Source organism: Salvelinus alpinus, chromosome 8 (genome assembly GCF_045679555.1).
Source record: "Salvelinus alpinus chromosome 8, SLU_Salpinus.1, whole genome shotgun sequence".
Taxonomy (NCBI): Eukaryota; Metazoa; Chordata; class Actinopteri; order Salmoniformes; family Salmonidae; genus Salvelinus; species Salvelinus alpinus.
The window spans coordinates 46,430,815-46,555,144 of NC_092093.1; the positions used below are offsets into that span (position 1 = coordinate 46,430,815).

Genomic DNA, 124,330 nt, shown 5'->3' on the forward strand with positions numbered 1-124,330 from the left:
GCTTGGCAGACGGGCAGTTCAGGCGCCGCTTGGCAGACGGGCAGTTCAGGCGCCGCTTGGCAGACGGGCAGTTCAGGCGCCGTTGGGCAGACGGCAGACTCTGGCCGGCTGAGACGCACTGTAGGCCTGGTGCGTGGTGCCGGAACTGGAGGTACCGGGCTAAGGACACGCACCTTCAGGCTAGTGCGGGGAACAACAACAGGGCACACTGGACTCTCAAGGCGTACTATAGGCCTGATGTGTGGTACCGGCACTGGTGGTACCGGGCTGAGGGCACGCACAACAGGGCGAGTACGGGGAGAAGGAACAGTGCGTACAGGGCTCTGGAGACGCACATGAGGCTTGGTGCGTGGTACCGGAACTGGTGGTACCGGACTGGAGACACGCACCTCAAGGCTAGTGCGGGGAGCAGGGACAGGGCACACTGAGTTCTCAAGGCGCACTATAGGACTGGTGCGTGGTACCGGAACTGGTGGTACCGGGCTGAGGGCACGCACCTCAGGACGAGTGCGGGGAGAAGGATCAGTGCGTACAGGGCTCTGGAGACGCACAGGAGGCTTGGTGCGTGGTGCCGGGACTGGAGGCACTGGGCTGGAGACACGCACCACAGGGAGAGTGCGTGGAGGAGGAACAGGGCTCTGGAGACGCACTGGAAGCCTGGTGCGTGGTGTCAGCACTGGTGGTACTGGGCTGGGAATACACACCACAGGGCTAGTGCGAGGAGCAGTAACAGGACGCACAGGACTCTGGAGACGCACAGGAGGCTTTGTGCGTGCTGTAGGCACTGTCTTAACCAGACGGCTAGCACTCTCCTCAGGACGAGTATGGAGAGCTGTTCCCGGTGACATTAACTCACCAACACGTTCATTCGGACGAATGCCGTGCCTCATGCACCAAACCAGTACATCCCTCATAACTCTCTCCTCCAATTTCTCCATTAACTCCTTTACTGTCTCTGAGTCACTCACCTCCAAATCCGCCCTCACCGGCTCCTTACGGTAAGCAGGAGGAGTTGGCTCACGTCTCCCGACTGACCCAACTAAACTACCCGAGAGCCCCCCCCCCAATAAATGTTTGGGTTTGACTTACGGGCTTCCAGCCTTGTTTCCTTGCTGCCTCCTCATATCTCCGCCTCTCTGCTTTCGCTGCCTCCAGCTCAGCTTTGGGGCGGTTATATTCTCCTGGTACTTCGCGGTCCAGAATTTCCTCCATATTCCCATAGTCCTGTGTAGGTGGGTCCTGTTGTTGTTGCACACGCTGCTTGATCCGATGTTGGTGGGGAATTCTGTCACGATCGTGTGGAGGAGAGACGGACCAAAACGCAGCATGTGGAAAATAAGCCATCTTCTTTTATTTTTACTACGAAGATGAACATGAAACGAAACACTATTACAAACTATACAAAAACAACAAACGACCGTGAAGCTATAAACGTAGTGCGCACACACACACACACACACACACACACACACACACACACACACACACACACACACACACACACACACACACACACACACACACACACACACACACACACACACACACACACACACACACACACACACACGCTACAAACGTTCACCATAGACAATTCCCCACAACCAGCTAAAGCCTATGGTTGCCTTAAATATGGCTCCCAATCAGAGACAACAATAACCAGCTGTCTCTAATTGAGACCCAATTCAGGCAACCATAGACTTTCCTAGATACCTACACTCAACCATAGACACAGCTAGACTACTATACTAAACATAAACCCAACTACTCTAATAAACCCCCTAAACCTTACAACCACCCTAGACACTACAAAAACCACATACATTCCCCATGTCACACCCTGACCTAACCAAAATAATTAAGAAAACAAAGAATACTAAGGCCAGGGCGTGACAGCTACTGCTGAACCAATAATAACACAAAGCCATTAGCTACTGCTGAACCAATAATAACACAAAGCCATTAGCTACTGCTGAACCAATAATAACACAAAGCCCTAAACTACTGCTGAACCAATAATAACACAAAGCCATTAGCTACTGCTGAACCAGTAATAACACAAAGCCATTAGCTACTGCTGAACCAGTAATAACACAAAGCCATTAGCTACTGCTGAACCAATAATAACACAAAGCCATTAGCTACTGCTGAACCAGTAATAACACAAAGCCATTAGCTACTGCTGAAACAATAATAACACAAAGCCATTAGCTACTGCTGAACCAATAATAACACAGAGCCATTAGCTACTGCCTAACCAATAATAACACAAAGCCCTAAGCTACTACTGAACCAATAATAACACAAAGCCCTAAACTACTGCTGAACAAATAATAACACAAAGCCATTAGCTACTGCTGAACCAGTAATAACACAAAGCCATTAGCTACTGCTGAACCAATAATAACACAAAGCCATTAGCTACTGCTGAACCAATAATAACACAAAGCCATTAGCTACTGCTGAACCAGTAATAACACAAAGCCATTAGCTACTGCTGAACCAATAATAACACAAAGCCCTAAACTACTGCTGAACCAATAATAACACAAAGCCATTAGCTACTGCTGAACCAGTAATAACACAAAGCCATTAGCTACTGCTGAACCCATAATAACACAAAGCCCTAAACTACTGCTGAACCAGTAATAACACAAAGCCATTAGCTACTGCTGAACCAATAATAACACAAAGCCATTAGCTACTGCTGAACCAATAATAACACAAAGCCCTTAGCTACTGCTGAACCAATAATAACACAAAGCCATTAGCTACTGCTGAACCAATAATAACACAAAGCCATTAGCTACTGCTGAACCAATAATAACACAAAGCCCTTAGCTACTGCTGAACCAATAATAACACAAAGCCATTAGCTACTGCTGAACCAGTAATAACACAAAGCCATTAGCTACTGCTGAACCAATAATAACACAAAGCCCTAAACTACTGCTGAACCAATAATAACACAAAGCCATTAGCTACTGCTGAACCAATAATAACACAAAGCCATTAGCTACTGCTGAACCAATAATAACACAAAGCCATTAGCTACTGCTGAACCAGTAATAACAGAAAGCCATTAGCTACTGCTAAACCAATAATAACACAAATCCATTAGCTACTGCTGAACCAAAAATAACACAAAGCCCTAAACTACTGCTGAACCAATAATAACACAAAGCCATTAGCTACTGCTGAACCAATAATAACACAAAGCCCTAAACTACTGCTGAACCAGTAATAACACAAAGCCATTAGCTACTGCTGAACCAATAATAACACAAAGCCATTAGCTACTGCTGAACCAATAATAACACAAAGCCCTTAGCTACTGCTGAACCAATAATAACACAAAGCCCTTAGCTACTGCTGAACCAATAATAACACAAAGCCATTAGCTACTGCTGAACCAATAATAACACAAAGCCATTAGCTACTGCTGAACCAGTAATAACACAAAGCCCTAAGCTACTGCTGAACCAATAATAACACAAAGCCCTAAACTACTGCTGAACCAATAATAACACAAAGCCCTAAACTACTGCTGAACCAATAATAACACAAAGCCATTAGCTACTGCTGAACCAGTAATAACACAAAGCCATTAGCTACTGCTGAACCAATAATAACACAAAGCCATTAGCTACTGCTGAACCAATAATAACACAAAGCCATTAGCTACTGCTGAACCAATAATAACACAAAGCCATTAGCTACTGCTGAACCAATAATAACACAAAGCCATTAGCTACTGCTGAAGCAGTAATAACACAAAGCCCTAAACTACTGCTGAACCAATAATAACACAAAGCCATTAGCTACTGCTGAACCAGTAATAACACAAAGCCATTAGCTACTGCTGAACCAATAATAACACAAAGCCATTAGCTACTGCTGAACCAGTAATAACACAAAGCCCTAAACTACTGCTGAACCAATAATAACACAAAGCCATTAGCTACTGCTGAACCAATAATAACACAAAGCCCTAAACTACTGCTGAACCAGTAATAACACAAAGCCATTAGCTACTGCTGAACCAGTAATAACACAAAGCCCTTAGCTACTGCTGAACCAGTAATAACACAAAGCCATTAGCTACTGCTGAACCAGTAATAACACAAAGCCATTAGCTACTGCTGAACCAATAATAACACAAAGCCATTAACTACTGCTGAACCAATAATAACACAAAGCCCTTAGCTACTGCTGAACCAATAATAACACAAAGCCCTAAACTACTGCTGAACCAATAATAACACAAAGCCCTAAACTACTGCTGAACCAATAATAACACAAAGCCATTAGCTACTGCTGAAGCAGTAATAACACAAAGCCCTAAACTACTGCTGAACCAATAATAACACAAAGCCATTAGCTACTGCTGAACCAATAATAACACAAAGCCATTAGCTACTGCTGAACCAATAATAACACAAAGCCCTTAGCTACTGCTGAACCAATAATAACACAAAGCCCTTAGCTACTGCTGAACCAATAATAACACAAAGCCATTAGCTACTGCTGAACCAATAATAACACAAAGCCATTAGCTACTGCTGAACCAGTAATAACACAAAGCCCTAAGCTACTGCTGAACCAATAATAACACAAAGCCCTAAACTACTGCTGAACCAATAATAACACAAAGCCCTAAACTACTGCTGAACCAATAATAACACAAAGCCATTAGCTACTGCTGAACCAGTAATAACACAAAGCCATTAGCTACTGCTGAACCAATAATAACACAAAGCCATTAGCTACTGCTGAACCAATAATAACACAAAGCCATTAGCTACTGCTGAACCAATAATAACACAAAGCCATTAGCTACTGCTGAACCAATAATAACACAAAGCCATTAGCTACTGCTGAAGCAGTAATAACACAAAGCCCTAAACTACTGCTGAACCAATAATAACACAAAGCCATTAGCTACTGCTGAACCAGTAATAACACAAAGCCATTAGCTACTGCTGAACCAATAATAACACAAAGCCATTAGCTACTGCTGAACCAGTAATAACACAAAGCCCTAAACTACTGCTGAACCAATAATAACACAAAGCCATTAGCTACTGCTGAACCAATAATAACACAAAGCCCTAAACTACTGCTGAACCAGTAATAACACAAAGCCATTAGCTACTGCTGAACCAGTAATAACACAAAGCCCTTAGCTACTGCTGAACCAGTAATAACACAAAGCCATTAGCTACTGCTGAACCAGTAATAACACAAAGCCATTAGCTACTGCTGAACCAATAATAACACAAAGCCATTAACTACTGCTGAACCAATAATAACACAAAGCCCTTAGCTACTGCTGAACCAATAATAACACAAAGCCCTAAACTACTGCTAAACCAATAATAACACAAAGCCCTAAACTACTGCTGAACCAATAATAACACAAAGCCATTAGCTACTGCTGAAGCAGTAATAACACAAAGCCCTTAGCTACTGCTGAACCAGTAATAACACAAAGCCCTAAACTACTGCTGAACCAATAATAACACAAAGCCATTAGCTACTGCTGAACCAATAATAACACAAAGCCATTAGCTACTGCTGAACCAATAATAACACAAAGCCATTAGCTACTGCTGAACCAATAATAACACAAAGCCCTTAGCTACTGCTGAACCAAAAATAACACAAAGCCCTAAACTACTGCTGAACCAATAATAACACAAATCCATTAGCTACTGCTGAACCAAAAATAACACAAAGCCCTAAACTACTGCTGAACCAATAATAACACAAAGCCATTAGCTACTGCTGAACCAATAATAACACAAAGCCATTAGCTACTGCTGAACCAATAATAACACAAAGCCATTAGCTACTGCTGAACCAGTAATAACACAAAGCCATTAGCTACTGCTGAACCAGTAATAACACAAAGCCATTAGCTACTGCTGAACCAATAATAACACAAAGCCATTAGCTACTGCTGAACCAATAATAACACAAAGCCATTAGCTACTGCTGAACCAATAATAACACAAAGCCATTAGCTACTGCTGAAGCAGTAATAACACAAAGCCCTAAACTACTGCTGAACCAATAATAACACAAAGCCATTAGCTACTGCTGAACCAGTAATAACACAAAGCCATTAGCTACTGCTGAACCAATAATAACACAAAGCCATTAGCTACTGCTGAACCAGTAATAACACAAAGCCATTAGCTACTGCTGAACCAATAATAACACAAAGCCATTAGCTACTGCTGAACCAGTAATAACACAAAGCCCTAAACTACTGCTGAACCAATAATAACACAAAGCCATTAGCTACTGCTGAACCAATAATAACACAAAGCCCTAAACTACTGCTGAACCAGTAATAACACAAAGCCATTAGCTACTGCTGAACCAGTAATAACACAAAGCCCTTAGCTACTGCTGAACCAGTAATAACACAAAGCCATTAGCTACTGCTGAACCAGTAATAACACAAAGCCATTAGCTACTGCTGAACCAATAATAACACAAAGCCATTAACTACTGCTGAACCAATAATAACACAAAGCCCTTAGCTACTGCTGAACCAATAATAACACAAAGCCCTAAACTACTGCTGAACCAATAATAACACAAAGCCCTAAACTACTGCTGAACCAATAATAACACAAAGCCATTAGCTACTGCTGAAGCAGTAATAACACAAAGCCCTTAGCTACTGCTGAACCAGTAATAACACAAAGCCCTAAACTACTGCTGAACCAATAATAACACAAAGCCATTAGCTACTGCTGAACCAATAATAACACAAAGCCATTAGCTACTGCTGAACCAATAATAACACAAAGCCATTAGCTACTGCTGAACCAATAATAACACAAAGCCATTAGCTACTGCTGAACCAATAATAACACAAAGCCCTTAGCTACTGCTGAACCAAAAATAACACAAAGCCCTAAACTACTGCTGAACCAATAATAACACAAATCCATTAGCTACTGCTGAACCAAAAATAACACAAAGCCCTAAACTACTGCTGAACCAATAATAACACAAAGCCATTAGCTACTGCTGAACCAATAATAACACAAAGCCATTAGCTACTGCTGAACCAATAATAACACAAAGCCATTAGCTACTGCTGAACCAGTAATAACACAAAGCCATTAGCTACTGCTGAACCAATAATAACACAAAGCCATTAGCTACTGCTGAACCAGTAATAACACAAAGCCCTAAACTACTGCTGAACCAATAATAACACAAAGCCATTAGCTACTGCTGAACCAATAATAACACAAAGCCCTAAACTACTGCTGAACCAGTAATAACACAAAGCCATTAGCTACTGCTGAACCAGTAATAACACAAAGCCCTTAGCTACTGCTGAACCAGTAATAACACAAAGCCATTAGCTACTGCTGAACCAGTAATAACACAAAGCCATTAGCTACTGCTGAACCAATAATAACACAAAGCCATTAACTACTGCTGAACCAATAATAACACAAAGCCCTTAGCTACTGCTGAACCAATAATAACACAAAGCCCTAAACTACTGCTGAACCAATAATAACACAAAGCCCTAAACTACTGCTGAACCAATAATAACACAAAGCCATTAGCTACTGCTGAAGCAGTAATAACACAAAGCCCTAAACTACTGCTGAACCAATAATAACACAAAGCCATTAGCTACTGCTGAACCAATAATAACACAAAGCCATTAGCTACTGCTGAACCAATAATAACACAAAGCCCTTAGCTACTGCTGAACCAATAATAACACAAAGCCCTTAGCTACTGCTGAACCAATAATAACACAAAGCCATTAGCTACTGCTGAACCAATAATAACACAAAGCCATTAGCTACTGCTGAACCAGTAATAACACAAAGCCCTAAGCTACTGCTGAACCAATAATAACACAAAGCCCTAAACTACTGCTGAACCAATAATAACACAAAGCCCTAAACTACTGCTGAACCAATAATAACACAAAGCCATTAGCTACTGCTGAACCAGTAATAACACAAAGCCATTAGCTACTGCTGAACCAATAATAACACAAAGCCATTAGCTACTGCTGAACCAATAATAACACAAAGCCATTAGCTACTGCTGAACCAATAATAACACAAAGCCATTAGCTACTGCTGAACCAATAATAACACAAAGCCATTAGCTACTGCTGAAGCAGTAATAACACAAAGCCCTAAACTACTGCTGAACCAATAATAACACAAAGCCATTAGCTACTGCTGAACCAGTAATAACACAAAGCCATTAGCTACTGCTGAAACAATAATAACACAAAGCCATTAGCTACTGCTGAACCAGTAATAACACAAAGCCCTAAACTACTGCTGAACCAATAATAACACAAAGCCATTAGCTACTGCTGAACCAATAATAACACAAAGCCCTAAACTACTGCTGAACCAGTAATAACACAAAGCCATTAGCTACTGCTGAACCAGTAATAACACAAAGCCCTTAGCTACTGCTGAACCAGTAATAACACAAAGCCATTAGCTACTGCTGAACCAGTAATAACACAAAGCCATTAGCTACTGCTGAACCAATAATAACACAAAGCCATTAACTACTGCTGAACCAATAATAACACAAAGCCCTTAGCTACTGCTGAACCAATAATAACACAAAGCCCTAAACTACTGCTGAACCAATAATAACACAAAGCCCTAAACTACTGCTGAACCAATAATAACACAAAGCCATTAGCTACTGCTGAACCAGTAACAACACAAAGCCCTTAGCTACTGCTGAACCAGTAATAACACAAAGCCCTAAACTACTGCTGAACCAATAATAACACAAAGCCATTAGCTACTGCTGAACCAATAATAACACAAAGCCATTAGCTACTGCTGAACCAATAATAACACAAAGCCATTAGCTACTGCTGAACCAATAATAACACAAAGCCATTAGCTACTGCTGAACCAATAATAACACAAAGCCCTTAGCTACTGCTGAACCAAAAATAACACAAAGCCCTAAACTACTGCTGAACCAATAATAACACAAATCCATTAGCTACTGCTGAACCAAAAACAACACAAAGCCCTAAACTACTGCTGAACCAATAATAACACAAAGCCATTAGCTACTGCTGAACCAATAATAACACAAAGCCATTAGCTACTGCTGAACCAATAATAACACAAAGCCCTTAGCTACTGCTGAACCAAAAATAACACAAAGCCCTAAACTACTGCTGAACCAATAATAACACAAAGCCATTAGCTACTGCTGAACCAATAATAACACAAAGCCCTTAGCTACTGCTGAACCAAAAATAACACAAAGCCCTAAACTACTGCTGAACCAATAATAACAAAAATCCATTAACTACTGCTGAACCAATAATAACACAAATCCATTAGCTACTGCTGAACCAAAAATAACACAAAGCCCTAAACTACTGCTGAACCAATAATAACACAAAGCCATTAGCTACTGCTGAACCAATAATAACACAAAGCCCTAAACTACTGCTGAACCAGTAATAACACAAAGCCATTAGCTACTGCTGAACCAATAATAACACAAAGCCATTAGCTACTGCTGAACCAATAATAACACAAAGCCCTTAGCTACTGCTGAACCAATAATAACACAAAGCCATTAGCTACTGCTGAACCAATAATAACACAAAGCCATTAGCTACTGCTGAACCAATAATAACACAAAGCCATTAGCTACTGCTGAACCAGTAATAACACAAAGCCCTAAGCTACTGCTGAACCAATAATAACACAAATCCCTAAACTACTGCTGAACCAATAATAACACAAAGCCCTAAACTACTGCTGAACCAATAATAACACAAAGCCATTAGCTACTGCTGAACCAGTAATAACACAAAGCCATTAGCTACTGCTGAACCAATAATAACACAAAGCCATTAGCTACTGCTGAACCAATAATAACACAAAGCCATTAGCTACTGCTGAAGCAGTAATAACACAAAGCCCTAAACTACTGCTGAACCAATAATAACACAAAGCCATTAGCTACAGCTGAACCAGTAATAACACAAAGCCATTAGCTACTGCTGAACCAATAATAACACAAAGCCATTAGCTACTGCTGAACCAGTAATAACACAAAGCCCTAAACTACTGCTGAACCAATAATAACACAAAGCCATTAGCTACTGCTGAACCAATAATAACACAAAGCCCTAAACTACTGCTGAACCAATAATAACACAAAGCCATTAGCTACTGCTGAACCAGTAATAACACAAAGCCCTAAACTACTGCTGAACCAATAATAACACAAAGCCATTAGCTACTGCTGAACCAATAATAACACAAAGCCCTAAACTACTGCTGAACCAATAATAACACAAAGCCCTAAACTACTGCTGAACCAATAATAACACAAAGCCATTAGCTACTGCTGAACCAGTAATAACACAAAGCCCTTAGCTACTGCTGAACCAGTAATAACACAAAGCCATTAGCTACTGCTGAACCAGTAATAACACAAAGCCATTAGCTACTGCTGAACCAATAATAACACAAAGCCATTAACTACTGCTGAACCAATAATAACACAAAGCCCTTAGCTACTGCTGAACCAATAATAACACAAAGCCCTAAACTACTGCTGAACCAATAATAACACAAAGCCATTAGCTACTGCTGAACCAATAATAATACAAAGCCCTAAACTACTGCTGAACCAATAATAACACAAAGCCCTAAACTACTGCTGAACCAATAATAACACAAAGCCATTAGCTACTGCTGAAGCAGTAATAACACAAAGCCCTAAACTACTGCTGAACCAATAATAACACAAAGCCATTAGCTACTGCTGAACCAATAATAACACAAAGCCATTAACTACTGCTGAACCAATAATAACACAAAGCCCTTAGCTACTGCTGAACCAATAATAACACAAAGCCCTAAACTACTGCTGAACCAATAATAACACAAAGCCATTAGCTACTGCTGAACCAATAATAATACAAAGCCCTAAACTACTGCTGAACCAATAATAACACAAAGCCCTAAACTACTGCTGAACCAATAATAACACAAAGCCATTAGCTACTGCTGAAGCAGTAATAACACAAAGCCCTAAACTACTGCTGAACCAATAATAACACAAAGCCATTAGCTACTGCTGAACCAATAATAACACAAAGCCATTAGCTACTGCTGAACCAATAATAACACAAAGCCATTAGCTACTGCTGAACCAATAATAACACAAAGCCATTAGCTACTGCTGAACCAGTAATAACACAAAGCCATTAGCTACTGCTGAACCAGTAATAACACAAAGCCCTAAACTACTGCTGAACCAATAATAACACAAAGCCATTAGCTACTGCTGAACCAGTAATAACACAAAGCCATTAGCTACTGCTGAACCAATAATAACACAAAGCCATTAGCTACTGCTGAACCAATAATAACACAAAGCCATTAGCTACTGCTGAACCAATAATAACACAAAGCCATTAGCTACTGCTGAACCAATAATAACACAAAGCCATTAGCTACTGCTGAAGCAGTAATAACACAAAGCCCTAAACTACTGCTGAACCAATAATAACACAAAGCCATTAGCTACTGCTGAACCAGTAATAACACAAAGCCATTAGCTACTGCTGAACCAATAATAACACAAAGCCATTAGCTACTGCTGAACCAGTAATAACACAAAGCCCTAAACTACTGCTGAACCAATAATAACACAAAGCCATTAGCTACTGCTGAACCAATAATAACACAAAGCCCTAAACTACTGCTGAACCAGTAATAACACAAAGCCATTAGCTACTGCTGAACCAGTAATAACACAAAGCCCTTAGCTACTGCTGAACCAGTAATAACACAAAGCCATTAGCTACTGCTGAACCAGTAATAACACAAAGCCATTAGCTACTGCTGAACCAATAATAACACAAAGCCATTAACTACTGCTGAACCAATAATAACACAAAGCCCTTAGCTACTGCTGAACCAATAATAACACAAAGCCCTAAACTACTGCTGAACCAATAATAACACAAAGCCCTAAACTACTGCTGAACCAATAATAACACAAAGCCATTAGCTACTGCTGAACCAGTAACAACACAAAGCCCTTAGCTACTGCTGAACCAGTAATAACACAAAGCCCTAAACTACTGCTGAACCAATAATAACACAAAGCCATTAGCTACTGCTGAACCAATAATAACACAAAGCCATTAGCTACTGCTGAACCAATAATAACACAAAGCCATTAGCTACTGCTGAACCAATAATAACACAAAGCCATTAGCTACTGCTGAACCAATAATAACACAAAGCCCTTAGCTACTGCTGAACCAAAAATAACACAAAGCCCTAAACTACTGCTGAACCAATAATAACACAAATCCATTAGCTACTGCTGAACCAAAAACAACACAAAGCCCTAAACTACTGCTGAACCAATAATAACACAAAGCCATTAGCTACTGCTGAACCAATAATAACACAAAGCCATTAGCTACTGCTGAACCAATAATAACACAAAGCCCTTAGCTACTGCTGAACCAAAAATAACACAAAGCCCTAAACTACTGCTGAACCAATAATAACACAAAGCCATTAGCTACTGCTGAACCAATAATAACACAAAGCCCTTAGCTACTGCTGAACCAAAAATAACACAAAGCCCTAAACTACTGCTGAACCAATAATAACAAAAATCCATTAACTACTGCTGAACCAATAATAACACAAATCCATTAGCTACTGCTGAACCAAAAATAACACAAAGCCCTAAACTACTGCTGAACCAATAATAACACAAAGCCATTAGCTACTGCTGAACCAATAATAACACAAAGCCCTAAACTACTGCTGAACCAGTAATAACACAAAGCCATTAGCTACTGCTGAACCAATAATAACACAAAGCCATTAGCTACTGCTGAACCAATAATAACACAAAGCCCTTAGCTACTGCTGAACCAATAATAACACAAAGCCATTAGCTACTGCTGAACCAATAATAACACAAAGCCATTAGCTACTGCTGAACCAATAATAACACAAAGCCATTAGCTACTGCTGAACCAGTAATAACACAAAGCCCTAAGCTACTGCTGAACCAATAATAACACAAATCCCTAAACTACTGCTGAACCAATAATAACACAAAGCCCTAAACTACTGCTGAACCAATAATAACACAAAGCCATTAGCTACTGCTGAACCAGTAATAACACAAAGCCATTAGCTACTGCTGAACCAATAATAACACAAAGCCATTAGCTACTGCTGAACCAATAATAACACAAAGCCATTAGCTACTGCTGAAGCAGTAATAACACAAAGCCCTAAACTACTGCTGAACCAATAATAACACAAAGCCATTAGCTACAGCTGAACCAGTAATAACACAAAGCCATTAGCTACTGCTGAACCAATAATAACACAAAGCCATTAGCTACTGCTGAACCAGTAATAACACAAAGCCCTAAACTACTGCTGAACCAATAATAACACAAAGCCATTAGCTACTGCTGAACCAATAATAACACAAAGCCCTAAACTACTGCTGAACCAATAATAACACAAAGCCATTAGCTACTGCTGAACCAGTAATAACACAAAGCCCTAAACTACTGCTGAACCAATAATAACACAAAGCCATTAGCTACTGCTGAACCAATAATAACACAAAGCCCTAAACTACTGCTGAACCAATAATAACACAAAGCCCTAAACTACTGCTGAACCAATAATAACACAAAGCCATTAGCTACTGCTGAACCAGTAATAACACAAAGCCCTTAGCTACTGCTGAACCAGTAATAACACAAAGCCATTAGCTACTGCTGAACCAGTAATAACACAAAGCCATTAGCTACTGCTGAACCAATAATAACACAAAGCCATTAACTACTGCTGAACCAATAATAACACAAAGCCCTTAGCTACTGCTGAACCAATAATAACACAAAGCCCTAAACTACTGCTGAACCAATAATAACACAAAGCCATTAGCTACTGCTGAACCAATAATAATACAAAGCCCTAAACTACTGCTGAACCAATAATAACACAAAGCCCTAAACTACTGCTGAACCAATAATAACACAAAGCCATTAGCTACTGCTGAAGCAGTAATAACACAAAGCCCTAAACTACTGCTGAACCAATAATAACACAAAGCCATTAGCTACTGCTGAACCAATAATAACACAAAGCCATTAACTACTGCTGAACCAATAATAACACAAAGCCCTTAGCTACTGCTGAACCAATAATAACACAAAGCCCTAAACTACTGCTGAACCAATAATAACACAAAGCCATTAGCTACTGCTGAACCAATAATAATACAAAGCCCTAAACTACTGCTGAACCAATAATAACACAAAGCCCTAAACTACTGCTGAACCAATAATAACACAAAGCCATTAGCTACTGCTGAAGCAGTAATAACACAAAGCCCTAAACTACTGCTGAACCAATAATAACACAAAGCCATTAGCTACTGCTGAACCAATAATAACACAAAGCCATTAGCTACTGCTGAACCAATAATAACACAAAGCCATTAGCTACTGCTGAACCAATAATAACACAAAGCCATTAGCTACTGCTGAACCAGTAATAACACAAAGCCATTAGCTACTGCTGAACCAGTAATAACACAAAGCCCTAAACTACTGCTGAACCAATAATAACACAAAGCCATTAGCTACTGCTGAACCAATAATAACACAAAGCCCTAAACTACTGCTGAACCAATAATAACACAAAGCCTTAAACTACTGCTGAACCAATAATTGTAGGTTTCCTCCTTAATCCATATAAGGTCCTCCCTCCTTCCGTCACCCTGTCAGCCGACGGGGCTGTAGTTGAGCTGGCCGACGGGGCTATAGTTGAGCTGGTCGACGGGGCTGTAGTTGAGCTGGCCGACGGGGCTGTAGTTGAGCTGGCCGACGGGGCTGTAGTCAAGCTGGCCGACGGGGCTGTAGTTGAGCTGGTCGACGGGGCTGTAGTTGAGCTGGCCGACGGGGCTGTAGTCAAGCTAGCCGACGGGGCTGTAGTTGAGCTGGTCGACGGGGCTGTAGTTGAGCTGGTCGATGGGGCTGTAGTTGAGCTGGCCGACGTGGCTGTAGTTGAGCTGGTTGACGGGGCTGTAGTTGAGCTGGTCGATGGGGCTGTAGTTGAGCTGGTCGACGGGGCTGTAGTTGAGCTGGTCGACGGGGCTGTAGTTGAGCTGGCCGACGGGGCTGTAGTTGAGCTGGTCGACGGGGCTGTAGTTGAGCTGGTCGACGGGGCTGTAGTTGAGCTGGTCGACGGGGCTGTAGTTGAGCTGGTCGACGGGGCTGTAGTTGAGCTGGTCGACGGGGCTGTAGTTGAGCTGGTCGACGGGGCTGTAGTTGAGCTGGTCGACGGGGCTGTAGTTGAGCTGGTCGACGGGGCTGTAGTTGAGCTGGTCGACGGGGCTGTAGTTGAGCTGGCCGACGGGGCTGTAGTTGAGCTGGCCGACGGGGCTGTAGTTGAGCTGGTCGACGGGGCTGTAGTTGAGCTGGTCGACGGGGCTGTAGTTGAGCTGGTCGACGGGGCTGTAGTTGAGCTGGTCGACGGGGCTGTAGTTGAGCTGGTCGACGGGGCTGTAGTTGAGCTGGTCGACGGGGCTGTAGTTGAGCTGGTCGACGGGGCTGTAGTTGAGCTGGTCGACGGGGCTGTAGTTGAGCTGGTCGACGGGGCTGTAGTTGAGCTGGTCGACGGGGCTGTAGTTGAGCTGGTCGACGGGGCTGTAGTTGAGCTGGCCGACGGGGCTGTAGTTGAGCTGGCCGACGGGGCTGTAGTTGAGCTGGTCGACGGGGCTGTAGTTGAGCTGGTCGACGGGGCTGTAGTTGAGCTGGTCGACGGGGCTGTAGTTGAGCTGGTCGACGGGGCTGTAGTTGAGCTGGTCGACGGGGCTGTAGTTGAGCTGGTCTGGAGATAGAGAGAGGGTCTATCATGGTCCACACACCAACACAGTCATGAAGAGGGCACGACAACGCCTCTTCTACCTCAGGAGGATGGAAAGATTCTGCATGGGCCCTCACGTCCTCCATTAGTTCAACAGCACCACAGCACCTCTTGACTGGCTGAATCACCGCTTGGTGTGGCAACTGCTCCGCATCCGAAGGCAAGGCGCTAGAGAGGGTAGTGAGTATGGCCCAGTGCATCACTGATGCCGACCTCCCTGCCATCCAGGATCTTTAAACCAGGCGGTGTCGGTGGAAGCCCATCAAAATTGTCAGACTCCAGCCCCCCAAGTCATAGACTGGCAAGCGGTACCAGAGTCTGGGATCAAAAGGCACCTGAGCAGCGTCTACGCCCTAGCCATAAGACTGGCGAAAGTTCATCAAATGGCTACCAGACTATATACATTGACCTCCTAGCCATTAGACTGCTGAACAGTTCATCACATGACTATCAGACTATTTACATTGACCTCCTAGCCATTAGACCGCTGAACAGTTCATCACATGGCTACCAGACTATTTACATTGACCTCCTAGCCATTAGACCGCTGAACAGTTCATCACATGGCCAACAGACTATTTACATTGACCTCCTAGCCATTAGACTGCTCAACAGTTCATCACATGACTATCAGACTATTTACATTGACCTCCTAGCCATTAGACCGCTGAACAGTTCATTAAATGGCTACCGGACTATTTACCTACTTACCTAAATGTACATATTACTTCAACTACCAACAATGCTGTTACTCTGTTTATTATCTATCCTGATTGTCTAGCTTCTTGTCAATAGGGGGGCGCTGTTTTCACTTTTGGAAAAAATCGTGCCCAAATTAAACTGCCTCATACTCTATTCTAGATCATACAATATGCATATTATTATTACTATTGGATAGAAAACACTCAAGTTTCTAAAACTGTTTGAATTATATCTGTGAGTAAAACAGAACTCATTTTGCAGCAAACTTCCATATAGGAAGTGAAAAATCTGAAAACGATGCTCTGTTCCAAGGCCTGCCTATTCAATTGCCTTATATTTATCGATATGCATGCACTTCATACGCCTTCCACTAGATGTCAACAGGCAGTGGAAGGTGGAATGGGGTGTCTAGCTTGATCTGAGGCCGAACAAGAGCTTTTGGAGTGACAGGTCTGGAAATTTCTTTGTCTTCTCTGGCGCGCGAAGTACGTCGACATTGTCTTCTGATAAGCGTTCGGTATACACGGCGGATATCTCCGGCTCTGATTTTATTTGATACATGTGATAATAACATCATAAAGTAGGTTTTTTCAACCGAGTTTTATCAGTTTATTCAACGTTTATTGGGACTTTTGGAATTTTCCGTGTCAAGAGAAGATGGGCATGTTCGCGCCACATGGCTAGCTAAGGTTGCTAATTCGACAGAAGAAATGGACATTCTAAAACCAAACAACGATTTATTCTGGACCAAGGACTCCTTGTACAAGATTCTGATGGAAGCTTAGCAAAAGTAAGAACAATTTATGATGTTATTTCGTATTTCTGTGGAAAATGTTGATTCCTATTCTCTGCCATTTTGGGAGCGCTGTCTCGCAATAACGCAAGCTGTTTGTTATGGTAAAGTTATTTTTTTAAATCTAACACGGCGGTTACATTAAGAACCAGTGTATCTTTCATTTGCCATACAACAAGTATTTTTATTTTTTATTTTTATGTAAAGAACAAAACATAAGTGTATTGTATAACCTGATGTTATATGACTGTCATCTGATGAAGTTGGTCAAGGTTAGTGATTAATTTTATATCTTTTGCTGGTTTTTGCGATAGCTACCTTTTGCGGTAAATAAATGCATTTGTGTGTTTGGCTATTGTGGTAAGCTAATATAATTGTATATTGTGTTTTCGCTGTAAAACACTTAAAAAATCGGAAATATTGGCTGGATTCACAAGATGTTTATCTTTCATTTGCTGTACACCATGTATTTTTCATAAATGTTTTATGATGAGTATTTAGGTATTTCACGTTGCTCTCTGTAATTATTCTGGCCGCTTCGGTGCTATTTGTGATTGTAGCTGCAATGTAAAACTATGATTTATACCTCAAATATGCACATTTTTCGAACAAAACATGAATGTATTGTATAACATGTTATAAGACTGTCATCTGATGAAGTTGTTTCTTGGTTAGTGACTAATTATATCTCTATTTGGTCGGTTTTGTGATAGCTACCTATGCGATAGAAACATGGTGAAAATATGCGGTTGAGTCTTTGGCTATTGTGGTTAGCTAATAGAAATACATATTCTGTTTTCGCTGTAAAACATTTAAAAAATCGGAAATGATGGCTGGATTCACAAGATGTTTATCTTTCATTTGCTGTATTGGACTTGTGATTTCATGAAAATTATATTATATGATATCCCTGTCCCGTTAGGCTATGCTAGTCAGCTTTTTTGATGAGGATGTTCCCGGATCCGGGATGGGTATCACTGAAAGGCTAGTCACTTTTACACCTACCTACGTACTGAATTACCTCAATTAACTACCTGCTACTCCTTGTATATAGACATGTCATTACCTGGTACTCCTTGTATATAGTCATGTTATTACCTGGTACTCCCTGTATATAGCCATGTTATTACCTGGTACTCCTGCACATTGAGTCTGTACTATTACTTTTAGTACTACTACTATTACTACTACTACTACTACTGCTACTACTACTATTACTACTACTATTACTACTACTACTAGTATTACTACTGCTACTACTACTACTATTATTGCTACTGCTACTACTACTACTACTATTATTACTACTGCTACTACTACTACTACTACTACTATTACTACTGCTACTACTACTACTATTATTACTACTGCTACTACTACTACTACTACTATTATTACTACTGCTACTACTGCTACTACTACTATTATTACTACTGCTACTACTACTACTACTACTATTATTACTACTGCTACTACTACTACTACTACTATTATTACTACTGCTACTACTACTACTACTACTACTATTATTACTGCTACTACTACTACTATTATTACTACTGCTACTACTACTACTACTACTACTATTACTACTGCTACTACTACTACTATTATTACTACTGCTACTACTACTACTATTATTACTACTGCTACTACTACTACTACTACTATTATTGCTACTGCTACTACTACTACTATTATTACTACTGCTACTACTACTACTACTACTATTATCACTATTGCTACTGCTACTACTGCTACTATTATTACTACTGCTACTACTACTACTACTACTATTATTACTACTGCTACTGCTACTACTACTACTACTACTATTATTACTACTGCTACTACTACTAGTATTACTACTGCTACCGCTAATGCTACTACTACTACTACTACTACTACTACTACTACTACTATTATTGCTACTACTACTACTACTACTATTAGTACTACTGCTACTACTACTACTACTACTACTACTATTATTGCTACTACTACTACTACTACTATTAGTACTACTGCTAATACTACTACTACTACTACTCCTACTACTACTACTACTACTAAATCCATTTAAATTGTACATACACAGTTTACAGCAGGTATAAAAGATGCAGTGAAATGCTGTGCTCCCTCAGCAATGCAGTACACTTATCAATATCAATTTTAACAAAATTAAGAGTAAAAATGAATTAAATAGTAATACAAAAGGTATTATTTATAGTAATAATATAGAAATAAAGTGGGTCGTGTCTTGGTCACACAGTAGAATAAATAGTATATAATAGAACAGCGGTATTGACTGTGCGTGTGTAGATGTGGCCTAATTCAGGTAACTAGGCGTATGTCGCGTGTCACTACTTCACAAGAGAACCATTTGAACTTAAACTTACATTTATTATCAAAATGCTTTTTTGGGGCGGAAATGCCTTCTGGAACATGTGAACTTTCATGTGACTTAATAACACACGTGTATGCCATCTGTAAATACAAATACAAGCTTAAATTACGAGCTTAGTTGGTTCAGGCACGGAAAAAGGCAGGAACCTTCCTGCTAGCCATGATTGGCTGAGATAATGAGTGGGCTGGACATGCCAAGAGATAAGTTTAACATGAGCTGCTCAGTACAGTCGTGGCCAAAAGTTTTGAGAATGACACAAATATACATTTTCACAAAGTCTGCTGCCTCAGTTTATATGATGGCAATTTGTATATACTCCAGAATGTTATGAAGAGTGATCAGATGAATTGCAATTATTTTGCAAAGTCCCTCTATTCCATGCAAATGATCTGAATCCCCCCCAAAAACATTTCCACTACATTTCAGCCCTGCCACAAAGGGCCAGCTGACATCATGTAAGTGATTCTCTCGTTAACACAGGTGTGAGTGTTGACGAGGACAAGGCTGGAGAGCACTCTGTCATGCTGATTGAGTTCGAATAACAGACTGGAAGCTTCAAAAGGAGGGTGGTGCTTGGAATCATTGTTCTTCCTCTTTCAACCATGGTTACCTGCAAGGAAACACATGCCGTCATCATTGCTTTTCACAAAAAGGCCTTCACAGGCAAGGATATTGCTGCCAGTAAGATTGCATCAGGGACAGACTGATATTCTGCAAAAGGTACAGGGATTGGACTGCTGAGGACTGGGGTAAAGTCATTTTCTCTGATGAATCCCCTTTCCTTTCCGATTGTTTGGGGCATCCGGAAAAAAGCTTGTCCGGAGAAGACAAGGTGAGCGCTACAATCAGTCCTGTGTCATGCCAACAGTAAAGCATCCTGAGATCATTCATGTGTGGGGTTGCTTCTCAGCCAAGGGAGTGGGCTCACTCACAATTTTGCCTAAGAACACAGCCATGAATAAAGAATGGTACCAACACATCTTCCGAGAGCAACTTCTCCCAACCAACCAGGAACAGTTTGGTGACGAACAATGCCTTTTCCAGCATGATGGAGCACCTTGCCATAAGGCAAAAGTGATAACTAAGTGGCTCGGGGAACAAAACATCGATATTTTGGGTCCATGGCCAGGCAACTCCCCAGACCTTAATCCCATTGAGAACTTGTGGTCAATCCTCAAGAGGCGGGTGGACAAACAAAAACCCACAAATTCTGACAAACTCCAAGCATTGATTATGCAAGAATGGGCTGCCATCAGTCAGGATGTGGCCCAGAAGTTAATTGACAGCATGTCACGTTCCTGACCTGTTTTCCGTTGTTTTTGAACTTTGTTTAGTTGGTCAGGACGTGAGCTGGGTGGGTAGTCTATGTTATGTGTTTCTATGTTGGGTTAAATGTGTTGCCTGATATGGTTCTCAATTAGGGGCAGGTGTTTGACGTTTCCTCTGATTGAGAACCATATTAAGGTAGGCTGTTCTCACTGTTTGTTTGTGGGTGATTGTTCCTGTGTCTGTGTCTGTTCGCACCACACGGGACAGTTTCGTTTGTTCGTTCGTTTGGCTAGTCTTTCCTGTTCGTGCGTTCTTCGTGTCTATGTAAGTTCTCAAGTTCAGGTCTGTCTACGTCGTTTTGTTGTTTTGTTTCTATTCAAGTGTTCTTCGTATGTTCGTCTTTGCTTTAATAAATTTACATTTACATTTACATTTAAGTCATTTAGCAGACGCTCTTATCCAGAGCGACTTACAAATTGGTGCATTCACCTTATGATATCCAGTGGAACAACCACTTTACAATAGTGCATCTAACTCTTTTAAGGGGGGGGGGTTAGAAGGATTACTTTATCCTATCCTAGGTATTCCTTAAAGAGGTGGGGTTTCAGGTGTCTCCGGAAGGTGGTGATTGACTCCGCTGACCTGGCGTCGTGAGGGAGTTTGTTCCACCATTGGGGTGCCAGAGCAGCGAACAGTTTTGACTGGGCTGAGCGGGAACTGTACTTCCTCAGAGGTAGGGAGGCGAGCAGGCCAGAGGTGGATGAACGCAGTGCCCTTGTTTGGGTGTAGGGCCTGATCAGAGCCTGAAGGTACGGAGGTGCCGTTCCCCTCACAGCTCCGTAGGCAAGCACCATGGTCTTGTAGCGGATGCGAGCTTCAACTGGAAGCCAGTGGAGAGAGCGGAGGAGCGGGGTGACGTGAGAGAACTTGGGAAAGTTGAACACCAGACGGGCTGCGGCGTTCTGGATGAGTTGTAGGGGTTTAATGGCACAGGCAGGGAGCCCAGCCAACAGCGAGTTGCAGTAATCCAGACGGGAGATGACAAGTGCCTGGATTAGGACCTGCGCCGCTTCCTGCGTGAGGCAGGGTCGTACTCTGCGAATGTTGTAGAGCATGAACCTACAGGAACGGGTCACCGCCTTGATGTTAGTTGAGAACGACAGGGTGTTGTCCAGGATCACGCCAAGGTTCTTAGCACTCTGGGAGGAGGACACAATAACAATAAATATTCATTATGTGTCAGGTTTTGGCCAGGACTGTTCAGGTTTTGGTCACTAGATGTCCCCATTGCACCTTTTTTGTACCTTTTGTTTTTTCCTTGCTCTATTATTGTTTGCACCTGTGTGTCGTTCCCTTGTTAGTATTTAAACCCTGTGTGTTCCTCAGTTCTTTGCTCAGTGTTTGTAAGTTAGCACCCAGCCCCAGCCATGCTGTTAAACTTTTTCTCTTGTTGGATTTTCCAGAGGTTCGCTGGTTTTGTTCTTGTTTATTTTGGATTAGTCTTTTGAGGTTTGTTTTTTCCCTTGCTGTTCTTACCACTTTGTGGATTTTCTTTGTATTTTGGAAGATATCTATTTTTGTCTCTTGGCTTTTCTTTGGACGTTGTGGATTTATATTTTTGCCGGAAGATCTTTTCTTTGATTAAACCACCGTCTCTTGTACTGCTGTGTCTGCCTCATCTTCTGGGTTCTGCCGATTTATTCAGTGACTGTTTCTCGTCCGAGGAGGAGGAATATGACGAACGTTACACAGCATGCCAGGGCAGATTGCAGAGGTCTTGAAAAAGAAGGGTCAACACTGCAAATATATATATATAATTGTCAATAAAAGCCTTTGACACTTATGAAATGCTTATAATTATACTTCAGTATTCCATATTAACATCTGACAAAAATATCTAAAGACACTGAAGCAGCAAACTTTGTGAAAATTAATATTTATGTCATTCTCAAAACTTTTGTCCACAACTGTATGTCTAGGTGATCCTTTCTAAAGCGTTTTTTTAAAGAACTGCAAGTGTTGCTAATGCCGTCTCGTAAATGTTAGCAACACCTCCGCCTTTGCGGGATGCACGGGGATATGGTCACTAGTGTAACCAGGAGGTGAGGCCTCGTTTAACACAGTAAATTCATCAGGTTTAAGCCATGTTTCAGTCAGGCCAATCACATCAAGATTATGATCAGTGATTAGTTCATTGACTATAACTGCCTTTGAAGTGAGGGATCTAACATTAAGTAGCCCTATTTTGAGATGTGAGGTATCACGATCTCTTTCAATAATGGCAGGAATGGAGGAGGTCTTTATACTAGTGAGATTGCTAAGGCGGACACCGTCATGTTTAGTTTTGCCCAACCTAGGTCGAGGCACAGACACAGTCTCAATGGGGATAGCTGAGCTGACTACACTGACTATGCTAGTGGCAGAGTCCACTAACAGCCTGCTGCCTGGCCTGCACCCTATTTCATTGTGGAGCTAGAGGAGTTAGAACCCTGTCTATGTTGGTAGATAAGATGAGAGCACCCCTCCAGCTAGGATGGAGTCCGTCACTCCTCAGCAGGTCAGGCTTGGTCCTGTTTGTGGGTGAGTCCCAGAAAGAGGGCCAATTATCTACAAATTCTATCTTTTCGGAGGGGCAGAAAACAGTTTTCAACCAGCGATTGAGTTGTGAGACTCTGCTGTAGAGCTCATCACTCCCCCTAACTGGGAGGGGGCCAGAGACAATTACTCGATGCCGACACATCTTTCTAGCTGATTTACACGCTGAAGCTATGTTGCGCTTGGTGACCTCTGACTGTTTCATCCTAACATCGTTGGTGCCGACGTGGATAACAATATCTCTATACTCTCTACACTCGCCAGTTTTAGCTTTAGCCAGCCCCATCTTCAGATTAGCCTTAACGTCGGTAGCCCTGCCCCCTGGTAAACAGTGTATGATCGCTGGGTGATTCGTTTTAAGTCTAATACTGCGGGTAATGGAGTCGGGCCATTGGGCATTGATGACATGTTTCCTCCAGGTCTCTTTTCTGATGTTGGGCCATTGATGACATGTTTCCTCCAGGTCTCTTTTCTGATGTTGGGCCATTGATGACATGTTTCCTCCAGGTCTCTTTTCTGATGTTGGGCCATTGATGACATGTTTCCTCCAGGTCTCTTTACTGATGTTGGGCCATTGATGACATGTTTCCTCCAGGTCTCTTTTCTGATGTTGGGCCATTGATGACATGTTTCCTCCAGGTCTCTTTACTGATGTTGGGCCATTGATGACATGTTTCCTCCAGGTCTCTTTTCTGATGTTGGGCCATTGATGACATGTTTCCTCCAGGTCTCTTTTCTGATGTTGGGACATTGATGACATGTTTCCTCCAGGTCTCTTTTCGGATGTTGGGGCATTGATGACATGTTTCCTCCAGGTCTCTTTTCTGATGTTGGGCCATTGATGACAGGTTTCCTCCAGGTCTCTTTTCGGATGTTGGGACATTGATTCTAGTCAATAGGCCCAGTAATTCTCGGTAGGAGACGTTTTATGATGACCATACATTTATACACTCAGCATGTGCAGCCATGGCCCTTTTTGCTGCGCAGATGGAAAGCATTGAGGGACATTATTGTGCTCTTGGCCAACGGTTTGGCACACTTTTAAAGAGAATGTCTCTAATGAATTCAGGCCTGATTCAGTGGCCGTGGCACCAGGGCTCCCCTCCCCCTGTTCCTCCTCCTCCTCCCACTGTTACTCAACCCTCCTCCCCTCTCCTCCCCCTCCAACACAGCTCCCTTTCTTTGAAGGCGAAGGAAAACATTTGTGTTCACCCCTGTTCCCTGGATCTTTTTCTTGTTTATCTAAGGAGGGATTCTGTGGGACTGGAGACTTCAAGGAAATAGAGTAGAGACCAGTCAGAGCCTCAGCTCTCAGGCCGGCCTGCGTCCTCTTCATTAGAACAACCAGTCAGAGCCTCAGCTCTCTGCCTGACCCGGCTGTATCCTGTTGACCTGAGTCCAGAGCTCCTCATTAGTACAACCAGTCAGAGCCTCAGCTCCCTGCCTGACCCGGCTGTATCCTGTTGACCTGAGTCCAGAGCTCTTCATTAATACAACCAGTCAGAGCCTCAGCTCTCTGCACGGCCTGCATCCTCTTCATTAGAACAACCAGTGATTTAATAAACAATGATCTAACTGCATGTGCAGGGCTGTTGTACAGAGATGTCAGTCAGTGAACTAAAAGTCTCCTAAGGTTTAATTACTCTGTTATATAATGCTGGTTCTGTCTGCAGAGAGAGAGGCTATGTTCTGTTCTGTATATACAAATGTATTTAATGCTGTATATACTGTATATATACAGTATCTAATGCTGTATGTAATACTGTATCTAATGCTGTATATATACAGTATCTAATGCTGTATATATACAGTATCTAATGCTGTATATACTGTATATATACAGTATCTAATGCTGTATATACTGTATATATACAGTATCTAATGCTGTATATAATACGGTATATGATATTGTATATAAATGCTGTATATAATGCTGTATCTAATGCTGTATATATACAGTATCTAATGCTGTATATAATACTGTATATAATACTGTATATGATATTGTATCTAATGCTGTATATATACAGTATCTAATGCTGTATATATACAGTATCTAATGCTGTATATACTGTATATATACAGTATCTAATGCTGTATATACTGTATATATACAGTATCTAATGCTGTATATAATACTGTATATAATACTGTATATGATATTGTATATAAATGCTGTATATAATGCTGTATCTAATGCTGTATATAATACTGTATCTAATGCTGTATATAATACTGTATCTAGTGCTGTATCTAGTGCTGTATCTAATACTGTATATAATGCTGTATATAATACTGTATATGATATTGTATATAAATGCTGTATATAATACTGTATATAATACTGTATATGCTGTATATAATACTGTATATGATATTGTATATAAATGCTGTATATAATTTAACAGAATTATTTTTATTTAACCTTTATTTAACTAGGCAAGTAAGTTAAGAACAAATTCTTATTTACAATGACAGCCTCCACCGGCCAAACCTGAACGACTCTGGGCCAGTTGTGCGTTGCCCTATGGGATTCCCAATTACGGCCGATTGTGATACAGCCTGTATAATACTGTATATAATACTGTATATGCTGTATATAATACTGTATATAATGTTATATTTAATACTGTAACTAATACTGTATATGCTGTATATTATGTTATGTAATGCTGTATGTAATACTGTATATAATGCTACATATAATACTTTATATACTGTATATTAAACTGCATACAGTGCTGCATATAATACTGTATATAACACTGTATATTTTGTATATAATACTGTATATTGTGCTGTATATATATTCATGTTTATAATACTGTGTACGATACTGTATATAATACTGTATATAATGCTGCATATAACACTGTGTATACTACTGTATATACTGTATATAATACTGTGCTGTATATAATGCTGTATACAAAACTATATATAATGTTATATATAATGCTGTATATTATAATGTATATAATACTACATATAATGTTATATATAACGCTGTATATAATACTGTATAGTAACCTATATATAATGTTATATATACTGTTATATATAATTCTGTATATAATGCTGTATATTATAATGTATATAATACTACATATAATGTTATATATAATACTGTATATTAGAATGTATATAATACTATATATAATGTTATATATAATTCTGTATATAATGCTGTATATTATAATGTATATAATACTACATATAATGTTATATATAATGCTGTATATAATACTGTATATTATAATGTATATAATACTATATATAATGTTATATATAATTCTGTATATAATGCTGTATATTATAATGTATATAATATTGTATATACTGTTATATATAATGTATATAATACTATCTATAATGCCGTTTTTAATGCTCAACAGTTTGTGTGTATCAAGAATGGTCCACCACACAAAGGTCATCCAGCCAACTTGACACAATTGTGGGAAGAATTGGAGTCAACATGGGCCAGCAGCCCTGTGGAACGCTTTCGACACCTTTTGAGTCCATGCCCCGATGAATTGAGGCTGTTCTGAGGGCAAAAGGGGGAGGGGGGTCCAACTCAATATTAGGAAGGTGTTCTTAATCTTTTGAACACTCAGTGTATATTTCTGCAAATCAGTAACTAATCAATAGCTGTATTAAATGCTGACGTATAGGTACAGTATAAGTCATCATTAAAGGCCCAGTACAGTCAAAAACGTGATTTGCCTGTATTTTATATTGATTTAACTAGGCAAGTCAGTGAAGAACAAATTATTATTTTCAATGACGGCCTAGGAACAGTGGGTTAACTGCCTTGTTCAGGGGCAGAATGACAGATTTTTATCATGTCAGCTCGGGGATTCGATCTAGCAACGTTTCGGTTACTAGTCCAATGCGCCGAGCACTAGGCTACCTGCCGCCCAGTAGTAGTAGTAGTAGTAGTAGTAGTAGTAGTAATAGCAGCAGTATTAGTTCTAGAAGTAATATTCATATTAGTAGTAGTAGCAGCAGCAGCAGTAGTAGTAGTAGAAGTAGTAGTAGTAGTAGCAGCAGTAGTAGCAGTAGCAGTAGTAGTAGTAGCAGCAGTAGTAGCAGCAGCAGTAGTAGTAGTAGCAGCAGTAGCAGCAGTAGCAGTAGTAGTAGTAGCAGCAGTAGTAGTAGTAGTAGTAGTACCAGTAGTAGTAGTAGTAGTAGTTTATATATATTCCCACACTAGGAGGTTGGAATAATACTGTGGTATTGTGGACAGTATAATTACGCCCCTTTAGGGTGAGAGCTGTTTGAACATTTCAGCCTGTTTTGGTGGGATGGAGTATTTGCCTGCCTGGCTTCTACTAAGCTAACATATGGAATTGTTTTAAGAAGGTCATACCATGTATCATTTAGCTATTTGATTCTGAAGTTTAGGACCCCTTAAGGTATATATAAAAATTATTTGATACAAATATTGAATTTGGCCTTTACTGCTATAGCCCAAGAAACGCATTGAATAACATATTCATAAATGGCAACAAAGACAGTTGAAAAATAAATCATAAGGAATACGTTTTTGAAGTGTCTGTCCTATATCTAGGCGATATAACAAAGATCAGGAAATAATGCATACATCTATTTGTTTACACATATTTAACCCCTTATTTTTGTTGCCACAAAACTATCTCCATGCTCCCATTCATTTGTATGGGTTACCTTCAGACAAACCCAAAACTACCTCCCTACTTCAATTCATTTGTATGGGTTACCTTCAGACAAACCCAAAACGACCTCCCTACTCCCATTCATTTGTATGGGTTACCTTCAGACAAACCCAAAACTACCTCCCTACTTCAATTCATTTGTATGGGTTACCTTCAGACAAACCCAAAACGGAGTCTTTCTACCGTGTGGTCATATTAGTTTGCAGCCGAAACTGTTGGCACATCAAAAGATGGAACATCAGCGTTGCCGACCTCAGACGAGTCCAATGGGCCTTGTGGGGGTCGTAGAGCAAACGGAGAACTCTCCCTCTCTCCTTAATAATACCTGGTCTTCCCACAAACCTCTCTCCACCCCACCAGGCCCCTCTGGACTGGGGAGGGTCACACCTGTGTTGACATTGGCAGGACACTTTGGTTTTCTCTGGTCTACTCTGCTAGTCAGACCAGGCTGAAAATGAAAGCAAAGCATCTCATCAGTATGTTTCTCTTGATCCCCTGTTCCGGAACAACTGGACTGTCCCAAATCACACCCTATTCCCTAACTAGTGGACTACTTTTGACCAGAGCCCTATGGTTAATGGTGCTTAGGATGAAAAACATTTCAGAAGAAAGGACGAGACTTGAATGTAACACTTAACTAGTTGCCTTAAACGCTGCACGCTAGCGACTCAATAAGCACAAGCTGCTAACCATTGCCAATCAGCCTCAACTACTGTTTGAAACACTCAACTAGTTGCCTTGTAACTTCTCAAACTAGCTCTGGCTGCCACTAACTGCTAATCAGCCTCAACACCTCTTCTCATTCTCCTTAAGCACCACTACCGCCTTGCTTAAACCTGACAAAACAGTCATTGATCCTCTCTGTTTAGCCTCGCATGCAAGACACTGAGTCACACGCCTCAATATATCGAAGGGTCTACTCAAAGTTTACCTAGTTACTTAAGTTAGCTTACTTACTTCGTTTACAATGGAGATTGATCTCACTGCCTCGAATTCCAAAATGTTCTCAGAACAAGTTCCAGACTCTCCCTTCTCCATTGTCAGGGACACGCCACCTCTAACCAGATGGCTGTGGTCCGTTGTCTCGGTGCCCTGCCACCGTTCCAGGCCTCACAAAGAACCAGATTGCCGTGGTCGGCCTCCAGGCCGGTTTCTCACCTCCCTGCCCACCCGAGCTCACCAGCCTCCCCTCTCCGCATGCGGGGACGGCTCGTGCTCCCGCCAACCTACAGAACCTTTCCCCTCTGCTCCCGCTTCCATCGTAATAACAAGGCAGAGCTGTTCCACACATGGCTTTTGTCAAGACATAGCCCGTAAACATCCTGGATGCCATGGCTCCAACCGCTGCCAAGGGCCTTCCATCTCTCTGTCCTCACACCCACCTCAACCCCTTACCTGCCTTATCGTCAGCTTTTCCCACTCTTCTTCCCTTCCTCCCTGCCCTTGTCTCCCACCACTTATGTGCTATCCCCACCGTTGTCTACAATGGTGCCCGCTCTGGCGTCCTGCCAACCATGCCTTCACAGCCTCCCCTCCCCCCAGGTCTCGATAGCCCCGTGAACACTTCTCCAGCTTAACCTCTCTGTCTGTCGACCTCTCGCTTTCTCTTAGGTCCCGCTGCCACCACTGCAGCTTCTCATCTTCTCTCTCTGCCAGCAACAACCTCACACATCTCCACCTACTCAGCCAGTTACGAGCCTGCCGCCCTCCAAGCTGCGACCCTGTCCCGACTGCCTCTCTGTTCCAGTCTTCACTGCCGGCCGTAGCCCAGCCCCGCCATCCGGCCCACCACCCCCTCTCTAAGGCCACCCCAGCTCATCCTCCACCCAACGCCCCGATCTTCAATCCGCCTCCAGTCTTCACTGCCGGCCGTAGCCCAGCCCCGCCATCCGGCCCACCACCCCCTCTCTAAGGCCACCCCAGCTCATCCTCCACCCAACGCCCCGATCTTCAATCCGCCTCCAGTCTCTTCCGCTCTCTGCCAGCAGATCCCACAAGGTGCAGATGTTAATCCTACCGCTCTCCTCACTCCTTCTCCCACCCAGGCCTTACCCCTCATCGTGGACTGTGGCCTCAACCAGGTGCACCTGCACTCCACTAACCCTCACCACTCCAGGGTTCTCACTGTACCAGAATTTTGCTTGGCTTTCTCCCACTACAGAGAGGTCATCTGCATCCTTCTCACCGCCAGGAGTTGGACGACTACCGACCAACCATCGTGGATCTGGCTGTCCGTTTTGGTGACGTACCCTTTTACACTCACCGGTTATCGTCAGCCACTGCCTCCAGGCTCCTGCAGGGGGCGCCCTCGACGTGGAGCTCTACTGTTGCATCTTCCCTGGAAAGGTGTCCCTCGCCTGCGTCCTCTGTGGCTGTCCATCCCACCCTGCCACCAGGACTTGGACCTTAACACTGACCACTACTTTGTCCGATATTTGCTTGACTGCCTGAATTTAGTTTTTCTCCAGGCCTCATCTCTACTTTCACATTTATGCACCAACCTCTGTTCTGCACTTGATGAGCCATGTGTTGTCTTCTCCCTCCTGGCCACGGAGATGAAGCAGGGGTTTATGATTGGCCCCCTCCATGCCATTCTCCAACTACTGCATCATGGTGCATTCAAGACAACTGGGATGTTGGAGAAAAAGAAAAAAAAATTCAGACTGGGATTTTTTTTATTTCAACAGTCATCCAACTCAGGAACTCGGGTCTGTTTTTCTAGCGCTCCGACTTCGCCAACCTGAAGATCAGTGACGTCACATCAACAGAAAATATGGCAGACTTTTTTGGTATTATTATAAAAGTTGAAAATAAACTTTAAAACATTATATTGGGTGTTTTTCTTGCGCGACAGGCATTTCTATTGTTTTGGATTGGTTATTGTTAGGGGAAGTTATGAAATATAACAGCTATGACTGAGATCAAAATAGTTTTGCTAGCTACTCTGGCACTAGAGTAGAGAGCACTAGCTAATGCTAGCTAGCAAGAGCAGATGCTGTTGAAGATAGCTAATACCTAACATTGTAAAATCTCATGACCCTGAGCTTGCGGCCTCATGGGTTTCAATGTATGCAGACAAGAACATCAATTTGTTTATTTATCGGGAACAAAACGAACCCCTCAAGACGCCCCTGTACCCACCAGCTACTTCTTTGAAGATTTTACTATAAGAGTTCACATTCTTGGTCAGTTTAACAAATTGCTACATAATCAAGTGATTAGTCTGTTACACAGCTATTATTAATATGTAGCGTCGTACAGTGAACTGATGAGAGGTCGTTATTGATCTATGTCTTGAGGTCAGCTGTGAGGTTAAAGAGACAGATGCAGTATGTCGATGGAGACTGCGCAGCCAAGGGAGACGGTCCAGCCTTCCTGCTAACCAGCTGTGTGTTCAGTAGAGCGCAAATCCTCTTTCTTATTGATTTAATGTGGCAGAATTTGGAAGCAGGTGGCTGAGGTTTGCCAAAAAGCCTTGCAGAACTGAATGCCTTGCAGAACTGAATGCCTTGCAGAACTGAATGCCTTGCAGAACTGAATGCCAGGGTGAAGGCAGTCAAGGGTGAAAATAAATTACTCTGGTTGGACGTGGCTGCCAAGCTAACCCTACTTTGAATAATCTCAAATATAAAATATATTTTGGACACTTTTTTGGTTACAAGTGTTATTTCATAGCTTTGATGTCTTCACTATTATTCTACAATGTAGAAAATAGTAAAAATGACCCTGGAATGAGTAGATGTGTCCACACTTTTGACTGGTACTAATATATATATACTCGGACATTGCTCGTCTTCATTCCATTTTTTTACTTTTAGATGTGTGTATTGTTAGATATTACTGCACTGTTGGAGCTAGAAACACAAGCATTGCGCCTCACCCGCAATAACATCAGCTAAACATTGATATGCATCAATAAAAATGTATTTGATACTATTTCCATTGTACACTGTGGGTAGCCTACTGTCTCCATTGTACCCATAAACATTTTTATCCTCAACACGTTTCCAATATTTATTTTAAATATTGTTCCTCAACTATTTGTTTGCTTTCTACTGGAAGAATAGATAGCGCCTGTAAATAGTCCAGTTGAGCCAGGCAGCTTTCTCTGTCTCTCTCTCAGGCAGGAAGCAGCGTGGGCAGCCAGCCTCCCGGTGGCACCGCCTGCGTCACGGTTTTTCCAGTGACGCGTAGGCTGCGCTGCGGAGCAGTCTGTCTCAGACAAGGGAAAGGCTGCACGGACCGTGTGCTCTGCTACAATCGAGACAAAAGCGAGAGGTCTGTTCGAGGATAAAGTGCGATTGTGTCGCTTGGATTGTGACTATTCTACTATATTTTCACTAATGGCGATCTGATATGTGAAGTATTGGTGAGTAGCGGCGCTGTTGGTCATTTACCACCGTTCTGTGAAATTGATGTGTAAAAGCTTCGGGGGGGGGAGACAAGCCAAACAGTTAGGATGTTCTCTATGCTGTCACCATAGCAGAAACTGGCGCTAATCATTATGTTTATCATGTTCGATTGGTTACAATGTTGCAGAAGAGAAGGTAGACATTATAGACAAAGCTATGGTATTTAAATATGAGGATAATCGGGTCTATAATGAAGTGGTTCATTTAGTTGATGGTCGCATTTTTAGAAATCTGACGTTTTATCGCAGCTGTTGATGAAAACTAATTGACTACTTTAAACAAGTTTGTTGGTGTTTGGCCTTTAATAAACCTTGTGATTGGAGGTTGAGTGCAGGACAGGTGACAGAGCACGCCAGTGTTAATAAACCTTGTGATTGGAGCAGGTTGAGTGCAGGATTGTTGACAGTGAACATGTTAGACTATTATATTTAATAAAAATAAAAACATGTTTTATTTAACTGGGCAAGTCAGTTAAGAACAAATTCTGATTTACAATGACGGCCTACCCCAGCCAGACCTGGACGACGCTGTGCCAATTGTGCGCCGCCCTATGGGACTCTCAATCACAGCCAGATGTGATACAGTCTGGATTATTGTAGCCTAGTTGATTTTGTGGTTGTAATGGGTATTTCTAATATGGTGTGTTGTCTACAGTGTATTCAGTAGGCTAAATTGATTCCCTAGTTCGCCTCCAGTGGGGCTACGGCCACTACAGCTCGAGCTCTCACAGCTGATGTGTTGTCATAGCAATTATCATTAATCAGGAGGATTGATCGGCTCAACATGGGGAGGCTGGCCACAGATAATCAGACGTGATATCATGATTGACAGACATATCAGCAATTAGGCTGCGCTATTCAAATGAAATGGTCCGTGTGTTTATCGCCTTGTTATTGAAATAGGCATTGATTCATCATTGGAATATTCGATCATACGTGAATCGGGGGACATTCAGATGCCACTTGGCGCAAAGGAATCCGTTTTATTGTTCAATATTTGTCTGTCTGATAACCTGAATCAATTACAGCTTGTTAGTTAATAATATCTAAATGATTGGTTATTCTGCATTGGACCACACATGTAATGTTTAGAAGTGAAACAAAATATGCGTTTTCCTGTCTGGAAAACTATTTTCCCTGTTCTCAATGTCTTCTCCACAGAACAAAGTAACAGGATGTAATTTATAACCCAACCCTAGCCTGTGGTTGACCAATTATAATTCCTTGCAATAAAACTGGCACACTGGCCAAATACCAAGTATCCTGTTTCAGGCCCAATGTATAGACAATTTGAACCAATGAGAACTTGCCCCATGTAGCTATGCATCCCGTGTCTCTGACCCATTAATTCCCTATTACAGAAAAACAACCATTTCCATTGATCGTTAATTCCCTCTTGACCTTTAGTCCTCTGCGTTGTGTATTTTGAATATTCTTACACCAGCCAGCTAACGTTAGCTAGCTAACAGTACACTTTAACTTGAAATGAAATCAACTTTCTGACAAAATTAGAAACATGTCATGTCTAAAAATGTTTTCCAGCTAGACACTTCTCCGTCTCTGTCACGGATGCCATGGTTCCCCTTAGTTTGAAGATGTAATCCAGAGACGGGTGTTTTACAACAGCCTTCTGTGTGTTCCCTTTTGGACCCTGTCTGCATATCTGCAATCAAATGCCAGAATTCCTTAACTATCATACTCTAATTCCACTGATTTCAAACTCGGTCCTCCAGAAAGTGAAGAGCAACACCTTATGCAGTTATTTGTGATATCTTTCAGAACAACTGCGTTAGAAAAGATGACCGACACATACTGACCACTTCATGTTATAGACAGAAGCGCTCTACTTTGCAGACCAATCCAAACTCCTCTCTCGGCATGTCCAGCCCACTCATTATCTCAGCCAATTATGGCTAGCGGGAAGGTTACTGACTTGTTCCATGGCTAAACCAACTTGGCTCGTAATTTAGAAATTGTATTTACAGAAGGCAGACAAGTTTGTTATTAAGGCACATGAAAGTTCACATGTTCCAGAAGGCATTTCTGCCCCAAAATACGCATTTTGATTAATAAAAACAAAGTTTACGTTCAAATGTCTCTCCTGTGAAGTAGTAACGCATGACACACACCTTGTTTCCTGAAATTAGTCACATATTTCATATTTTTCACATTAATTGGTCTTTTAAACCAATCACATCAGATCTTTTCACATCAGATCTTTTCACATCAGATCTTTTTCAGAGCTGATCTGATTGTTCAAAATAATATCAGAATTGTTCTGCCTTTGTAAACAAGCCCTCGTGTTTTGAATGTGGCAGCTACAAAGTGAAATGTGTTCAGTATGTTGAAGCAGATGCTCTCATTCTCACGCTGCATTAGATTAGACCGACAGAAACGCTTCCACGGTGTGGGAGTCATCCTTTCTTTACACCTAGGTTGCCTCCCAGATGGAATGCAATGTTCCCTAAATAGTGCACTACTTTATACCAGGGCCCTATGGCACCATGTTCCCTATATAGTGCACTACTTTATACCAGGGCCCTATGGCACCATGTTCCCTATATAGTGCACTACTTTATACCAGGGCCCTATGGCACCATGTTCCCTATATAGTGCACTACTTTATACCAGGGCCCATGGAACTATGTAGGGCATAGGGTGCCATTTGGGACACATTCCTAGTCCACATGTCCATATCCTCTTGACCAACTAGCCTACACGGTGGGTGGTGCGGAAGGAGTCAAAAGATGTGAGACAGGTAGTATACAGATGATTTAGGGAAAGGGGGATAACCTAGTCAGTTGTACAACGGAATGCATTCAACTGAAATGTCTTCTGCATTTAACCCAACCCTTCTGAATCAGAGAGGTGCGGATGCTGCCATAATCGACATCCACATCTTCGGCGCCCGGTGAAGTGGGTTAACAGCCTTGCTCAGGGGCAGAACAACAGATGTTTTACCTTGTCAGCTCGGGGATTCGATCCAGCAACCTTTCGGTTACTGGCCCAACACTCTAACCACTTCATATGCTCTGCCGCGCACGTTTCACAACCACAGGAAAGAACTCGCACGCACACACACACACACACACACACACACACACACACACACACACACACACACACACAGAGGCTTCTGTCTCCAGGGAGTGGGCGTTAATAAGTGTTGATGAACAGAAGCTGTTGTCTGTTTTATCAAACACAGCAGATAGCATAACTAAACTGTGAGAACTAACAGTCTTTCTCTTCTGTTATAGTCTCCCTTAGCCTTCTCATCCCTGGGGTGAGTTTGGCTTCATGCAAATGTTTCAAAGCACAATGAAAATAGCACCTGCAGTTGCTATCTCAATCTATAAATATTATCAGTGACTTTAAATAGACATGTCGTGATGAAGCTTAGAGCAGAGGCTAGTATCGTCTGATTTTAGTAGCCATCATGGACACAGTAACATAAAGGGTTTGACTGGTCACCTCTTGGAAACAACTTTGCTCCATTGTGCTAAACAGATTCCAGGTCTGTCTCATGGATCCAATGTTCCCAAGTGTCCAGTAGGACACTACCTTGTCCACTGCGCTACAATGTCCAGTAGGCTGCACTACAATTTCCAGTAGGCTGCACTATCTTGTCCAGTAGGCTGCACTACGATGTCCAGTAGACTGCACTATCTTGTCCAGTAGGCTGCACTACGATGTCCAGTAGACTGCACTATCTTGTCCAGTAGGACACTACCTTGTCCACTGCACTATCTTGTCCAGTAGGCTGCACTACGATGTCCAGTAGACTGCACTATCTTGTCCAGTAGGCTGCACTACGATGTCCAGTAGACTGCACTATCTTGTCCAGTAGGACACTACCTTGTCCACTGCGCTACCTTGTCCAGTAGGCTGCACTACGATGTCCAGTAGGCTGCACTACCTTGTCCACTGCGCTACCTTGTCCACTACGCTACCTTGTCCAGTAGGCTGCACTACCTTGTCCACTGCACTACCCTGTCCTTGGGTTGTCTTTTAGAGCGGGTTGTGCGTTTATAAATGAACGGTGCAGTGGAGATACCTCCAGTATTTACCTGTCTGTGTTTTATGCCTCTCTTGACTCAGACTACAAAGTTGTGATTGTATAGACCAGGGGGTATTCAACTCTTACCCTTTGAGGTCCAGAGCTTGCTGGTTTTCTGTTCTACCTGATAATTGCACACACCTTGTGTCCCAGGTCTAAATCAGACCCTATTTTGAGGGGAACAATAAAGCTGAACCTATTGAAATGGTTGGCGCCTCCAGCTCCTACAAAAAATTCCAGGTTTCTACTTTTTCTAGTGTTTTTCAAAACATGTCTTACTCACTTTGTTTAGTGCACTACTTCATACACCTTGGTAGAGCTATTGTAATATGAAACGTTGGGTACTCACCGTCCACCCCAATTCCCGGAGACGGCGGAACAATAGTCTGGCTTTTTTGGTGAGGCGCCGGGTTGCCTGGGAGTCCTACCGAAGAGTAGGAAATGAAGACATCGACAGAGGCAGACATGGTGGGGGTCTTAGTGAGATTCAGACACCGGCTGACCCATCCTCCATTACCGAGCATACTACTCACCAATATTCAATAATTACAAAATGAACTTGACAAACTCAGAGCGAGGATCTGATTCTGCATTATAACTTGACAAACTCAGAGCGAGGATCTGATTCTGCATTATACTGTTTTTCTGAGACTTGGCTTTTCTCCGACATCCAAACAACCATCAGGTTTTACAGCTCGAGTGGATAGAAAACAGGTTCTCTCTGGCAAGAGGTCAGAGGGCTCTGCTTTATGACCAATAACAAGTGGTACGTGTCAAGCCCTGACCTTAGAGAGCCTTTTTATTTCTCTATTTGGTTAGGTCAGGGTGTGATTTGGGTGGGCATTCTAGTTTGTCTATTTCTTTGTTGGCCGGGTATGGTTCCCAATCAGAGGCAGCTGTCTATCGTTGTCTCTGATTGGGGGTTGTACTTAGGCAGCCCTTTTTCCCACCTTCAGTTGTGGGATCTTGTTTGTGTGTAGTTGCTTTCTGCACTGCATATAGCTTTACGTTCGTTTTTGTATTTTGTTGTTTTTCGGTGTCATTTTAATAAAAGGAAAAATGTACGCCTACCACTCTCCACCTTGGTCTCATTCTATCAACGAGCGTAACAGTACGACAGGGGAAACGTACATGAACTTGCGAAATTCTGCTCTCCCGACTTGCAATACTTGGTAATCAAATGTTACCCTTTTTACCTCCCGAGAAAGTTCTCAGGTATTGTCGCCATGGCTGTGTACATCCTGCCCCAAGCCGACACCAAAAATGCTCTCAAAGATCTTCATTGGACCCTGAACAAACTGGAGACCGCGTATCCGGAGCAGGCGTTCATTGTCATGGCGGAATTTAACAAAGGTAATTTGATAACCCTGCAAATCTGACCATTTTTCTCCTCCCTGCCTACAGACCAAGACTCGAGGGAGGTTCCGGTGGTCAGGTCTGTGTGTCTGACCAATCTCCAAAACTGTTTTGATCAAGGCCACTGGAATATGTTCCGGGTCTCCTCTAGGGATGACATCAATGAATACGCTGACTCGATTACCGGATTCATAAAAAAATTGTATGTGATACTGATGGTGTCTTTAAAAACCTACCTGAATCAAGAGGGCGTGTGGAAGTCATTCAAACGTGTTGACCCTCGCAAGGCTGGTGGCCCAGACAACATCTTTAGCTGCGCCCTCAGAGCATGTGCAGACCAGCTGGCTGTTGTTTTTTTTCATACATTTTCAATCTCTCTCTAGCTCAGGCCATTATCCCCACCTGCTTCAAGATGACCACTATTATCCCCATGCCCAAGAAAGGGAAATTAACTGAATGACTACTGACCCTTAGCGCTGCCTTCTGTCATCATGAAGTGCCTCGAGAGGCTAGTCAAAGACCACCTCTCCAATGTGTCTACCGTCCGATGAATCCAGCCGCTGCACTGTACACTGCCCTCACCCACCTGGACAAGAGGAATTCATATGTGAGGATGCTGTTCGACTACAGCTCAACCTTCAATACCAAAGTTTCCTCTAAGCTCACCGCAAAGCCCACGGCCCTGGGTCTGAACTCCCTATGCAACTGTGTCCTGGCCTTTCTGCCGGGCTGGCCCCAGGTGGGAAAGGTAGGCAACATGACCTCCTCCACATTGATCCTCAACGCGGGGGCCCCACAAGGGTGCGTCCTCTGTTCCCTCCTGTACTCCCTCTATACCCAGGACTGTGTGGCCTTGCACTGTTCCAATTCCATCATCAAGTTCGCTGATGACACGACAGTAGTAGATTACCAACGATGGTGAGACGCCCTACAGAGAGGATGTAGGCACTCAGACGGTGTGGTGCCAGGTAAACAACCTCGGCCTCAATGTCAGCAAAACAAAGGACTTCAAGAGGAACCAGGCTGGACACGCCGGCATCCTCATCAATGGGGCCACCGTAGAGAGGGTGAAAATACTTAGTTTCTTAGTGTACATGTCTCGGAGGACCTGAAATGGTCATACCACACAGACACCATGGTGAAGAAGGCACAACTGTTCAACTTCAGGAGGCTGAAGAAATTTGGCCTGTCCCAGAGGGCCCTCTGTGTTCTACAGGAGCACCATCTAGAGCATACTGTCGTGCTGCATCACAGCCTCCACCACCGCTGACAGCCTAAAGCCTCCTCAGGTGTGTCATGGCATGCAGGAATCTGAGGTTCCGTCCAGCAGCTCGGCCTCATGGGAGTTGTAGTTGTTAGCTGTGAAAGAGGAGACACAGTACTACAGCACACGTGTGTGTGGTCTTCTGTCAGTGACTCACCCTGCTGCCAGACGGGGTGATCTTCTGTTAGTGACTCACCCTGCTGCCAGACGGGGTGGTCTTCTGTCAGTGACTCACCCTGCTGCCAGACGGGGTGCTCTTCTGTTAGTGACTCACCCTGCTGCCAGGCGGGGTGGTCTTCTGTTAGTGACTCACCCTGCTGCCAGACGGGGTGGTCTTCTGTTAGTGACTCACCCTGCTGCCAGACGGGGTGCTCTTCTGTTAGTGACTCACCCTGCTGCCAGACGGGGTGCTCTTCTGTTAGTGACTCACCCTGCTGCCAGACGGGGTGGTCTTCTGTTAGTGACTCACCCTGCTGCCAGACGGGGTGGTCTTCTGTTAGTGACTCACCCTGCTGCCAGACGGGGTGGTCTTCTGCTAGTGACTCACTCTGCTGCCAGACAGACATTCCTGTGGCTTCTATGACAGCACATTATTTGTTTGTTGAAAAGACTCCTCCTCCCTATTCTCTCTCCTTTTTAGGAGGAATATGTGTGTGTGCAGGACACAGCTCAGGGGTGGAGGTAGGGGAACAGTATGTCTTTCTGGAAGCAGGGTTTGCGTTAGGAGTGAAAAAAACAGCCAGACTCTTGAGAGGACAAGAGTTATCTATACTGCCCCAGCAGGTGGATTTGTTCTCAGTCATCATGGTGAGATCATGTTGTTCCTGCTATGAATTCAACCAAAATAATCCTTAACGGTTGGGACTGTCTAATCCTTAGCGGTTGGGACTGTCTAATCCTTAGCGGCTGGGACGGTCTAATCCTTAGCGGCTGGGACGGTCTAATCCTTAGCGGCTGGGACGGTCTAATCCTTAGCGGCTGGGACTGTCTAATCCTTAGCGGCTGGGACTGTCTAATCCTTAGCGGCTGGGACTGTCTAATCCTTAGCGGCTGGGACTGTCTAATCCTTAGCGGCTGGGACTGTCTAATCCTTAGCGGCTGGGACTGTCTAATCCTTAGCGGCTGGGACTGTCTAATCCTTAGCGGCTGGGACTGTCTAATCCTTAGCGGCTGGGACTGTCTAATCCTTAGCGGCTGGGACTGTCTAATCCTTAGCGGCTGGGACTGTCTAATCCTTAGCGGCTGGGACTGTCTAATCCTTAGCGGCTGGGACGGTCTAATCCTTAGCGGCTGGGACGGTCTAATCCTTAGCGGCTGGGACTGTCATTGGGTTACGCCAGCAGCATATCACCCTGCATCCCACTGCTGGCTTGCCTCTGAAGGTGAGCCGGGTTGGTCCCTGGATGGGAGGCCAGATGCTGCTGGAAGTGGTATTGGAGGCCCTCTGGTCCCCCAAAAATATCCCAATGCCCCAGGGCAGTGACTCGGGATGTTGCCCTGTGTAGGGTGCCGTCTTTCGGATGGAACCTTAAACAGGTGTCTTGACTCTCTGTGGTCTTTAAAAATCCCATGCCACTTATCGTAATAGTAGGGGTGTATAACCCTGGTGTCCTGGCTAAATTCCCAATCTGGCCCTCATACCATCACAGCCACCTAATCATCCCCAGCGTCCAATTGACTCATTCCTTTCCCCTGTAACTATTTCCCGGTTTGTTGCTGTAAATTAAAATGTGTTCTCAGTCAACTGACCTGGTAAAATAAGGGTACATGTTCCCTCTCTCTGCCACTTGATAGAGCCTTGAGCGAGAGGTGTGTGTGTGTGTACCTCGAGTGGGATAACACACACTCTCCATTACTGTGTTTTAGAACCCTTGACTCACTGTGTGTGCCGGCCTGTCAGTTTATGACTCAGCCCTTATCCATTTTAGTGTAGTTGTGACAGACACTGCCAGCAGCGTGGCACAGCTCCAAGATATCAGCTGGATGGAGCATGTTAGTCTGTATAGACACACTCACACACTGCCCTGTGTTATCAGTTGCTGAGGACATGCTGGCCAGACCAGCAGGCAGTAGAGTGGAGGGGCAAAGTGCACTTTGCCTGGACTCGTACTACCGTTCTGTCTATGTGACTGGACTCGTACTACCGTCCTGTTCTGTCTATGTGACTGGACTCGTACTACCGTCCTGTTCTGTCTATGTGACTGGACTCGTACTACCGTCCTGTTCTGTCTATGTGACTGGACTCGTACTACCGTCCCGTTCTGTCTATGTGACTGGACTCGTACTACCGTCCTGTTCTGTCTGTGTGACTGGACTCGTACTACCGTCCTGTTCTGTCTGTGACTGGACTCGTACTACCGTCCTGTTCTGTCTGTGACTGGACTCGTACTACCGTCCTGTTCTGTCTGTGACTGGACTCGTACTACCGTCCTGTTCTGTCTATGTGACTGGACTCGTACTACCGTCCTGTTCTGTCTATGTGACTGGACTCGTACTACCGTACTGTTCTGTCTATGTGACTGGACTCGTACTACCGTCCTGTTCTGTCTATGTGACTGGACTCGTACTACCGTCCTGTTCTGTCTATGTGACTGGACTCGTACTACCGTCCCGTTCTGTCTATGTGACTGGACTCGTACTACCGTCCCGTTCTGTCTATGTGACTGGACTCGTACTACCGTCCCGTTCTGTCTATGTGACTGGACTCGTACTACCGTCCCGTTCTGTCTATGTGACTGGACTCGTACTACCGTCCCGTTCTGTCTATGTGACTGGACTCGTACTACCGTCCTGTTCTGTCTATGTGACTGGACTCGTACTACCGTACCTGTTCTGTCTATGTGACTGGACTCGTACTACCGTCCTGTTCTGTCTATGTGACTGGACTCGTACTACCGTCCTGTTCTGTCTATGTGACTGGACTCGTACTACCGTCCTGTTCTGTCTATGTGACTGGACTCGTACTACCGTCCTGTTCTGTCTATGTGACTGGACTCGTACTACCGTCCTGTTCTGTCTATGTGACTGGACTCGTACTACCGTCCTGTTCTGTCTGTGACTGGACTCGTACTACCGTCCTGTTCTGTCTGTGACTGGACTCGTACTACCGTCCTGTTCTGTCTGTGACTGGACTCGTACTACCGTCCTGTTCTGTCTGTGACTGGACTCGTACTACCGTCCTGTTCTGTCTATGTGACTGGACTCGTACTACCGTCCTGTTCTGTCTATGATTGGACTCGTACTACCGTCCCGTTCTGTCTATGTGACTGGACTCGTACTACCGTCCCGTTCTGTCTGTGTGACTGGACTCGTACTACCGTCCTGTTCTGTCTATGTGACTGGACTCGTACTACCGTCCTGTTCTGTCTATGTGACTGGACTCGTACTACCGTCCCGTTCTGTCTGTGTGAATGGACTCGTACTACCGTCCCGTTCTGTCTGTGTGACTGGACTCGTACTACCGTCCCGTTCTGTCTATGTGACTGGACTCGTACTACCGTCCCGTTCTGTCTGTGTGACTGGACTCGTACTACCGTCCTGTTCTGTCTATGTGACTGGACTCGTACTACCGTCCTGTTCTGTCTATGTGACTGGACTCGTACTACCGTCCTGTCTATGTGACTGGACTCGTACTACCGTTCTGTCTATGTGACTGGACTCGTACTACCGTCCTGTTCTGTCTATGTGACTGGACTCGTACTACCGTCCTGTTCTGTCTATGTGACTGGACTCGTACTACCGTCCCGTTCTGTCTGTGTGACTGGACTCGTACTACCGTCCCGTTCTGTCTGTGTGACTGGACTCGTACTACCGTCCCGTTCTGTCTATGTGACTGGACTCGTACTACCGTCCTGTTCTGTCTGTGACTGGACTCGTACTACCGTCCTGTTCTGTCTGTGACTGGACTCGTACTACCGTCCTGTTCTGTCTGTGACTGGACTCGTACTACCGTCCTGTTCTGTCTATGTGACTGGACTCGTACTACCGTCCTGTTCTGTCTATGTGACTGGACTCGTACTACCGTCCTGTTCTGTCTATGTGACTGGACTCGTACTACCGTCCCGTTCTGTCTATGTGACTGGACTCGTACTACCGTCCCGTTCTGTCTATGTGACTGGACTCGTACTACCGTCCCGTTCTGTCTATGTGACTGGACTCGTACTACCGTCCTGTTCTGTCTGTGACTGGACTCGTACTACCGTCCTGTTCTGTCTGTGACTGGACTCGTACTACCGTCCTGTTCTGTCTATGTGACTGGACTCGTACTACCGTCCTGTTCTGTCTATGTGACTGGACTCGTACTACCGTCCTGTTCTGTCTATGTGACTGGACTCGTACTACCGTCCTGTTCTGTCTATGTGACTGGACTCGTACTACCGTCCTGTTCTGTCTGTGACTGGACTCGTACTACCGTCCTGTTCTGTCTGTGACTGGACTCGTACTACCGTCCTGTTCTGTCTGTGACTGGACTCGTACTACCGTCCTGTTCTGTCTGTGATTGGACTCGTACTACCGTCCTGTTCTGTCTATGTGACTGGACTCGTACTACCGTCCCGTTCTGTCTGTATGACTGGACTCGTACTACCGTCCTGTTCTGTCTATGTGACTGGACTCGTACTACCGTCCTGTTCTGTCTATGTGACTGGACTCGTACTACCGTTCTGTCTATGTGACTGGACTCGTACTACCGTCCCGTTCTGTCTATGTGACTGGACTCGTACTACCGTCCCGTTCTGTCTGTGTGACTGGACTCGTACTACCGTCCCGTTCTGTCTGTGTGACTGGACTCGTACTACCGTCCCGTTCTGTCTATGTGACTGGACTCGTACTACCGTCCTGTTCTGTCTGTGACTGGACTCGTACTACCGTCCTGTTCTGTCTGTGACTGGACTCGTACTACCGTCCTGTTCTGTCTGTGACTGGACTCGTACTACCGTCCTGTTCTGTCTGTGACTGGACTCGTACTACCGTCCTGTTCTGTCTGTGACTGGACTCGTACTACCGTCCTGTTCTGTCTGTGACTGGACTCGTACTACCGTCCTGTTCTGTCTATGTGACTGGACTCGTACTACCGTCCTGTTCTGTCTGTGATTGGACTCGTACTACCGTCCCGTTCTGTCTATGTGACTGGACTCGTACTACCGTCCCGTTCTGTCTGTATGACTGGACTCGTACTACCGTCCTGTTCTGTCTATGTGACTGGACTCGTACTACCGTCCTGTTCTGTCTATGTGACTGGACTCGTACTACCGTCCTTTTCTGTCTATGTGACTGGACTCGTACTACCGTTCTGTCTATGTGACTGGACTCGTACTACCGTCCTGTTCTGTCTATGTGACTGGACTCGTACTACCGTCCCGTTCTGTCTGTGTGACTGGACTCGTACTACCGTCCCGTTCTGTCTGTGTGACTGGACTCGTACTACCGTCCCGTTCTGTCTGTGTGACTGGACTCGTACTACCGTCCTGTTCTGTCTGTGACTGGACTCGTACTACCGTCCTGTTCTGTCTGTGACTGGACTCGTACTACCGTCCTGTTCTGTCTGTGACTGGACTCGTACTACCGTCCCGTTCTGTCTATGTGACTGGACTCGTACTACCGTCCTGTTCTGTCTATGTGACTGGACTCGTACTACCGTCCTGTTCTGTCTATGTGACTGGACTCGTACTACCGTCCTGTTCTGTCTATGTGACTGGACTCGTACTACCGTCCTGTTCTGTCTGTGACTGGACTCGTACTACCGTCCTGTTCTGTCTGTGACTGGACTCGTACTACCGTCCTGTTCTGTCTGTGACTGGACTCGTACTACCGTCCTGTTCTGTCTATGTGACTGGACTCGTACTACCGTCCTGTTCTGTCTGTGATTGGACTCGTACTACCGTCCTGTTCTGTCTATGTGACTGGACTCGTACTACCGTCCTGTTCTGTCTGTGATTGGACTCGTACTACCGTCCTGTTCTGTCTATGTGACTGGACTCGTACTACCGTCCTGTTCTGTCTGTGATTGGACTCGTACTACCGTCCTGTTCTGTCTATGTGACTGGACTCGTACTACCGTCCCGTTCTGTCTGTGTGACTGGACTCGTACTACCGTCCTGTTCTGTCTGTGTGATTGGACTCGTACTACCGTCCTGTTCTGTCTATGTGACTGGACTCGTACTACCGTTCTGTCTATGTGACTGGACTCGTACTACCGTTCTGTCTATGTGACTGGACTCGTACTACCGTTCTGTCTATGTGACTGGACTCGTACTACCGTCCTGTTCTGTCTGTGACTGGACTCGTACTACCGTCCTGTTCTGTCTGTGACTGGACTCGTACTACCGTCCTGTTCTGTCTGTGACTGGACTCGTACTACCGTCCCGTTCTGTCTATGTGACTGGACTCGTACTACCGTCCTGTTCTGTCTATGTGACTGGACTCGTACTACCGTCCTGTTCTGTCTATGTGACTGGACTCGTACTACCGTCCTGTTCTGTCTGTGACTGGACTCGTACTACCGTCCTGTTCTGTCTGTGACTGGACTCGTACTACCGTCCTGTTCTGTCTGTGACTGGACTCGTACTACCGTCCTGTTCTGTCTGTGACTGGACTCGTACTACCGTCCTGTTCTGTCTATGTGACTGGACTCGTACTACCGTCCTGTTCTGTCTGTGATTGGACTCGTACTACCGTCCTGTTCTGTCTATGTGACTGGACTCGTACTACCGTCCTGTTCTGTCTGTGATTGGACTCGTACTACCGTCCTGTTCTGTCTATGTGACTGGACTCGTACTACCGTCCTGTTCTGTCTGTGATTGGACTCGTACTACCGTCCTGTTCTGTCTATGTGACTGGACTCGTACTACCGTCCCGTTCTGTCTGTGTGACTGGACTCGTACTACCGTCCTGTTCTGTCTGTGTGACTGGACTCGTACTACCGTCCTGTTCTGTCTATGTGACTGGACTCGTACTACCGTTCTGTCTATGTGACTGGACTCGTACTACCGTTCTGTCTATGTGACTGGACTCGTACTACCGTCCTGTTCTGTCTATGTGACTGGACTCGTACTACCGTCCCGTTCTGTCTATGTGACTGGACTCGTACTACCGTCCCGTTCTGTCTATGTGACTGGACTCGTACTACCGTCCCGTTCTGTCTATGTGACTGGACTCGTACTACCGTCCTGTTCTGTCTATGTGACTGGACTCGTACTACCGTCCTGTTCTGTCTATGTGACTGGACTCGTACTACCGTCCTGTTCTGTCTATGTGACTGGACTCGTACTACCGTCCTGTTCTGTCTATGTGACTGGACTCGTACTACCGTCCTGTTCTGTCTATGTGACTGGACTCGTACTACCGTCCCGTTCTGTCTATGTGACTGGACTCGTACTACCGTCCCGTTCTGTCTATGTGACTGGACTCGTACTACCGTCCCGTTCTGTCTATGTGACTGGACTCGTACTACCGTCCCGTTCTGTCTATGTGACTGGACTCGTACTACCGTCCCGTTCTGTCTATGTGACTGGACTCGTACTACCGTCCCGTTCTGTCTATGTGACTGGACTCGTACTACCGTCCCGTTCTGTCTATGTGACTGGACTCGTACTACCGTACTGTTCTGTCTATGTGACTGGACTCGTACTACCGTCCCGTTCTGTCTATGTGACTGGACTCGTACTACCGTCCCGTTCTGTCTATGTGACTGGACTCGTACTACCGTCCCGTTCTGTCTATGTGACTGGACTCGTACTACCGTCCTGTTCTGTCTATGTGACTGGACTCGTACTACCGTTCTGGCTATGTGACTGGACTCGTACTACCGTCCCGTTCTATGTGACCAGCCGCTCCGACAGTTTAGCAGACTGATAAACTCCAGATTGACTAGGAAGGAGGGATTAACCTCAGCCATTGTTTCTGCCTATAATCAATTTGTCAGGTAGACTTACTGCAGTCAGTCAGTCTGGAGAATATGACCCACTTCTGACACCATGGTCCTATCTCTCCTCCCTCCCTCCTTCTGTCCCGCACTGCAGCTTTAGTTAAATAGACTTAGCTGGCTCTGTCCCCCCCCTCTCTCCCCAGGGAACGCTCACAGCTTTGTTTACATTTTTAGGAAGGGGGGAGGAAGGGGATGGGAGAATGTAAAGTGAGACCATGTGTCCTGGCTGGCCCTGTCCTCTGCCTCCTAACCCTGTCCCTTGCCTCCTAACCCTGTCCCTTGCCTCCTAACCCTGTCCCTTGCCTCCTAGCCCTGTCCCCTGCCTCCTAGCCCTGTCCCCTGCCTCCTAGCCCTGTCCCCTGCCTCCTAGCCCTGTCCCTTGCCTCCTAGCCCTGTCCCCTGCCTCCTAGCCCTAGGAGAATAAAATAATAATAAAATCTGTCGTTCTGCCCCTGAACAGGCAGGCACTGTTTCTAGGCTGTCATTGAAAATAAGAATTTGTTCTTAACTGACTTGCCTAGTTAAATAAAGGTCAAATAAAACATGTTGGCATAAATCTGTGCGTATACTATGCGTGGGATCATTTCAATGCAGTGTGAGATTTATCATTCTGAATGTTTGCCTGAGAGTGTAGGAAAATGTACACACAGCCATGACCATGCGTACGCATAGTGCCAAGTGCTGGAATAATGGAAATGCTTGTCAAGCGTAGAATAGGGAAAATACACTGAGTGTACAAAACATTAAGAACACCCCCAGGTGTTCCTAAGGAAGGGGGAGAGAGTGTGTTCCCACGGTCAGGAGTCTCAGCATCTCTCTCTCTCTGTGCTGGGTTGGGGCTGACCAGCTGGCCTCTCCCTCCTGGTCTCAGCTAATGGGATGTTAGTGGTGAATCTTGAGCTGTGTACCAATACCCATACTGTATACTACATACTTAATGAGTGTATATACACTATTAGTTCATTTTAGTATACTGTACACGAACAGTTTCCTTTCAGTTGAGCGTACTAGCTCTTTGCCTGTCTACTGGAAGTTGATGCTGTTGCTATGCAACCTCTTGCTAGCGTGTTAGCATAATAAATTGCTAGCTAGACATTTTACAACTTCAGGTGTGTTATTATATTTAGTCTGGGGTGTGTTATTGAATTCATTCTGGAGTGCCAGAGTGCGCCCTGGGCGTTAGTAAATTCAGAGCGTTGTCAGATTGTCCGTTAGTAAATTCAGAGCGTTGTCAGATTGTCCGTTTGTAAATTCAGAGCGTTGTCAGATTGTCCGTTTGTAAGTTCAGAGCGTTGTCAGATTGTCCGTTTGTAAATTCAGAGCCTTGTCAGATTGTCTGTTTATAAATTCAGAGCCTTGTCAGATTGTCTGTTTATAAATTCAGAGCCTTGTCAGATTGTCCGTTTGTAAATTCAGAGCCTTATCAGATTGTCCGTTTGTAAATTCAGAGCCTTGTCAGATTGTCCGTTTGTAAATTCAGAGCCTTGTCAGATTGTCTGTTTGTAAATTCAGAGCCTTGTCAGATTGTCTGTTTATAAATTCAGAGCCTTGTCAGATTGTCTGTTTGTAAATTCAGAGCCTTGTCAGATTGTCCGTTTGTAAATTCAGAGCCTTGTCAGATTGTCTGTTTGTAAATTCAGAGCCTTGTCAGATTGTCTGTTTATAAATTCAGAGCCTTGTCAGATTGTCCGTTTGTAAATTCAGAGCCTTGTCAGATTGTCCGTTTGTAAATTCAGAGCCTTATCAGATTGTCCGTTTGTAAATTCAGAGCCTTGTCAGATTGTCCGTTTGTAAATTCAGAGCCTTGTCAGATTGTCCGTTTGTAAATTCAGAGCCTTGTCAGATTGTCCGTTTGTAAATTCAGAGCCTTGTCAGATTGTCCGTTTGTAAATTCAGAGCCTTGTCAGATTGTCTGTTTGTAAATTCAGAGCCTTGTCAGATTGTCTGTTTGTAAATTCAGAGCCTTGTCAGATTGTCGTTTTGTAAATTCAGAGCGTTGTCAGATTGTCTGTTTGTAAGTTCAGAGCGTTGTCAGATTGTCCGTTTGTAAATTCAGAGCGTTGTCAGATTGTCTGTTTGTAAATTCAGAGCGTTGTCAGATTGTCCGTTTTGTAAATTCAGAGCGTTGTCAGATTGTCCGTTTTGTAAATTCAGAGCGTTGTCAGATTGGCCGTTTTGTAAATTCAGAGCGTTGTCAGATTGGCCGTTTTGTAAATTCAGAGCGTTGTCAGATTGTCCGTTTTGTAAATTCAGAGCGTTGTCAGATTGGCCGTTTTGTAAATTCAGAGCATTGTCAGATTGGCCGTTTTGTAAATTCAGAGCGTTGTCAGATTGGCCGTTTGTAAATTCAGAGCGTTGTCAGATTGGCCGTTTTGTAAATTCAGAGCGTTGTCAGATTGTCTGTTTGTAAGTTCAGAGCGTTTCGCTCTCTGAGTGTTCAGAGCGCACACTGCCAGACGGTGTCTCTGGACGCTCTGGCCGAGGAGTAGTAGGGTAGATCTGGGCGTTCTCTGACCTCACAACAGCAGTCAAGCACCCAAGCTAACTTCCAGACACATGAGAGAGCTGATCATTTTACTCGCCCTAGCAGAGCTGGTTAGGCTATTTTCATGTTATCTAGATCGTTTGTGACTAACTAAAATTAAACTTTATTTGTCACATGCGCCGAATACAACAAGTGTAGACTTTATCGTTTAATGCTTACTTACAAGCCCTGAACTCTTCTTTATCTGCACTGTTGGTTAAGAAAATATTTACCAAGTAATAAAAAGTAACACAATAAGAATAACAATAACGAGGCTATATACAGGGGACACCGGTACCGAGTTAGTGTGCAGGGGTACAGGTTAGTTGAGGTAATCTGTACATGTAGGTACAGGGTGAAGTGACTATGCATAGATAATAAACAGCGAGTAGCAGCAGTGTAAAAACTAATGGAGGGGGGGTCAATGTAAATAGTCTGGTGGCCATTTGATTAATTGTTCAGCAGTGTTATGGCTTGGGGGTAGAAGATGTTGAGGAGCCTTTTGGACCTAGACTTGGCGCTCCGGTACCACTTGCAGTATGGTAGCAGAGAAATCAGTCTAACTTGGGTGACTGGAGTCTCTGACAACTGTGCTGCTGGCAACACTTTAATTACGTTTTTTTTGCCGACGTTTACTGACACCGGCCATATTCAACGGGTGTTGAGTGTTTGTAAATTCATCAGTTATTCTGCGCTCTGGTACTCTGACGAGAGAGTTCTGAAATCGGAGTAGATAGCCAGAGCGAATTTATAAACGCACACGAATGTCGATTGACCGCTAAGCTAACAATGACGGGAATAATCAAGTCAATAAACGTTGGCTAGTTAGCCTATAGTTAATATACTGGCAAATTTGATGTATAACTACTAACTTTAGGTAGCTAGCTAACATACCGGTACATACTGCTGTAATGCTATGTGGTTCGTAAGGACAGTGTAGCTAAGAAATTCTCAGCCAACATAACATGTAAGGTAACTATTTGAAGTCAGTACTTCTATACACCGCTCTGTTCTCAGCTGATGGGGTGTTAGTGGTGGAGACTCCTGGTCTCAGCTGATGGGGTGTTAGTGGTGGAGACTCCTGGTCTCAGCTGATGGGGTGTTAGTGGTGGAGACTCCTGGTCTCAGCTGATGGGGTGTTAGTGGTGGAGACTCCTGGTCTCAGCTGATGGGGTGTTAGTGGTGGAGACTCCTGGTCTCAGCTGATGGGGTGTTAGTGGTGGAGACTCCTGGTCTCAGCTGATGGGGCGTTAGTGGTGGAGACTCCTGGTCTCAGCTGATGGGACGTTAGTGGTGGAGACTCCTGGTCTCAGCTGATGGGACGTTAGTGGTGGAGACTCCTGGTCTCAGCTGATGGGACATTAGTGGTGGAGACTCCTGGTCTCAGCTGATGGAGTGTTAGTGGTGGAGACTCCTGGTCTCAGCTGATGGGGTGTTAGTGGTGGAGACTCCTGGTCTCAGCTGATGGGGTGTTAGTGGTGGAGACTCCTGGTCTCAGCTGATGGAGTCTGATTACTTCCTGACCCTTTTATTCTCTCTCTCTTTCTCTGTCTTTAAAATAATATATATTATTGGCTCTGTACAGGGTTGTAACAATGTGCAAATACAGTATGTGTCTCTAATATGGTCATACATTTGGCAGGAGGTTAGGAAGTATAGCTCGGTTTCCACCTCATTTTGTGGGCAGTGTTGCACATAGCCTGTCTTCTCTTGAGAGCCATGTCTGCCTACGGCGGCCTTTCTCAATAGCAAGGCTATGCTCACTGAGTCTGTACATAGTCAAAGCTTTCCTTCATTTTGGGTCAGTTACAGTGGTCAGGTATTCTGCCACTGTGTGTACTCTGTTTAGGGCCAAATAGCATTCCAGTTTGCTGTTTTTTTGCGTCAAGTTATTATCTTTTTGTTTTCTCATGATTTGGTTGGGTCTAATTGTGTCGCTTTCCTGGGTCTGTTTGCCCCAGGAGCAGCTTGCTTAGGGGATTCTTCTCCAGGTTCATCTGTCTGTAGGTGAAGGCTTTGTTATGGAAGGTTTGAGAAACGCTTATTTTTATGAGGTTGTAGAATTGAATTACTCTTTTCTGGAATCGTCCATATTCTGCTCTGCGTGTATTATTTGGTTTTTTAGCTTGTACACGGTGGATGGTTTTGCATAATTCTGCATGCAGAGTCTCAATTTAATGTTTATCCCATTTTGTGAATTCTTGGTTGGTGAGTGGACCCCAGACCTCACAATGATAAAGGGCGGATGATTTTTCTGAGATTGCTGCTGATGCATATTCCATGGTAATTATTGGGGGGAGGTCCCGCCGTTCTGGGAGAGGGTCTCGCTGGTCTGGGCGGGATGTCCGTTGAGCTGTTGCTCCTGTGTGAGGTGTTGGAGCTGCGGTTGAGAGCGATGTCCTTTAGGGTCCTGGTGAAGGTGTGCACTGCTGTCTTGTATTGGTGGACCTGGTCGGAAAGGCTGTTTAAGTCCAGGGTGGAGTGGTGGGCCAGGAAAACATTTGGTTTTGAGACACAGTCACGGGAAATACTTGCATTTCCCTGCTGTATGGTAGCAGGGTGGAAGTATTTTTTGCTGTGTTCTCAGGTTGTTCTTGCCTGTGTGTATTATTATGTGGCTGGGTGTCCCTAGTTGGTCCTCAGACAAGAGGACACCAGAGTTTAGAGCCTGTGTGTTCAAGAAAAATGTTATTGTATTTATTTCCATAAGAGTCCATAAGGAGTACAATCTGTAGCTTGTGGGTGTGGTGGGGTTGTCAGGAGGGCTATCTGGGGGGGGGGGGGGGGGGTCTGGGGTCCACTGGGCTTGGGGTTCTTCATTTATCTGTTCTGCTGTGGTGTTGAGACTTGGGTCAGGATCTGAGGTGGACTGTTCTGCTGTGGTGAGACTTGGGTCAGGATCTGAGGTGGACTGTTCTGCTGTGGTGTTGAGACTGGTCAGGATCTGAGGTGGACTGTTCTGCTGTGGTGTTGAGACTTGGGTCAGGATCTGAGGTGGACTGTTCTGCTGTGGTGTTGAGACTGGTCAGGATCTGAGGTGGACTGTTCTGCTGTGGTGTTGAGACTTGGGTCAGGATCTGAGGTGGACTGTTCTGCTGTGGTGTTGAGACTTGGATCAGGATCTGAGGTGGACTGTTCTGCTGTGGTGTTGAGACTTGGGTCAGGATCTGAGGTGGACTGTTCTGCTGTGGTGTTGAGACTTGGATCAGGATCTGAGGTGGACTGTTCTGCTGTGGTGTTGAGATTTGGATCAGGATCTGAGGTGGACTGTTCTGCTGGCTTCTCTGTGGGGGTTGCCAGCTCTTTAATGTGTTGTTCTGTCACACATCTTTCTCACCTTCTTCTCCTTTGGTGTTGTCACCTGCTGTTCCACCTCCGCCGTACCCCCAGCTGGGTGACTTTATCCTTCATTTCAGTGAGGGAGTAGAGCTCTGTGCTGGGAGGTTGTCTTTCCGCTTGGGGTTGCTCATCTGTGGGGTTGTTTAAGGAAGAGGTCTGACTTGTTTGGGGTGGGAGAGTCTTTCTCAAGAGAGAGCTTCTCCTGCTGAGCTCCCTCTTTGACTCAGTGGAAGTCCAGCTGACACTGTTTGGGGTGGGAGAGTCTTTCTCAAGAGAGAGCTTCTCCTGCTGAGCTCCCTCTTTGACTCAGTGGAAGTCCAGCTGACACTGTTTGGGGTGGGAGAGTCTTTCTCAAGAGAGAGCTTCTCCTGCTGAGCTCCCTCTTTGACTCAGTGGAAGTCCAGCTGAAACTCTTTGGGGTTGGCCTGTACCAGTACTGTTCCAGACTTGTACAGGTTGACATTGGCTGACTCAGTCCTCATTGGCTAGTATCCTGAGTTTTCTACCCTCTCATCCCCCCCTCTCTCGCTCTCATCCCCCCTCTCTCGCTCTCATCCTCCCCTCTCGCTCTCATCCCCCCCTCTCGCTCTCATCCCCCCCTCTCGCTCTCATTCCCCCCTCTCGCTCTCATTCCCCCCTCTCGCTCTCATTCCCCCCTCTCGCTCTCATTCCCCCCTCTCGCTCTCATTCCCCCCTCTCGCTCTCATTCCCCCCTCTCGCTCTCATTCCCCCCTCTCGCTCTCATTCCCCCCTCTCGCTCTCATTCCCCCCTCTCGCTCTCATTCCCCCCTCTCGCTCTCATTCCCCCCTCTCGCTCTCATTCCCCCCTCTCGCTCTCATTCCCCCCTCTCGCTCTCTCACTGAGGTGTGTTTTGCAGGGCATCACATGGCAGCACAGGGCTAGCTTGTACTCAGCATTGGTGTCAGATCCATTGTACATTTCACTCATCTGTCTGTGGTCGTAGCAAATCCAGCCTATTAGGCCTATGCTCTGATTTTAGAACGTATGGCCATGAGTACCACCAGGGGTTTTCAGGCGTTATTATAGTAGGCTATGGATATTAATCATAGTAAGATAATCAGATGATATGATAATAGTTAGTTTAATGTGAGTTTGAAATATTAACCCCTGAAGCCTTCTTGTGTAGGACGCCTATAATATTACCATAATTGCATCTGCTGAAATCATAACCCACTGCAGTTATGACATGCTGATTGTAAACATGTTAATAACCATCTCCTCTCCCTGTGTTTCTCAGATCAGCTCCATGCTAGCTAGCCCCATGCTAATAATCCTGTCTCCTCTCCCTGTGTTTCTCAGATCAGCTCAATGCTAGCTAGCCCCATGCTAATAATCCTGTCTCCTCTCCCAGTGTTCCTCAGATCAGCTCCATGCTAGCTAGCCCCATGCTAATAACCCTGTCTCCTCTCCCAGTGTTTCTCAGATCAGGTCCATGCTAGCTAGCCCCATGCTAATAACCCTGTCTCCTCTCCCTGTGTTTCTCAGATCAGGTCCATGCTAGCTAGCCCCATGCTAATAACCCTGTCTCCTCTCCCAGTGTTCCTCAGATCAGGTCCATGCTAGCTAGCCCCATGCTAATAACCCTGTCTCCTCTCCCTGTGTTTCTCAGATCAGGTCCATGCTAGCTAGCCCCATGCTAATAACCCTGTCTCCTCTCCCAGTGTTCCTCAGATCAGGTCCATGCTAGCTAGCACCATGCTAATAACCCTGTCTCCTCTCCTTGTGTTTCTCAGATCAGGTCGATGCTAGCTAGAGCCATGAGCGGTCTACTGAAGAGGAAGTATGAGGAGGTCTATGATGAGGACCAGTGCTACTCCTCTTCCTCCTCAGCCTACTCCGGATGGGACTCGGAGGGGGAGAGCTGCTACTCAGACACCCTTGACTCAACACCCAGCAACCCTGGTTCTCCAGACACACATTACAACAGTGAGTATCTAATCTACTTCCTCAGCCTTCACTATGCCTTCACTATGCCTTCACTAATCTCCACTAACCTCAGGAGGCTGAGAGGATTTGGCATGAGCCCTCATATCCACAAAATGTTCTACAGCTGTAACATGGAGAGCGTCTTAACTGGCAGCATCACTGCTTGGTATGCCAAATGCACCACCTTGACCGCAAAGCACTGCAGATGGTGGTGCGGACGGCCCAGTGCATCACTGCTTGGTTTGCCAAATGCACCACCTTGACCGCAAAGCACTGCAGATGGTGGTGCGGACGGCCCAGTGCATCACTGAGGCCGATCTCCCTGCCATCCAGGACCTCTATACCAGGCGGTGTCGGAGGAAAGGCTGAACAATCTCCAGCCACCCAAGCCGTAGACTGTGCTACTGTCCGGCAAATGGTACCGAAGCATCGGCTCTCGGACCAACAGGCTCCTAAACAGCTTCTGACTGCTAAATAGTTCATTAAATGGTTACCCGGGCTATCTGCACTGACACCCCCCCCCCCCCTCCATATCAAAGCAAACTTTATTTGTCACATGTGCCGAATACATGTGTAGACCTTACCGTGAAATGCTTACCTACAAGCCCTTAACCAACAGTGCAGTTCAAGAGTTAAGAAAATATTTACCAAATAAACAAAGGTAAAAGAATAAAATAACAATAACGAGGCTATATACAGGGGGTACCGATACCAAGTCTATGTGCGGGGGTACATGTTACTCAAGGTAATTTGAACATCAAATTTTATTTGTCACGTGCGCTGAATACAACAGGTGTAGAACTTACAGGCTCTAACCAATAGTGCAAAAAAGGTATTAGGTGAACAATAGGTAGGTAAAGAAATAAAACAACAGTAAAAAGACAGACTATATTAAGTAGCCAGGCTACATACAGACACCGGTTAGTCAGGCTGATTGAGGTAGTATGTACATGTAGATATGGTTAAAGTGACTATGCATATATGATGGACAGAGAGTAGCAGTAGTGTAAGAGAGGGGTTGGCGGGTGGTGGATGGGACACAATGCAGATAGCCCGGTTAGCCAATGTGCGGGAGCACCGGCCCAATTGAGGTAGTATGTACTATATCTATGACTGGGGTGGCTGGGGTCTTTGACAATTTTTAGGGCCTTCCTCTGACACCGCCTGCTGTAGAGGTCCTGGATGGCAGGCAGCAGCCATAGTGATGTACTGGGCCGTACGCACTACCCTCTGTAGTGCCTTGCGGTCAGAGGCCGAGCAATTGCCGTACCAGGCAGTGATGCAACCAGTCAGGAAGCTCTCGATGTTGCAGCTGTAGAACCTTTTGAGGATCTCAGGACCCATGCCAAATCTTTTTAAAGGGAAGCACAGCCGCGAGCTGCCCAGTGACACAAGCCTACCAGACGAGCTAAATCACTTCTATGCTTGCTTCGAGGCAAGCAACACTGAGGCATGCATAAGAGCATCAGCTGTTCCGGACGACTGTGTGATCACGCTCTCCGTAGCCGACGTGAGTAAGACCTTTAACCTCTCTGGGATCGCGGGACGCTTGCGTCCCAACAGCCTGTTAAAATGTAGAGCGCCAGATTTTAAAAAAAATCGATAAAATCAAACTTTATTAAATTACACATATAAGATACCAAATTAAAGCTACACTCGTTGTGAATCCAGCCAACATGTCAGATTTCAAAAAGGCTTTTCGGCGAAAGCATAAGATGCTATTATCTGATGATGGTGCAATGGCTACACTCTCTTTGTTGACAATTTCAACCATGCCGGCGCTACTCAAAACGCAGAAATAAAATATAAAACATGCATTACCTTTGACGAGATTCTTTTGTTGGCACTCCAATATGTCCCATAAACATCACAAATGGTCCTTTAGTTCGATTAATTCCGTCCATATATATCCAAATTGTCCATTTATTTGGCGCCGTTGTACCAGGAAAAAAAGCGTTCAATTTGCGCAAAATCACGACAAAATATCTAAAAAATTACCTCTAAACTTTGCCAAAACATTTCAAAGTACTTTTGTAATACAACTTAAGGTATTTGTAAACGTTAATAATCGATCAAATTGAAGACGGGTCAATCTGTTTTCAATACAGGATATCAACAAACTCACGGTACTTTTCAAGTCTTGCTCAACTCTCAAACATAAACACACGACGTCACTCCACTTCCGGGTCAATATCTTTCTCAGTTGACTAATGAAAAACCTTAACCTTTTTCCATACAATGGCGACATCCAGTGGAAGCAGTAGAAACTGCGTGGATAGTGATTAGAATTCTGGTGTGCCCATGATAACCCATTGAACATACAGGAACTTAACAATAAAAAAGTTAGTCCTCAGGGTTTTGACTGCTATATAAGTTCTGTTATACTTACAGATATGATTCAAACAGTTTTAGAAACTTCAGAGTGTTTTCTATCCAAATCTACTAATAATATGCATATCTTATATTCTGGGGATGAGTAGCACGAAGTTGAAATTGCGCACGCTATTTTTCCCTAAGTGAAAACTCTGCACCCTATCCTCAAGAAGTTAAACAGGTCAACATACACAAGGCTGCGGGGCCAGACGGATTACCAGGACGTGTGCTCCGGGCATGTGCTGACCAATTGGCAGGTGTCTTCACTAACATTTTCAACATGTTCCTGATTAAGTCCGTAATACCAACATGTTTCAAGCAGACCACCCTAGTCCCTGTGCCCAAGAACACAAAGGCAACCTTCCTAAATGACTACAGACCCGTACCACTCACGTCCGTAGCATGAAGTGCTTTGAAAGGTTGGTAATGGCTCACATCAACACCATTATCCCAGAAACCCTAGACCCACTCCAATTTGCATACCACCCAAACAGATCCACAGATGATGCAATCACTATTGCACTCCACACTGCCCTTTCCCACCTGGACAAAAGGAACACTTATGTGAGAATGCTATTCATTGACTACAGCTCAGCGTTCAACACCATAGTACCCTCAAAGCTCATCACTAAGCTAAGGATTCTGGGACTAAACACCTCCCTATGCTACTGGATCCTGGACTTCCTGATGGGCCGCCCCCAGGTGGTGAGGGTAGGTAGCAACACATCTGCCACGCTGATCCTCAACACTGGGGCCCCTCAGGGGTGTGTGCTCAGTCCCCTCCTGTACTCCCTGTTCACCCACAACTGTATGGCCAGGCACGACTCCAACACCATCATTACAGGAAAAGGAGGACCGAGCACTCCCCCATTCTCATTGACGGGGCTGTAGTGGAGCAGGTTGAGAGCTTCAAGTTCCTTGGTGTCCACATCAACAACAAACTAGAGTGGTCCAAACACACCAAGACAGTTGTGAAGAGGGCACGACAAAACCTATTCTCTGTAATAGTTTGCAAGCCCTGCCACATAAGACGAGCGTCGGAGCCGGTGTAGTATGATTCAAGCTTAGCCCTGTATTGACGCTTTGCCTGTTTGATGGTTTGTCGCAGGGCATAGCAGGATATCTTATAAGCTTCCGGGTTAGAGTCCCGCTCCTTGAAAGCGGCAGCTCTACCCTTTAGCTCAGTTCGAATGTTGCCTGTAATCCATGGCTTCTGGTTGGGGTATGTACGTACAGCCACTGTGGAGACAACGTCCTCGATGCACTTATTGATAAAGCCAGTGACTGATGTAGTGTACTCAATGCCATCAGAAGAATCCCAGAACATGTTTCAGTCTGTGATAGCAAAACAGTCCTGTAGTTTAGCATCTGCCTCATCTGACCACTTTTTTATAGACCGAGTCACTGGTGCTTCCTGCTTCAATTTTTGCTTGTAAGTAGGAATCAGGAGGATAGAGTTGTGGTCGGATTTACCAAATGGAGGGTGAGGGAGAGCTTTGTACGCGTCTCTGTGTGTGGAGTACAGGTGATCTAGAATTGTTTTACCTCTGGTTGCACATTTAACATGTTGATGGAAATTTGGTAGAACTGATTTAAGTTTCCCTGCATTAAAGTCTCCGGCCACTAGGAGCGCCGCCTCTGGGTGAGTGGTTTCCTGTTTGCTTATTTCCTTATACAGCTGACTGAGTGCGGTCTTAGTGCCAGCATCTGTCTGTGGTGGTAAATAAACAGCCACGAAAGTATAGCTGAAAACTCTCTAGGCAAGTAGTGTGGCCTGCAATTTATAAAAATATACTCTACTTCAGGCGAAAAATCTAGAGACTTCCTTAGATTTCGTGCACCAGCTATTGTTTAGAAATATGCACAGACCCCCCCCCCCCCCCTCGTCTTACCGGAGTGTGCTGTTCTATCTTGCCGCTGCAGCGTATATCCCCCTAGCTGAATATCCATGTCGTCATTCAGCCACGATTCCGTGAAACATAGCATATTACAGTTTTTGGTGTCCCGTTGGTAGGATATTCGTGATCGTACCTCGTCAAATTTATTGTCCAATGAATGCACGTTGGCGAGTAGTATTGACGGTAACGGCAGCTTTCCCACTCGCCTTTTCTGGGTCCTGACGAGGTTTCCGGCTCTTTGTCCTCTGTACCTGCGTCGCTTCCTCTTGCAAATAACGGGGATGTCGGCCCTGCCGGAGAATGTCTTGTGTGTTTTGCTTGTTGAAGGAAAAGTCTTAGTCTAATCCGAGGTGAGTGATCGCTGTCCTGATATCCAGAAGCTCTTTTTTACCGTAAGATACGGTTGCAGAAACATTATGTACAAAATAACTTACAAATAACGTAAAAAAACCTCACATAATAGCACAATTGGTTGGGCGCCCGTAAAACTGCTGCCATTTCTTCCGGCGCCATTATTAATGGATGTAGCGGTGAAGTGACTATGCATAGATAATAAACAGCGAGTAGCAGCAGTGTAATAACAAAGGGGGGGGGGGTGTCAATGTAAATAGTCCAGGTAGCCATTTGATTAATTGTTCAGCAGTGTTATGGCTTGGTGGTAGAAGCTGTTAAGGAGCCTTTTGGACCCAGACTTGGCGCTCCGGTACTGCTTGCCATGCGGTAGCAGAGAACAGTCTGAGTGAGGTGGCTTTTGTCCTTTCCTCTGACACCGCCTATTATCTTGCACTGACTCTCTGACTCACAAGACTATATATATACACACACACACTCCCATACACTACATATGCACACGCACAAACGCGCATGCACACACGCACTTTCACATCATTTGCTTCCGCTACTCTGTTCTCTTATTATTATCTATCCTGATGTCTAGTCACTTTACCCTGCCTTCATGTACATATCTACCTCAAATACCTTATTATTATCTATCCTGATGTCTAGTCACTTTACCCTGCCTTCATGTACATATCTACCTCAAATACCTTATTATTATCTATCCTGATGTCTAGTCACTTTACCCTGCCTTCATGTACATATCTACCTCAAATACCTTATTATTATCTATCCTGATGTCTAGTCACTTTACCCTGCCTTCATGTACATATCTACCTCAAATACCTTATTATTATCTATCCTGATGTCTAGTCACTTTACCCTGCCTTCATGTACATATCTACCTCAAATACCTTATTATTATCTATCCTGATGCCTAGTCACTTTACCCTGCCTTCATGTACATATCTACCTCAAATACCTTATTATTATCTATCCTGATGCCTAGTCACTTTACCCTGCCTTCATGTACATATCTACCTCAAATACCTTATTATTATCTATCCTGATGCCTAGTCACTTTACCCTGCCTTCATGTACATATCTACCTCAAATACCTTATTATTATCTATCCTGATGCCTAGTCACTTTACCCTGCCTTCATGTACATATCTACCTCAAATACCTTATTATTATCTATCCTGATGCCTAGTCATTTTACCCTGCCTTCATGTACATATCTACCTCAAATACCTTATTATTGATGATTCATCGTCCGGTAGTGTTTATAGTGTTTAAGATACTATAAAGATCTATTGAACAGATATATGTGTTTTTAAGATATATTGTACAGATATATAATTTTACTGACTAAACCTAAACAAAACCATCAGATAATAAATGTATGATTCTAATCAATTTCATACAGTTATAAGGTTTCAGAGTAGAATTATTTAATCATTATCTTTCAACATTTAAATTACCTTAACAGTAAGACCTTTAGACAGGTCAACATTCACAAGGCCGCAGGGCCAGACGGATTACCAGGACGTGTACTGTGAGCATGCGCTGACCAACTGGCAAGTGTCTTCAGTAACATTTTCAACCTCTCCCTGTCTGAGTCTGTAATACCAACATGTTTTAAGCAGACCAACATAGTGCCTGTGCCCAAGAACACTAAGGTAAACTACCTAAATGACTGCTGACCCGTAGCGTCTGTAGACATGAAGCGCGTTGAAAGGCTGGTAATGGATGAATACGTTTTTTTCCCCCAGGCCCTGGATTCATAGATTCTCTCAAAACATGAATTATGTATTAGGATAGGTTAGATAGCTTGGCTCTTATCCTACCTGCTTACAGCCCTAGGGGAAGCAGAGATACACCTCTCACTCAGACTGATAGGAATGTAAAACTAACTGTGTGGGGTCTAGTCTGTCTGTCGGTCTGGCATTTAGGGGACTGTGGTCATTTTTTGGGTTTAGGGTCTGTGAAGGGCAAACAGTTGTTAGGGTTCCCAGGATGGCATGGCAGGGTGCCAGAGAGAAGATGGCTAGGCAGGGAGAACACACAGAGCCTTGTCTGGGCCCTGGGCACTCATCCAGCACAGGTGCTGCCTGCCTGGAAGAGTAGGTAGGGAGGGAGAGAGAGGGGGTGTGATGAAGGGACTAAGGCATGTTGGAGCATGCGATGAGTACAGGATACTTTCTGTGTTCATCTAATGGAGACTGTTTTTTTTATTTATCCTTTTATTTAACCAGGAAAAGCCCATTTAGACAGTCTCTTTTTCAGGGGAGAAGGCAGCAACATTCAATACATTACATAATTAAAACATACAACAAACTAATCCAGCCTAAAAAAAAAAGCATTTACACTCCTCAGTAACAATCTCCCATCAACATTTTAAATTCATTCAGTGGCACTAACATATCTAGATGAAGCATGGATTGTAGACTATTCCATGCCTCTGGTGCACAAGACGAGAAGGCAGTCTTGCCTAATAGTGTGAATGTCCTTGGGACTTTAAGTAGCAACCACCTAGCAGACCGGGTATGGTAACATATCAACCACCTAGCAGACCGGGTATGGTAACTTCTGGTGGTGAAGGAGACCAGACGACAGAGGTAAAGAGGGAGTTTACCTGCTGGTGGTGAAGGAGACCAGACTACAGAGGTAAAGAGGGAGTTTACCTGCTGGTGGTGAAGGAGACCAGACTACAGAGGTAAAGGGAGTTTACCTGCTGGTGGTGAAGGAGACCAGACTACAGAGGTAAAGGGAGTTTACCTGCTGGTGGTGAAGGAGACCAGAGGTAAAGAGGGAGTTTACCTGCTGGTGGTAAAGGAGACCAGACTACAGAGGTAAAGAGGGAGTTTACCTGCTGGTGGTGAAGGAGACCAGACTACAGAGGTAAAGGGAGTTTACCTGCTGGTGGTGAAGGAGACCAGACTACAGAGGTAAAGAGGGAGTTTACCTGCTGGTGGTGAAGGAGACCAGACTACAGAGGTAAAGAGGGAGTTTACCTGCTGGTGGTGAAGGAGACCAGACTACAGAGGTAAAGAGGGAGTTTACCTGCTGGTGGTGAAGGAGACCAGACTACAGAGGTAAAGAGGGAGTTTACCTGCTGGTGGTGAAGGAGACCAGACTACAGAGGTAAAGAGGGAGTTTACCTGCTGGTGGTGAAGGAGACCAGACTACAGAGGTAAAGAGGGAGTTTACCTGCTGGTGGTGAAGGAGACCAGACTACAGAGGTAAAGAGGGAGTTTACCTGCTGGTGGTGAAGGAGACCAGACTACAGAGGTAAAGAGGGAGTTTACCTGCTGGTGGTGAAGGAGACCAGACTACAGGGGTAAAGAGGGAGTTTACCCAAAAGGGCTTTGTAGATGAACACATACAAATGTATCTTTCTGCGCATATAAAGTGAGGTCCAACCTACCATTTGGTACAATGTGCAATGGTGGGGGAGTGACTTGGCATTTTTAATAAAGCACAAGGATGCACGATAAACAGAGTCCAGTCTCTGTTTTACAGAGGAGGCTGCATGCATATACAACAAGTCACCATAATCAATTAGAGAGAATAGTGGCCTGAACAAGCTTCTTTCTAGCCATAAGTTGGAAGCAAGCTTTATTACGAAAATAAAAACACATTTCAATTTAAGCATCATAAGATTATCCATATGAACTTTAAAGGACAACTTGTCATCCAACCATATACCTAGGTATTTGTAGGATGACACTGTTTCAATGGATAAGCCACCAGATGTGACAATGCTAACATTCTCTGGCTAAGTGCGAGCTCTGGTAAAGGTCATGAATAATTTTTTTGGTACATTCAAGACCAGTTTGAGACCATAAAGGGAGGCCTGCAGTGAATAGCAAATATTTAGGAAGAGGAGTCTGAAGGAAAAAAACACATGTTACACGTCATCAGAGTGCGCAGCTGGAAAACACATGTTACACGTCATCAGAGTGCGCAGCTGGAAAACACTTGGTTTGTTATTTTTGATTGAAACAAAACCGCTATTCATTAAATACGAATACAGAAATTATTTTTGCGTGGATTCCGTGACGCGGTTAGCTTATAACAGCAACGACCACTATTTCTTGTCCCGGAATCCCGCTTATCAGACAGGTTGAAGCCTGCTTGACAGAGACGCTAAGCTGTTAGCCATTAAGCTAATGAAGTTAGTCCCCGATGAAACTTGTGTTATGGCTTTACACCCCCTGCTATATTGTGGATAATGAGTTACCTGTCTAACAGAACACAGAGGGTGTTCTTTAATGGAAGCTCCCTCCAACATAATCCAGGTAGAATCAGGAATTCCCCAGGGCAGCTGTCTAGGCCCTTTTTACTTTTTTCAATCTTTACTAACGACATGCCACTGGCTTTGAGTAAAGCTAGAGTGTCTATGTATGCGGACGACTCAACACTCAACACACATGTCATCTATGACAGCGACTGAAATGACTGCAACACTCAACAAAGAGCTGCAGTTAGTTTCAGAATGAGTGGCAAGGAATAAATTAGTCATAAATATTTCTAAAACTGCTTTGGCAGGAACTAATGGGGATCCATAATAATCGCCAGGAAGAGTAGCTGCTGCCTTGGCAGGAACTAATGGGATCCATAATAAACCTCAGGAAGAGTAGCTGCTGCCTTGACAGGAACTAATGGAGATCCATAATAAACCCCAGGAAGAGTAGCTGATGCCTTGGCAGGAACTAATGGTGATCCATAATAATCCCCAGGAAGAGTAGCTGCTGCCTTGGCAGGGAGTAATGGGGATCCATAATAAACCCCAGGAAGAGTAGCTGCTGCCTTGGCAGGAACTAATGGGATCCATAATAAACCTCAGGAAGAGTAGCTGCTGCCTTGACAGGAACTAATGGAGATCCATAATAAACCCCAGGAAGAGTAGCTGCTGCCTTGGCAGGAACTAATGGTGATCCATAATAATCCCCAGGAAGAGTAGCTGCTGCCTTGGCAGGGAGTAATGGGGATCCATAATAAACCCCAGGAAGAGTAGCTGCTGCCTTGGCAGGAACTAATGGGATCCATAATAAACCTCAGGAAGAGTAGCTGCTGCCTTGACAGGAACTAATGGAGATCCATAATAAACCCCAGGAAGAGTAGCTGCTGCCTTGGCAGGAACTAATGGGGATCCATAATAAACCCCAGGAAGAGATGCTGCTGCCTTGGCAGGAACTAATGGGGATCCCTAATTCACTCCAACACTCAGACATAATTTACGAAAGAAGCATGTGTGTTTAGATCAGAGGCAGTAGGGATGACCAGGGATGTTCTGTTGATAAGTGAATTATACATTTTCCCAAGTACTTTTGGGTGTCAGGGTGTAAAAAGTAAAAAGTACATTATTTTCTTTAGGAATGTAGTGAAGTAAAATTTGTCAAATATAAATAAAAGTATGTTTTACTTAATTTTTATTTTACTAGGTAAGTCGGTTAAGAACAAATTCTTATTTTCAATGATGGCAGAACGCCAGATTTTTACTCCCCTCCCTTCCTCCCCTCCCTCCCTCACTCTCTCCTCCTAATCCCAACCTACTTCCTTTTCAAAACATTTCCTCTGTGGTGTTGTGATCCTAGTCGCTCCGTTCAGCAGTCCTGATGGTTCACCAGCCTCTCTGCCATGTTATCTGATGCATGGTGCCATCTAGTGGCAGTAGAGGGGAGTGCAGTTGCTTTGTGGCTTGAACTGCAGTATCTGTTTTATGTTTTTTATTTATTTCACCTTTATTTAACCAGGTGGCCAGTTGAGAACAAGTTCTCATTTACAACAGACCTGGCCAAGATAAAGCAAAGCAGTGCGACACAAACAACAACAAGAGTTACAAATGGAATAAACAAACATACAGTCAATAATACAGTAGAAGAAATCTATATACAGTGTGTGCAAATGAGGTAGGATAAGAGAGATTAGGGAGGAAAGGCAAGAAATAGTGGTGGCGAAGTAATTACAATTTAGCAATTAAACACTGGAGTGATATTATTTTGCTCTTTTGCACCCCAGTATCTCTACTTGCACATTCATCTTCTGCACATCTAAGTAACAATCTGGGGATGAGGTAGTTGGATGGGCTATGTACAGATGGGCTATGTACAGATGGGCTCTTTACAGATGGGCTATGTACAGGTGCAGTGATCTGTAAGCTGCTCTGACAGCTGATGCTTAAAGGTAGAGAGGGAGATATAAGTCTCCAGCTTCAGTGATTTTTGCAATTCGTTCCAGTCATTGGCAGCAGAGAACTGGAAGGAAAGGCAGCCAAAGGAGGAGTTGGCTTTGGGGATGGCCAGTGAAATATACCTGCTGGAGCGCGTGCTACGGGTGGGTGCTGCCATGGTGACCAGTGAGCTGAGATAAGGCGGGGCTTTACCTAGCAAAGACTTATAGATGACCTGGAGCCAGTGGGTTTGGCGACGAATATGAAGCGAGGGCCAGCCAACGAGAGCATACAGGTCGCAGTGGTGGGTAGTATATGGGGCTTTGGTGACAAAACGGATGGCACTGTGATAGACTGCATCCAATTTATTGAGTAGGGTATTGGAGGCTATTTTGTAAATGACATCGCCGAATTCAAGGATCGGCAGGATAGTCAGTTTTACGAGGGTAAATTTGGCAGCATGAGTGAAGGATGCTTTGTTGTGAAATTGGAAGCTTATTCTACATTTAATTTTGGATTGGAGATGCTTAATGTGAGTCTGGAAGGAGAGTTTACAGTCTAACCAGACACCTAGCTATTTGTAATTGTCCCCATATTCTAAGTCAGTGATGCTGGACGGGCGGGCAGGTGTGGCAGGTGAAGAGCATGCACTTAGTTTTACTTGCATTTAAGAGCAGTTGGAGGCCACGGAAGGAGAGTTGTATGGCAATGAAGCTTGTCTGGAGGTTAGTTAACACTGAATGTCTCTTGTTCTTCAAAGCTCTTGAGGAATGACCCGTGTGATAACACCAGTCTCTCCCTCCCCCTCCCTCTCTCTCTCCCCCTCCCTTTCTCTCTCCAGTCAAGTCCATCCTGAAGAAGGCTAAGTCTGAGCAGGGTGGGCGGGGCAACGTGACCTTCGACATGCTGACAGTGTTCCTGTTCCCGCGGTGCCAGGGCTTCAGCAGCGTGCCCAGTAGAGGGGGCTGTTCCCTGGGCATGATGCAGCGCCACAGCGCCCTCCGCAGGTACACCCTGGATGAGTACGCTGTGGAGCAACGTATCCTCCGTCGGGAGAAACTCCTCAACCGCCTCCGAGAGGAGAAACTGGATGCTCTCAAACAGAAGGTCAGTCCTGGGACATGTATGTATTGAGGCCTTGACTGAGTACAGGGATACGAGACACACAGTTCCCCATGTCTGGGTTAGCTAATGCAGAGTGTTGATGAGATGTCTGATTGTGAAAAGGTTTTAAGTCTAATCCTTTCAAGTGAGTTGGTGTTGAACACTTTGTTTAGTTGGGAGTTGATTCTAACTTCCTGAGAACACACAATGATCCCCGTCTCTCCCTCCCAGCTGACTAAGGGAGGCACGGTGGAGTCAGAGGAGGCTGACCGCCTCACCGTCGAAGACATCCCAGAGGACGAGATGGACATTAGCAGCTGTAACCTAGACGACGGCTCCTTCCTCCACCCCTACCCTTCCAAGAGGAGACAAGCCCTGCTGAAGGCTGCGGGGGTGAAGATGGATAAGGAGGAGAAGAGGCAGCTCCAGCAGCTGAGAGTGTCCAGGGAGGACTGTGGTTGTGACTGTCAGGGCTTCTGTGAGCCAGAGACCTGCGCCTGCAGCCTGGCAGGCATCAAGTGTCAGGTAAGACACTTTGCTAATGAAAACTCACATATGAACATTTCTTCAACTTCAATGTTAATAGTAAACTGACCTCTCATGTTTTAAATACTTTATATTCCTAACAATATGAGCAGTGGTTATTTGACCACTGTACTACAATATTCTGATCCCTCCGTGACAAAGCAGAACCTGATTTTGAACGTCCTCTTCTCTCCCCAGATGGACCACTCGTCATTTCCCTGCGGCTGCACTAAGGATGGCTGCTGTAACCTGGAAGGGCGTATAGAGTTCAACTCCAGCCGGGTTCAGACCCACTACATCCACACCATCATGAAGCTAGAGCTGGAGAAGAGACTGGAGGAGACGTCTGGACCAGAGGAAGAGGACCTGGGAGAGACCGCCCCATGTCACTACTACAACAACCCCTTGTCCGACCTCCCCTCCATCCCAGACCGCCCCTCCTTCCACTTCAGTTCAAAGCTGGCGGCGGTCAGGGAGAACAGCTGGAGTAGCGACATGACCGACTCCTCTGCCTCCTCTGGGGGGAGTGAATACTCGGAGGAAGGGGCGGAGATAGGGCGGCGCTCCCGGGAGGACGGCCCCCTGTTGGATGAGAACGGACTGAGCCGCATCCTCAGCTTCAGCGACATCGACGACAACGACGACTACAATGTAAACAACCGTGTTGTCAATGACAACCGCTGCTACCCCGAGCAACGTCTACAGCAACAGCCGTGGATGTTGACAGGGTTTAGCACGGCAGACTTCCCAGAGGAGAATGACAATCTAGAGGTGCACAGAGACAACCGGGCCATGGCCATATCACAACTGTTAGATGATAACGCTAACCAAGGCAACGCTCTGTTCCACCACAGCGGCTGCAGTGTCCCCAACACCCCCTCTTCCTCAGTAGACTGCCCCAACACCCCCTCTTCCTCAGTAGACTGCCCCAACACCCCCTCTTCCTTAGTAGACTGCCCCAACACCCCCTCTTCCTCAGTAGACTGCCCCAACACCCCCTCTTCCTCAGTAGACTGCCCCAACACCCCCTCTTCCTCAGTAGACTGCCCCAACACCCCCTCTTCCTTAGTAGACTGCCCCAACACCCCCTCTTCCTCAGTAGACTGCCCCAACACCCCCTCTTCCTTAGTAGACTGCCCCAACACCCCCTCTTCCTCAGTAGACTGCCCCAACACCCCCTCTTCCTCAGTAGATGGCACCGCTGCCAGCCTGTCCTCAGTAGATGGCACCGCTGCCAGCCTGTCCTCAGTAGATGGCACCGCTGCCAGCCTGTCCTCAGTAGATGGCACCGCTGCCAGCCTGTCCTCAGTAGATGGCACCGCTGCCAGCCTGTCCTCAGTAGATGGCACCGCTGCCAGCCTGTCCTCAGTAGATGGCACCGCTGCCAGCTACATGGACCTCAGCCTGTCCTCAGAGTCTGACCTGGAGTTCTTTGATGGTTTCTGTCTGGGTCCTTCCTCCCTCTACAACTCCCTAAAGGAGTACCAACACATGGACACCTTCTTTCACTTCCAGTTGCCTAGTTACCCCAGCAGCCAATCACAGGCCAGCGACCCTGGGTCCTGCCTCCTGGAGTCTCTGATTGGTCTGTCAGAATCTGTCCCAGAACCCCCTGCAACGTTCAGACAATCAAGTGTTTGGAGGAAGCCGTCAGGGGTTAACTAACCGGACCTGACCTGCCAACTGTGTTCTGGGCTATGTAGTGAATTAGGGGGGACGGTAGTCCGTGTAAACAGACTGCTGTTGGAGGAAGCTATCTATCTATTGTTAATGAGATTCCGTTCTTGCCTTCCAAATGTTAGCAAAAGCAGTTGGGATTTATTGCTGTATGAAATGGCAGCGAACATTTCATTTGAAAAAGAAGAAAGTGAGACTTAACATAAAAGTGAACGCTCGATTGTGTAATCTGAGTCATGTATCTGTGACCATACACTGATGCCGTGTGTTGGAGCCAAGCCTGCCCCTCCACACTGACACAACACAGAGGGTAACTGGTGCTAGTTGCTGTTCTGTTTGGGGATATACAATCTGTAATATGGTCAATGAATCTTTAAACGTTGCTGAATGTCAACCTCAGGGACTTTTTCTAGCTTTAGGAAGCAGACCGTTTTGTCCATTGAAGCACTGTGGTGGGTGTTGCTTTTACACACATACACACATACAGACAAACCCCCACTAGAATCACAACGTTATCATAACCCCAGCTTCCATTACGTCTCTGTGCTCCGTCCCAGTTGACTGGAGTTAGGGGGGGTCGACGGTCAGCCCCTGTGTTTCATCCTAAAGCTAGAGACCTCCATAATGGTGTCCAAGGCTCTGGTAGGGTACAGCAGTCCCTCCGTAAGCTCCTTGGTCAGCACTTTATCTGTGAAACTGGTGATTGATGAACCATCTATGATTTGACTTTTACTTGTCATTTTTTTTGGGGGGGGGGGGGGGTTATTTTATGATTTTCAATTTATTTTCAGATAAAAAAGCCTGATAAACGTAGGTTCAAGCAGCAGTTTGATTTTTATAACCTGGAAGTGCAATCTTACTTTAGGTATCAGTGACTTTGTCCCAAATGGCTCCCTGTTCCCTATATAGTGCACTACTTCAGACCAGAGCCCTATGGCTCCCTGTTCCCTATATAGTGCACTACTTTAGACCAGAGTCCTATGGCACCATGTTCCCTATATAGTGCACTACTTCAGACCAGAGCCCTATGGCTCCCTGTTCCCTATATAGTGCACTACTTTAGACCAGAGTCCTATGGCACCATGTTCCCTATATAGTGCACTACTTTAGACCAGGGCCCTATGGCACCATGTTCTCTATATAGTGCACTACTTTAGACCAGAGCCCTATGGCTCCCTGTTCCCTATATAGTGCACTACTTTAGACCAGAGTCCTATGGCACCATGTTCCCTATATAGTGCACTACTTTAGACCAGGGCCCTATGGCACCATGTTCCCTATATAGTGCACTACTTCAGACCAGAGCCCTATGGCTCCCTGTTCCCTATATAGTGCACTACTTCAGACCAGAGCCCTATGGCTCCCTGTTCCCTATATAGTGCACTACTTCAGACCAGAGCCCAATGGCACCCTATTGACTGGAGGGGCGCTATTAAGGAATAGTGCCATTCGAGTTGCCTTCCCTTAGTCCATAACATCCCTGCTTTGCTCAGAGACATTGTTGGGATTTGGGAATATGGGATTATTTAAAAGCTAAATCTATTGCAAAATTATTTAACGGTCCAATGCAGCTGTTTTTTATTTCAATATCAAATCATTTCTGAGTAATAATTAAGTACCTTACTGGGAATGTTGTCAATTAAACTGGTCACAAAGAAGGAAAAAAAATTATTCTTAGCAAAAGGCTAGATTTTAGCTCGGGCTGTCTGGGAGTGGTCTGAGTGGGGAGGGGAAACAGAAAATGAGCTGTTATTGGCAGAGAGGTTTGGAACTCTTTCTTATTGGTCTATTAACTCATTTACTGCATGGTGACCATGGAAGGACAAAACTCAATCTCAACAAAAGAGGCTTACATTTCAGCCGGTCTTTTCAAACCGCTTTTACACTTTAAAGGGCACTATCATCATTTCACAGTATTATTCCAACCTCATAGTGTGGAAATATAGATAAAACACAGGAAATCGTTTTTGACTGGGCCTTTATTCTTTTAATATTTTTACATATTACATTTTGGTTAAATTATTTGTAATTATTTCAGATTTTATTTAATTTATGACGTTGGGCTATAAGAGAGCGAGGGATGTTGTTGTTACTGTGTTTTTGGCACATTTTCTACTAGCCCAGTCTGAAAATTAGGCTAAACTTCCATCCCTGAGCACAGTGCTTCCATTTTAGCTGTGGGACTGAATACTGTGTAACCTACTTGCTAAATCAAACATTAGCACTATGAGTCTATCTATTTCTGCCTATAATGTTACCATAGAGAATCACACTAATATTTTCTAACTAATTTATGTAGATTGAAAGGATAAAATATATAATCTGTATCACTGACAAATTATTTTATTAAGAAAATACAAATTGCATAATTTTTGGGGGAAATATTGAAACCTTTAATATATGACTTATAGAGATGCCTATTATGAAGGCTATTGCTGTATAGCATTTTGAAGGATTTTTCACCAGTTAGATTGTTTTGGGACTATGAAATGACTATAAAACTAAAATGAATTAGAAAATATACAATATGATTGTACTCTAAATGGTCTGGTTGTGACCGAGATCACATTCTATTGTAAATTAAATGATCAAAAATCAAGGTTTTGTGGAGAGAAAAAAAATGCTATATTATGCAAAAAGCCTGAGGTACATATCCCATCCTACAGCTGTTCTACATCCAGCCTATAGCGAGCCTCCTATAGGACAGGGGTATTCCACTCTTACCCTACAAGGAGCCTGCTGGTTTTCTGTTCTACAACCAGCCTATAGCGAGCCTCCTATAAGACAGGGGTATTCCACTCTTACCCTACAAGGTCCAGAGCCTGCTGGTTTTCTGTTCTACCTGATAATTGCACACACCTCGTGTCCCAGGTCTAAATCAGTCCCTGATTTAGAGGGGAACAATGAAAAAAGGCAGTGGATCTGGCTTGGAGGTCCAGAGTTTGAGGGGTGTAGACGTTATGCATGGTGCTCCCATTCATACTGTCTATATGTTATCTGACTGTTCTATACGTTGAACAGTGAACAATGCACAGTGAAAATGTATTCTTCTGCTATCTGCCTTAATTTGCTGACTTGTATAAATCCACCTGATAGGGGTTTCTATGGGCTGAGATCACCCGATGGGGTTTTCTATGGGCTGAGATCACCCGATGGGGTTTTCTATGGGTTGAGATCACCCGATGGGGTTTTCTATGGGTTGAGATCACCCGATGGGGTTTTCTATGGGTTGAGATCACCCGATGGGGTTTTCTATGGGTTGAGATCACCCGATGGGGTTTTCTATGGGTTGAGATCACCCGATGGGGTTTTCTATGGGTTGAGATCACCCGATGGGGTTTTCTATGGGTTGAGATCACCCGATGGGGTTTTCTATGGGTTGAGATCACCCGATGGGGTTTTCTATGGGTTGAGATCACCCGATGGGGTTTTCTATGGGTTGAGATCACCCGATGGGGTTTTCTATGGGTTGAGATCACCCGATGGGGTTTTCTATGGGTTGAGATCACCCGATGGGGTTTTCTATGGGTTGAGATCACCCGATGGGGTTTTCTATGGGTTGAGATCACCCGATGGGGTTTTATATTGCCACCAACAGGACACCTGAGCTTCTCTGATGTAAATGCACCATTATCAATGAAGACATGGCAACAATGGGTAATTATTCATGTGAAGTACCATGGCTTTTTTTATTTACAATGTGTGTATTTTGTTGTACATATTTTCTGCTTGAATGGTACTGCAGAGCAATCCAAGCTGCTTTATCGTTTTCTCATTGTCACTCTTTAACTGGCCGTTAAAGTCCTTTTTGACAGTTTGTTCCTTCAAAATAAAACATTTTATTTCTTAAATCCTTGACTTTTTTTATTCTGTACATTTATTCCCATTTTAAGGACATTGTTTTTCGTTGGTGTTTAACCTTTATCAAACTTTTTGACCCCATCAGATTTCCTAAAATGACATACCCAAATCTAACTGTCTGTAGCTCAGGACCTGAAGCAAGGATAACCATTTGAAAGGAAACACTTTGAAGTTTGTGGAAATGTGAAATGAATGTAGGAGAATATAACACATTAGATCTGGTAGAAGAAAATACAAAGAAGAAACCATGTATGTTTTTGTACCATCTTTAAAATGCAAGAGAGCGGCCATAATGTATTATTCCAGCCCAGGTGCAATTTAGATTTTGGCCACTAGAAAGCATCAGTATGTGCAAAGTTTTAGACTAATCCAAAGAACCATTACATTTCTGTTCAAAATGTTGTATCAAGACTGCCCAAATGTGCCTAATTGGTTTATTAATAACTTTTCAAGTTCATAACTATGCACCCTCCACAAACAATAGCATGGTATTCTTTCACTCTAATAGCTACTGTAAATTGGACAGTGCAGTTAGATTAACAAGAATTTAAGCTTTCTGACAATATCAGATATGTCTACGTCCTGGGGGAATGTCCTTGTTACTTACAAACTCATGCTAATTGCATTAGCCTACGTTAGCTCAACTGCCCTGAGAGGGACCCACCAATCCTGTAGAGGTTAAATCCTTGACTTTTTATTTTGTACATCTATTCCTATATTGTTATTTTTCTTTAGTGTTCAACCTCTACCCAGCTTTTTGACCCCATCAGATTTGTACCCCTTCACCCTGGCTGGCCTTTGTCTGGGTCAGTTGATGCTTTGTTGAGTTGACTTTTACAGTCCAACAACAGTAGAAAACAGCAGCTACTGGTTTTAACTTTGCTGGTTCACTAGAGACATGTAAAGATGGAGACATACAGTACCAGTCTACAGTTTGTACACACCTACTCATTCAAGGCTTTGTCTTTATTTATTTTTATTTTTTTACATTTTAGAATAATAGTGATGACATCAAAACTATGAAATAACACATGGAATCATGTAGTAACCAACAAAGTGTTAAACAAATATATTTTATATTTGAGATTCTTCAAAGAAGCCACCCTTTGCCTTGATGACAGCTTTTCACACTCTTGGCATTCTCTCAACCAGCTTCAACTGGAATGCAACAATCTTGAATAAGTTCCCACATATGCTGAGCACTTGTTGGCTGCTTTTCCTTCACTCTGCGGTCCAACTCATCCCAAACCATCTCAATTGGGTTGAGGTCGGGTGATTGTGGAGGCCAGGTCATCTGATGCAGCACTCCATCACTCTCCTCCTTGGTCAAATAGCTCTTACACAGCCTGGAGGTGTGTTGGGTCATTGTCCTGTTGAAAAACAAATGATAGTCCCACTAAGCGCAAACCAGATGGGATGGCGTATTGCTGCAGAATGCTGTGTTAGCCACGCTGGTTAAGTGTGCCTTTTGAATTCTAAATAAATCACTGACAGTGTCACCAGCAAAGCACCATCACACCACCTTCTCCATGCTTCATGGTGGGAACCACACATGCAGAGATCATCCGTTCACCTACTCTGCGTTTCACAAAGACACAGCGGTTGGAAACAAAAATCTATAATTTGTACTCATCAGACCAAAGGATAGATTTCCATTGGTCTAATGTCCATTGCTCCTGTTTCTTGGCCCAAGCAAGTCTCTTCTTCTTATTGGTGTCCGTTAGTAGTGGTTTCTTTGCAGCAATTTGACCATGAAAGTCTGATTCACACAGTCTCCTCTAAACAGTTGATGTTGAGATGTGTCTGTTACTTGAACTCTGTGAAGCATTTATTTGGACTGCAATTTCTGAGACTGCTGTAGAGGATAAGTTCAGTAGAGTTACCAGAGGTAACTCTGGGTCTTCCTTTCCTGTGGCGGTCCTCATGAGAGCCAAGTTACATCATAGCGGTTGATGGTTTTTGCGACTGCATTTAAAGAAAAGGCATTTGAATGTAAACATAAAAAATACATCTAAATCAGTTTTTTGGCAGAAAGGCCTTCTGGAACATGTGAACGTTCATGTGCCTTAATAACAAATGTGTATTCCATCCATAAATACAAATCAAATTGTTAAATTACGAGCCTAGTTGGTTTAGCCATGGAAAAAGCCAGGAACCTTCTCGCTAGCCATGATAGGCTGAGATAATGGATGGGCCGGACATGCCGGGAGATGAGTTTGGATTGGTCTGCCATGTAACATGCTTCTGTCTATAACATGAGCTGTTCAGTATGTGTTGACAGTCCTTTCTACCGCACCACTTTTGAAAGATATGTCAGCCATCGAGAACTACAAACGTTTTGCTCCTTTTCTCAACAACATTGAGGACCTGAATTTATCAGACGCTATCGGCATTTTTCAGTTGGAAAAAGTGATGGGCTACTTTCTGCCCACGCCACGGTCAGTGTGAACCGGAGTGACTTGACACAGCACTAGCCAAACAAAATGTAGCTACAAACAAAACAGAGTTAAATGGATCCGGTTTGCTGAGAAGCATACATCCATGTGTAAGAGTCTAGCTACAGTTTCATATATAAGTTTCTAATTTTGTCAGAAAGTCATTTTTATTGCAAGTTAAAGCATACTGTTAGTTAGCTAGCAAACATTAGCTAGCAAGCCATCATGCTAACGTTACGTATATGATCTGTGTATTAATATTACTCGAATCAGAAGTCCATTTGCATTGCTAGTTATAGCCTAATGTTAGCTAGCTAACATTGAACCTAGTTTGTTAGCTTTAGCTACCTGCAGATTCACACGACAGCTATGACAATGTTTGTATTGGTAGTAGTAGGAGTTGGGATTATGCCGGTTCATTGTTTAGCTAGCTACATGTCTAAACGAAAGACTCCACTTCGGCCGAATTACTACATGAGCCATCAAATTAGCCAGGTGTGTCTAGGGGTGAATACATCCATCTTTTGTATTTCATGAACATGTGTACATGTCTAGACAATAGTGACCCATCCACTTAGCTAGATGTGTCTGGGAGGGTGTTTTATAGCATTTCCTTCACATGACCCATCAATTTACACAAGTGTGTCGGGTAAGTGTCATCTAATATTGCTAAACTATTTTCTGGACACGTACTGTTTTTGTTATTGCTACTATGCAAGTAACCACTTCACTGTGCCATTTACACCTTCTGTATCCTGTGCAAACCTGGATTTTATTTGATATAGCGTGTGTTTACCACATGGCCTCATGTGATTCCTTAAAGAGATGGGTGGAGCTAAGGCTTGAGGAACGATGTCTAGACAAAGAAGAGCTCTCCAGTAGGTGTAGCAAAACATTTACAGTGCCTTGCAAAAGTATTCATCCCCCTTGGCATTTTTCCTATTTTATTGCATTACAACCTGTAATTGAATTGATTTTTATTTGGATTTCATGTAATGGACATACACAAAATAGGCCAAATTGTTGATGTGAAAAGAAAAAAATAACTTGTTTAAAAAAATGAATATGTATTCACCCCCTTTGCTATGAAGCCCCTAAATAAGATAAGGCGCAACCAATAACCTTCAGAAGTCACATAATTAGTTAGATTGCACACAGGTGGACTTTAAATGTCACATGATCTGTCACATAATCTCAGTATATATACACCTGTTCTGAAAGGCCCCAGCGTCTGCAACACCACTAAGCAAGGGGCACCATGAAGACCAAGGAGCTCTCCAAACAGGTCAGGGACAAAGCTGTGGAGAAGTACAGATCAGGGTTGGGTTATAAAAAAATATCTGAAACTTTGATCATCCCACGGTGCACCATTAAATCCATTATTAAAAATGTTTAAGAATATGGCACGATAACAAACCTGCCAAGAGAGGGCTGCCCACCAAAACTCACAGACCAGGCAAGGAGGGCCATAAATCAGAGGCAACAAAGAGACCAAAGATAACCCTGAAGGAGCTGCAAAGCTCCACAGCGGAGATTGGAGTCTATAGGACCACTTTAAGCCGTACACACAGAGCTGGGCTTTACCGATGAGTGGCCAGAAAAAAAAGACATTGCTTAAAGAAAGAAATAAGCAAACACATTTGGTGTTCGCCGAAAGGAATGTGGGAGACTCCCCAAACATATGGAAGAAGGTACTCTGGTCAGATGAGATTAATTTGTGCTTTTTGGCCATCAAGGAAAACACTGTCTGGCACAAACCCAACACCTCTCATCACCCCGAGAACAACATCCCAGCTTGGTGGTGGCAGCATCATGCTGTGGGGATGTTTTTCATCGGCAGGGACTGGGAAACTGGTCAGAATTGAAGAAATTATGGATGGCGCTAAATACAGGGAAATTCTTGAGGGAAACCTGTTTCAGTCTTCCAGAGATTTGAGACTGGGATGGAGGCTCACCTTCCAGCAGGACAATGACCCTGAGCATACTGCTAAAGCATCACTCAAGTGGTTTAAGGGGAAACATTTAAATGTCTTGGAATGGCCTACTCAAATCCCAGACTTCAATCCAATTGAGAAAGATTGCTGTACAGCAGCAGAAACCATCCAACTTGAAGGAGCTGAAGCAGTTTTGCATTGAAGAATGGGCAATAATCCCAGTGGCTAGATGTGACAAATTTATAGAGACATACCCCAAGAGACTTTCAGCTGTAATTGCTGCAAAAGGTGGCTCTGCAAAGTATTGACTTTGGGGGGTGAATAGTTATGCACGCTCATGTTTTCAGTTTTTTTGTCTTTCTTGTTTGTTTCACAATATATTTTGCACCTTCAAAGTGGTAGGCATGTTGTGTAATTCAAATGATACAAACCCCACAAAAATCCATTTTAATTCCAGGTTGTAAGGCAACAAAATAGGAACAATGCCAAGAGGGTGAACACTTTCACAAGCCACTAAGGGCCATTTTCTCAAAAGTTATCAACTTTCAAAGCAGAATTACTTTCCCATTGTTCCTCAACTGTAGTGTATGATATACCATTTATCTAGCTTTGAGTCTCTACTTTTATCCAATGTAAAAAACACTTTCAAATTTTGCTACATAAATTTTGCTACATGTCATGGTTGTCCTTCTGGAAGGTTCTCCCATCTCCACAGAGGAACATCTCCCTGACCAAGACCCTTCTCCCCAGATTGCTAAGTTTGGCCGGACGGCCAGCTCTAGGAAGAGTCTTGGTAGGTCCAAACTTCTTCCCTTTCAGAATGGAGGCCACTGTGTTCTCGAGGACTTTCAATAGTGCCGACATGTTTTGGTACCCTTCCCCAGATCTGTGCCTCGACACAATCCTGTCTAGGAGCAATTCCTTTGACCTCATGGCTTGGTGTTTGCTCTGTGGGACTTTATATAGACAGGTATGCTCCTTTCCAAATCATGTCCAATCAATTGAATTTACCACAGGTGGACTCCAATCAAGTTGTAGAAACATCTCAAGGATGATGAATGGAAACAGGATGCACCTGAGCTCAATTTCGAGTCTCCTAGCAAAAGGTCTGAATACTTATGTAAATAAGGTATCTGTTTTATTTTTAATACATTTACAAAAATCTCTAAAAACCTGTTTCGCTTTGTTATTATGGGGTATTGTGTGTCGATTGATGGGGAAAAACATTAATTGAATCAATTTTAGAATAAGGCTGTAACGTAACAAAATGTGGAAAAAGGTAAGGGGTCTGAAAACTTTCCGAATGCACTGCGTATGACAAAAAAAACTTTAAAAAGTTGCACCCTATATGAAATCCCATAGGAATGCATTACATCCAGCAAAGAGGTACAGGTAACCAATTTTTTGCAAAATGCCTTCATAATGAATGCACCACATGTTACATAAAGCTAGGGAAAGTCTAAACAATGATGCCTAGCTAATACTGATTTAATCATAGGGTACACATTTTTCAATATGGCCGATAACCAGCTCCACCCCACTGAGCAGAACACTGGTTGAATCAACGTTGTTTCAACGTCATTGTTAACCTAATGTGTGGAATCTATGTTGAAAACACAAGTGAATTTACAAAACGTCATCAACCAGTATGGTTTGCATCTCATTTCAACCATCATTGTAAACATTGAAATTAGGGTAAAACTTCAACTCAAACACAATGACTTAACCCGGCTAACAGTTTGTTAAAGCAATCTAATGTTGAAATTGCGTTGAAAATAAGGTTTGGGTTAAGGGCCCTGCACAGCGTTCTATATGGTCCTCTGTGGAGGTTGCCTGCTCTGTCACCCTTTTTGGGCCTGTTGTGTGGAGGGCAGTCTGAGGACTATGACTGGGGCAAGGAGCTGGCTGGAATGGTGCCCCATTGCAGCCTTGGCAGCGGGTGGAGATCGGGCAACCTCTCCGGGGGTTGGCCCCCCTTCCCTGAGTTGGCCCCATCCCTCTCCGGCCCCCTCCTTTCCCTGGCTCAGGGAGCTGGGTGGATCTAGTGGCATCCCTTGGTGGCCGTGGATCAGGCCCCCTCTCCGGGAGTTAGCCGCCCTTACTGGGTCTGCCCCAGCACTCTCCGGCCCTCTCCCCCCAATCCCTATGGCAAGGAGCTAGGTGGATGTACTGGTGCCCCCTGGTGGCCCTGGGTGGGGGTCGACCTCAGCCCTCTCATCTCCCTGCTGCAGGGAGCTGGCTGGATGTACTGGTGCCCCCTTGTGGACATGGGAGAGGTAGGCACTCCTCTCCGGGAGACGGGCATCCTTCCCTGGGTCGGCCTCAAGCCTCTCTGGCCCTCTCCCCATGTTCCTGGGGAAGCTGGCTGGATGTATTGACGCCCCTGGTGGCCATAAGCATTCATATCACCTGTAAATGCACAAAGGTGTAAAGAACACGTGTAAAACTGACCATAACAAGCTTTCAAATGACCTGTTAACTCACACTGGACAGGTGAAAGAAATCACGTGTACAAAAAAAATACTTTTGACACGTGAAAAAGGCAACTGACAAATGATTATTACAAGTGTTAAGACGTGTTCCGGGTGAAACGAGTTGTACCTTTTATCTTTTCATACTAATCGAACACAGAGTGGACTTCACATCTTTGCTCCACACCGCTCGATGCGTCTGGCACGTCATCTCTGTTTGTTACTTTTGCCTGGCTGGCATACAGAGTAGTTTCTGTGCGACGTGGAGGCATATCTCCTCGGCTAAGACAACACATTCAAAATGACAGTACTACTTCACCTTAGTTAAACAAAACTGGAACGTTAGTTTGCGATGGGCATAAGTCAAAGCTCAATAGTACCTGACGGGGGGACAAGTGGATACCATGTCCATGGGGTAGGTTGCTAATGAGTGCTAGTTAGCTAACCAGTAGTGTCCTCAAGACAAGCTAGCAAACATTATAGTTTGATTTAAAGACAGTGAACCATTAGTGTGTCGTTATATATATATATTAATTTAGCAGAAATCAGCAACTTGGTCACCTGCCTTTACTGAGATCTAGACTGCCTTCTGCTCTGTAACGTTATGCCTGTGATAATGAGGCGCTGACACACCTCTTTTCGTCTGCGTGGTTAGTTAGCCAATCAGCTATACTGTTTACAATCTATTGGTTGCGTTTGGGGACTGACTTCTGCAGTGACATTGCCATGTTATTAGCAGATAACGTTATGTTTGTGTTATATATGTATAAAGGACGTCACGCCGCTTGCTTAGTGAGTTCCTCCCGTTTCGGCCCATACCAGGCGCGAACTCGGGACCTCTGCCTTGTTAGCACACGTGACCGCCCTACTGAAGTGTTTTACCGCTCGCCGTCATGCGAAAAACTAGCTGGCGCAAGTGGGACGGAGTAAGTTTCACATGTCCTCCATGCGCTACACATGTCATTGGAAGCTGAAAAGCAGTGGTCACGTGTTATGTTTTAACCTGCGGGTGAGGGAGTGGCGGACGTGTAGATGACGTCATCACGTCCACAATCAGAGTTTGTACGGACAGATGTAGCAGCCTGTCGTTGTAGAACCGGGATCATGAACTAGCTGTTATAGAATATGCAGAACATGCAGCCTCCAATTGAAACGTATGTCTAATGCCCACACATATTGTCTCAAACATTTTCTATTTTTAATACCCTCAAAACACCAAGTTAGTCATACCTAATTTCACAATAGGTTATCATCAGTGATAATTCGTCACGTTTTACCTACCGTCGACACGTCCAAACGGCATCTCTATTCCAATCATTTGATTGGTCACAATCAGTTTCATGGGAATATGCATTTAAATCTTACTAAATTACTGTTTGGTGAGCGAATTAGAGCAGATGATGCCCGTGGTGGAGAAGGACCCAACTGTCATAGTTCTGTAAAGACACCTTCATAGAAAATGACTCAAGTAAAAGTCACCAAGTAAAATTCTACTTGAGTAAAAGTATTTGGTTTAAATATACTTAAGTATCAAAAGTAAAAGGTATAAATCGTTTCAAATTCTTCATTAAGCAAACCAGATGGCACCATTTTCTAGTTTTTATTTATTTACAGATAGCCAGGGGCACACTCCAACACTCAGACATCATTGGCAAGAAAAGCATGTCGGTTTAGTGAGTCCTCCAGTTCAGAGGTAGTAGGGATGACCAGGGATGTTCTCTGTTTAGTGAGTCCTCCAGTTCAGAGGCAGTAGGGACGACCAGGGATGTTCTCTGTTTAGTGAGTCCTCCAGTTCAGAGGCAGTAGGGACGACCAGGGATGTTCTCTGTTTAGTGAGTCCTCCAGTTCAGAGGCAGTAGGGACGACCAGGGATGTTCTCTGTTTAGTGAGTCCTCCAGTTCAGAGGCAGTAGGGATGACCAGGGATGGTCTGGGTAGCCATTTCATTAGATGTTCAGGAGTCTTATGGCATGGGGTGTGTGAATTGGAATATTTTCCTGTCCTGCTAAGCATTCAAAATGTAAAGACAATTTTTGGGTGTCAAGGAAAATGTATGGAGTAAAAAGTACATTATACAGTATTTTCTTAAGGAATGTAGTGAAGTAAAAAAGTAGTCAAAAATATAAATAGTAAAGTACAGATACCCCAGTGGAGTAATATCTAACAAGTAATGGCTAACAATTTCACAACAATACAATGGAATTAAGAATATATCAGTACAGTGGGAAGAATATGTTTGTGAACCCTTTGGAATTACCTGGATTTCTGCATAAATTGGTCATAAAATTTGACCTGATCTTCATCTAAGTCACAACAATAGACATACACAGTCTGCGTAAACTAATAACACACAAATTATTATACATGTTCATGTCTTTATTGAACACACCGTGTAAACATTCAGTGTAAGGTGGAAAAAGTATGTAAACCCTTGGATTTAATAACAACAGCCAGGAGGAAGTTTGGACCCCGTTCATCTTTACAAAACGGTTTCAGTTCAGCAATATTCTTAGGATGTCTGGTGTGAACCGCTCACAGTGTCATGCCATAGCATTTTTAAATTAGGTTGAAGTCAGGACTCTGACTGGGCCACTCCAGAAGGTGTATTTTCTTCTTTTGAAGCCATTCTGTTGTTGATTTACATCTGTGTTTTGGGTCGTTGTCCTGTTGCATTACCCAACTTCTGTTGAGCTTCAAATGGTGGACAGATAGCCTTACATTCTCCTGCGAAATGTCTTGATAAAACGAGGGAATACATTTTTCCGTTGACAAGCTGTCCAGGCCCTGAGGCAGCATAGCAGCCCCAAACCATGATGCTCCCTCCACCATACTTTACAGTTGAGATGAGGTTTTGATGTTGGTGTGCTGTGCCTTTTTTCCTCCACACATAGTGTTGTGTTCCTTCCAAACAACTCAACTGTAGTTTCATCTGTCCACAGAATATTTTGCCAGTAGCACTGTGGAACATCCAGGTGCTCTTTTGCGAACTTCAGACGTGCAGCAATGTTTTATTTGGACAGCAGTGGCTTCTTCCGTGGTGTCCTCCCATGAACACCCTTCTTGTTTAGTGTTTTACGTATCGTAGACTCGTCAACAGAGATGTTAGCATCTTCCAGAGATTTCTGTAAGTCTTCAGCTGACACTCTAGGCTTCTTCTTAACCTCATTGAGCATTCTGCACTGTGCTCTTGCAGTAATCTTTGCAGGACGGCCACTCCTAGGGAGAGTAGCAACAGGGCTGAACTTAATCCATTTATAGACTATTAGTCTGACCGTGGACTGATGAACATCAAGGCTTTTAGAGATACTTTTGTAACCCTTTCCAGCTTTATGCAAGTCAACAATTCTTAATCTTAGGTCTTCTGAGATCTCTCTTGTTCGAGGCATGGTCTACATCAGGCAATGCTTCTTGTGAATAGCAAACTCAGATTTTGTGAGTTTTTTTTATAGGGAAATGCAGCTCTAACCAACATCTCCAATCTCGTCTCATTGATTGGACTCCAGGTTAGCTGACTCCAATTAGCTTTTGGAGAAGTCATTAGCCTAGGCGTTCGTGACTCTATAAGCCTACTATTATATTCGGTTCTGTTCATGTAAAATGCAAATAAATGATGTGATCTTCCAAGACATTGATTCAGCTTGGATCTAACTTTACTAAACGAGCACCATCATGTTCTGTTTAAACATTAAGGCCCGGGGAGGTATTATAAACTGGTTCGGGTTAGCCCTGCATGCTGATATCACAAACCCCCAAGGTGCCTTATTGCTGTTATAAACTGGCTGGTTCGGGTTAGCCCTGCATGCTGATATCACAAACGCCCAAGGTGCCTTATTGCTATTATAAACTGGCTGGTTCGGGTTAGCCCTGCATGCTGATATCACAAACCCCCGAGGTGCCTTATTGCTATTTTAAACTGGCTGGTTCGGGTTAGCCCTGCATGCTGATATCACAAACCCCCGAGGTGCCTTATTGCTATTATAAACTGGCTGGCTCGGGTTAGCCCTGCATGCTGATATCACAAACCCCCAAGGTGCCTTATTGCTGTTATAAACTGGTTACCAATTGTAATTAGAGCAGTAAAAATAAATGTTTTGTCATACACATGATATACGGTCTGATATACCATGGCTGTCAGCCAATCAGCATTCAGGGCGGGAACCACCCAGTTAATCATTGTGACTATAATCCGTGATGAGCAGGACTATTAGACGTAGGCAACAGGTCCTGATCAGATGTCATTTTAAGTGATTGGAGTGGCCTTCATGGTACTGTCAGGACAGCGGCAGGATGGGAATGTTGAAGAGGTTTTAAACCAACCTGTGGTGCTGAAGGATAGCTCTGCCGTCCGGCCAGTTCAGGAACAAGCAACAGTAGTTTGCAGTATAATATAAAGCTATTTATAGCCTAATATAAAGCTATTTGTAGCCTATAGCCTAATGTAAAGCTATTTATAGCCTAATATAAAGCTATGTATAGCCTAATATAAAGCTATTTGTAGCCTATAGCCTAATATAAAGCTATTTGTAGCCTATAGCCTAATATAAAGCTATTTGTAGGCTATAGCCTAATACAAAGCTATTTGTAGCCTATAGCCTAATATAAAGCTATTTGTAGCCTATAGCCTAATATAAAGCTATTTGTAGCCTATAGCCTAATATAAAGCTATTTGTAGCCTATAGCCTAATATAAAGCTATTTGTAGCCTATAGCCTAATATAAAGCTATTTGTAGCCTATAGCCTAATATAAAGCTATTTGTAGGCTATAGCCTAATATAAAGCTATTTGTAGCCTATAGCCTAATATAAAGCTATTTGTAGCCTATAGCCTAATATAAAGCTATGTGTAGCCTATAGCCTAATATAAAGCTATTTGTAGCCTATAGCCTAATATAAAGCTATTTGTAGCCTATAGCCTAATATAAAGCTATTTGTAGGCTATAGCCTAATATAAAGCTATTTGTAGCCTATAGCCTAATATAAAGCTATGTGTAGCCTATAGCCTAATATAAAGCTATTTGTAGCCTATAGCCTAATATAAAGCTATTTGTAGCCTATAGCCTAATATAAAGCTATTTGTAGGCTATAGCCTAATATAAAGCTATTTATAGCCTAATATAAAGCTATTTGTAGGCTATAGCCTAATATAAAGCTATTTGTAGCCTATAGCCTAATATAAAGCTATTTGTAGGCTATAGCCTAATATAAAGCTATTTGTAGCCTATAGCCTAATATAAAGCTATTTGTAGCCTATAGCCTAATATAAAGCTATTTGTAGCCTATAGCCTAATATAAAGCTATTTATAGCCTAATATAAAGCTATTTGTAGCCTATAGCCTAATATAAAGCTATTTGTAGCCTATAGCCTAATATAAAGCTATTTGTAGCCTATAGCCTAATATAAAGCTATTTGTAGGCTATAGCCTAATATAAAGCTATTTGTAGCCTATAGCCTAATATAAAGCTATTTGTAGCCTATAGCCTAATATAAAGCTATTTGTAGGCTATAGCCTAATATAAAGCTATTTGTAGCCTATAGCCTAATATAAAGCTATTTGTAGCCTATAGCCTAATATAAAGCTATTTGTAGGCTATAGCCTAATATAAAGCTATTTGTAGGCTATAGCCTAATATAAAGCTATTTGTAGGCTATAGCCATCTGACTACGTGGTAAAGCTATTTGTAGCCTACAGCCTAATAGGCATCTGACTACGTGGTAAAGCTATTTGTAGCCTATAGCCTAATATAAAGCTATTTGTAGCCTATAGCCTAATAGGCATCTGACTACGTGGTAAAGCTATTTGTAGCCTATAGCCTAATATAAAGCTATTTGTAGCCTATAGCCTAATATAAAGCTATTTGTAGCCTAATATAGAGCTATTTGTAGGCTATAGCCTAATATAAAGCTATTTGTAGCCTATAGCCTAATATAAAGCTATTTGTAGCCTATAGCCTAATATAAAGCTATTTGTAGGCTATAGCCTAATATAAAGCTATTTGTAGGCTATAGCCTAATATAAAGCTATTTGTAGGCTATAGCCTAATATAAAGCTATTTGTAGCCTATAGCCTAATATAAAGCTATTTGTAGCCTATAGCCTAATATAAAGCTATTTGTAGCCTATAGCCTAATATAAAGCTATTTGTAGCCTATAGCCTAATATAAAGCTATTTGTAGCCTATAGCCTAATATAAAGCTATTGTAGCCTATAGCCTAATATAAAGCTATTTGTAGCCTATAGCCTAATATAAAGCTATTTGTAGCCTATAGCCTAATATAAAGCTATTTGTAGCCTATAGCCTAATATAACGCTATTTGTAGCCTATAGTCTAATATAAAGCTATTTGTAGCCTATAGTCTAATATAAAGCTATTTGTAGCCTATAGCCTAATATAAAGCTATTTTTAGCCTATAGCCTAATGTAAAGCTATTTGTAGGCTATAGCCTAATATAAAGCTATGTATAGCCTAATATAAAGCTATTTGTAGCCTATAGCCTAATATAAAGCTATTTGTAGCCTATAGCCTAATATAAAGCTATTTGTAGGCTATAGCCTAATATAAAGCTATTTGTAGCCTATAGCCTAATATAAAGCTATTTGTAGCCTATAGCCTAATATAAAGCTATTTGTAGCCTATAGCCTAATATAAAGCTATTTGTAGGCTATAGCCTAATATAAAGCTATTTGTAGCCTATAGCCTAATATAAAGCTATTTGTAGCCTATAGCCTAATATAAAGCTATTTGTAGGCTATAGCCTAATATAAAGCTATTTGTAGGCTATAGCCTAATATAAAGCTATTTGTAGGCTATAGCCATCTGACTACGTGGTAAAGCTATTTGTAGCCTACAGCCTAATAGGCATCTGACTACGTGGTAAAGCTATTTGTAGCCTATAGCCTAATATAAAGCTATTTGTAGCCTATAGCCTAATAGGCATCTGACTACGTGGTAAAGCTATTTGTAGCCTATAGCCTAATATAAAGCTATTTGTAGCCTATAGCCTAATATAAAGCTATTTGTAGCCTAATATAGAGCTATTTGTAGGCTATAGCCTAATATAAAGCTATTTGTAGCCTATAGCCTAATATAAAGCTATTTGTAGCCTATAGCCTAATATAAAGCTATTTGTAGGCTATAGCCTAATATAAAGCTATTTGTAGGCTATAGCCTAATATAAAGCTATTTGTAGCCTATAGCCTAATATAAAGCTATTTGTAGCCTATAGCCTAATATAAAGCTATTTGTAGCCTATAGTCTAATATAAAGCTATTTGTAGCCTATAGTCTAATATAAAGCTATTTGTAGCCTATAGCCTAATATAAAGCTATTTTTAGCCTATAGCCTAATATAAAGCTATTTGTAGGCTATAGCCTAATATAAAGCTATTTGTAGCCTATAGCCTAATATAAAGCTATTTGTAGCCTATAGCCTAATATAAAGCTATTTGTAGGCTATAGCCTAATATAAAGCTATTTGTAGGCTATAGCCTAATATAAAGCTATTTGTAGCCTATAGCCTAATATAAAGCTATTTGTAGGCTATAGCCTAATATAAAGCTATTTGTAGCCTATAGCCTAATATAAAGCTATTTTTAGCCTATAGCCTAATATAAAGCTATTTGTAGGCTATAGCCTAATATAAAGCTATTTGTAGGCTATAGCCTAATATAAAGCTATTTGTAGGCTATAGCCTAATATAAAGCTATTTGTAGCCTATAGCCTAATATAAAGCTATTTGTAGCCTATAGCCTAATATAAAGCTATTTGTAGCCTATAGTCTAATATAAAGCTATTTGTAGCCTATAGTCTAATATAAAGCTATTTGTAGCCTATAGCCTAATATAAAGCTATGTATAGCCTATAGCCTAATATAAAGCTATTTGTAGCCTATAGCCTAATATAAAGCTATTTTTAGCCTATAGTCTAATATAAAGCTATTTGTAGGCTACAGCCTAATAGGCATCTGACTACGTGGTAAAGCTATTTGTAAGCTATAGCCTAATATAAAGCTATTTGTAGCCTATAGCCTAGTAGGCATCTGACTACGTGGTAAAGCTATTTGTAGCCTACAGCCTAATAGGCATCTGACTACGTGGTAAAGCTATTTGTAGCCTACAGCCTAATAGGCATCTGACTACGTGGTAAAGCTATTTGTAAGCTATAGCCTCATGTAAATACATATAGCTTACTATCATGGCTCTGTTTACGAGGAGAGCTTTACTGTGACTAGGTCATTCATTGTATTGTGTAGATTTCACTGTATCATAAATAAACTTTGATTTGATTAACTTGAACACATGATTACAATATAGGCTACCTGTTAGAGTAAAATAAAAACGGACGGGGACGATCCAGTCATAGAGTTTTTTTTTGCAGAGATTAAACATGTTGTGAAATCAATCAATTGACCAAGTAGTGGACATTGATCATTACTACGTAGAATTGCAGGAAATTTGCTTTAAAACATCCATCTAATCAAGCTTTTGGTGTGGTGTATTCATGCATCTCAATAAACTAGAACCTAAATGCATTTTACCTCCAACTTGGCCCGTTTCCATTTTCCCACCTTGACCAACAGCCAATATGGGCTAAATATCCCAAGCAGGGCTGCAGCAACTTCCAGGTGGGGTCAGAGTCCTTGGGCTTTGCAGTGGCCACTCTGGTTTGGGTCTCCTCTGCAGAACACTGTAACCAAGTGGTCACATATCATTCCAGGTTCCACTGTGCGAGAGGGATCCATGGAGTTTCATCAACATCAATGCAGACACACAGGGAATTTAGAGGTTCTTTTCAACGTTCTGATTGGTCAAAGTGCACTCCTCCGCAGTGCAGACACATATCCTACAGTTCTTCATCATTCTGTCCCACCAGAGAGACGAAACCACCATTTACCTCATATCCTACAGTTCTTCATCATTCTGTCCCACCAGAGACGAAACCACCATTTACCTCATATCCTACAGTTCTTCATCATTCTGTCCCACCAGAGAAGAAACCACCATTTACCTCATATCCTACAGTTCTTCATCATTCTGTCCCACCAGAGAAGAAACCACCATTTACCTCATATCCTACAGTTCTTCATCATTCTGTCCCACCAGAGAAGAAACCACCATTTACCTCATATCCTACAGTTCTTCATCATTCTGTCCCACCAGAGAAGAAACCACCATTTACCTCATATCCTACAGTTCTTCATCATTCTGTCTCACCAGAGAGACGAAACCACCATTTACCTCATATCCTACAGTTCTTCATCATTCTGTCCCACCAGAGAAGAAACCACCATTTACCTCATATCCTACAGTTCTTCATCATTCTGTCCCACCAGAGACGAAACCACCATTTACCTCATATCCTACAGTTCTTCATCATTCTGTCCCACCAGAGACGAAACCACCATTTACCTCATATCCTACAGTTCTTCATCATTCTGTCTCACCAGAGAGACGAAACCACCATTTACCTCATATCCTACAGTTCTTCATCATTCTGTCCCACCAGAGAGAAGAAACCACCATTTACCTCATATCCTACAGTTCTTCATCATTCTGTCCCACCAGAGAGAAGAAACCACCATTTACCTCATATCCTACAGTTCTTCATCATTCTGTCCCACCAGAGAGAAGAAACCACCACTTATCTCATATTGTATTTACAGTTCTTCAGGCTGCGAAACATTTTTGTTTGGTTTGTCATTCTGTAATTTTTCATGGAATGTTTGTGCTAATTAAATATTTATTTAGAAGTTATCAGAATGAAAGTTTTACCAGCTCTGTGTATTCTCAAGGGGAATACTGCTCCTCCACACTGCACTACACCCCTGCTAATAGGGTGCACTTCTGTCATGTGTAAACTGCAATTCCTCTATTCAACACAGGGTGGCGATAGAGTACCTTAACCAGAGAGGATGAAACCAATGACTGTATATATGAATGGACAAAACCATCGATCACATGACACCATTCACTCCTATGTGAAGATTCAATAGTGTATTGAAGCCAGATGAAGCTGGCGTCTCATGGAGACGTAACATGCGTAGTTTGAGCTACTCCTGGAAGTGACGTTGCAGGCTAGCTCAGTGCTGCCCCCTCTCAATGATTAACTCCAGTTGAAGGTCAACCGGGGTACTGCAGGCTGCCATTAACAACTAAATTATCCTTATAACTTCTTTGTGTGATTTTGTTGTAAATAATCGGTTCAAGGACATAACGCTGGTGTGTTAGAAGCTAATGTTTTTGTACCATGATTGTCTTCAAATGTTGTATTTATTTACACCAAGATTGACCATGGATATTGTCATTTTCCCGTTCACTATCCAAATCTGTGCTAACAATACCTGCAGTACCACGGGCGGCCTCGAACGTCAGTGGTTTCAATGAGAAGGGGCAGTCTCCCCTGGATGAACCCTACTGTAAACATATGGTATCTAACTTATTAGGCTACTCTATTTCCAGATCCAAGAGAACTCCCCTGCACACCATGCTGGTTTGGAGCCATTCTTTGACTTCATCCTATCAATAGGAAACACCAGACTGGTGAGTTATGGGGACAGAGGGATTCTTTAATATCAGACTGGTGAGTTATGGGGACAGAGGGATTCTTTAATATCAGACTGGTGAGTTATGGGGACAGAGGGATTTTTTAATATCAGACTGGTGAGTTATGGGGACAGAGGGATTCTTTAACATCAGACTGGTGAGTTATGGGGACAGAGGGGTTCTTTAATATCAGACTGGTGAGTTATGGGGACAGAGGGATTCTTTAATATCAGACTGGTGAGTTATGGGGACAGAGGGATTCTTTAATATCAGACTGGTGAGTTATGGGGACAGAGGGATTCTTTAATATCAGACTGGTGAGTTATGGGGACAGAGGGATTCTTTAATATCAGACTGGTGAGTTATGGGGACAGAGGGATTCTTTAATATCAGACTGGTGAGTTATGGGAACAGAGGGATTCTTTAACATCAGACTGGTGAGTTATGGGGACAGAGGGATTTTTTAATATCAGACTGGTGAGTTATGGGGACAGAGGGGTTATGGGGACAGAGGGATTCTTTAACATCAGACTGGTGAGTTATGGGGACAGAGGGATTCTTTAACATCAGACTGGTGAGTTATGGGGACAGAGGGATTCTTTAACATCAGACTGGTGAGTTGAGGGGTTCTTCAACATCTATAATATACATTGTTCATCCCTTAGTTGTGTGTTTTGTATAATATACATTAATAAAAAAAAACGAGTTGGATGTTATGGAATAAACCAAGCATTGTAATATGATAGCTCTTCTCCTTCACAGCCTGTCAACAGGAAGAGTGGTAGCCACCCTGTAGGAACAGGAAGAGGTGTAGCCAGCCTGTGTCAACAGGAAGAGGTGTAGCCAGCCTGTGTCAACAGGAAGAGGTGTAGCCAGCCTGTGTCAACAGGAAGAGGTGTAGCCAGCCTGTGTCAACAGGAAGAGGTGTAGCCAGCCTGTGTCAACAGGAAGAGGTGTAGCCAGCCTGTGTCAACAGGAAGAGGTGTAGCCAGCCTGTGTCAACAGGAAGAGGTGTAGCCAGCCTGTATCAACAGGAAGAGGTGTAGCCAGCCTGTGTCAACAGGAAGAGGTGTAGCCAGCCTGTATCAACAGGAAGAGGTGTAGCCAGCCCGTATCAACAGGAAGAGGTGTAGCCAGCCTGTGTCAACAGGAAGAGGTGTAGCCAGCCTGTGTCAACAGGAAGAGGTGTAGCCAGCCTGTGTCAACAGGAAGAGGTGTAGCTAGCCTGTGTCAACAGGAAGAGGTGTAGCCAGCCCGTGTCAACAGGAAGAGGTGTAGCCAGCCCGTATCAACAGGAAGAGGTGTAGCCAGCCCGTATCAACAGGAAGAGGTGTAGCCAGCCCGTATCAACAGGAAGAGGTGTAGCCAGCCTGTGTCAACAGGAAGAGGTGTAGCCAGCCTGTGTCAACAGGAAGAGGTGTAGCCAGCCTGTAGGAACAGGTGTAGCCAGCCTGTATCAACAGGAAGAGATGTAGCCAGCCTGTAGGAACAGGTGTAGCCAGCCTGTAGGAACAGGAAGAGGTGTAGCCAGCCTGTAGGAACAGGTGTAGTCAGCCTGTAGGAACAGGAAAAGGTGTAGCCAGCCTGTAGGAACAGGAAGAGGTGTAGCCAGCCTGTAGGAACAGGTGTAGCCAGCCTGTAGGAACAGGAACAGGTGTAGCCAGCCTTTAGGAACAGGAAAAGGTGTAGCCAGCCTGTAGGAACAGGAAGAGGTGTAGCCAGCTTGTAGGAACAGGAAGAGGTGTAGCCAGCCTGTAGGAACAGGTGTAGCCAGCCTGTAGGAACAGGAAGAGGTGTAGCCAGCCTGTAGGAACAGGTGTAGCCAGCCTGTAGGAACAGGTGTCACTGTTTCTTTATGAACAGGTGTGTGGTTACCTGTCACTGTTTCTTTCTGAACAGGTGTGTGGTTACCTGTCACTGTTTCTTTCTGAACAGGTGTGTGGGTTCCTGTCACTGTTTCTTTCTGAACAGGTGTGTGGTTACCTGTCACTGTTTCTTTATGAACAGGTGTGTGGTTACCTGTCACTGTTTCTTTCTGAACAGGTGTGTGGTTACCTGTCACTGTTTCTTTCTGAACAGGTGTGTGGTTACCTGTCACTGTTTCTTTATGAACAGGTGTGTGGTTACCTGTCACTGTTTCTTTATGAACAGGTGTGTGGTTACCTGTCACTGTTTCTTTATGAACAGGTGTGTAGTTACCTGTCACTGTTTCTTTATGAACAGGTGTGTGGGTACCTGTCACTGTTTCTTTCTGAACAGGTGTGTGGGTACCTGTCACTGTTTCTTTCTGAACAGGTGTGTGGGTACTGTGTATTCCTGCTGACAGCTGTTTTTCCCCTCTCCTCTAGAACAGACAGAATGACCTGCTGAAGGCTCTTCTGAAGGCCAACGTGGAGAAGGCGGTGAGGCTGGGGGTGTGGAGCACCAAGGCTCTTCGGGTCAGAGAGCTGGAGGTGGTTCCTAGCAACATGTGGGGGGGGCAGGGGCTCCTGGGGTCTTCTGTACGCTTCTGCAGCTTCCAGGGAGCCAATGAGAAGGTCTGGCACGTCCTGGTGAGTTAGGACACGTCACAGTGGAGCCTCTGTTGTTGCTTTGTTATCATAGAATTCATGTAGCCTCACGTATAGGACTCTAGTGGCTTTATACACGGCAGACACCACATCACAAACCTCTGGGGGTTTTTAAATTACTATGCGTGTTGTTTTCCATAGGTTTGTAAAGATCTGACATGATAGCTCCTTCCTTTTCATTCAGGATGTGGAATCTAATTCCCCAGCAGCGTTGGCTGGCTTGCAGGCACATCAAGACTTCATTGTTGGAGCGGACCAGGTGTTGCAAGATGTACGATAAAGACCAGTAACCTGTTGTTTGCACGGAAAATCCATTTCACCAAATATTCTAAACTTGTTCAAAGTCACTGTCAGCTGGCATGTTTTTCCTCCCAGATTGCCCTTTTTTCTGACTGAAGTGTCTGTGATTGTGTTGTTTCACTCTGCAGTCTGAGGACTTGTTCACCCTGATCGAGAGCAGCGAGGGCAAGCCTCTGAAGCTGCTGGTCTACAACACTGGGACAGACCTCTGTAGACAGCTGGTGGTTACCCCCAATGGAGCCTGGGGCGGAGAGGGCAGGTAAACCTCTCTCCACTCGAACAGACTGTATCAACCTCTTTTAGGAGGGAAAGTCTTTTAATATCCCGCTACCACTTCATACCCTGCTACAACCTTTAGCAACGGGTATATTCACAATATACCATAGCCCCTTAGCAACGGGTATATTCACAGTATACCATAGCCCCTTAGCAACGGGTATATTCACAATATACCATAGCCCCTTAGCAACGGGTATATTCACAATATACCATAGCCCCTTAGCAACGGGTATATTCACAATATACCATAGCCCCTTAGCAACGGGTATATTCACAATATACCATAGCCCCTTAGCAACGGGTATATTCACAATATACCATAGCCCCTTAGCGACGGGTATATTCACAATATACCATAGCCCCTTAGCGACGGGTATATTCACAATATACCATATTCACAATATACCATAGCCCCTTAGCAATGAGTATATTCACAATATACCATAGCCCCTTAGCGACGGGTATATTCACAATATACCATAGCCCCTTAGCAACGGGTATATTCACAATATACCACAGCTCCTCCAGGCTTATTGTGTACTTCTATCTCAGCTTAGGCTGTGGTATTGGATACGGCTACTTGCACCGAATCCCAAGCCGTCCTGTTAACCTGAACAGCCAAGGGGCCCTTACTTTACCTACACCTGATGACAACAGCAGAACCCGAGAGATGCCTGCTGACCACCACACTGAGGTAAACACCTTCACATCTCACCTCTCGTTCCCTTTCAGACTAGACCGTTTTACTGACGGTTGATGAACGGTTAGGATTTCTTTTAGATAAATATGATACATTTTGCTGGTTACCTGTCACTGTTGGTCACCTGTCATCAGAGGAGGAGGAGGAGGAGGAGGCATTAGAGCACGTTGCTGCATCAGAGGAGGAGGAGGAGGCATAAGAGCACGTTGCTGCATCAGAGGAGGAGGAGGAGGCATTAGAGCACGTTGCTGCATCAGAATAGGAGGAGGAGGCATTAGAGCACGTTGCTGCATCAGAATAGGAGGAGGAGGCATTAGAGCACGTTGATGCATCAGAGGAGGAGGAGGAGGCTTTAGAGCACGTTGCTGCATCAGAGGAGGTGGAGGAGGCATTAGAGCACGTTGCTGCATCGGAGATGGAGGAGGCATTAGAGCACGTTGCTGCATCAGAGGAGGAGGAGGCATTAGAGCACGTTGCTGCATCAGAGGAGGAGGAGGCATTAGAGCACGTTGCTGCATCAGAGGAGGAGGAGGAGGCATTAGAGCACGTTGCTACATCAGAGGAGGAGGAGGCATTAGAGCACGTTGCTGCATCAGAGGAGGAGGAGGAGAAGGCATGAGAGCACGTTGCTGCATCAGAGGAGGAGGAGGAGGAGGCATTAGAGCACGTTGCTGCATCAGAGGAGGAGGAGGCATTAGAGCACGTTGCTGCATCAGAGGAGGAGGAGGAGGCATTAGAGCACGTTGCTGCATCAGAGGAGGAGGAGGAGGAGGCATTAGAGCACGTTGCTGCATCAGAGGAGGAGGAGGAGGCATTAGAGCACGTTGCTGCATCAGAGGAGGAGGCGGAGGAGGCATTAGAGCACGTTGCTGCATCAGAGGAGGAGGAGGAGGCATTAAAGCACGTTGCTGCATCGGAGATGGAGGAGGCATTAGAGCACGTTGCTGCATCAGAGGAGGAGGAGGCATTAGAGCACGTTGCTGCATCAGAGGAGGAGGAGGCATTAGAGCACGTTGCTGCATCAGAGGAGGAGGAGGAGGCATTAGAGCACGTTGCTACATCAGAGGAGGAGGAGGCATTAGAGCACGTTGCTGCATCAGAGGAGGAGGAGGAGAAGGCATGAGAGCACGTTGCTGCATCAGAGGAGGAGGAGAAGGCATTAGAGCACGTTGCTGCATCAGAGGAGGAGGAGGAGAAGGCATTAGAGCACGTTGCTGCATCAGAGGAGGAGGAGGAGGCATTAGATCACGTTGCTGCATCAGAGGCTCTATGGCTGGTTCTGGAGCTGGATTTGTCATACGCATTGATTTAGGGAAAACTTTGACTTCTCCATCTATTGTTATCTCCAAAGTTGTGGCATCTTCCATACATTGTGAATCAGGTGGAATGTTGAATCCACCATAGAAATAGTTAGCATCAGATGAAGCGCTGCTAATTTAGCGGAGCCCAGGGGGTTTTCAAAATGCTATAATTTATAAAATGGTCAGATATATATATATTTTAATTAAAAAATTGCTAAAAAATAAGTGAACATTTACAAATGATCCAATTTCTGGAAGGGATAAAAAAGTGGAAGTGCAAAAACCAAAGTTTGAAGCCCTTATTTTAATTAGCTCCATGGCTCAGGAAGCCAAGTAGACACTAAGTTTGAAGCCCTTATTTTAATTAGCTCCATGGCTCAGGAAGCCAAGTAGACACTAAGTTTGAAGCCCTTATTTTAATTAGCTCCATGGCTCAGGAAGCCAAGTAGACACTAAGTTTGAAGCCCTCATTTTACTTAGCTCCATGGCTCAGCAGACACAAGGCTGTTTGGCATCTCAGTCACCAAGAGGGAAAACTTTGCAGCTGTTTCTGAATAATAAACATGCTGGTGGGTGAGTAATATTAAAATAAAACCCAGCCCAGAAACAAAACGTAGGCTGAAAATAATTTGTATGTGGTATCGTAGGAAAGACGCTGCGTTCACACGGATTAAAAACGAAGTGGGCAGTTTGACGACAAACATGTTTTCCTGTTGTTCTGTTTGACTGTCAGATTCCTCCAGTGTCTCTGAGGCTCTGACACCTGACCTATCAGAGATGGTCTCCTCCATTGACATGGGTCACATGACCAAGGACTTGTCCATGCTAGCCCATGACGGGGATGTCTCCTGTTGTCAACACCACCCCAACCCCCAAGACCTGATGTCCACTCCCTCTGGTGGAGCCGCCCCAGGGGACCTGATCAGTCATGAAGTCTCAGAGGACCTGTCTGCTACATCACTGGACCAGGGGGTTGATCTGAACATGGCAATACACTCGCACCTGGCAAACCACAGCCCACAACTGAAGGCAGAGGAGGAGAGGAGGAGGAGGAGGCATTAGAGCACGTTGCTGCATCAGAGGAGGAGGAGGAGGCATTAGAGCACGTTGCTGCATCAGAGGAGGAGGAGGCATTAGAGCACGTTGCTGCATCAGAGGAGGAGGAGGAGGCATTAGAGCACGTTGCTGCATCAGAGGAGGAGGAGGAGGAGGCATTAGAGCACGTTGCTGCATCAGAGGAGGAGGAGGAGGCATTAGAGCACGTTGCTGCATCAGAGGAGGAGGCGGAGGAGGCATTAGAGCACGTTGCTGCATCAGAGGAGGAGGAGGCATTAAAGCACGTTGCTGCATCAGAGGAGGAGGAGGCATTAGAGCACGTTGCTGCATCAGAGGAGGAGGAGGCATTAGAGCACGTTGCTGCATCAGAGGAGGAGGAGGAGGCATTAGAGCACGTTGCTGCATCAGAGGAGGAGGAGGAGGCATTAGAGCACGTTGCTGCATCAGGGGAGGAGGAGGCATTAGAGCACGTTGCTGCATCAGAGGAGGAGGAGGAGGAGGCATTAGAGCACGTTGCTGCATCAGAGGAGGAGGAGGCATTAGAGCACGTTGCTGCATCAGAGGAGGAGGAGGAGGCATTAGAGCACGTTGCTGCATCAGAGGAGGAGGAGGAGGCATTAGAGCACGTTGCTGCATCAGAGGAGGCATTAGGGCACGTTGCTGCATCAGAGGAGGAGGAGGCATTAGAGCACGTTGCTGCATCAGAGGAGGCATTAGAGCACGTTGCTGCATCAGAGGAGGAGGAGGCATTAGAGCACGTTGCTGCATCAGAGGAGGAGGAGGCATTAGAGCACGTTGCTGCATCAGAGGAGGAGAAGGCATTAGAGCACGTTGCTGCATCAGAGGAGGAGGAGGAGGCATTAGAGCACGTTGCTGCATCAGAGGAGGAGGAGGCATTAGAGCACGTTGCTGCATCAGAGGAGGAGGAGGCATTAGAGCACGTTGCTGCATCAGAGGAGGAGGAGGAGGCATTAGAGCATGTTGCTGCATCAGAGGAGGAGGAGGCATTAGAGCACGTTGTTGCATCAGAGGAGGAGGAGGAGGCATTAGAGCACGTTGCTGCATCAGAGGAGGAGGCGGAGGAGGCATTAGAGCACGTTGCTGCATCAGAGGAGGAGGAGGAGGCATTAGAGCACGTTGCTGCATCAGCAGAGGAGGAGGCATTAGAGCACGTTGCTGCATCAGAGGAGACGGAGGAGGAGGCATTAGAGCACGTTGCTGCATCAGAGGAGGAGGAGGAGGAGGCATTAGAGCACGTTGCTGCATCAGAGGAGGAGGAGGAGGCATTAGAGCACGTTGCTGCATCAGAGGAGGAGGCATTAGAGCACGTTGCTGCATCAGCGGAGGAGGAGGCATTAGAGCACGTTGCTGCATCAGAGGAGGAGGAGGCATTAGAGCACGTTGCTGCATCAGAGGAGGAGGAGGAGGCATTAGAGCACGTTGCTGCATCAGAGGAGGAGGAGGAGGCATTAGAGCACGTTGCTGCATCAGGGGAGGAGGAGGCATTAGAGCACGTTGCTGCATCAGAGGAGGAGGAGGAGGAGGCATTAGAGCATTTTGCTGCATCAGAGGAGGAGGAGGCATTAGAGCACGTTGCTGCATCAGAGGAGGAGGAGGAGCAGGCATTAGAGCACGTTGCTGCATCAGAGGAGGAGGAGGAGGAGGCATTAGAGCACGTTGCTGCATCAGAGGAGGAGGAGGAGGAGGAGGCATTAGAGCACGTTGCTGCATCAGAGGAGGAGGAGGAGGCATTAGAGCACGTTGCTGCATCAGAGGAGGAGGAGGCATTAGAGCACGTTGCTGCATCAGAGGAGGAGAAGGCATTAGAGCACGTTGCTGCATCAGAGGAGGAGGAGGAGGCATTAGAGCACGTTGCTGCATCAGAGGAGGAGGAGAAGGCATTGGAGCACGTTGCTGCATCAGAGGAGGAGGAGGAGGCATTAGAGCACGTTGCTGCATCAGAGGAGGAGGAGGCATTAGAGCACGTTGCTGCATCAGAGGAGGAGGAGGAGGCATTAGAGCACGTTGCTGCATCAGAGGAGGAGGAGGAGGCATTAGAGCACGTTGCTGCATCAGAGGAGGAGGAGGAGGCATTAGAGCACGTTGCTGCATCAGAGGAGGAGGAGGAGGAGGAGGCATTAGAGCACGTTGCTGCATCAGAGGAGGAGGAGGAGGCATAAGAGCACGTTGCTGCATCAGAGGAGGAGGAGGAGGCATTAGAGCACGTTGCTGCATCGGAGGAGGAGGAGGCATTAGAGCACGTTGCTGCATCAGAATAGGAGGAGGAGGCATTAGAGCACGTTGCTGCATCAGAATAGGAGGAGGAGGCATTAGAGCACGTTGATGCATCAGAGGAGGAGGAGGAGGCTTTAGAGCACGTTGCTGCATCAGAGGAGGTGGAGGAGGCATTAGAGCACGTTGCTGCATCGGAGATGGAGGAGGCATTAGAGCACGTTGCTGCATCAGAGGAGGAGGAGGCATTAGAGCACGTTGCTGCATCAGAGGAGGAGGAGGCATTAGAGCACGTTGCTGCATCAGAGGAGGAGGAGGAGGCATTAGAGCACGTTGCTACATCAGAGGAGGAGGAGGCATTAGAGCACGTTGCTGCATCAGAGGAGGAGGAGGAGAAGGCATGAGAGCACGTTGCTGCATCAGAGGAGGAGGAGAAGGCATTAGAGCACGTTGCTGCATCAGAGGAGGAGGAGGAGAAGGCATTAGAGCACGTTGCTGCATCAGAGGAGGAGGAGGAGGCATTAGATCACGTTGCTGCATCAGAGGAGGAGGAGGAAGCATTAGAGCACGTTGCTGCATCGGAGGAGGAGGAAGCATTAGAGCACGTTGCTGCATCAGAGGAGGAGGAGGCATTAGAGCACGTTGCTGCATCAGAGAAGGAGGAGGAGGCATTAGAGCACGTTGCTGCATCAGAGGAGGAGGAGGCATTAGAGCACGTTGCTGCATCAGAGGAGGAGGAGGCATTAGAGCACGTTGCTGCATCGGAGGAGGAGGAGGAGGCATTAGAGCACGTTGCTGCATCAGAGGAGGAAGAGGCATTAGAGCACGTTGCTCTATCAGAGGAGGAGGAGGAGGCATTAGAGCACATTGCTGCATCAGAGGAGGAGGAGGAGGCATTAGAGCACGTTGCTGCATCAGAGGAGGAGGAGGAGGCATTAGAGCACGTTGCTGCATCAGAGGAGGAGGAGGCATTAGAGCACGTTGCTGCATCAGAGGAGGAGGAGAAGGAGGCATTAGAGCACGTTGCTGCATCAGAGGAGGAGGAGGCATTAGAGCACGTTGCTGCATCGGAGGAGGAGGCATTAGAGCACGTTGCTGCATCAGAGGAGGAGGAGGCATTAGAGCACGTTGCTGCATCAGAGGAGGAGAAGGCATTGGAGCACGTTGCTGCATCAGAGGAGGAGGAGGAGGCATTAGAGCACGTTGCTGCATCAGAGGAGGAGGAGGAGGCATTAGAGCACGTTGCTGCATCAGAGGAGGAGGAGGCATTAGAGCACGTTGCTGCATCAGAGGAGGAGGAGGCATTAGAGCACGTTGCTGCATCGGAGGAGGAGGAGGAGGCATTAGAGCACGTTGCTGCAGAGGAGGAGGAGGAGGAGGCATTAGAGCACGTTGCTGCATCAGAGGAGGAGGAGGAGGCATTAGAGCACGTTGCTGCATCAGAGGAGGAGGAGGAGGCATTAGAGCACGTTGCTGCATCAGAGGAGGAGGAGGCATTAGAGCACGTTGCTGCATCAGAGGAGGAGAAGGCATTGGAGCACGTTGCTGCATCAGAGGAGGAGGAGGAGGCATTGGAGCACGTTGCTGCATCAGAGGAGGAGGAGGAGGCATTAGAGCACGTTGCTGCATCAGGGGAGGAGGGGGCATTACAGCACGTTGCTGCATCAGAGGAGGAGGAGGCATTAGAGCACGTTGCTGCATCAGAGGAGGCATTAGAGCACGTTGCTGCATCAGAGGAGGAGGAGGAGGCATTAGAGCACGTTGCTGCATCAGAGGAGGAGGAGGAGGCATTAGAGCACGTTGCTGCATCAGAGGAGGAGGAGGCATTAGAGCACGTTGCTGCATCAGAGGAGGAGGAGGCATTAGAGCACGTTGCTGCATCAGAGGAGGAGGAGGAGGCATTGGAGCACGTTGCTGCATCAGAGGAGGAGGAGGAGGCATTAGAGCACGTTGCTGCATCAGAGGAGGAGGAGGCATTAGAGCACGTTGCTGCATCGGAGGAGGAGGAGGGATTAGAGCACGTTGCTGCATCAGAGGAGGAGGAGGAGGCATTAGAGCACGTTGCTGCATCAGAGGAGGAGGAGGAGGCATTAGAGCACGTTGCTGCATCAGAGGAGGAGGAGGAGGAGGCATTAGAGCACGTTGCTGCATCAGAGGAGGAGGGAGGAGGCATTAGAGCACGTTGCTGCATCAGAGGAGGAGGAGGCATTAGAGCACGTTGCTGCATCAGAGGAGGAGGAGGAGGCATTAGAGCACGTTGCTGCATCAGAGGAGGAGGAGGAGGCATTAGAGCACGTTGCTGCATCAGAGGAGGAGGAGGAGGCATTAGAGCACGTTGCTGCATCAGAGGAGGAGGAGGAGGCATTAGAGCACGTTGCTGCATCGGAGGAGGAGGAGGCATTAGAGCACGTTGCTGCATCAGGGGAGGAGGGGGCATTACAGCACGTTGCTGCATCGGAGGAGGAGGAGGAGGAGGCATTAGAGCACGTTGTTGAATCAGAGGAGGAGGAGGCATTAGAGCACGTTGCTGCATCAGAGGAGGAGGAGGCATTAGAGCACGTTGCTGCATCGGAGGAGGAGGAGGCATTAGAGCACGTTGCTGCATCAGAGGAGGAGGAGGCATTAGAGCACGTTGCTGCATCAGAGGAGGAGGAGGAGGAGGCATTAGAGCACGTTGTTGAATCAGAGGAGGAGGAGGCATTAAAGCACGTTGCTGCATCAGAGGAGGAGGAGGCATTAGAGCACGTTGCTGCATCAGAGGAGGAGGAGGCATTAGAGCACGTTGCTGCATCAGAGGAGGAGGAGGAGGAGTCATTACAGCACGTTGCTGCATCAGAGGAGGAGGAGGAGGCATTAGACACGTTGCTACATCAGAGGAGGAGGAGGCATTAGAGCACGTTGCTGCATCAGAGGAGGAGGAGGAGAAGGCATGAGAGCACGTTGCTGCATCAGAGGAGGAGGAGAAGGCATTAGAGCACGTTGCTGCATCGGAGGAGGAGGAGGAGGCATTAGAGCACGTTGCTGCATCAGAGGAGGAGGAGGAGGCATTAGATCACGTTGCTGCATCAGAGGAGGAGGAGGAAGCATTAGAGCACGTTGCTGCATCAGAGGAGGAGGAGGAGGAGGAGGCATTAGAGCACGTTGCTGCATCAGAGAAGGAGGAGGAGGCATTAGAGCACGTTGCTGCATCGGAGGAGGAGGAGGAGGCATTAGAGCACGTTGCTGCATCAGAGGAGGAGGAGGCATTAGAGCACGTTGCTGTATCAGAGGAGGAGGATGTAGGCATTAGAGCACGTTGCTGCATCAGAGGAGGAGGTGGCATTAGAGCACGTTGCTGCATCAGAGGAGGAAGAGGCATTAGAGCACGTTGCTGCATCAGAGGAGGAGGAGGCATTAGAGCACGTTGCTGCATCAGAGGAGGAGGAGGAGGCATTAGAGCACGTTGCTGCATCAGAGGAGGAGGAGGCATTAGAGCACGTTGCTGCATCAGAGGAGGAGGAGGAGGCATTAGAGCACGTTGCTGCATCAGAGGAGGAGGTGGCATTAGAGCACGTTGCTGCATCAGAGGAGGAGGAGGCATTAGAGCACGTTGCTGCATCAGAGGAGGAGGAGGCATTAGAGCACGTTGCTGCATCAGAGGAGGAGGAGGAGGCATTAGAGCACGTTGCTGCATCAGAGGAGGAGGAGGAGGCATTAGAGCACGTTGCTGCATCGGAGGAGGAGGAGGCATTAGAGCACGTTGCTGCATCAGGGGAGGAGGGGGCATTACAGCACGTTGCTGCATCGGAGGAGGAGGAGGAGGAGGCATTAGAGCACGTTGTTGAATCAGAGGAGGAGGAGGCATTAGAGCACGTTGCTGCATCAGAGGAGGAGGAGGCATTAGAGCACGTTGCTGCATCGGAGGAGGAGGAGGCATTATAGCACGTTGCTGCATCAGAGGAGGAGGAGGCATTAGAGCACGTTGCTGCATCAGAGGAGGAGGAGGAGGAGGAGGCATTAGAGCACGTTGTTGAATCAGAGGAGGAGGAGGCATTAGAGCACGTTGCTGCATCAGAGGAGGAGGAGGCATTAGAGCACGTTGCTGCATCAGAGGAGGAGGAGGCATTAGAGCACGTTGCTGCATCAGAGGAGGAGGAGGAGGAGGAGGCATTAGAGCACGTTGCTGCATCAGAGGAGGAGGAGGAGGCATTAGAGCACGTTGCTGCATCAGAGGAGGAGGTGGCATTAGAGCACGTTGCTGCATCAGAGGAGGAGGAGGCATTAGAGCACGTTGCTGCATCAGAGGAGGAGGAGGCATTAGAGCACGTTGCTGCATCAGAGGAGGAGGAGGAGGCATTAGAGCACGTTGCTGCATCGGAGGAGGCATTAGAGCACGTTGCTGCATCAGAGGAGGAGGAGGCATTAGAGCACGTTGCTGCATCAGAGGAGGAGAAGGCATTGGAGCACGTTGCTGCATCAGAGGAGGAGGAGGAGGCATTAGAGCACGTTGCTGCATCAGAGGAGGAGGAGGAGGCATTAGAGCACGTTGCTGCATCAGAGGAGGAGGAGGCATTAGAGCACGTTGCTGCATCAGAGGAGGAGGAGGCATTAGAGCACGTTGCTGCATCGGAGGAGGAGGAGGAGGAGGAGGCATTAGAGCACGTTGCTGCAGAGGAGGAGGAGGAGGATTCATTAGAGCACGTTGCTGCATCAGAGGAGGAGGAGGAGGCATTAGAGCACGTTGCTGCATCGGAGGAGGAGGCATTAGAGCACGTTGCTGCATCAGAGGAGGAGGAGGCATTAGAGCACGTTGCTGCATCAGAGGAGGAGAAGGCATTGGAGCACGTTGCTGCATCGGAGGAGGAGGCATTAGAGCACGTTGCTGCATCAGAGGAGGAGGAGGAGGCATTAGAGCACGTTGCTGCATCAGAGGAGGAGGAGGAGGCATTAGAGCACGTTGCTGCATCAGAGGAGGAGGAGGCATTAGAGCACGTTGCTGCATCAGAGGAGGAGGAGGCATTAGAGCACGTTGCTGCATCGGAGGAGGAGGAGGAGGCATTAGAGCACGTTGCTGCTGAGGAGGATGAGGAGGAGGCATTAGAGCACGTTGCTGCATCAGAGGAGGAGGAGGAGGCATTAGAGCACGTTGCTGCATCAGAGGAGGAGGAGGCATTAGAGCACGTTGCTGCATCAGAGGAGGAGAGGAGTAGGAGGAGGAGGCATTAGAGCACGTTGCTGCATCAGAGGAGGAGGAGGCGGCATTAGAGCACGTTGCTGCATCAGAGGAGGAGGAGGAGGCATTAGAGCACGTTGCTGCATCAGAGGAGGAGGAGGCATTAGAGCACGTTGCTGCATCAGAGGAGGAGGAGGAGGCATTAGAGCACGTTGCTGCATGAGAGGAGTAGGAGGAGGCATTAGAGCACGTTGCTGCATCAGAGGAGGAGGAGGAGGCATTAGAGCACGTTGCTGCATCAGAGGAGGAGGAGGAGGAGGAGGAGGCATTAGAGCACGTTGCTGCATCGGAGGAGGAGGAGGCATAAGAGCACGTTGCTGCATCAGAGGAGGAGGAGGCATTAGAGCACGTTGCTGCATCAGAGCAGGAGGAGGCATTAGAGCACGTTGCTGCATCAGAATAGGAGGAGGGGGCATTAGAGCACGTTGCTGCATCAGAGGAGGAGGAGGAGGCATTAGAGCACGTTGCTGCATCAGAGTAGGAGGAGGAGGCATAAGTGCACGTTGCTGCATCAGAGGAGGAGGAGGAGGCATTAGAGCACGTTGCTGCATCGGAGGAGGAGGAGGAGGAGGCATTAGAGCACGTTGCTGCATCAGAGGAGGAGGAGGAGGCATTAGAGCACGTTGCTGCATCAGAGGAGGAGGAGGAGGCATTAGAGCACGTTGCTGCATCAGAGGAGGAGGAGGAGGCATTAGAGCACGTTGCTGCATCAGAGGAGGAGGAGGAGGCATTAGAGCACGTTGCTGCATCAGAGAAGGAGGAGGAGGCATTAGAGCACGTTGCTGCATCAGAGGAGGAGGAGGCATTAGAGCACGTTGCTGCATCAGAGGAGGAGGAGGCATTAGAGCACGTTGCTGCATCGGAGGAGGAGGAGGAGGCATTAGAGCACGTTGCTGCATCAGAGGAGGAGAAGGCATTGGAGCACGTTGCTGCATCAGAGGAGGAGGAGGAGGCATTAGAGCACGTTGCTGCATCAGAGGAGGAGGAGGAGGCATTAGAGCACGTTGCTGCATCAGAGGAGGAGGAGGCATTAGAGCACGTTGCTGCATCAGAGGAGGAGGAGGCATTAGAGCACGTTGCTGCATCGGAGGAGGAGGAGGAGGAGGAGGAATTAGAGCACGTTGCTGCAGAGGAGGAGGAGGAGGAGGCATTAGAGCACGTTGCTGCATCAGAGGAGGAGGAGGAGGCATTAGAGCACGTTGCTGCATCAGAGGAGGAGGAGGAGGCATTAGAGCACGTTGCTGCATCAGAGGAGGAGGAGGCATTAGAGCACGTTGCTGCATCAGAGGAGGAGAAGGCATTGGAGCACGTTGCTGCATCAGAGGAGGAGGAGGAGGCATTGGAGCACGTTGCTGCATCAGAGGAGGAGGCATTAGAGCACGTTGCTGCATCAGGGGAGGAGGGGGCATTACAGCACGTTGCTGCATCAGAGGAGGAGGAGGCATTAGAGCACGTTGCTGCATCAGAGGAGGCATTAGAGCACGTTGCTGCATCAGAGGAGGAGGAGGAGGCATTAGAGCACGTTGCTGCATCAGAGGAGGAGGAGGAGGCATTAGAGCACGTTGCTGCATCAGAGGAGGAGGAGGCATTAGAGCACGTTGCTGCATCAGAGGAGGAGGAGGCATTAGAGCACGTTGCTGCATCAGAGGAGGAGGAGGAGGCATTGGAGCACGTTGCTGCATCAGAGGAGGAGGAGGAGGCATTAGAGCACGTTGCTGCATCAGAGGAGGAGGAGGAGGCATTAGAGCACGTTGCTGCATCAGAGGAGGAGGAGGCATTAGAGCACGTTGCTGCATCGGAGGAGGAGGAGGGATTAGAGCACGTTGCTGCATCAGAGGAGGAGGAGGAGGCATTAGAGCACGTTGCTGCATCAGAGGAGGAGGAGGAGGCATTAGAGCACGTTGCTGCATCAGAGGAGGAGGAGGCATTAGAGCACGTTGCTGCATCAGAGGAGGAGGAGGAGGAGGCATTAGAGCACGTTGCTGCATCAGAGGAGGAGGAGGAGGCATTAGAGCACGTTGCTGCATCAGAGGAGGAGGAGGCATTAGAGCACGTTGCTGCATCAGAGGAGGAGGAGGAGGCATTAGAGCACGTTGCTGCATCAGAGGAGGAGGAGGAGGCATTAGAGCACGTTGCTGCATCAGAGGAGGAGGAGGAGGCATTAGAGCACGTTGCTGCATCAGAGGAGGAGGAGGAGGCATTAGAGCACGTTGCTGCATCAGAGGAGGAGGAGGAGGCATTAGAGCACGTTGCTGCATCGGAGGAGGAGGAGGCATTAGAGCACGTTGCTGCATCAGGGGAGGAGGGGGCATTACAGCACGTTGCTGCATCAGAGGAGGAGGAGGCATTTGAGCACGTTGCTGCATCAGAATAGGAGGAGGAGGCATTAGAGCACGTTGATGCATCAGAGGAGGAGGAGGCATTAGAGCACGTTGCTGCATCAGAGGAGGAGGAGGAGGCATTAGAGCACGTTGCTGCATCAGAGGAGGAGGAGGAGGCATTAGAGCACGTTGCTGCATCAGAGGAGGAGGAGGAGGCATTAGAGCACGTTGCTGCATCGGAGGAGGAGGAGGAGGCATTAGAGCACGTTGCTGCATCAGAGGAGGAGGAGAAGGCATTAGAGCACGTTGCTGCATCAGAGGAGGAGGAGGAGGCATTAGATCACGTTGCTGCATCAGAGGAGGAGGAGGAAGCATTAGAGCACGTTGCTGCATCAGAGGAGGAGGAGGAGGCATTAGAGCACGTTGCTGCATCAGAGGAGGAGGAGGAGGCATAAGAGCACGTTGTTGAATCAGAGGAGGAGGAGAAGGCATTAGAGCACGTTGCTGCATCGGAGGAGGAGGAGGCATTAGAGCACGTTGCTGCATCGGAGGAGGAGGAGGAGGAGGCATTAGAGCACGTTGTTGAATCAGAGGAGGAGGATGCATTAGAGCACGTTGCTGCATCAGAGGAGGAGTAGGCATTAGAGCACGTTGCTGCATCGGAGGAGGAGGAGGCATTAGAGCACGTTGCTGCATCGGAGGAGGAGGAGGCATTAGAGCACGTTGCTGCATCAGAGGAGGAGGAGGAGGAGGCATTAGAGCACGTTGTTGAATCAGAGGAGGAGGAGGCATTAGAGCACGTTGCTGCATCAGAGGAGGAGGAGGCATTAGAGCACGTTGCTGCATCAGAGGAGGAGGAGGAGGCATTACAGCACGTTGCTGCATCAGAGGAGGAGGAGGAGGCATTAGAGCACGTTGCTACATCAGAGGAGGAGGAGGCATTAGAGCACGTTGCTGAATCAGAGGAGGAGGAGGAGAAGGCATGAGAGCACGTTGCTGCATCAGAGGAGGAGGAGAAGGCATTAGAGCACGTTGCTGCATCGGAGGAGGAGGAGGAGGCATTAGAGCACGTTGCTGCATCAGAGGAGGAGGAGAAGGCATTAGAGCACGTTGCTGCATCAGAGGAGGAGGAGGAGGCATTAGATCACGTTGCTGCATCAGAGGAGGAGGAGGAAGCATTAGAGCACGTTGCTGCATCAGAGGAGGAGGAGGAGGAGGAGGCATTAGAGCACGTTGCTGCATCAGAGAAGGAGGAGGAGGCATTAGAGCACGTTGCTGCATCAGAGGAGGAGGAGGCATTAGAGCACGTTGCTGCATCAGAGGAGGAGGAGGCATTAGAGCACGTTGCTGCATCGGAGGAGGAGGAGGAGGCATTAGAGCACGTTGCTGCATCAGAGGAGGAGGAGGCATTAGAGCACGTTGCTCTATCAGAGGAGGAGGAGGAGGCATTAGAGCACGTTGCTGCATCAGAGGAGGAGGTGGCATTAGAGCACGTTGCTGCATCAGAGGAGGAGGAGGAGGCATTAGAGCACGTTGCTGCATCAGAGGAGGAGGAGGCATTAGAGCACGTTGCTGCATCGGAGGAGGAGGAGGAGGCATTAGAGCACGTTGCTGCAGAGGAGGATGAGGAGGAGGCATTAGAGCACGTTGCTGCATCAGAGGAGGAGGAGGAGGCATTAGAGCACGTTGCTGCATCAGAGGAGGAGGAGGCATTATAGCACGTTGCTGCATCAGAGGAGGAGAGGAGGAGGAGGAGGAGGCATTAGAGCACGTTGCTGCATCAGAGGAGGAGGAGGAGGCATTAGAGCACGTTGCTGCATCAGAGGAGGAGGAGGAGGCATTAGAGCACGTTGCTGCATCAGAGGAGGAGGAGGCATTAGAGCACGTTGCTGCATCGGAGGAGGAGGAGGAGGCATTAGAGCACGTTGCTGCAGAGGAGGATGAGGAGGAGGCATTAGAGCACGTTGCTGCATCAGAGGAGGAGGAGGAGGCATTAGAGCACGTTGCTGCATCAGAGGAGGAGGAGGCATTATAGCACGTTGCTGCATCAGAGGAGGAGAGGAGGAGGAGGAGGAGGCATTAGAGCACGTTGCTGCATCAGAGGAGGAGGAGGAGGCATTAGAGCACGTTGCTGCATCAGAGGAGGAGGAGGCATTAGAGCACGTTGCTGCATCAGAGGAGGAGGAGGAGGCATTAGAGCACGTTGCTGCATCAGAGGAGGAGGCATTAGAGCACGTTGCTGCATCAGAGGAGGAGGAGGAGGCATTAGAGCACGTTGCTGCATCAGAGGAGGAGGAGGAGGCATTAGAGCACGTTGCTGCATCAGAGGAGGAGGAGGAGGAGGAGGAGGCATTAGAGCACGTTGCTGCATCGGAGGAGGAGGAGGCATAAGAGCACGTTGCTGCATCAGAGGAGGAGGAGGAGGCATTAGAGCACGTTGCTGCATCAGAGGAGGAGGAGGCATTAGAGCACGTTGCTGCATCAGAATAGGAGGAGGGGGCATTAGAGCACGTTGCTGCATCAGAGGAGGAGGAGGAGGCATTAGAGCACGTTGCTGCATCAGAGTAGGAGGAGGAGGCATAAGCGCACGTTGCTGCATCAGAGGAGGAGGAGGAGGCATTAGAGCACGTTGCTGCATCGGAGGAGGAGGAGGCATTAGAGCACGTTGCTGCATCAGAGGAGGAGGAGGAGGAGGCATTAGAGCACGTTGTTGCATCAGAGGAGGAGGAGGCATTAGAGCACGTTGCTGCATCAGAGGAGGAGGAGGCATTAGAGCACGTTGCTGCATCAGAGGAGGAGGAGGCATTAGAGCACGTTGCTGCATCAGAGGAGGAGGAGGAGGCATTAGAGCACGTTGCTGCATCAGAGGAGGAGGAGGCATTAGAGCACGTTGCTGCATCAGAGGAGGAGGAGGAGAAGGCATTAGAGCACGTTGCTGCATCAGAGGAGGAGGAGGCATTAGAGCACGTTGCTGCATCAGAGGAGGAGGAGGAGGCATTAGAGCACGTTGCTGCATCAGAGAAGGAGGAGGAGGCATTAGAGCACGTTGCTGCATCAGAGGAGGAGGAGGCATTAGAGCACGTTGCTGCATCAGAGGAGGAGGAGGAGGAGGCATTAGAGCACGTTGCTGCATCAGAGGAGGAGAAGGCATTAGAGCACGTTGCTGCATCAGAGGAGGAGGAGATCATTAGAGCACCAAATCAATGTGTAGGGTTAATAGATATATACAGGGAGAATCAGATCAATGTGTAGGGGTAATAGATATATACAGAGAGAACCAGATCAATGTTTAGGGGTAATAGATATATACAGGGAGAACCAGATCAATGTGTAGGGGTAATAGATATATACAGGGAGAACCAGATCAATGTGTAGGGGTAATAGATATATACACAGAGAACCAGATCAATGTGTAGGGGTAATAGATATATACAGGGAGAACCAGATCAATGTGTAGGGGTAATATATATATACAGGGAGAACCAGATCAATGTGTAGGGGTAATAGATATATACAGGGAGAACCAGTACCAGATCAATGTGTAGGGGTAATAGATATATACAGGGAGAACCAGATCAATGTGTAGGGGTAATAGATATATACAGGGAGAACCAGTACCAGATCAATGTGTAGGGGTAATAGATATATACAGGGAGAACCAGAACCAGATCAATGTGTAGGGGTAATAGATATATACAGGGAGAACCAGATCAATGTGTAGGGGTAATATATATATACAGGGAGAACCAGAACCAGATCAATGTGTAGGGGTAATAGATATATACAGGGAGAACCAGAACCAGATCAATGTGTAGGGGTAATAGATATATACAGGGAGTACCAGATCAATGTGTAGGGGTAATAGATATATACAGGGAGAACCAGAACCAGATCAATGTGTAGGGGTAATAGATATATATAGGGAGAACCAGATCAATGTGTAGGGGTAATATATATATACAGGGAGTACCAGATCAATGTGTAGGGGTAATAGATATATACAGGGAGAACCAGTACCAGATCAATGTGTAGGGGTAATAGATATATACAGGGAGTACCAGATCAATGTGTAGGGGTAATAGATATATACAGGGAGAACCAGTACCAGATCAATGTGTAGGGGTAATAGATATATACAGGGAGTACCAGATCAATGTGTAGGGGTAATAGATATATACAGGGAGTACCAGATCAATGTGTAGGGGTAATAGATACATACAGGGAGAACCAGATCAATGTGTAGGGGTAATAGATATATACAGGGAGAACCAGTACCAGATCAATGTGTAGGGGTAATAGATATATACAGGGAGAACCAGAACCAGATCAATGTGTAGGGGTAATAGATATATACAGGGAGAACCAGATCAATGTGTAGGGGTAATAGATATATACAGGGAGAACCAGATCAATGTGTAGGGGTAATAGATATATACAGGGAGAACCAGAACCAGATCAATGTGTAGGGGTAATAGATATATACAGGGAGAACCAGAACCAGATCAATGTGTAGGGGTAATAGATATATACAGGGAGTACCAGATCAATGTGTAGGGGTAATAGATATATACAGGGAGAACCAGAACCAGATCAATGTGTAGGGGTAATAGATATATATAGGGAGAACCAGATCAATGTGTAGGGGTAATATATATATACAGGGAGTACCAGATCAATGTGTAGGGGTAATAGATATATACAGGGAGAACCAGTACCAGATCAATGTGTAGGGGTAATAGATATATACAGGGAGTACCAGATCAATGTGTAGGGGTAATAGATATATACAGGGAGAACCAGTACCAGATCAATGTGTAGGGGTAATAGATATATACAGGGAGTACCAGATCAATGTGTAGGGGTAATAGATATATACAGGGAGTACCAGATCAATGTGTAGGGGTAATAGATATATACAGGGAGAACCAGATCAATGTGTAGGGGTAATATATATATACAGGTAGAACCAGAACCAGATCAATGTGTAGGGGTAATAGATATATACAGGTAGAACCAGTACCAGATCAATTTGTAGGGGTAATAGATATATACAGGGAGAACCAGAACCAGATCAATGTGTAGGGGTAATAGATATATACAGGGAGTACCAGATCAATGTGTAGGGGTAATATATATATACAGGGAGAACCAGAACCAGATCAATGTGTAGGGGTAATAGATATATACAGGGAGTACCAGATCAATGTGTAGGGGTAATATATATATACAGGGAGAACCAGAACCAGATCAATGTGTAGGGGTAATAGATATATACAGGGAGAACCAGAACCAGATCAATGTGTAGGGGTAATAGATATATACAGGGAGAACCAGATCAATGTGTAGGGGTAATAGATATATACAGGGAGTACCAGATCAATGTGTAGGGGTAATATATATATACAGGGAGAACCAGATCAATGTGTAGGGGTAATAGATATATACAGGGAGAACCAGATCAATGTGTAGGGTAATAGATATATACAGGGAGAACCAGATCAATGTGTAGGGGTAATAGATATATACAGGGAGAACCAGATCAATGTGTAGGGGTAATAGATATATACAGAGAGAACCAGATCAATGTGTAGGGGTAATCGATATATACAGAGAGAACCAGATCAATGTGTAGGGGTAATAGATATATACAGGGAGAACCAGATCAATGTGTAGGGGTAATAGATATATACAGGGAGAACCGGATCAATGTGTAGGGGTAATAGATATATTCAGGGAGAACCGGATCAATGTGTAGGGGTAATAGATATATACAGAGAGAACCGGATCAATGTGTAGGGGTAATAGATATATACAGAGAGAACCGGATCAATGTGTAGGGGTAATAGATATATACAGGGAGAACCAGATCAATGTGTAGGGGTAATAGATATATACAGGGAGTACCAGATCAATGTGTAGGGGTAATAGATATATACAGGGAGAACCAGAACCAGATCAATGTGTAGGGGTAATAGATATATACAGGGAGAACCAGAACCAGATCAATGTGTAGGGGTAATAGATACATACAGGGAGAACCAGATCAATGTGTAGGGGTAATAGATATATAAAGGGAGAACCAGATCAATGTGTAGGGGTAATAGATATATACAGAGAGAACCAGATCAATGTGTAGGGTAATAGATATATACAGGGAGAACCAGATCAATGTGTAGGGGTAATAGATATATACAGGGAGTACCAGATCAATGTGTAGGGGTAATAGATATATACAGGGAGTACCAGTACCAGATCAATGTGTAGGGGTAATAGATATATACAGGGAGAACCGGATCAATGTGTAGGGGTAATAGATATATACAGAGAGAACCAGATCAATGTGTAGGGGTAATAGATATATACAGGGAGAACCAGATCAATGTGTAGGGGTAATCGATATATACAGAGAGAACCAGATCAATGTGTAGGGGTAATAGATATATACAGGGAGAACCAGATCAATGTGTAGGGGTAATAGATATATACAGGGAGAACCAAAACCAGATCAATGTGTAGGGGTAATAGATATATACAGAGAGAACCAGAACCAGATCAATGTGTAGGGGTAATAGATATATACAGGGAGAACCAGATCAATGTGTAGGGGTAATATATATATACAGGGAGAACCAGATCAATGTGTAGGGGTAATAGATATATACAGGGAGAACCAGTACCAGATCAATGTGTAGGGGTAATAGATATATACAGGGAGAACCAGATCAATGTGTAGGGGTAATAGATATATACAGGGAGAACCAGTACCAGATCAATGTGTAGGGGTAATAGATATATACAGGGAGAACCAGAACCAGATCAATGTGTAGGGGTAATAGATATATACAGGGAGAACCAGATCAATGTGTAGGGGTAATAGATATATACAGGGAGAACCAGATCAATGTGTAGGGGTAATAGATATATACAGGGAGAACCAGAACCAGATCAATGTGTAGGGGTAATAGATATATACAGGGAGAACCAGAACCAGATCAATGTGTAGGGGTAATAGATATATACAGGGAGTACCAGATCAATGTGTAGGGGTAATAGATATATACAGGGAGAACCAGAACCAGATCAATGTGTAGGGGTAATAGATATATATAGGGAGAACCAGATCAATGTGTAGGGGTAATATATATATACAGGGAGTACCAGATCAATGTGTAGGGGTAATAGATATATACAGGGAGAACCAGTACCAGATCAATGTGTAGGGGTAATAGATATATACAGGGAGTACCAGATCAATGTGTAGGGGTAATAGATATATACAGGGAGAACCAGTACCAGATCAATGTGTAGGGGTAATAGATATATACAGGGAGTACCAGATCAATGTGTAGGGGTAATAGATATATACAGGGAGTACCAGATCAATGTGTAGGGGTAATAGATATATACAGGGAGAACCAGATCAATGTGTAGGGGTAATAGATATATACAGGTAGAACCAGAACCAGATCAATGTGTAGGGGTAATAGATATATACAGGTAGAACCAGTACCAGATCAATTTGTAGGGGTAATAGATATATACAGGGAGAACCAGAACCAGATCAATGTGTAGGGGTAATAGATATATACAGGGAGTACCAGATCAATGTGTAGGGGTAATATATATATACAGGGAGAACCAGATCCAGATCAATGTGTAGGGGTAATAGATATATACAGGGAGAACCAGAACCAGATCAATGTGTAGGGGTAATAGATATATACAGGGAGAACCAGATCAATGTGTAGGGGTAATAGATATATACAGGGAGTACCAGATCAATGTGTAGGGGTAATAGATATATACAGGGAGAACCAGATCAATGTGTAGGGGTAATAGATATATACAGGGAGAACCAGATCAATGTGTAGGGTAATATATATATACAGGGAGAACCAGATCAATGTGTAGGGGTAATAGATATATACAGGGAGAACCAGATCAATGTGTAGGGGTAATAGATATATACAGAGAGAACCAGATCAATGTGTAGGGGTAATCGATATATACAGAGAGAACCAGATCAATGTGTAGGGGTAATAGATATATACAGGGAGAACCAGATCAATGTGTAGGGGTAATAGATATATACAGGGAGAACCGGATCAATGTGTAGGGGTAATAGATATATTCAGGGAGAACCGGATCAATGTGTAGGGGTAATAGATATATACAGAGAGAACCGGATCAATGTGTAGGGGTAATAGATATATACAGAGAGAACCGGATCAATGTGTAGGGGTAATAGATATATACAGGGAGAACCAGATCAATGTGTAGGGGTAATAGATATATACAGGGAGTACCAGATCAATGTGTAGGGGTAATAGATATATACAGGGAGAACCAGAACCAGATCAATGTGTAGGGGTAATAGATATATACAGGGAGAACCAGAACCAGATCAATGTGTAGGGGTAATAGATACATACAGGGAGAACCAGATCAATGTGTAGGGTAATAGATATATAAAGGGAGAACCAGATCAATGTGTAGGGGTAATAGATATATACAGGGAGTACCAGATCAATGTGTAGGGGTAATAGATATATACAGGGAGTACCAGTACCAGATCAATGTGTAGGGGTAATAGATATATACAGGGAGAACCGGATCAATGTGTAGGGGTAATAGATATATACAGAGAGAACCAGATCAATGTGTAGGGGTAATAGATATATACAGGGAGAACCAGATCAATGTGTAGGGGTAATCGATATATACAGAGAGAACCAGATCAATGTGTAGGGGTAATAGATATATACAGGGAGAACCAGATCAATGTTTAGGGGTAATAGATATATACAGGGAGAACCAAAACCAGATCAATGTGTAGGGGTAATAGATATATACAGGGAGAACCAGAACCAGATCAATGTGTAGGGGTAATAGATATATACAGGGAGAACCAGATCAATGTGTAGGGGTAATAGATATATACAGGGAGAACCAGAACCAGATCAATGTGTAGGGGTAATAGATATATACAGGGAGAACCAGATCAATGTGTAGGGGTAATAGATATATACAGGGAGAACCAGAACCAGATCAATGTGTAGGGGTAATAGATATATACAGGGAGAACCAGAACCAGATCAATGTGTAGGGGTAATAGATATATACAGGGAGTACCAGATCAATGTGTAGGGGTAATAGATATATACAGGGAGAACCAGAACCAGATCAATGTGTAGGGGTAATAGATATATATAGGGAGAACCAGATCAATGTGTAGGGGTAATATATATATACAGGGAGTACCAGATCAATGTGTAGGGGTAATAGATATATACAGGGAGAACCAGTACCAGATCAATGTGTAGGGGTAATAGATATATACAGGGAGTACCAGATCAATGTGTAGGGGTAATAGATATATACAGGGAGAACCAGTACCAGATCAATGTGTAGGGGTAATAGATATATACAGGGAGTACCAGATCAATGTGTAGGGGTAATAGATATATACAGGGAGTACCAGATCAATGTGTAGGGGTAATAGATATATACAGGGAGAACCAGATCAATGTGTAGGGGTAATAGATATATACAGGTAGAACCAGAACCAGATCAATGTGTAGGGGTAATAGATATATACAGGGAGAACCAGAACCAGATCAATGTGTAGGGGTAATAGATATATACAGGGAGTACCAGATCAATGTGTAGGGGTAATATATATATACAGGGAGAACCAGATCCAGATCAATGTGTAGGGGTAATAGATATATACAGGGAGAACCAGAACCAGATCAATGTGTAGGGGTAATAGATATATACAGGGAGAACCAGATCAATGTGTAGGGGTAATAGATATATACAGGGAGTACCAGATCAATGTGTAGGGGTAATAGATATATACAGGGAGAACCAGATCAATGTGTAGGGGTAATAGATATATACAGGGAGAACCAGATCAATGTGTAGGGTAATATATATATACAGGGAGAACCAGATCAATGTGTAGGGGTAATAGATATATACAGGGAGAACCAGATCAATGTGTAGGGGTAATAGATATATACAGAGAGAACCAGATCAATGTGTAGGGGTAATCGATATATACAGAGAGAACCAGATCAATGTGTAGGGGTAATAGATATATACAGGGAGAACCAGATCAATGTGTAGGGGTAATAGATATATACAGGGAGAACCGGATCAATGTGTAGGGGTAATAGATATATTCAGGGAGAACCGGATCAATGTGTAGGGGTAATAGATATATACAGAGAGAACCGGATCAATGTGTAGGGGTAATAGATATATACAGAGAGAACCGGATCAATGTGTAGGGGTAATAGATATATACAGGGAGAACCAGATCAATGTGTAGGGGTAATAGATATATACAGGGAGTACCAGATCAATGTGTAGGGGTAATAGATATATACAGGGAGAACCAGATCAATGTGTAGGGGTAATAGATATATACAGGGAGAACCAGATCAATGTGTAGGGTAATATATATATACAGGGAGAACCAGATCAATGTGTAGGGGTAATAGATATATACAGGGAGAACCAGATCAATGTGTAGGGGTAATAGATATATACAGAGAGAACCAGATCAATGTGTAGGGGTAATCGATATATACAGAGAGAACCAGATCAATGTGTAGGGGTAATAGATATATACAGGGAGAACCAGATCAATGTGTAGGGGTAATAGATATATACAGGGAGAACCGGATCAATGTGTAGGGGTAATAGATATATTCAGGGAGAACCGGATCAATGTGTAGGGGTAATAGATATATACAGAGAGAACCGGATCAATGTGTAGGGGTAATAGATATATACAGAGAGAACCGGATCAATGTGTAGGGGTAATAGATATATACAGGGAGAACCAGATCAATGTGTAGGGGTAATAGATATATACAGGGAGTACCAGATCAATGTGTAGGGGTAATAGATATATACAGGGAGAACCAGAACCAGATCAATGTGTAGGGGTAATAGATATATACAGGGAGAACCAGAACCAGATCAATGTGTAGGGGTAATAGATACATACAGGGAGAACCAGATCAATGTGTAGGGTAATAGATATATAAAGGGAGAACCAGATCAATGTGTAGGGGTAATAGATATATACAGGGAGTACCAGATCAATGTGTAGGGGTAATAGATATATACAGGGAGTACCAGTACCAGATCAATGTGTAGGGGTAATAGATATATACAGGGAGAACCGGATCAATGTGTAGGGGTAATAGATATATACAGAGAGAACCAGATCAATGTGTAGGGGTAATAGATATATACAGGGAGAACCAGATCAATGTGTAGGGGTAATCGATATATACAGAGAGAACCAGATCAATGTGTAGGGGTAATAGATATATACAGGGAGAACCAGATCAATGTTTAGGGGTAATAGATATATACAGGGAGAACCAAAACCAGATCAATGTGTAGGGGTAATAGATATATACAGGGAGAACCAGAACCAGATCAATGTGTAGGGGTAATAGATATATACAGGGAGAACCAGATCAATGTGTAGGGGTAATAGATATATACAGGGAGAACCAGAACCAGATCAATGTGTAGGGGTAATAGATATATACAGGGAGAACCAGAACCAGATCAATGTGTAGGGGTAATAGATATATACAGGGAGTACCAGATCAATGTGTAGGGGTAATAGATATATACAGGGAGAACCAGAACCAGATCAATGTGTAGGGGTAATAGATATATACAGGGAGTACCAGATCAATGTGTAGGGGTAATAGATATATACAGGGAGTACCAGATCAATGTGTAGGGGTAATAGATATATACAGGGAGAACCAGATCAATGTTTAGGGGTAATAGATATATACAGGGAGAACCAAAACCAGATCAATGTATAGGGGTAATAGATATATACAGGGAGAACCAGAACCAGATCAATGTGTAGGGGTAATAGATATATACAGGGAGAACCAGATCAATGTTTAGGGGTAATAGATATATACAGGGAGAACCAGAACCAGATCAATGTGTAGGGGTAATAGATATATACAGGGAGAACCAGAACCAGATCAATGTGTAGGGGTAATAGATATATACAGGGAGTACCAGATCAATGTGTAGGGGTAATAGATATATACAGGGAGTACCAGATCAATGTGTAGGGGTAATAGATATATACAGGGAGAACCAGATCAATGTGTAGGGGTAATAGATATATACAGGGAGAACCAGAACCAGATCAATGTGTAGGGGTAATAGATATATACAGGGAGTACCAGATCAATGTGTAGGGGTAATAGATATATACAGGGAGAACCAGAACCAGATCAATGTGTAGGGGTAATAGATATATACAGGGAGAACCAGATCAATGTGTAGGGGTAATAGATATATACAGGGAGAACCAGATCAATGTGTAGGGTAATAGATATATACAGGGAGAACCAGATCAATGTGTAGGGGTAATAGATATATACAGGGAGAACCGGATCAATGTGTAGGGGTAATAGATATATTCAGGGAGAACCGGATCAATGTGTAGGGGTAATAGATATATAAAGGGAGAACCAGATCAATGTGTAGGGGTAATAGATATATACAGGGAGAACCAGATCAATGTGTAGGGGTAATAGATATATACAGGGAGAACCAGATCAATGTGTAGGGTAATAGATATATACAGGGAGAACCAGATCAATGTGTAGGGGTAATAGATATATACAGGGAGAACCAGATCAATGTGTAGGGGTAATAGATATATACAGAGAGAACCAGATCAATGTGTAGGGGTAATCGATATATACAGAGAGAACCAGATCAATGTGTAGGGGTAATAGATATATACAGGGAGAACCAGATCAATGTGTAGGGGTTGCAAAAAAAAAAAAATAACATTGCAAAAATCAGAAATTTTCTGTCCAAAAATGATGCAGAAAAATTAATCCATGCATTTGTTACTTCTAGGTTAGACTACTGCAATGCTCTACTTTCCGGCTACCCGGATAAAGCACTAAATAAACTTCAGTTAGTGCTAAATACGGCTGCTAGAATCCTGACTAGAATCAAGAAATTTGATCATATTACTCCAGTGCTAGCTTCCCTACACTGGCTTCCTGTTAAGGCAAGGGCTGATTTCAAGGTTTTACTGTTAACCTATAAAGCGTTACATGGGCTTGCTCCTACCTATCTTTCCGAGTTGGTCCTGCCGTACATACCAATACGTACGCTACGGTCACAAGACGCAGGCCTCCTAATTGTCCCTAGAATTTCTAAGCAAACAGCGGGAGGCAGGGCTTTCTCCTATAGATCTCCATTTTTATGGAACAGTCTGCCTACCCATGTGAGAGACGCAGACTCGGTCTCAACCTTTAAGTCTTTACTGAAGACTTATCTCTTCAGTAGGTCATATGATTGAGTGTAGCCTGGCCCAGGAGTGTGAAGGTGAACGGAAAGGCTCTGGAGCAACGAACCGCCCTTGCTGTCTCTGCCAGGCCGGTTCCCCTCTCTCCACTGGGATTCTCTGCCTCTAACCCTGTTACAGGGGCTGAGTCACTGGCTTGCTGGTGCTCTTTCATGCCGTCCCTAGGAGGGGTGCGTCACTTGAGTGGGTTGAGTTACTGACGTGATCTTCCTGTCTGGGTTGGCGCCCCCCCTTGGTTTGTGCTGTGGTGGAGACCTTTGTGGGCTATACTCGGCCTTGTCTCAGGATTGTAAGTTGGTGGTTGAGGATTTCCCTCTAGTGGTGCGGGGGCTGTGCTTTGGCAAAGTGGGTGGGGTTATATCCTTCCTATTTGGCCCTGTCCGGGGGTTTCTTCGGATGGGGCCACAGTGTCTCCTGACCGCTCCTGTCTCAGCCTCCAGTATTTATGCTGCAGTAGTTTGTGTCGGGGGGCTAGGGTCGGTTGGTTACCTGGAGTACTTCTCCTGTCTTATCCAGTGTCCTGTGTGAATTTAAGTATGCTCTCTCTAATTCTCTCGTTCTCTCTTTCTCTCTGTGAACCTGAGCCCTAGGACCATACGTCAGGACTACCGGGCATGATGACACCTTGCTGTCCCCAGTCCGCCTGGCCTTGCTGCTATTCCAGTTTCAACTGTTCTGCCTGTGGTTACGGAACCCCTACCTGTCCCAGACCTGCTGTTTTCAACTCTTAATGATCGGCTATGAAAAGCCAACTGAGATTTATTCCTGATTATTATTTGACCATGCTTGTCATTTATGAACATTTTGAAAATCTTGGCTCTCTCTAATTTTCTCCTTCTCTCTTTCTTTCTCTCGGAGGACCTGAGCCCTAGGACCATACGTCGGGACTACCGGGCGTGGTGACGCCTTGCTGTCCCCAGTCCACCTGGCCTTGCTGCTATTCCAGTTTCAACTGTTCTGCCTGCGGTTATGGAACCCCTACCTGTCCCAGACCTGCTGTTTTCAACTCTTAATGATCGGCTATGAAAAGCCAACTGAGATTTATTCCTGATTATTATTTGACCATGCTTGTCATTTATGGAAATTTTGAAAATCTTGGCTCTCTCTAATTTTCTCCTTCTCTCTTTCTTTCTCTCGGAGGACCTGGGCCCTAGGACCATGCGTCGGGACTGCCGCCCGTGGTGACTCCTTGCTGTCCCCAGTCCGCCTGGCCTTGCTGCTATTCCAGTTTCAGCTGTTCTGCCTGCGGTTATGGAACCGCCACCTGTCCCAGACCTGTTGTTTTTCAACTCTTGATGATCGGCTATGAAAAGCCAACTGAAAATTATTCATGATTATTATTTGACCATGCTTGTCACTTATGAACATTTTTGAACATCTTGGCATAGTTCTGTTATAATCTCCACCCGGCACAGCCAGAAGAGGACTGGCCACCCCTCATAGCCTGGTTCCTCTCTAGGTTTCTTCCTAGGTTTTGGCCTTTCTAGGGAGTTTTTCCTAGCCACCGTGCTTCTACACCTGCATTACTAGCTGTTTGGGGTTTTAGGCTGGGTGTCTGTACAGCACTTCGAGATATTAGCTGATGTACGAAGGGCTATATAAAATAAAATTGATTGATTGATTGATTGATAGGGGTAATAGATATATACAGGGAGAACCGGATCAATGTGTAGGGGTAATAGATATATTCAGGGAGAACCGGATCAATGTGTAGGGGTAATAGATATATACAGAGAGAACCGGATCAATGTGTAGGGGTAATAGATATATACAGAGAGAACCGGATCAATGTGTAGGGGTAATAGATATATACAGGGAGAACCAGATCAATGTGTAGGGGTAATAGATATATACAGGGAGTACCAGATCAATGTGTAGGGGTAATAGATATATACAGGGAGAACCAGAACCAGATCAATGTGTAGGGGTAATAGATATATACAGGGAGAACCAGAACCAGATCAATGTGTAGGGGTAATAGATACATACAGGGAGAACCAGATCAATGTGTAGGGGTAATAGATATATAAAGGGAGAACCAGATCAATGTGTAGGGGTAATAGATATATACAGAGAGAACCAGATCAATGTGTAGGGTAATAGATATATACAGGGAGAACCAGATCAATGTGTAGGGGTAATAGATATATACAGGGAGTACCAGATCAATGTGTAGGGGTAATAGATATATACAGGGAGTACCAGTACCAGATCAATGTGTAGGGGTAATAGATATATACAGGGAGAACCGGATCAATGTGTAGGGGTAATAGATATATACAGAGAGAACCAGATCAATGTGTAGGGGTAATAGATATATACAGGGAGAACCAGATCAATGTGTAGGGGTAATCGATATATACAGAGAGAACCAGATCAATGTGTAGGGGTAATAGATATATACAGGGAGAACCAGATCAATGTTTAGGGGTAATAGATATATACAGGGAGAACCAAAACCAGATCAATGTGTAGGGGTAATAGATATATACAGGGAGAAACAGAACCAGATCAATGTGTAGGGGTAATAGATATATACAGGGAGAACCAGATCAATGTGTAGGGGTAATAGATATATACAGGGAGAACCAGAACCAGATCAATGTGTAGGGGTAATAGATATATACAGGGAGAACCAGAACCAGATCAATGTGTAGGGGTAATAGGTATATACAGGGAGAACCAGAACCAGATCAATGTGTAGGGGTAATAGATATATACAGGGAGTACCAGATCAATGTGTAGGGGTAATAGATATATACAGGGAGAACCAGAACCAGATCAATGTGTAGGGGTAATAGATATATACAGGGAGAACCAGAACCAGATCAATGTGTAGGGGTAATAGATACATACAGGGAGAACCAGATCAATGTGTAGGGGTAATAGATATATAAAGGGAGAACCAGATCAATGTGTAGGGGTAATAGATATATACAGAGAGAACCAGATCAATGTGTAGGGTAATAGATATATACAGGGAGAACCAGATCAATGTGTAGGGGTAATAGATATATACAGGGAGTACCAGATCAATGTGTAGGGGTAATAGATATATACAGGGAGTACCAGTACCAGATCAATGTGTAGGGGTAATAGATATATACAGGGAGAACCGGATCAATGTGTAGGGGTAATAGATATATACAGAGAGAACCAGATCAATGTGTAGGGGTAATAGATATATACAGGGAGAACCAGATCAATGTGTAGGGGTAATCGATATATACAGAGAGAACCAGATCAATGTGTAGGGGTAATAGATATATACAGGGAGAACCAGATCAATGTTTAGGGGTAATAGATATATACAGGGAGAACCAAAACCAGATCAATGTGTAGGGGTAATAGATATATACAGGGAGAAACAGAACCAGATCAATGTGTAGGGGTAATAGATATATACAGGGAGAACCAGATCAATGTGTAGGGGTAATAGATATATACAGGGAGAACCAGAACCAGATCAATGTGTAGGGGTAATAGATATATACAGGGAGAACCAGAACCAGATCAATGTGTAGGGGTAATAGGTATATACAGGGAGAACCAGAACCAGATCAATGTGTAGGGGTAATAGATATATACAGGGAGTACCAGATCAATGTGTAGGGGTAATAGATATATACAGGGAGTACCAGATCAATGTGTAGGGGTAATAGATATATACAGGGGAGAACCAGATCAATGTGTAGGGGTAATAGATATATACAGGGAGAACCAGAACCAGATCAATGTGTAGGGGTAATAGATATATACAGGGAGAACCAGATCAATGTGTAGGGGTAATAGATATATACAGGGAGAACCAGATCAATGTGTAGGGTAATAGATATATACAGGGAGAACCAGATCAATGTGTAGGGGTAATAGATATATACAGGGAGAACCGGATCAATGTGTAGGGGTAATAGATATATTCAGGGAGAACCGGATCAATGTGTAGGGGTAATAGATATATACAGAGAGAACCGGATCAATGTGTAGGGGTAATAGATATATACAGAGAGAACCGGATCAATGTGTAGGGGTAATAGATATATACAGGGAGAACCAGATCAATGTGTAGGGGTAATAGATATATACAGGGAGTACCAGATCAATGTGTAGGGGTAATAGATATATACAGGGAGAACCAGAACCAGATCAATGTGTAGGGGTAATAGATATATACAGGAGAGAACCAGATCAATGTGTAGGGGTAATAGATATATACAGGGAGAACCAGAACCAGATCAATGTGTAGGGGTAATAGATATATACAGGGAGAACCAGAACCAGATCAATGTGTAGGGGTAATAGATATATACAGGGAGAACCAGATCAATGTGTAGAGGTAATAGATATATACAGGGAGAACCAGAACCA

At 44.8% G+C, this 124,330-nt stretch overlaps 1 protein-coding gene and 1 pseudogene across 6 annotated transcripts; both read left to right on the plus strand.

Annotated features, from left to right (window-relative positions):
• Positions 1–32,566: 32,566 nt before the first annotated feature.
• Positions 32,567–73,217, plus strand: LOC139583226 (cysteine/serine-rich nuclear protein 2-like; annotated as a pseudogene).
• Positions 73,218–80,341: 7,124 nt separating this feature from the next.
• gorasp1b (golgi reassembly stacking protein 1b) lies at positions 80,342–121,589 on the plus strand. Of its 6 annotated transcripts, none has more exons than XR_011676512.1 (7): positions 80,342–80,482; positions 90,521–90,601; positions 92,953–93,156; positions 93,359–93,445; positions 93,603–93,733; positions 94,311–94,447; positions 121,103–121,589. XR_011676512.1 is itself a non-coding variant. In XM_071414070.1 (7 exons), exons 1-7 carry the CDS (start codon positions 80,420–80,422, stop codon positions 121,145–121,147), a joined length of 753 nt encoding a protein of 250 aa, XP_071270171.1. In that variant the 5' UTR covers positions 80,342–80,419; the 3' UTR covers positions 121,148–121,589. The 6 variants fall into 6 exon arrangements, 3 of the variants coding, with proteins under 3 accessions (XP_071270171.1, XP_071270170.1, XP_071270172.1); XR_011676513.1 differs by lacking the exon at positions 121,103–121,589 and adding an exon at positions 120,553–120,684; XR_011676511.1 differs by lacking the exon at positions 121,103–121,589 and adding an exon at positions 120,542–120,677 and having other exon boundaries at positions 94,311–94,442.
• Positions 121,590–124,330: the final 2,741 nt, after the last annotated feature.

Bases quoted from the DNA above. Each gene is read 5' to 3' on its own strand.
- gorasp1b (XM_071414069.1), top strand. From the start codon at position 80,420: ATGGGCATAAGTCAAAGCTCAATAGTACCTGACGGGGGGACAAGTGGA. The intron at 80,483-90,520 runs GTAGGTTGCTAA...CTCTATTTCCAG, and splicing joins GTGGATACCATGTCCATGGG to ATCCAAGAGAACTCCCCTGC. The intron at 93,157-93,358 runs GTGAGTTAGGAC...CTTTTCATTCAG, and splicing joins AGAAGGTCTGGCACGTCCTG to GATGTGGAATCTAATTCCCC.